Source organism: Uloborus diversus, chromosome 1 (genome assembly GCF_026930045.1).
Source record: "Uloborus diversus isolate 005 chromosome 1, Udiv.v.3.1, whole genome shotgun sequence".
Taxonomy (NCBI): Eukaryota; Metazoa; Arthropoda; class Arachnida; order Araneae; family Uloboridae; genus Uloborus; species Uloborus diversus.
In genome coordinates, this window is record NC_072731.1 from 172,258,789 (window position 1) to 172,402,967 (window position 144,179).

The window sequence follows — 144,179 nt, forward strand, 5'->3', positions numbered from 1 at the left end:
AACTAATAGCCCTCACCTTACTTAAGAAGCTTCAGTGCTTGCCAATATTATTTAGCATATCATAAAAGGTTTTATAACACAGGATTTGTTCAGCTGAATGGAATGATCACGCTGAAACACAAATAGACAAATGGAGAACATTCTTTACTAATGTTGTTACAGGACATTAAATGCATAACGATTCGTCAGTACATAGAAAATTGTTTCGGCAGGAAAAAAACCATATTGAGTATCGAATATTTTTGTAAATCATACATTTTAAATCCTAGAAGAATGCCAAAGCATGGTAAGTAGACCGTTTTCATTTTAAGAAAACAGATATTTCTATTAAAGAAGTTAATCCACCGAAAGAACAAAAAAGGAATTGAGTAAAACTGGAATTCGATTTTCAGTTTTTGATTTCATTTCGAGATATTTCACTTACGAATCTGGCCACGAGCAGACGGAAGGGTCACGTGATTGATAACTAATAACTAGACGCCGTCTCCCGTGTTCTAATGGAATAACCGTTTGCTATTGACTGCTCGAGTGAATAATGCATTTTAGTCTAGGAATTAGCCATTTATCGTTGATTTCGACGAAATTTTAAAAGTTACCTAGTCAGATGGCGTTGAACGGACGAGCTTTAAAATTCGATTTTTGTGGTGCATATATATTTTCAATGTTCTAAAAGAAATTTCATTGGTAGCATATGGAATCATTACTAAAATAATCACATCATATTACGGTGGGCTAAGTTAAAATGTTTTTTTTTTAAACACTTTTGCCAATATGCATCAAGGGGAAAAGCGAAAATTTACGATTACAATTTACCATTAAACTTCTTAAACTAAAAAAAAAGAAAAGAAAATTATCCATTATTTACCCACAATAGTTTCTAATGCTTTAAAATACCATAATAGTGCGATTCTCGAAAAAATGTCCCGTGCATAACGCTAAGTTTTTTATTTTTTCCAGCTAACCAAAGCCTTCGAAAAATAATGCTGTTGGGGAATAATACATGATTTAATATAGTACTATCAGGCACGGCTCTTGGGCTGCAAATTTCGAAATATTCTTTTAAAGTATGAATATCTGTTCAGCGTCATAAAATTCACTGCTTCCATGCCAAAAAAAATTTAAAGTGTGTACCAGTGCTTGGATATGCAAAACATAGTTCGGAATTTAACAAGAAATTCAATTTAATTTTAGAGGCGGCAAATTGCGTGACTTAAAAGTCTTTTAAAAATATTTACAGTGGCTCCCAAAAGTGTTCGTACATCTTGAGATTTTGTAGTAAAACCAAAATAACGCAAAACTGAATTCGAATATGAAGTCCATTTTTTTTCACACCAATCCTATGCCATTCTGAATAAAACCCAGTAATTATTTTTCAAAATATTGCCAGATTTTATTTTTGAAATTTGTCAATAAACGAAGAAAAAGAGAAAAATACGCCACAAAAGTCATCGTACACTGAAATATTTTCATGATTAAAATTATCATATGTGGTTTTTTTTTTAATTATTTTTGCATTGTAATGACACTGTAAAGTCATTTGCCGTTAATTTTTTGTCTATTTATTCCCTAATATTCTACTTATTATGAAATGGCAGGTATGATGCGTAGAAAACAACAAACACAATTAATATCAAAAAAAAATCAATTCGAAAATTGATTTTTTCCCCCCTCACAGTAGCTATAAATTGGTTTTGAAATGTCTCTAAATTAGGTAATTTATACCATTCTATAGTGAAGTGCTTGATAAAAATGCATTAAAGACAAGAATCAGATCGAAAAACAAGGTAAGAAAAGGTCAACTGGAAGTTAACAATGCGTGATCGGAGGTTTACAGTTAAAAAAATTACGAAAAACACACATTTGAGTGTAGAAAAAGTTTCTGCAGAATTGAATGAAACATTTTAACTTTTATTTTCACCTAAAATTGTTCGACAAGTTCTCTGATTAGCTGAATTAAATGGGACCTCTTCCGGCAGAAATTTTCTTGTTCGTGCGAAAAACAGCTTACGTTTTCCTTCGTAATATCAATGATAAATATGCTCAAAACGTTTTGGAACAACGTCTTACTTATAGATGAAAATAAATTCAACATTTTGAGTTAAATTTTTGTATAATTGTAAATAGAAGAAAAAATGAGGAATTTAATCTTAAGAACTTAGTTGGATCAGTTAATCAGGACGGTGAAGGTGTTCTAATGCGAGGGTGCATTACAGCATCAGGATTTGGAAATATGGAATTTTTTGATGAAATAATGAATCATGCTATTCATTTAAATATTTTAAAAAACAATTTTAAACTATTAGCCCAAAATTTGGTAATCGGAAACAATTTTTTTTTTTAAATCAAGATAACGATAATAAGCACTCGTTTGCGTTTGGTGCCTCAAAAATTGTCCTTAAGCTTAGAAATATCTTCTCAATCGCCGGATTTAAACTTAATGGAACATATTTGGAGATATCTGGTAGCTAGATTACGAAAATACACCATTGAAACGAAAAGCGAACTAGAAACAGTAGGACTCGAAGTGCGGCTGAACACTTACTCAGAAATTGCACAAAAAAAAAAAAAAAAAAAAAAAAAAGAAGAAGAAGAAAAAAACAATGAAATCTATTCCCAGACGTTTAAAAGTTGTTGTTGATACTGCATGATATTCTACTAAACACAGAAAAAGTACTTTGTAAAAAGTTAGATAATTTACTAATTTTTTGACTTTTTTCAAAGTTTACGAAGACTTTTGTGAGATAAAATTTCCGGCAATTCTTGGTTTTTGATTTTTTAAAAATAAGGTTTTAATGGTTTATTAAAAATTTTCATGTAGTTTTGTTAAAAATAGATCATAGATCTTATAATAAAGTACCCATTCCGAATATTAATTCTAACCGATGGATAATGGCCTATTTCATTGAAAGTCGTAGTGTACGAACACTTTTGGGAGCCACTGTATATCTGTTTCAGTGCTATAAATAGCACTACTTTAATGTTAAAAAAGATAGTTTAAAGTGTGTACCAGTGCTTGGATTTTCAAAACCTAGTTTGGAATTTAACTAGAAACTCACTGAAATTTTAAATCGCTTTACAGTTATTTTTATTTTATTAATATATTATTATTTTATAATATTATTATTTAATGGAAGGGGGCGACACTTGTCAATATTGCCTAGGGCGACAGAACTACTAGAGCCGGCCCTGTTATACTATCAAAGCATAACAGTTAATCCAATATTTAATTAATAGTTACTCGAACAAAATAAGAAACCTAGAGTAACGCACGGGACATTTTTTTCGAGAATCGCCCAATAGAAGATGATTCCTGCCAATGTTGTTATTTCTCAGTTTTTCAACTTGTAGACTATAAAAATACATTTACGTCAAACCACATTTCATACACACGTAATCTGCCATTATTTTGAAATGTTACGTAAAATTAATATGATAGATAAAATATTCTGACACACGAATCTGAACAGATGGAAAATATTAAATCTAAATGTGTTTATAAAAGTAACAGAAATTAATGTTTTTTAAGATAATCAATTGCGAAAATGAAAAACTCTTTGCTGCATGACAGATTGCTACTTTATGCTTTAAGTTCTTCGCAAAGCATTGAAGTAATTTTTGCTTAATGTATGATCAAAATTGAAGAAGGTTGCAGCAATTGCTTTATTTTAATACGGTTTTTAAATGCTATTTTAAATAAAAGTAATTAAAGAGCGTGCTTTTATTTTTCAATTTACAATTGAATGGTTTTCTAAGAAAAATTTAAATCGTCTTCGAAGATTGAATAAAAAGAAAAATAAATGTTGACTAGTTGTTGTACGCAGAACCCCTGTACTCTTTTTTATTTTTTTGTTTCGAGTGGGGCTGTAAGAGGATATTTGGCCATAACCAGACCTAATGCGGTCCCCGACAAGGCATCAGTCTTTCATGTGCCACCATTTAGGCGCTGATGCATGAAACAAGTAATTTTTGACGTCCAATTTCCACCAGATGGAGGCACCTGGGTTCTCTTTGATGCGAAATTGCACAAGGAGTTTAATTTTGCCGAGGGCATTCTAAGCCAAATAAGTACCCAGGGATCTTTTACATGCTGCATAATCATACGACATGGGCGCTAATGATTTTCTACATCCAACTCTATTTTATAGTTGTACTAACTTATCGAAAACTTAAACCTATATATACACACATGTATACTTTAGAAACAAATAAAGGCTCTTACTCTTGAAATTCTCATATTGGGTGAGATGGGGCACGTTGTTGGTCTAATTTTCTACTGTTCATTATTTTATCTCGTCAAAAAAAATTATTGAGCAGTTTGATTTTCTACAGCAAGTTTAACTAAAACATTTGTCATCATCTCAGATTTTTTTGAAAATGTGGAATTGATTAACTTTGTTTACATTATTTCTTTTAACGGAACCTTGTAAAGTGAACCAACGCGCCCATGCGCGGAGTACGTTGGTGCACCTCGCGGGGCATGTTGGACTGCACTACGCGAACAACTTCTGTTATAATTTCAGCAATAAATATTATCCAATTCTGTAACTAACTTATTTTCTTTTGTATGTAAAGTGAAAAAACATAAAGTTCAAAGATCAATTTCACACATTAAACTGATTTTATTTGATATAACATCTTTATTTAAAAACAGCAATAAGCATTTACCATAAGTATACAATTATTTTTCAAAAATTTAAAGAAAAAATAATTATTGAATATTTTTGAAAAAATAACGCAGATTAAAGGTAACAAAAGATGTGTGAAATGATATCTAGGAATATGAAAGTGCCACTTCCTCAACAGACACCAGGTTTTGGAATTATAAGTCAAATGTTACTTTTATACAGTTGCATCAACATTTGTTAGGGAAAAGAAGCTCGTTTTTTCTCCATTGCATTCTATAAAACAATTACAAAAAGAAAATAATCCTGTGAAACTAAATGCCATACATTTCAAAGAAGAAGTATAACAAAATTGACAACTTTAGTTAGTATGTCTTTGTTCTAATATTATATACAGAAAATAAAATTAGATAATCCAAAGAAAATGTTTACCTTTTTCTTTTTCCAGTCAATTATTTATTTTATTTGTTTTGCTTCTATGTAGAATGCTTTTTTGGCAAAAATTTATGTTTAATACAAGAACTTTATTATTGAATGTATTACATATAATTTTCTGCCAAAATTTAAAAGATTATTGAAAATATAAATCGTAAAAAAGTGCAGATATGAAATAAATCCTTTGGTGAAATTAATTTAGTATAATTTTTAATAATTATGAAATATACCTTTGTCCCCCCCCCCTAAGTTTCTATTACTATTTCCAAACATATGTAACTTGCGTAATTTTCAAATACTTAGAATATTGTTATAATTACACTGGTCAACAAGGTTTCTGTTCCTCATTAAGTAAGTGGTGACTTTTATATTTTAGGGGGTGATAAAAACGAATATGACAATAAAAATTTCGGTAGTGACCCGAAATTCGGCATGCTCCGAAATCCAAAATTGGTGTTGATCCCGTTGCTGCCTATGTTGTACTTACTTTTTAGTATAAAGTAAAAATTAAACAAATTAAAGTTAGGCTTTTCTCCTTCTTTTCCAAAAAACTTCAGCCAGAACATCGGCATTTAGATGTTTTTCAAGGCCGATGAGTCGATGTTTTTCTCCAAGTTAGTATCGGTCGCCGATGCCGATGGCTAAATTTTTGAACCATCGGCGCCGATGCATCAGCCTGGACGATGCATCCAATCTAATAAACAATAGTCCCTAGTAAACAATAGTAGATATATTTGCACAACAGTAAATTATGCATGTTTACGTATCATTTTGCACATTCTGAGTGCCATATAGGGATGCGTTTCAGAAATCCATTCCTTGAAAGACAGTACGGGCTGAATATTGAGAAGTAAGTTTCAACTTGCATTTCTTCAGCGAATTATCACACTTGAGGCAGTGAGAAGCAAAGGAATAAAGGTGACAAAATTAAAAATTTTGGAGCATCAGTACACATGGTAGGCGGACCTCTCCTCTGTCTTGGACAAAGAGCTAGTACTATAGTAGCTAGTAACCCTAGTAGATGCTGCTGTGCAGCGTAATTTAGAATTTTTTTTTTTTTTTAAATGAAAGTCTGTCTAAGAACTGAACTTTAAACGCGATTTACTCGAAACTTCAAATAGTCCATTTACATCCCTTTGCTTCTCACTGCCTCATTTGATTTTTTTTTTTTTAACAGTGTGTGAAAAGCGGTAGGGTGAACCGGGGCACGTTTACACATGGGGCACGTTTACGTAGTACCCTTTTTTCAAAACGAATTATAATTGGAGAACCAACAGTCATAACACATTGATGCTGCTCCCTATCAAATATTCTCACAAGTTTTTGAGCATCAGTCGAGCTTCGGTCTAGCATGCAGAAAGAATCTGTTTTCTAACAAATCGAGTAAATTTTGAGTTGAACGTTTTGAAGTTTATTGTTAATAAATAATACTTAGTTAAGAAAGCACAAATATATAAATATTAGCAGACTTTTATCCTTTTTCTGAGAATTGTAGTTGCATGAACTGAAATGGTATTAAATTTTTTTTGCACGTTAAAAATAAATCCAAACTTGGCAACGGAGCAAGTTTACGCTTTGACGTCTGAGCACCTTTACGCGCGTTCTTACTGTGTCTTAAACCCTGGTTTCCTAGAAGCGAATCGCCGATCTTCGACGTCGCTCCTCGCCCTGACGCTGAAATCAAAGTCAAGGGATTCTGGCGTGGTCATTCACGACGTCGATTAAGCTCGGGCGCGCATGCGCAGAAGAATCAAGTTTTCGCCTCAGCGACGAGCGACACCGACGATCGGCGTGTTCGCTCAAACGTGCTCTGACGCTTTTTCGCTCCGAACTGTCTCAAAACTTTTTAATATTTTCAGGCTATTTAGTTTTGAAAATCACCATTTAATTTTTTATTAAGTTACAAATTCGTATCTTATAGCTTAAAACCATGTAATGCTTTCTTCATTCCCGTTCAGCTTTTAATTTATATACTATTCAGTCTGCAATCAATTTGTTTAATTTTAACGATGGTAAGACATTATGTTCAAAATACAAACAAAAACACATTGGGTGTGAAAATAAATATGCGCAAACGTGCCCCGTGTCCGGGGCAAGTTTACGCATTCAACTTAGACTCAAAAATAATTTTTTTAACGGGTAAAAACACAAACTGAGCAAGAACTGAATAGACAAATTTTGACTCCATTAACTGCTTAATAAAACTGCAATGTCTAAAATTTCTTAAGTTAAAACATAAAATTTAGAAAATTAGTTGGAAAAAATCTTTGCAAACGTGCCCGGTCTACCTTACAGTTGAAAGTTCAATAAGTTATGCCAATATAATATTATTTATTATCTTTTAATTTTATCGTTTTGCATGTATTTCAAAAATTGTCTGAGGAACCGGGGATAGCAAGGAAAAGATGATACATTTAACACCAACACTATTAATGCAATCAAATCCTATTACAACAAGTACCAATAGAACGAAATATCCATTTCAACGAAATATAGTTTCAGTCCCGATATCCCGATATAATTTCCATTGCATTGCCTCACTAGCGCAGAAAGAAATACCTTCGGGGGGGGGGGGGGGAGGTTGATCAAAAATACTTTCTGGAGTTTTTTTTTAATGAAAAATACTTTCTGGAGGGGGGTTTTTGATCACAAAAAAACCCCTTCTGGAGGGGTTGTTTTTAAAGAAAAATACCTTCTGAAGTAGATTTTTTGATCAAAAATACCTTCTGAAGGGGTTTTTTGATCAAAACAGCCCTTTTATATGCATAAACTTTTATATTAGAATTTGCATTTATGTTGAAACCAATGGCTCTGGGGGGTGTTTTCACACCCGAAACCCCCCTTCGCTGCGCCACTGATTGCCTGAATTCCATTACAACGAAATTCCCGTAAAAACAAAGAAAATTTGCGGTCCCTTGAAGTTCGTTGTAACGGAACTTCTCTGTAGTATCCAATAATTCGACTTTAAGCATTATCTGCAGAGGTTGTGGAATATTTCTAATGTTTAAAGAACCATACGAATGATCTAACAGCATATTTTCCCAACATAAACCGAATAAAGGATGTTGGGTAAAATAATAATAAATAAAAAATAAATTAAATAAAACGCTTTCCGGCAGACGTAAAAGTTTACTTTATACTTCATATCTGCCCACGGAAGAAGGGAAAATGGATTAATCTTTCTATCCCCTCACCCCCTTGACAACACGATCCGTAATTTGAAGCATAGACCATGTCGTAAACCACGTTACTCAATTCATTTCAGTTTCTATTTCAATGCTTGTAATGCTTCTTTATCAAACTATTCACCACAAGAGTTGACTTTGTCACATTTTTGTTATACCTACCAATCCTCAGACGGTGTGTGCGTGAACAATTAAATCACAAAAAAAAAAAAAAAAAATAAAAAAAAAAAAAAAAGAAAAAGGTGGCAATCCGTAGATATGATGCTTATAGATAAAGAAAGATCAAATTTTGGGTGTTGAAAAAAAAAAAAAAAAAAAAAAGCTTTAAACGTTTCGCCGCGCCGTACGACTGTAAAATACTTATTATTATTATTTTTTTCAGATTGATGGCTTATTTTACTAAAAAATAACGTTACGGCACTATAGACTCAAATTCCATGTAGTAAAATATAGTTCTAGCAGTTTTTAAAAACATCTAGAAGTGAATCATGGATGAAATACAATGGACATAAAACTTTAGACTTTCTAAAACATAAAAATAATTAATATTTTTATGTTTTAGAAAGCAAGTAATAGTTTTTTTTCTCTTGTTATCAAAATCCGCCAAGTCTTCATTCTTTGGCGACAAGCTCCGACGGTAGGGATGAAGAATTCTCAAACATGAAAATGATTAGCTTACCCCCCCTTTCCCCCTTGATCCGAGAGGGTGGTCGTCAGCAAACGATCCCGGTCAACCCTCAGTTCTTCCGCAGTCGCTGTTTGGGATTGGTCGGGACCCTCCCGCCCGTGTATCGTCTGCGAAAGTCACGTGGTTTTCCTGCAAGGAAGAAGACCTACTGAGGAAAAAAACACGGGGATAAGTAATTATTTTCCCTTTCAATTTTGTAGAGCCTAATGACATTATCATGTTTGAAATTTTTGATTTCCAGATGGAATAAGAGTTGCGTATACAAACACTATTGCGGCAAAAAAAAACATTTTTTTCCCGCGAGCCCAATTTTTTTGAAAGAAATTTCAATGTAAATTGTTTTCCAGGGAAACGAAATATATATACTTAAGATATATATACAATATATGTATACCTTTTGTGATAATTTTCTCACTTTTTATGACTGCATTTATCTGTATTTAAAAATTTATTTTTCTCATCCTCTATAAACATTTTTATAGCTCTTAAGTAATTATTATTGGGCAACATTTTTTTTTCGTCATGACCTTAGTGCTCAGAGCACTGACATTAAAAAACCAGACAGATCAAGAAGTCAATTCGTTCAGATTTGTTTAATGCGTAAATAAAGTTTATGGTGGTATTTTTCAGGCCTTGTCAAAAGTTTTAACTGAAGAACACAGTTCAAAATACCCCTTTCACTATGTCCTTCTATAAAATTAGCCAGAACTCAAAAGCCTACTTTTTGTATTTTAAACCATTTTGTAACATTAGGTAACGCTTTTTTTTTTTGGACTCCAAAATCTTGCAAACAAACCTTTTCTTCGGTAAAGAGAATTATTTTGAAACTTAAAAAGACCGCATAAGTTTCAAGGCAATACAGACAAAGTAGCAATTTTAAAAACGAAAGTAAACAAGAAATGTTGTTATCCGTCATTATGTTTTTGCACTTGTACAATGTTTCAATGTCGCATTTAGGCCGGAAAAAAATATATAGGTGTAACTGCCTTCAACTTAAAAATCTGAAGTCGAAAAGGTAAAAAATAAATAAATTAGTAAAAAAAATTAGTTTGAATTTTGACATCTGGATTCAAATTATGTTTTTCGCAATCACGAGTGTATGCGTGTGTGTTTGTGTCTGTGTGCAGGCATGAGTGTGTATGCGTGTGTGTGTGTTTGTGTAGGAGTATCCCTATGTGTGTATAGGTGTGTGTGTGTGTCACGTATGTGTCTGACCAGCTCTTTGTGACCGCTCTACAGCAAAAACTACCGCATGAAATCGAACGAAGTTTGATAACATATGTGCCCCTATGTGAACTTGTGCCCATTGGTTTTTGGCGCGAATTCCTAGAAGGGGGGGGGGCGGAGCAATGGGACGTTTTTCTTGAGTTATGCGTGCTAGCTATTACCCAGGAAGTAACTGGCGAAATCAAACAAAATTCGGTCCACATGTTGCCTCTAACAGGAACAGGTGCTGAATCAATTTTGGTGTCAATAGCTCAAACGGGGGTTGAGTTATAGAACGTTTTTTGTCGTCAATTGTGACTGCTGTATCTCAAGAAATAAAGAACGGAATCAAACAAAAATTTATCGACAAGTAGGCCTTAGAGGGTATAAGAGCTGATTTTATTTTGGTGTCAACAGCTGAAAAGGGGGTGGCGCAATCGAACGGTCTTTTTTTCCATTGTGAGTGCCATATCTCAAGAAGTAATGCTACGTTCTGGATGAAATTTGGAATAAATGTGAATCCATATGTAAATAGGCGTTGGTTCAATTTCGGCGCCAATCGCTCCAAGAGATGCTGATTTTTTTTTTGAGCAATCACGATTGCTTATTGTTCTCACTTGACTGTCCTTGATGTAGTGTTTCCATTTTCAGCTTGGACCAGGGGCCTGTGCAGCACCACCAACCGCCGGCCTCTGGATCCTCTGGTCCTGAGCACTGTCCCCCAGCGCCTCAGAATCCAATTCTGCTGGGCGGTGGCGTCCATGTCCTAAGCACATGCTCATAGACATACACACTCACACACGCGTGCGCCTTTACACACATACACACTCACACACGCGTGCACCTTTACACACATGCACATACACGCCTACGTGCACACACGTAAGCCTACACACACACACTCAACGGTACACACGTAACCACCCAGGAGGAGGGATATGCTTGAGAGGGGGGGAACCGTTTCTAAAAGCAATAACTCCAATGAGCAGGGTCTTGTCGCAACTCGTGATTGCGAAAAACAGAACAAAGTTTCAGAATGAAATTAGAGTTGATTGGGAGAAGCAGTTCACAGGTCTTTTTTTTTTTTTTTTTTCGAATAAAAATAGCTTTATTAATGCAACAATAAGTAAGATAAATCGTAATAAACTGTCGTCTGTATATTTCACGTGATTTTAAATGTATAAAAATTATCGGAAATATTATATCAAAATGATTTAAAATTTTAAACTGTTGCTATTTTATGTTTGTTAACAAATAATATTTTTGTAATGGATTCAAGTAAGCCTTTTAAAATATTCGATCTTTGCTTTGATTTTGCGATAATTCATACATTGGGATGGTCGTCAAGTTTTTGCATGTGTAATTTTGTTTCTGTCGGGAATATTGCTTCCTCGTCAATAATGGGGAGGGATCAAAATTATAAGAAAGATATAGAAGAAAGTATCGTGATAGGCACAACATACTAGTTATATACATGTTTTTCATCAAAAGCTTTTTCCTACAAAGATTGTTTGAAGCAAATTCGTCTCTGAGTTCGGAATTGCATTGAATTTCCCCGTAGGTGCTAAAGTTAGGTTTTTTGAACTGTTCAAAATTGTATGAAAACTAGTTCAAATCAAAAAGTGAAATACAGGAATGAGGCGTCCTCACCGAAATCTTTCGAAAAAAAAAAAAAAAAAAAAAGTTCGAATCGGACTATTCGCTCAAAAGTTATTGGATGAGGGGGGGGGGGGGGGCAGACACACAGACCGACAGACATTTTTCCCCTTCGCAATACCATACCTTCTAATTTTTAACTTTTCGATATTTATTTATTTATTTATTTATTTTTGACTATTTTTTGTTTTTCGCGATGTTTTCAAGATGCATTAAGCCTTCTTTTATGCTTTTTTCTTCTTTCTCTGACTTTTACTGGGAAAGTAGGCTAAAAACCGAGCAGATAAATTAGTCCGAGTTATTTGCACAGAACATTTTTCACAAGTCCAAATTAAACCAATAATCAATGAATTTATATTTATGTGTTCCATAAGAAAGATCCCCCCTATTTAACTAACAAAAAAGTGAAAAACAATACTATGGAAAATTAAGTAAATGATTAGTGTCTGTGAAATCATCTGTATCAAAATTGAAATTTGGTTTTTTAACGTGAAACGCAAACTTTTTAAAAATTATTAACACTTGTACCTTTTTTCCAGAAAAAATGTCTATATAGATCTATGGATATTAACTAAGTTCGACAGATATTTTTTTCTTTTCTGTTGTTCATTAGGAGTTCGCCTGCTTTTATCAAGACTTATAACGGTACCAATTTTTTCTCCACGGAGATTACTGTCCAGTTTTTTAAGCAGTGAAAAATTGAAAATCGTTCAAATGAAAATGTCAAACAGAACTGCCAGGAGGAAAATCTCTCTCCTTCTCACACACACACACACACACACACACACAAAAAAAAAAAAAAACACACACACACACACACATCGGTAATTATAAGGACAAGCAAAAAGTCGCCAATTCTAGGCGCCACTTGGTTGGAAAAGTATGCAAATATTTTTACGATAAAAAAACACGAAACAAAGCATTTTGGAACAAATTTTGCTTAAAATTTTTTGAACATTATTAAAATGCATGAATTTTTAAGGTTTTACTAGTTTGCCACTTGGAAAAAATTATAAGGACACATTTATTTTAAGATCGGAAACAAACATTTGCATATTTAGTCGCATTATATGAATATTTACAATAATCCAAAACTGTTGTGCAGTAAGATTGTTCATTTTATCTCGATCTTTATCAGGCTGAACAGCACACAACTCTCTGAATGCGAAAAATGAAATTGTTGCTTACAAAAAAAGAAAAAGAAAAAAAAAAAAAAGAAATGCAGAATGAGTTTACGTGAAATTGCAAGCAGGGCAAACAGTTTTAAAACAGTAATTTATAAATGTTTTGAAAAATTCAAAAGAGTATAGAAAAAAAAAAAAAACAGCGTACGGACAAGCTTCTCACTCAACTAAGCGCCAGAAGTGAGCAATTGTTCATGAAGCTTGCTTTAAAAAACACATATCTACTCGAATTAAAACTTAAATGAATGTAACTTGCACTACCCGAACAGTGCGTAATGTTTTTCAAAAGAATTCCTATGTTACATATGCTAAACTACGGTCACATTCGCCATTTACAAAGGTTCAAAAGAAGCTTTCATTGGAATTCGCTTAGAAACACTTTTCTGTTGGGTCTCGATGAAATATGCCGAATTTTCTGATGGCAAAAACTTTTATTCGCACGGACCAGATATTTTTAACCATTACTGACATGATTTGCAAAACGAAACTTTTTTTTTTCCAGACGACAATTTGGAGGCGGCATTGTGATGAGTGTGGCAGCTAATGGAGCACCTTCAATTGTGTCCATCCGAGATCCCTTGAATTCAGAATCATATATTGATATACTAGCTGAAAATTTATTACCTGTAGCACCCCTTATCACCGGTGGTGATTATTTGTTTCACCAAGACAATGCAAGTTGCCTTGTGTCTTGGGGATCACATTCATGGTTTGAGGCCAGCTCAGTGAAAATTCTGGACTGGTCCGCAAGAAGTCTTTATTTAAACCCCACAGAGAATCGGTGGGGCATTTTAACTAGAAAAGTGTCTAACGATGGAACACTTTATGTAAATTAAGGCAAACGGACGTCATCAATTGAATTGACGTGTAAAAACATTTTTAAACAAGCTTTAACTGAATTTTCTGAGTCAACGACTGGACGATTGATGAAGGGTAATTGTAAAAAAAAGTGATTTTTCTCGAATATTAATTTGTTAATGTCCTTATAATTTTTTCCATGTTTCACCTAATACATTTGTGTAAATTTCTGATTCAACAATTATATTTTGATTTAATATCATACTAATTGGTTTCTAATATTTCCTACAAGTATCACATATGTTTGATTTTACTTGCAGTTGTGGATTACTTTCATACATAACACTCATTTTTCAACGTGGCCTTATAGTTTTTTCCATTGCTGTACTTAAAAATTCGGGAAAGGAAATGGAGAATAATCGAGAAAGAGAGAGAATACCACGTTTCCTCTTTTCACAGGTCTACCCTATAAACCTATTTTCAATATTCAATATTTTAATATTAATTGAATATAAGTACTAAGTAAACTCAGTGGCGCAGCAACCCATAGTGGCCAAGGCCTACTCTGCCGTGCTAAGCACAGATGTGGTATCTGCAGTTGAGCTCAAAATGATAAATTGATGATTAAAGTTTTACAAGTCGTTTCTTTGATCTATGACTTAATTAAATGCTCAACTTGCGGTAGTTGTTTCGTAAATAACTTATCTAAAAACCGTAAGAGAGTATTTTTGTAAAAATCTTAATTTAAAATTAATAAATGTAGTTACGACAAATTTTCTTTTCAAAACCTTTTCATATACTAAGCTATTTTCCCCGTAAGTGACAATTACTAGGGATTTTTAGAGGTATCTTCACAGATACGACAAAAGTAGCTTAGAAAAACTTGCTCAATGTATCATTAAATAATACTAAAAACATCTGCTTCCTTTGGACTTAGCTGTTTCGCTTTATTTTGTTAATACAAATCTAACAGAATCTACTTTCTGAAAGGTACCATTTTCAAAACTCCAGACAGTTAAAACTGTAATCCATAACAATTTTCTGTTTTTTATATTCAAAGAATGCTTTTTTTTATAATGTTTTATTTTCTAGATTCATTTTTACCGAGCATGAAGATAATTTTGGTAGCAGACGATACTTAAATAAAAAAATTACTGGCCATAGAATGAAATGCGTTCTTTTTTTTTTGCATGAACGATTTAGATATAAATATTTTACATGCATTTCATGTTTAGAATTTGCATTTAAATAACCATTTGAAAAGAAAAAGCTGAATATTTACTTTAACAATTATGCAAAGTTGTATTAGTTTTTATTATCAACCTGTATCAATTATTCAAGGGTAAACTAATTTTAATATTCTGTGTTACAATAAACTGCTACATTATTAAATATGCTGCTTTACTGAGGTATAAAAGTCGTATCTACAAATTACTAAGGAAAAAAGTGGTAACTGCGCAGATACCACTTTAAAGGCTTAGTATTTGTCATTTACGTTCAAATTGCCTTAACAAACTAAGCAAATTTGCAGTTACGACTTTCTCCTAAAGCTTTTTTTAATACCTCGCGTTCACAAATCGCCAAAAAATTTGAGATTTAGGTAAATTAAATTACTAACGACCACCTGGTGACAATAACTCAATTTTGATAAAATGTGCAGATACCACATCTGTGCTTAGCACGGCAGTACTGTGCCCTCCTCGGTTTTCTTGAACGTGTGCTCTGAGGTGCAAGAGCAGACGTTCCGGTTAGATGGTCAGCCGAACGCGGAATCCCCAGTGTTCAGCTCCCAAGCATGCTTGGTATTAATTTAACGACTCACTGAAGGGGTACACGCCTAGTAGACCGTGCCCTATCCGGGAATCGAACCCGGGTCTGCGACGTGGAATCGCAAAGCGCTACCACTGAGTCACTTAACTTCCTAATTACTTAATTATGGTTTCTTAATAAGAAATGGTTTTTCTCTGTGTTTGTTTCTTTCAATAGTTTAGAAATTCTTAGTGAATATTAAGCTTACTTACTAGCTTTTATTTATTTCCATGATCTTTTTATTTTTATTGTGACATTTTTTACCGGAAAACTTAAAAGGAAAAAAAATACTATGTCAGAGAACAGTTTCAGGTCGTGTAGAAAATATGGTGAATGAAAAAACGAAACGCAATTAAGCATAAATTGCAAAATCATTCTGAACTGCTGATTGGCCAGGAAGTCCAAGAGTGATTCATCACACACGTTGCACAATGCTCATCCGGTAATTTTAATGAATGTGAAATCGATAACTGGCAGCGAAAATTCAAGCAAGAAAGACCAATAATGAAAACTTGACTTTCAACAATCGGAATATGAATATCTAGAACAAGATAGTCTCAGACTTCACAGTTATGTTGGCGCATGCAATTTAGGGATATTTCAGCGATAGAGTAGGGGAGACCGGGGCATGTTTTCGCGCTTTTTCTAAATTTTTTTTTTATTTATTTACCTAAGTTTGAAAAAACTGTACTACACCATTCAGAGAAACCTTGGCGACAACGTGGAATTACTTACATAAATTAATTAAGCTTTGTTTAATAGAAAAATAGTTTTAAGTGTCGTTATGTCACGTGCGAAAATGTGCCCCGTGACCTGGGCAAGTTTTCGCATACCTTATTAATAGACAGGGGCAAGTTTTCGCATGCACTTATATCAATATAATTTAGGAAATCAAACAAAATATTTTCAAGTTAGGTTATTTATTGATTTTCAGTAAATATACATTGAAAAAAACTCATCACCAACTTGGCTACTTAATAATTTTAATACATGTAGGACTGTTAAAAACAAAACGTCACAATTAATGCATACAAAGAACATAGGGTTTTCTTTGATGCAAGACTCGTGGGCCCATCTTTTGCAACGAGTGCACTTTACCCATATCTCTTTAGCCTTAGATTTACTGTACAATTCTAAGCAGTAAATGCAAGCACAGTCTTCTTCCTCTTCATCGCTTGATTCTTCACTTTTCTTCGGGCTTGTTAGGTTTTCCAATTTGTCTCTTAAATAAACTCTTTTTTACATTTTTCTTATCTTTCTTTTCATTCTCATTTTTCATTTATTTTCTCTGCTTAGCTTGTTGCTGCTCTAGTCTAAGCTGCTCTTTGACCGGAGTGTCGGTAAAAATGGCCGACTTTCTCTTCTTTCTTCCTTTGCCGGTCTGTTTTCTTGGACCCACTTTTTCCAGAGGTCTCACGTCTTCTGGGGTACTACACTTTTACTACCCTGCTACACTTTTTATACTTCTTCCTTCTTTTACTTTGTTGACAGCATCTACCATAGTCTCTATGGTGTACCTGCCTCTTTCAGACTTCTTTTTGTAGTGTCGGACCACGACAAATCTGAAAACCCAACACACAGATCAATATCAAATCATAATAATCAAGTCATTCAGTTAACATATCAGTTTAATGCTATTTTTATGAACACTTAGGCCTATTTTGTTTTAACATGTATCTCTCATGAATGATTGAGATTGTGATTTATTTTTTGTCTGTTTTTTGTTTAAAAATATAAGTTGTCAAATAAGACGCTTACCTTTTCATGTGTATTTAACTATTTATGCTTCATTTAAGAGTAAATAATATAATAAACATCGATAAATAGTAGCGATCGAAGGGGGCGGGGCATATTTTCGATGCGACGGGGCACGTTTTCGATACGAAAATACGCCCCGCTTGGTGTTCGAAAACGTGCCCCGTTGCCATGTTTTTCCTTAAACTTCATGCAGACGGTCAAAAAAAGAATTTTATGGACAAACTATCACATCACAGGTAGCTCCTAAATGTGCTCTTTCGAAATATTACAACAGACGAAAACTTAACTTAAGACGTATATGTTTGTTTTTAGTTTAAATGAGGGCATCAAAATTTACTTACCTGTATAAAAAAAAAGTGAAACTGACGTTACGCAGCGATGTGAACAGTCATCCAACTGAAACTCTCGTAGTTGTCATCTAGTGCCGCTGCCTTTCAAATAGTCTGGTCGGTGTTTTGCTCTGCCGGCTCGCTAGCGAGTTAAAGTAAAATCAAAAACGTGCCCCGCGCGAAAACCTGCCCCGGTCTCCCCTACTTGGTTTGTGAAACACGTTTCAAAAGTCCGGTAAGTTTTTTAAAAACTTTCTTAGTGTATACGTACGCGCACAAATATATATATACATGAATATAGAGTGTCCCATCAACACCTGGGAAATTCTGCACCGCTAGATTCAACCGCTCGGAAAATATAAAAACCCCAAAGAACTGCAATTCACTCACGGTTTTTGTAGTCCATAACTTGCTTAGCAATAGTAGAGATTTTGCAGTTTCACTGAACATTGTGTCAATCCTTTTGTGACATTCCCATTACAGACAAACGCGCTTTTCCATAAATTGCGTTCGAATCAAATCAGCCTTTTAGTTCTGGAGTTAGAAAACCTTCAAATTTTCTTGTATGGGTTAATGTTAAGCTTTCTTGAGCTGTTCAAAAATTCTTTCAGAAATAATACAGTCAAAAAATCTCTTTCTACAATGTCTCCTTCAAAAGCTCTTTTTAATAAAGTTTGTTCTAAACTAGTTCACCTTTTAGTTCAGGGCTTATATGTGTTTTAAATTTTTCCACAGGGGCTAATGTTAAGTTCTTTTGAACTGTTCAAAATTACCGTTGAAAAACCAAAATAAAAATATGTTTTTTTTTTTTCTCCCTTGTAATTCTTTTGCGTCGAAAGGTGTTTCCCACAAAGCTTGATTGATGCAAATCTACCATTTTGGAGTTCAGGATTTATGTGAGTTTTAACTTCCTTCGTAGGTACTAATGTTTATTAAACTGTGTAAAATTGGACGAAAAATTGCTCAAACCAGAATTTTAGTTATGGGAATGAACTGTGCTGTCCAAGATCTTTCGAACAAAAAATGGCAGCTTCAAATAAAAGTATCCTTCAAAAGTTACTGGAGAGCGCAACAAATCAACGCAGATCGGCCGACAAATTGACGGTAACCTACGCATAAAGCACTCAATACCCTATTTTTAAATATTTATTTTTCAAGATATCTTTATTTTGAAGTTTTTTCGACCTTTTTTTTTGCTTAATAATTATATTTTTACGATACATTAAGCTTTATTTTTCCTCCTTTTTTTTGGTTTCTCAATTTTTATGGGAAAGTATTCTAAATATAGATGTAGCATGTTGAGAGCCCTCTCTTATGAAACCACTAAAAATTAAGTCAATAAATGATTACCATACCACTATAACAATCCCTTCTTTTTTCTAGGTATGCGAGCATGACATCACGCCGACTGCAAGAGTGGGTGACACTGTTTCTTCTCACAGCAGCCACTTCCTCAGAATCTCGTCAACCATACTGGCTGCGTTCGGGCGAGTATGACTTCGTCTGCACGCGAGTGCTGCCAGACGGTGAAGTGGAACGTCGAATCCATAGAGGTCGCATCTCGGCCATAGAGACAACGGTGGAGCTGATCCCAGGGTCCACCGATCCTGCTGCACAACAAGAGTTGCAAATGCTGACTCTGCTACAAGTCACAGATGGAAAACATTTTATCCAAATGATCTACGATTCTGGCTGGGAACTCAGGGATTGCGAGTATCTCAAGTCCCTTGAAGCAGTGGATCAGTTCTACAAGTTGTTTGCAGCTGATATCGATTGTCCTCAGCAATCAACACAATTTCGTAATGAATCCAGCCATCGTTTGCAGCAAATCGCTGGATTCCAGGCATATGATAATCTTACAAAACCAGAAGTCACGGACTATGGATCTTTGCGAAGAGAGTGCAAAAACCTGCACAAGAAAATACGGGAAGTAGCCCATTTGCACCACAAACCGGAGCACGACGTCACCCAACGTCTGAAGAGAGAATTGTTCCTGTATCCTGGCACAAATTGGTGCGGTTCTGGAAGTAATGCTCGAAAGTTCAATGAGTTGGGGTACAATGCCGCCGCAGACCGCTGTTGCAGAGATCACGACCATTGTCCATACACTATTGAAGGATTCACCAGCATGTATAACTTCTTCAACTTCAGGTTTCATACCATTAGTCACTGTGACTGTGACGAAAGGTAAGTTTTGATAAATATTGTCATATTTAAAATTAAATCACTTCAACTTCCTCTAATAGACAAAGAGCTGGATACACAAAAAAATTGATCATAAAGTACATTCAAAAATTTTGCTTGAAAAGTACATACATAGACAAGCATTTATCGACCGGCCTGCCAGGTCGGGTAAGGGACCGAGCTGGGAGGCGGGTGGTCATAGAACGCAGTTTTTCTGCACAAAAACTGCAGCTTTCAGCATAAAAACTGCACTTTTTTTTAAAAGTAACACCTCAAATCTTCAAAATATCTTCAGAATTCGTGATGATTTCTTCAGATGCAAATCTGCAGATTTTTTGAAGAAAACTTTGCACATTTTGCTTTCTTCTGATTAAAACTATGATTTTTCGACAGAAACAAAATGTGATGCTGATACAGTGGTCGCCGCTTATATGAATCACGTTTGTTTTAAACAGTTTTGATTCCATAAAGCAGCTGATTCAATAAAGTGGCTAATTTAATAAAACGGCTAATTCAATAAAGCTGGATTTTATTCTGTTTTTGACAATTTGATTCATTAGAACTGTTGATTCAATTAACCACTGATTCAATTAACAGGAGTACACTGTATACGATAAAATTAGTTACATTCATGTATTTACATACATGTATTTTAATATCTTTATGTCATGAAATAACTGTATTTACATGTATATGAGCCTGTTTTACATGCGTGTTATGTGGTTGTTATGTGGGCCTTAGGTACAGAAAAAAAAAAACAGTTCCATATACGTGTAAGTACATTTATATCATCACATAATTGTAATTAAATACATGTATGTAACATCGTCACAACTATACATCAACGTAACGGATTTCATCGTATCAGTATCACATTTTGTTTCGTGCCCTAGTTTTAATCAGAAAAATGCAAATGTACCGAGTTTTCGTCAAAACCTCTGCAGATAGAATTCTGAAGATATTTTAAAGATTTCAGGTGCTACTTTTTGAAAAAAGTGCAGTTTTTATCCTGAAACCTGCAGTTTTTGTGCAGCAAATTTGCGTTCTTTGACCACCCACCACCCCGACCTGTCCCTTGTCAGCCCTGGAAGACCGGGCGATAAATGCTTGTCTATGTATGTACTTTCTCTTCAAACAAAATTTTTGAATGTACTTTATGATCACTTTTTTTTGTGCAGCTAGCTCTTGGTCTATAATGATAGTTGTTATTATTATTTGATTGGTTATAGGAAGTAAATGTTTGCAAATATGTTTTACTTATTTTCAGCCCCATTTATTGTCGCATCATATTTTTGCTTAAATGTCGGAATGTGCTTATGTTTAAAGAAGGCAACATAGCATCGCACAGGTTGGCGAGCGAAATGAGTAGGGGTGAATCCTTTTAGTTAGTTAATATTTTACATATGTATACTGCGAATCCTTTTTCTATATGCAAGAAACAAAAAAGCAACATGAACATTGCTCAAATATTATCCATCAATTAATTCTTATTAATCTGAGAGTTTCAAATATTCGTACCTTTTATTATTTCAATTTCCTGTTTCACCCATTTTTACGTTTGTTACAACTTTTGATGAATTTCGAAGGAAAGAGATGCCTACCTAAGGAAGATAATAAAACGGACAAAGTAATCTTAACACGCAACGCAGTAAAACTCTTCAGTTGCTAGATCAACTGAGAGAGTAAAAATTGTAAGCTCCATAATTGTGACTAACGAGAAGTCTATAAACTCATATATTTTCTTCATTTAATTTGAAAAATAAACCTTGAGCGTTTTTTTTCTGCATAAACTATAAATTTTGGGATTAACGTGTTAAGCGAAACACATTCGCAGCAGTTCGTTCTGAATCAAGCTGACATTTTATGACCGATGGGAAGGTCGTCGTACTTCTGCGATGATTACATCTCAGATTTTGTTTAAGGAAGCTCTTTTGACTGTTATCTTTAAGACAAATCATTTATCGTACGTTTCATTTCTTTGTTAACCGTCTCAGTAAGAAATAAACTTAGAGCAATCTCTGCAGTGAAGACGTCGTTGAAATTGACTTTTACAGTAAATTTTTGTTATCTTTGTTAGAATCGCAAAATACTTAGTTAATTCAAATAAAAAATAAAATATTGTGCACTTAAAAGAAAAGAAAAAAAAAAAAAAAAGAAACTGCAGAACTACTGGAAAATCTCTAGGATACTGGACTTGCATAAACTTTTCCAGTAACGATACAGCGTCTTTCTAAGCAATATTGACAGAGAAATACTTAAGAATAAGCTGTATCTTTACTAGAAATCTGGAAGTCCAGTTTCCTTGAGATTTCCTAGTAGTTCTGCGACTGCAATTTTTTTAATTTTTTTTTATTTTAGTGTAATCAAAGAAATTTTGAACGTACATGCAAGCATATCTCATGCATCGTAAATAAGAAACAAGCATAAAAACATTTTGTCAAACATATTTTCAAGTTCTATATTAAAAATTTAACATCATGGAAAATTGGGGAAATAGCAGTTGAAATTCTTAAAATATCATATTGCATTTTTATAATGTTTAAAATGCTACAACTGTATGGTTTTTTATTCACATTTTTAAATTTAAATTGTCAATCACTTTAAATGATAAAAACCAAAATAGCACATATTTCTTTTTTCCCTACAATCTTTTATTCCATCCTCGAAAAGTTGTTTTTTTTACTGAATAAATCGCTGTTATGATCATTCCTGCTTTCGTACAATTTACTCCTCGAAAACGAGTTTCACGAATCTAAGAAATGTGTTGAAGTATTTTCACGCTTTGAAATAAATAAATAAATAAAAATAACCATATTTTGACAGAAACCGCTAGAGAGCATCTCCAAGCACTCAGTAATGAGTACCAAGCAGTTCCATTGATCTGTTCAAGAAGCAACACTAGTGGTTCTGCGTTTCTTGTGCTAACATGTGTCTTCATAACCTCTCAAACTTTTCCATGTAGAAGCAGTTCTACATCCAGCTAAGGATTTTTAAGTACCTTTCTCTGAACACTATTTAATACTCTATGCCATAATATATTTGTTCTTCTCATTTCTGTTAAGGTTATTATTTGAAAATTTGAAAATGACAAAATATCTCTTAAAAATTACGCCCTACTTTGGCCCAACATAAAAACTTGAAAAATATCCGTCAGAGAGATTTGGAAAAAAAATAAAGAATAGCTAAAAGTAAGAATCTAAACAGGAAAAACACAAGAAAAAACCTGGAGTTCTCGGCAACGGGTAGAGATATTGCAGACTCAATTCATCAGGGATTAGTTACATGACTTTTATTACAAAAAATGAAGAACTGAAATTTGTAACAGGTTTAGAAAAAGTTGACCTAGTTGCATCTACTTCTTACAAATTTTGTTAAGTTTGTTGGAAAGATAACGGAATTTTGTTGTTGTAGAATGAATGGGCTCAGGTTTTCAGAGATATCTGTTGCTGCGAGCGAAGAAGGAGCTAACGTTAAGAGAACGCAATAGCAAGTTTTAGAAGTGGCCGAAAATTTTGAATCCTTTGTTTTACGAATGGTGTTCTGTTGATAAAATTATTTAACCTCTAAAACTAATGAAAATATGATCGTTCTCTGTCGGCAATTTCCGAGACAATAACTAAGTATGCATACACATATAAAAAAATAATAATAATAATAACTTTCTTTAAAAAAAAAAGTGACTCAAACTTCTTTTAAAATGTATTTTACTTTCAAATAAATAGTTTTTCGTATGAATCTAACTCTTTATTCTTTGACTTTAGTTAGTTCTACAATAATTTTTAATAGAGAAAATCGCTTTGGGCCAAAGTAATCCAAACGCAAGGGTAACACTAAGGGTAAAACAAGTTTCCACAGCTTAGAAATATGAATAGTTAAAAAATTATTGAGAAAAAGTGAGATAAGTTCCAAAATATGGGCCAAAGTAGTCCGCGTTTACGGTGTTGATTTTCTTCTTTTAAAAAATCGAACTATAAATTCTCAGCCTGAATTCTAAATAATACGATAGTATATTTTTTGCAATGTACACAGTATGATCCAAAAATAACCGAACTTTTTAGTGGTGGAATAGAAAAATAGCGTGATAATACGTTTTAAAAATAATATTTACTCAAAATTGGATCAATTTAATTCACTACAACGTTTTGAACTGCGAAACAATTTTTTCATAGACTTTTTAAAATTCAGTTTTGGCAATGTTCTTAGCACCTGTGTCATAGTTGCTTGAAGGTCTAGAACATCATCGTAAAAAGCAGTCATTGCAGTTTTCAGTTTCGGGAGCAGAAAAAAGTCACGTGGGGATGGATCAAGCGAATACGAAGAGTGATCGAGGACAATAACCGTTTTCTGTTCCCGTAACTGAAAACTGCAACGAATGGAGCTTTAAAGATGATGTTCCAGCTATTCAAGCAGCATGACACGCATGCTAAAGAACATTCTCAAAGCCAAATTAAAAAGTATATGGATAAATAGGTTGACCGTTCAAAACGTTGTATTGAGTTAAATGGATCCTATTGTGAATAAATATTAGCTTTAAAACATATTACCACTCTTATTTTATTCTACAATGCGGTGCAAAAGTACGTTTGAAAATCTGTACTAATAATAAAGCTGAAAGTCTGTGTCTCTGGCTCTCTGGCTGTCTAGAAATCTGAATGTCCTGATCTCTGTTACGCACATAGCACCTAGATCGTTCCGCCGATTTTCATGAAATTAGGTACAAAATTAGTTCTTAGCATAGGCGGGAACATGAGCACATCGAAGCGATTTTTCGAAAATTCCATTTTGTTCTTTTTTTATGATTTTATTTTTACTGCCATTGGTGGATTTTATTCCTCTGCACCGAGCGAATTACCATAACATGAACGAGTGAATTATCATAACATGGACGAGCAAATTACCATGACATGGACGAACAAATTTACATAGCATCCATTATTTGTAAATATACAGGCGAACAAATAGCCCTTTAATTTTTTACTATGGGCAAAGCCATGCGGGAATTTGAATAAAAGGAAAACTATTCAACGAAATGCTTTCAAAATTTAATGTTCACGCTTACGGGAGAATTTAAGGCAAATATAGATTTTGAACTTGAAGGCGGGTTTACTTCCAATAAACTTTGTTGGTGAGAGCACTTGACGAGGAACATATTTATAAAACATTTTTTGATTTTGGTATCTTAAGAGCATTTTTTAAACAACTACAAGATTTTTAACATTAATGCCCGCAGAAGATTTTCAAACTGTTTTATATTTAAAAAAAAAAAAAAAAAAAAAAAAAAACAACGAACAACACTAAAAAAATATTTTTGTAAACCAAAAAATTTAAAAATTTTTAAGAAGATGCTGAATATTTTCTCAATTTTTGGGTTTTAAGAAAAAGGAAAAAAGTTACTAATAACAATCGAAATACCATATATCGTAAACTTAACATTGATGCATGATTAAATCAAAACGAAATGAACTCAAAACGTAAATGTTTTTGAAAGGACTGCGGAGTAGGTGGGAAAATGACCAACTCCCGACTCCGACTCCTAGAATTTTAAGGCCTTCTACTCCGACTCCTGCACCCCCAAATCAGCAGGACTCCGACCCCACGACTCCACAGCCATGGCAGAAATGCAGACTTGGACGGAAAATGACTGACTTCGACTCCAACTCTAAGAATTTTAAGCCGTCCACTCCCAACTCCGACTCTTTTGCCTCAAAATCAGTCCGACTCCGAATCCGCAACTATGCAACTATGACTTTTGTTGTAAATTTTTTTAATTTTATGAAGTCAGGGTGAGTTGTTTTTACTTCCCTTCTAAACTTTTAATTAACTATTTTTTACTGTGGCAACTGGAAGTAAAAGTGAATTCGGAGTGCATTATTATTTTTCAGAAAGAAAGAAACGCAGATGGTTGCGCAGACGGTTTTATTTTTGTAAAGTAAAATTTTATTTCGGTATTTTCTAAAGTTTATTTATTTGTTTATTTATTTTAACTTTTTGCAACGGGGGAGAAATAACTAAATAATTCTAAAAACTATTTTCTTTTTAAAAAACGAATTCATTTTGATGTTGTTTTAAAAAAATAATTTTTATCTCTTTTTTTTTTTGGAAGAGATTAAAGAATTTTTTTATCGAAGAAATATATCTACGACAGTGTTTGAAAGGTGCCACTACTTCATCTGCTTGGAAATTCATTTTTTGCGTATCTATTTCAACATATTAGAGAGGCATATTCAGTTGTTCGAAAATCAGATCATAATGCCAAAACGATACGCTTGACATGATTTGCAGTCTTAGATAATTAAGAGAAATTGATTGGATGTGTTAGAAAGTCAATGTTGGTATACGGGAAAGTAGGCTCGTTTAATTCTGGACAGAACTTCTTGATTAAAATAAAGATAATTCTACTTAAACACAGTTCAAAAAGGAAGTGAATTATTTTTGAATTGTAGAAAATAATTCAACTTGTGTGATAGACTTACTTATTTAAAAAAAAAGAAAGAAAGGAATGGAACTTTAATGTGTCTTCGGGTTAACTTAAAAAAAGGGGGTTGAAGAGATATCAATAAAAATATATAAATAAACAAAAAGGAAAAAAACTCAAAGTGCACTCTGATTTGATAAAGCCATATTAGAGAAGAATTTATTCTGAAATCATAAGTTAATTAGAGACTAATGATGCAAGAAGGAGCTCAATGAATCCAGCCATCAACAATTTTTATCTTGTTGCAGGCTTAATTAGACTGAAAATGCTATTCCCATTTATTCCTTCTTTACCCATTTTATAGATAAAATTCGGTAGTAATAACTTTTTGAAACTTTATACAAAAAAGTTTTTTTACTAAATCTGATGAAATAATTGAAAAAATGCATTACTAGTTAGACTTAATATTTCTTCTTTACTCTGAAGACGAATAGTTGGTAGATATTCTTCATAATGAAAAATCATTTCATTTAAGATGTAAATAGTATTTAAAAATGTATTTTCATAGTGTACAGGTAATTTTAGTTCTACAAAAATTAGAATGATGCACACATTTTGCTCTATCAGGAGTCCTAAACATACAACAATAAAATTAGACATGTTTCGTAATGCAAATTAATTTTTATTGTAGTATGCATGAACAAACTACATGCTTTAGTTTATATGTATTTCAATTTTGTAGATTTTCTGTTTTCAATATACGAGAATTTTTTTATGGGGGGGGGGAGGAAGGGGGTTGGGGGACATTTATGCAGACGAAAATATTTAAATGTTATGGGGTCAAATGAAGGATTTTTAAAATGAAAGATTACTGTCCGAAACAGCCACGGTTTCATAAGAGGATTCTATTTATCTTGCTTCAAAAGATTATTTTCATAATTCTAATCAGTAGCAGTTCTAAAAAGAATTTTTTGAAATCTAAAAATAAATAAGTTCAATAAAAATAAAAACAAACAAAAAATAAAAATACATGTGGTTAAATAAATAGAAAATCTTTGATTTACCGTTAATCCTGAATCCTAAATGTTTCCACAAAACCATTTCAGTTACATCAGAGTTTTCTTTTATATCAACATGGATTTCGTAACATTAGATGTGTTTGCTTCTCACTTAGCAGGTCCATCCCATTATTTCAATTATGTCTAATTAAGTATTACAAAATTTATCCGAAAAATCCTATGTCAAACTCAAAATAATAAAAGATTTAGGTAAACGATATCAAAATGGTTACTCTTAACCGGTTGGGTGTTCTATTTCAGTAATTTCTAACTGATTTGTTTCCAATAGAAAAGTTCTAAAAATTAAGCAAATATTATTTTAGTAGCCAAGACCACAAGAGTAAAAAACAATGCAAAAGTTAAAGACAGCAATAATTTCAAAGTTAAATAGGAAAAATAAATCCATGCTTTAGAAACAGTTTTTATACAACTCTTCATGGAGAATTTCAATTTTAATGAGAATGTGTTAAGTTTCAATTGCTTTATTATATTATAAAAAAAATAGTTCATTTTTTAACTGTTGCCAAAAAATATTGGATTTTTGCACTTTTCCTGTTTTGTTTTTGTTTTAAATACTTTCACTGGAGATGGTATGAGAGGGATGTGTGCCATTATATAATGCCTTGAGAACTCTTTAAGTGTAAGTCTATTTTATAAATTATCGAAATAAGTTATAAATCACTCTTTTTTCATGCTAGTGAGACATCAAAAATCTTAGTATTAGTAAAAAAAAAATCTATTATTACTTGCTTAGAACATATGCTGTATTCAAAAAAAAAAAAAAAAAAAAAAATCCACTAAATTCAAGATTCTATCCTTCTATCCTTTTGAAAAAAATTTTTTAAATCACTTTTCGATTTTTTTCCCAAAATTTCCAATTTTAAAAATTTTGATTCTTTTAGTGTTGATCAGCAACTTTAAGTGCGACACTTCCTGAAACGGAGAGCTTCCACTTTTGAGTTAAACAGGCATTTGAAAAAATGAGTTTATCAGTAATGGGGTGGTTTCAAGTAGTACTTTTAGTCACTGAAATAGATAGAATGAGTAAAAACAAATAGCATGGACCCAGAAAATACTTTCATTTTCCCCAGAGTTATTTTTTAATAATTTTTTTTTTTTAAATGTTCGATTTTGAAAACAAGGCGTGGTCTGTATGACGTCCCAAATGATGCATTTTGGCGCATCTTTCTACCACGGTTCCACGTTATGATAATCAACAAGCGAATCAAAATTGCGCTCCATGCTTGCGATCAACCATATCGTTGCCAATACACGTGAGTAAGGTTTTGAATTAAAAATTTTGCTCTGTGATTGGTAACACAGAATGGCATTTCATTATTTGTGATGTCACACGACAGAAGCGTAAACAATGAAAGCGCACAGATTTCAGTACTTTTTTAAAAAATATTAAGCTTAAACAAATTATTTAAAAAAAGGTCAGATCCTATGTTTTTAACCCGGGAGAACTCGCATCGGGCCTCTCAGACCCGGTCATTACAAAACTACGCTGCCAAAATTCACCCCTTCAACGGAAATGAATGAGGTGCACAGTAGTTGCGTTCGAGGTGACCTACATACTGACCACATGATTTTCAGGCATGTACATTCCCCCTTTTCCCCAGAAAATTCTGGTTCGGGCCTCAGAGGTCCGGAGCGAGCGCTCACGTTTTTCATTTCAGATTGTGAATGTAAAGGAAGAGGTTGTGAAATGCATCGTTATTTAAGCTACAAAGATGAAATGAAGAGGTTGCAGACCTTGTTGGTTGAGGTTTCAACTGATGAGAACTCCCTTAATGAAGATGATGAAGAAGAAGTTGACACAGAACAGTAAAGCGATCATCAGTAATGCTCAGAAGAAGATTTAGATTCATGTATCATAAAACTTTTTTAAACCTAACTTTTTAAAACATATTTTAGAAGCTGTTTATCTACTTATAATTCAGTGTTGAAAACGCATTTTTTTTTCTATTTTGCAAACTTAATTTGCTGAAATAACCACTCCGGGCCTACGGAGCCCGCCGCGAGTGTTCGTGAGACGAAAAGTACCGCGAGCTCTCCCGGGTTAAGCATGCTCTTTCAGAAAAAAATACTTTTAAAATTTTGGAAACGACCCCATTATACTAAATGTGGACTTGAAAATTCAAAAGTTTATTGAGTAAAAAGGTGCTTGAAGACACTTTTAATTTAGTTATATAGCCACATTTTCATTTTCAGCTGCCGCTTCATCCAGGAGTTTTATTTTTTATGTAAGCAAGAAAGCAGTTTTAAGCTGATTCGTCTTTCTAAATCTTTACACTTTGCTCCGCCCGCAACCTTTCAGCTTAGTGGCAAAATATTATCATTTTGTTTTCACAAAAATTAAAATTCTGGATAGAGTGGCAACTAAAAATGAAAATGTGGCTGTATAACTGAATTAATTGCTACTAAATAACAGTTTGAATTTTAAACTACTTTTACATACTGTTTCTCAAAAACTTTCATTTTTTTAAATACTTATGTTAAACTCAAAAGTGGAAGCTCTTTCTTTCAGGAAATGCATTGCTCAGTTATACTGATTATTGGGCAGTTCTCAAAAGGTGGGAACAAAAAAGTTAACTTTGAGCAATTTCAAAAATTTTCGAATTTGACATCAATTTTGATTTTATTCTATAGTATGCATACCTAGAACACAATATATGAACATGAAAAGACAGCAGGTATTTGTAAAAATTGTTAATTAGCAAATTAAATCAGCAATCTGTAGGTAACAGATTTTGGACATTGTTTTCCTGTAGGTAACGGATTTTGGACATCATCATAATGTAAGTTTCACCATTTTTGACAATTGTTAATCTGATTTTTAACTTTTCCAATGAAAATTTTATTTACTACTTTTTAAATTTTGCAATTTAATAATAAAGAGGATATTAATGAAATACTTGAATGGCTATACATGCTGCTCCTTACATTTAATAAAGTTTTGGAATGATTTTGAAGAAATTGATGCAAAGTTAAAAAAAAGCTTCAAATTAAAAATGTAAAAAGTAATTGTAAAAAGTGACATCAGTTTTAATAATGAATATTTTTTCTAATGTCATAAGAATTAAAATGATGTCTAAAAAAAATTATTGAAGAAAGAAATTCGTATTTCTATTTGGAGATCGTTAAATTATGTTTCCAAAAGAAAGAAGAGAAAAAGAATTCTAAAATAATAAAAGCGGGAAAAAAAAAAATGCTAGCGCAGGTGATAAAGTCGCTAAAACTGGTACAGCTGACGATAAACTACATTTGTCAAAGTGGAATTCCCCTCTGGTAACCTTTAGCTTATCGTATACTGTGTTGTCGCCAACGGAGGTTTGCTTGGCGATTTTAGCGCAAAATGGCTTTCAGTTCGATCATAAGCAGCCATGTTTCTACTGTAATTTATGTATTGTTCAATGTGTAACATATTAATTATGCAGAATACCAATGGATTAAAGAAGATAACATTATAATAACGTTTTTTATTGAGGTTAGAAGACAGTAGATCATCAAAAATTATGAATAAATGGACAGAATTATCGGCTTCAAGATCGTAACGCCATTTGGACATCTCACATGTACGTTTAAAAAAAATTATTTTTCTTCTAAGATACTGCATAAAAGCTTATGAAAACACTTTTAAACAATTAAAAATTGATTCCGAGGCTCGATAAACACCTTTAAAATGAAAACATCATATACTTAGTTCTCAAAAAATAGCATTTTAAAGATCGTAAATTTTGGACATGCATCAAATTTCAAACTTACTATTTTCTAAAATCGTTTACAAAGTGAATATTCTGTCTTTACTTTTGTTATTTGTGTAAAATATTAACAAAAAATTATTCAGTGTAAGATTAATACCTTTAAATTTTTTTTGAAACTTATGGAAATAATTTTAAAAAATTTTTCTTTAATGGTACATTTGCTCAGTTAACGTTTTGGTATGTCCAAAATTGCGCCTTTTAGCAAAGAAAATATTTTTTTAAGGGCATTTAAAGAGCATTTTTTCCATAATTTATGTCAATTCTTGTCTCTATACAGTATTATAATTTAACTCAAAAATTTTTGAGTTAATTAAAATGAAAGTTATTTGGTGTTGAAGCTTCAAAGTTGAGGTCTGTGTTTGCTCCCACCTTTTGAGAACTGCCCTATTAGTAAAAAATTCAAAAACTTAATATTGCCAATTTTGAAAAAAAAAAAATAAATAAATAAATAAATAAATAAATAAAAATCAAATTTGTTAAAAGTGATGCTAGAAAATTGGACCCATATTTCCAAATAGTGCACATAATTTCAAACAGAAAATTATCATCTTTCAAATAAAAAAAAAATCCGCAACAAAATATCAAGCTCCGTTTCGAGGATAAATCAGTTTAAACAATTTGTCAAAAATTGCAGTCAGAAATGCTGCCTAAGTTGCCATCTTTGGTGGGCTGTGTCTCGAGCCAGGACTTTTTGGGGAAAGCAAAAATATGTTTGTAACTAAGTTTTTTCTAACTTTTAACGTATGTGAAAGTCAAGAAGTTACTAGAGTATGAAATCAACCTGCTGCTTAGATTGGCATAGACCACAACTAAAGCATTTGTCTTTTAGAATTAATCAGTGTTTTTCAGAAGTATTTTCAGAAGTATTCTTATTCTGAACCGAAACTCGGCATTATAAAACGCTGACTAAATGTTTTTGAAACTATTTCCCAGTCATTAACTGTGTCATTCAGTTACTATTTATACGGAAAAAATCGTTCCAGGTTCAAAAATGGTTTAACAATGCGAATTTAGTGCAAAATATAAAGCATCCATAAAGCAAATTTAAAATCAGTGTACTGTAATTCTGTCTCCGGTTTAACAAAACGTATTTTGACATTCCATTTGTAGTTGCGGAGTGTTGCTCAGAATTGAAGAATGGAAGCTCAACGACGTAAAAAAGATTCTTTATTTTTACTGTGACATATCTGTGGAAGAGGATCGGTTTTTGATTTGTATTTGAAAGATAACTCGAATAACCTAACCTGTCTCACTGATTTGTGTACTGTATTTCGGGAAGATGTTGTCAATTCATTTTGGGCCGTCTGATTAAAAGAGATATGTCACTCAACCAATGACAGTTTGTTTTTGAAGCATTTCATTCATATTTAATAGTTAGTAAGACGTTATCGCATTTATAAGTTTATTTTGAAAGGCAAAAAAGTAATGTATATTTACTATCTGTTTCTGTAACACAAAGTACGCCATTTTATGATTCATACATGAAAACGAGGTAAAGAAAATATTATTGTTTTTACATAACTTCAAGAAACTACCCTCTATTTTTCTCCGCAACCATAAAAATGAAAAAAAAAAAAAAAAAAAAAAAAATCATTTACTGAGAGATGTGGCCTTGTCTTTTTTTCCCCCCTGCTGATTGGCAAGTCATATTTCGTTCATGGGAACAAGCATACTTGTTACAAAAATTAATGTCTATCATACATGTTAGAGCACTGAAGAAGCCATTATTAGATCTGCGTTAAATACAAAATTTGAAAGTATGAAAAGCTAGAAATTACAAGAAATGCTTTTGATTTGAATTTAGCTGTAATGGTAAAAAAACTTATGTCTGCAAGTTTCCGGAATAAACAATGGTATACTTTCAATGAGACAAAATATGTGAAAATTCATTTATAAATCTAGTACAAACACTGTATTTAAGGTATTAGAACTAAAAATAACCAAAGCAGTCTGCATTATTTGACTTGAGTTACATCGAAAGAGTTATGAGAAAATACAAATGAATCTTGTAAGTGCTACTAGTCTTGTACGTGCTACTAGTTTTGAAAGAGATAAATATTATAAAGAAAAATCTTCAATCGGAGATTATTGAAAGTAATTTTAGTCTGAATGACTTCAATAAAGCAACTTAATACCTGGATTACTTACAATGGAATGCAATAAAATACTCCAAATGTCGATTTATGATCAACTTGAACAATGTGAATGCATCCACTTTCAGCGATGTTTTTAATCCTCTTAAGGATTTTTATGTCTAGCATCTGCATCTACTTTCTCTTCGCTTGTATTCACCTATATTTTCTCAACTACGCGAATCAATGTTTTGATGATTTATTTTTTTAAAAATAACATATTAAATGTTTATGCTACTAATAAATATAAATGAAGCGGGGAAAGGGTTATTTTAAAATCAAGAACACTTGATGTGTTTGTTTAGCATTAAAACCAGCTCCATTAAGGAATTTTAGAAAGGTTTTGGCTTCATAATTTGTTTCTTCATTGCTATACTATCATGCCACAAAGCGATTTGAAACGAACCCCTTTCAGTCAGGTTGAAAACTGCAGTCAAAAATCCGTTTTACTTTGAAACCAACTCAATCCATGTTTTTACCGGATTGCCGCTGTAAAAACAAATTGGTGACATCAACAATGTCTCTACATAGTATAAAATGACGTCACCAAAAAGCATCTGTTTGTTTGAACGTGTAAAACTAGAGAGCTAAGCTGACATTTTGTGCATTTTAGCACCGGAAAATTTGCAGTCCGATTCGAAAAAAGTTCAACAAACAGTTATTTTTTATTCCAATTTAAGACCTAATTTTTACATACATTTCCGAATATGGGGGTGATAAATTACTTACACGTATTATTATTATATATAATTCAAAACTTCAGATTTTTCTGCATTCGATGCAATTTGTTCCAATTCTCTATCTTAATTACGGCAGGAGTTTGCGTTTTTAACTCGAAACGTTCAATGTTTCGTTATATTCTAGGCACTACTTTCTTCTTTAAAACCATCAATAAAAAGCGAATAAATTGTTCCAATTTTCCATTTGAACCCATTGCAAAGAGCAATGTTATTCGTAAGCGTCTCGTATATGCTTATTCGCCTTGCTTTAAAGCTAGTAGTTTTGTCTCGAATTCAAGCAGTCACATATTGCCGTGTACTAAGAAATTGAATTCATTTCGATGGTGTAACGTTTAATATGTTTTCGCGACCTATTTAAACGAGCAATAATGCCAAATAGAGATACCTGTGTGTAACTATACTGTCTATAACAATAAATCTGTCTATAACGATATTTTACTTGGTCTCAGCAAAGCATAAATAATCGAACTCTCTATCACGATAACCTGTCTATAACAATATTTTTTTTAGGTCCCAACAGTATCGTTGTAGACCGGTTTTACTGTATTAGACTCACTCGCATATTCTTAATTTTAACTTATGAACATCTGTTCTTTATATCGATATTAAAGCAACGATTATATTGAAACAATGATAAATGAATGGAAAGTGCTGTCTCCGACTTACGTAAATTCAAATTACACGCTGCTTTCTCGGTCCAGTCTTCTACGTAACTTTGAGGCATTACTGTTTTATACATCTAAAAAGGGAGAAGAATGTTGTGACCCAATGGGAAATGCTTCGCTATCCCACTTGGGGTCAGGGACGGATATATACCACAACTTTAGGGGGGAAGGTCATGGTGAAAAATGACCCCAGCTCTCCCCTTCCTACGGTTTTAGGCGCGAAAAATTTCTGAAATCGCTTGTGTGTCAATAAAAAGCATTAAATTGACCAGAAATAAGTTAATTGATAGAGCAAAAACGTAAGTAATTGCTTTTATCAGCAATGAAAAGAAGTAATACAGTCGAGTCCCGACTAAAGCGAGGGATGCGTTCCAAGACCCTTCGCGTAAGTCGAAATTTCGCGTTGTGGAAAAAGGTATGTGTAAAAACTTCTATAAACATACGCAATTATTTTGAACCCTAGTAAACACCACCTCAGATTGTTAAAAACCATTTCTTAACTATACAGTACAGTTTCTGACATAAAAAACTGACTTTTTATTTATATTTTAAATAAAAAAAAAACACATTTTATTCGAAATAAAGTACAGCTACGATGCACTAAATCAATGTTCAGTGGGAAAGAAAGACATAAAATAAACCAGTACGGTACGTACTGTATGTAGTAAGAAAAACAAATGTACTATAGTTTTACTGTACAGTGGATCCAGTGATGATATTTGTAACTTAAAAAAGTGAAGATGATGATGATTTATGCAGCGTGATCTCGAACCGTTATTCTTATATATTTTTAAATACCCAATACAGTTGCTTCACTAGCTCTTTTATAACGTTTCCATCTATGGCAACGCAATACCCCTCTTCCTGATATCTTAAATTCACAATACAAGAGCAGCTTCCATTTTCATAATTTTTGCATTTTGCTTAGGTACTACTCAGTGAACTTTGACGGACTTCCTTTTCGTGACTTTTAATTGTACATCTGTAAGATTCACTCATGCTAAATTGACGTGCTACCTTGAATCATTTGTTCCAGCACATAATCTTCAGCTTTTCTTTAATTATCAGAAACATTCTCTTTTTCTTTTTATCTTCACAATATGAAACAGCGCTCTTATAGGTATCATTATATTTCAACAACTTTCACATTTGGAATGAAGAAAAAAAAAAGGAAAATGAGGAGTTGTTATTTGTATAAGTGATGTATCAGACTAGTACGGTGTGGGAATTTTCGCTCTGCGTGATGCTAAAGGGATGAAAGTCTATTCACGAAAAATATTTTATTTGTAACTAATAATAAAGCCGATACCGCCACCATGATTCCCTTCCGAAAATTTTCGTGTTGCGGGCGAGGAATTCGCGTTATGTCTAAAATTCTTTACTGGTGAAAAAAATCGCGTTGTAGCCATTTCACGTAAGTCGAATCGCGTTGTAGCGGGAATCGACTGTATTTTAAATATTTACTTTAAAAAATGAATTACAGGAGTCGTTTATATTCTATTCACATTAAGTGTTGGAACACAATGTAATATTTTAAATATTTACTTTAAAAAATGAATTACAGAAGTCGTTTATATTTTATTCACATTAAGTCAACACAATGTGGACGGATAAATTGTCGACGGTTTGGGTGGGGGGGGGGAGGGAATTATGTCCCCATGACCCTCCCCTTGCATCCGCCCATGAAAGTGGTTCGATCCATAGGTTGGGGAACACCGATAATTTGAAGCAACGTTTTTTGCAATGAAATAATCTGAACATTGTGCTTCATAGAACAGAAAAAAATGTTAACCTCAGAAGAGAATTCTCCAATCCAGTAAAATTTTTGTCGTAGTTTTCATTTTTTCAAACATTTCGTAAACTTTTTTTTTGTGATTGAACATTTTCAAATATTTTTTCTACATTTAAAAATAAAAACTGCCCAATGCAGACACGAGTGCGATCGTATAGTTTTTTGAGAAAAAAAAAAAAAAATAAAGGTAATTCTCGGATTTATATCAACACAAGTAAATAATGTTCAACGTGGGGCACATTACCCTGTCGAGTCATCAGTGGGGCAAATAATCTGTAATCTGGTGGGGCATATAACCTTTTCGTCAAGGTCAGTTGCATCACCACATCTTGTTCGAACATCAATCCAATTTTGCTGCAATCAACGGTAAGAGCCTTCTTTATGATGTTCTCTTACTGTATAAACAGATAATTTAACAGAATAATGGAACTCTAGTTACTTTAACAAAACTTCTTAAAAGTACTAACTAAGATCAAGCGTTAAAAAGTGTCGCTCTTATCTTTCACTTTGGTATAACGCTGTAATTACTCCTAAAAATTCATTAAAAATGGGTGTAGAGTATGCACAAAACTTCTTTGCACACAAATACTCTGAAAAAATTCAACACGGGGGCACTCTCTTTCTGAAATCGTGAAATACAGTTACTGGAGCGACTTATCTGACGGCGCTTGATACCCCGACTTACTCTACATGAAATAATTGAATAAAAGCTACGATTATTTTTGGTAGGAATATAACAGGGTGATTCCAAATTGTTTTTACAAATTAAAAGGGGTTAGTACCTATCCAGACGTTCAATAATTATACTGGAACACTGTGTCGTATTTCACACTGAGCGACAGAAAAGAAGAATATTTGAATTCCAACCAGAAATAATCCTTTTAAATTCAGACCGTTTCTGAACGCTGAGGGCGACTGAGCTCTTCAACATCACTTGAGGACAGCTGCAATTTTAAAAATTGTAGTTTGATAAATCTCATTTCTCTTAAAATTGTTTCTTTACTCACATTTTCAAAAAAAAAAAAAAAAAAAAAAAATCACCATTGCCATTTGTGTCTTGATATTATCATAAAAATAACACAACGGCCAGGACCAAAATTCAATTAAATATGAAATCTCGTTTCTTGAGGGCAAAGGTTCCACTCTAACAGATAATAAAAAAGTAACCTACTACTATGCAGTTACGGTGTAAGTTATGTGGCACAATGTATGTATTTCTGACGGAGCCTATCTATTCGTGGTGCTTTAAAGGCGTGGGTAATCACTACATTTATAAACATCTTCACATGCCCTCACGAGCCGAATCAACTTTTCACCGATCTACTTCTTTAAAGAACCCAATAAAAATTTTTGTGGGTGGAAACAGAACTGCTGCAAAGGCTAGCTTGTCACTAAATTTCTACGAGCTTAAGATTCACGAGGGTATTTTTTTTTTCGTTCATGATACTTCCTTTGAGAAGTGTAAGGCGGGGGCATTAGCGAGGGTGCCTCACCCCTCAGACGATATACATACCGGAACAAGTAGAACACTTGCAAAGATAGTTGCCGCGCCAGTAAAATGCATGGGAAAAAAGTAGAAAGAGGAACCGAAGCCATACGTGTTAAGTGGGGAAGCTTTGAAGGAAATGAAGAAACAAAATTAAAAAACTTCGGTTAAAGGATGATTTGTGTTTTTTTGCGCTGGTTCGCTGCTCTTTTTTTGAATAAATATTTTTTTTTTTTGTTACATGCTACTTTTGACCTTTGCTACCTGCTCCACGGTAACCGCTTTGAACAGAGCCACAACCTTCACAACTTCAGGTGTATAAAACGAATTGGTAAATTTATGGCTACTTATTTCATTGTGATTTTATTGAATAATTGAAAGTATTGTTTTGCTTTGGCGCGTATGAAAAAAATTGAAGCAAACTTCTTTCTTATTTTTTATTTGATTTTGTTAAAGCATCTGAATGTTCCAGATGTTTTACTCACCTACCGCAAAACAATAATAATAAACCAAAACATATTTTATTATGAATTTTATTGTGTAGTGGATAACTGATGCTTGTTGCTCAATGCTTCGTACCATTTTGATGGAAATCTACTATTGAACTGTTGCAAAGCGAGCTACCCGGAATGCTGTAGTAGTGTTAGAAGATCAAAGCTATTTTACCATTATTTGGCTTGAAAAAACTGAGGAAGAAAAAAGAAAGGAGCTGAGGAAAAAAAAAAAAAAACTTCATGATTATGAAAGTATTTGCGCTGCTTGGATACTAGTAATAGATATTTTTATATTCAAAACTAGAGGACCCGACAGACGTTGTTCTGTTCAATCTTAGTAAATTGAAAAGTTGAAAAATTTCAATAAATTATAAAGTGTTTGAACCTCTTTGTTGAAAAAAAAAAAAATAAGTAAATAGAAAATGTTTTAAGCTGCTTGGTGTCAGATTACGTATACTTATTACAGCTTGATTTGTCTAGTGCCCACGTAGCAGTTGTTTTATCAACTATTTTTTCTCGCGTACTTGAATGATCTTCATATATTGTATGGTTTGTTCCTTCAGCCACACTCAAAAGATAAAAATCATCCTCAGATATTAAGTATAAAAAAATAACTACCCATCTAGAAAAACGGGAAATCCCGCTGCAACGTCCCCCATATGAGAAAGAATAAAACAATCGAATGTATATCGTTTAAAAAAAAATGATAAACGCAAAAACAGTTCCCGGATTAAGCGAAAATCACCCCCCTCCTCCCGATGCAAAATAAACATTCTTCAACTAAAGTGACTAAACACTCTTTAAAAAACCAAAAACAATTCTTTGCAATTTAAAATATTTCACCAAATGAACAAAAAATACAATAAAATACATTAACAGTAGTAAATAAATAAATCACGCAACTGTATTGTTACGGCCAATGTCGTCAAGCCACCATGTTCCTGTATTCCAGCCGTTCAGTGAGCGAAGTGAACTCTGACCGATTAGCGGTCATCTTTTGAACGAAAAAGTCATATATTTTCCTAATTTGTTCTTTCCACCAAAGATAAAAATCTTCCACGGCACTGATCTTGTGTATACGGAACTATCCTGTTGTAATTTATCTGGACGAAAATAAAATTTGTTTCGTCTTCAAATTCCACCATCTTTTTTCCTTTAATAATGTACTGATTAGTTTGATAATACTTAAAGTATTCTTGCCGTTGGTGCCAAAACTCAGATGGATTTGAACCGAGAAACAAATGTTGTTATGTACGGTACTATCCGATCATTTGATTAAGAAAACCTAAAGCACCAATTCGGTCACATGGTGTAAATACGACTAAAAATACGCGTTTTGTGTGAACCTAGTGAAAGAAATCCGATTTCTTCCAGTACTTTACTTTAAAATATATCACTGAATCTAAAATCGTTGCTTTCAAGAAATGAAGGCTTTACTCTCGCTCTCTTTTCTACGTTTTATCAAATCTCAATTGACATATCACAGTAGGAAATTTCATTACAAAAAGCATAGCTGGCTTTCTTATTGTCCTTTGGCAACGAGTTGAATATTTCAATTCTCGAACAACAATAGGTTAAAATAAATATCAATCATTTGAAAGATATAACCATCATCCAATATTTAAATAATTTAATTAATTAACAAAAACGTTTCCGATTCGATCCATCGCGCTTCGAAACCATGCTTACCACAACTTAATTACACACAAAAAATTTGATAAAAATCGGTCCAGCCGTTTAAAAGCCTTATGGTGACAAACGTCCGCACAGAAGATTTTTATATATTAAGATAAGATTTTTTGAACACGCTTTTATTAGCTTCACCTGTATATATCTATGTATCTATGTGTAGTGGAATTCTTTTCACCCGCTTCTTCTGCTTGAATTGATCTGAAATTTAGCACATGACCTGAGTGCAATATTCTATAATCAAATTAATTAACTGATCAAAAAAATAAGTTTGCTCCAATTTAAGCATAAATATCCAATGTGAGGGAAAAAAATGCTTGCACATATTAGCATTATATATAAATAGAAAGCCCTGATTTTTTGGTACAAAATAAAATATGCTCGAAGTTTTAAGGTAATTAGAACGTAAGTTATAACTGTTTCTAACGAATTTCAAGTTAACATGTAGATGAACCTTCAATTAGGAAGATTGGTCATTGTTAAACACATAATAAAAATAAAAAGCAACATATACAACTTTTTTCTTAAATGAAACTTAGATTACCGGGTTCATTATTTAGGGAAGACAAGAGAGGGCAGTTGCTCAATGCCTTTGGGAAATTAATGTATTAATAGGGGAATGTGGAGCAAAGTGAAATAGTTTAGATAACTTACTTTTTACAAAATGAATAAATGATAAACTTGTTTTGAAAATTTCAGGACATAAAGAAATAACTATGTATCTAAACTAAAGAGAGAGAGAGAGAGGATTTTTTGTATGTTTATATGTTATGGGAAATCTCCAGAACGGCTGCACCTATTTTGAAAATTTCTCCACTGTTTGAAAGCTGCTTAATTCAGGGGCGCCGACTTGCAAAAATTATTGGGAGACATATTTAGACCTTTAAGGGGGTACGTAATCTCACACCCCCCCCCCAAAAAAAATCCTTTTTTCCTCCAACTTCATTTGTTTTAAGAGACAAGGATGATGTCATTACCATAATATGACCACACAAATTTGGAGAATTGTGTCATAAATTTATGTGCGGGGAAAGAGTATTTTAAGGGTTTGCGGAAAAAGGGGAAAGCTCCAATTTCAATGTTTTCAAAAAGTTTGCATAACACCAATCTTCTTCTTATATATCCAATCCATATTTTGATTCCTCCCTTATACGCTTCTCAATTCAGTTATACATGAGAAGTCTTAAATTTTTTAAAAAGTTTAGAATGTCATTTGGTGTTTTAAGCTTTAATGCGGACCTTTTGAAAACTGAAATTTGGAGCTACCTTCTTTTTACAGCAACCCCTTCATTTACCAGCATGATTTTAGGCGTAAAGTAACATCGCACAGAAACAAGGGTCTCTCAGGAAATTATTGAGACTAGCTCGAGAAACACATACACGCTTTTTGGTGATGTTGCGAGAGGGGAGATTCAGATAATCTTCCTGGTAAAATTTTCAAATTTAAAGTCTTGAACAATGTTGAAGGATATATTTGGTTACGTCACAAGAAACATAGGAATTGAAGGAAATTATCCCAAAAATGTTTCGAAATTAAAGTTTCAAAAATGCAGTTTGATACCATGTTCAACAATATTAAAAAAAAGGGCTCTCCTTGAAAAATTTTCGAAAATGATCTTTTCGAAAACACATTCTATCTGTGATGATATGAGGGGGAGGAATGGGATCCGGAACTCTCCTTTGGAATTTTCGAAATAAGTTCCATAATACAATTCCAGACGATTTTTGGTAATGTTAGGGATAGGGAAGGTTTGGGGGCCTTCCCATAGAAATGTCTCGAAACATTAGTGTCAAAAATGGCATTTTGAGGCCATGATGGTATCATTGGTAATAATGGTATTCACAAATCTTTCCACAGTAATTTTTTTGGAACAGATTTTCCAAAACCGCAATTTTAGGCGATCTTCAAAGATGTTAGGCAAAAGAGGGTTAGGGGATTCTCCCCATGAAAATTTGAAATCTCAGTCCTAAAAACTCAGTTAGAGGTCTTTGATGACGTTAGGTGAAAAAATGGGATTCGGAGCATTTTCCCAAAATGTTTAGAAGTTGAAGTTCTAAAAATGCAAATTTAGACTGGCTCTTAGCGATGTTAGAGAGAAGCGAGCTTCGAAGGCTTTCTCCTGAAAATTGTTTGAAATTTAAATCCTACCATAGGCTATATTTCATAACGTCAGGGAAAGGGGTGAGGTTCGGGAGCCCTATCAAAGAAAGCATTCGAAGTTAAAGTTTTAAAAATGCGATTTTGGGCCGCCTTAGGGGGAGTTCGGTGCTCTTCTCTCGAAATGTTTAGAAACTAAAAGTTCTTGAAACGCAATTTCAAAGCATCTTTGTTGACGTTGAGGACATTCCCCCCGGAATTTGACCTTTTACAAAGTGTAATTTTTTTATTAATATTCATTTTATAGGTAGAGTATTAGTCACAAATGGTTGGGGATTGTTCCCTAATGCCCCCCCCCCGGACTACTGCCCTGGAGCCATGCAGCGGACGTACATTGCTTGAGGCTGTAAGTTTCACACCAACCTTTGAGATCCACTATACTTCCTCTTATAATTGACGCACCACAAAGAAGTCCTTTTAAATCCCGAAAAGATAGGTCTAGGCGGACGAGAACATCTTTTAGTATATTAAATACAGTCTTTGCTTTAGTATTTAGAGTTTCATAAAAGCCTGCAAATTTCTCAAAATTGTCACTTTTCTCATTGACCCTCGTTAAGCAAAAAGAAACTTATCTTCAAGCAAAGCATTCCTCAAGAAAAAGCATTCGCCATTCCCTCTAAAAAAAATGACTCACAAAAATTTTTCCTTATATTTTTCTATTCTTTAAATTTTTAGTTTATATTTCTGCAAAAGCGTGTTTTTTAAATCTTTAAAACTGTTATTTTATTTCACACATGCTTGAAATATATGTTATTTGTTGAGTACACGACTGAAGAAAGTTTTATTATGAAAAACACGAGCAATATTTTGCAACAAGTAAAATAGTCAACGAAGTACTTGATGAGTGATACAAATTATGAATTTTGATTACGATCACTTCAAATAAATTATTGAAAATTGTCAATGATGACTAAAATTTGTCAGTAACTCCCACAGTTAAGTCCACAACTTCTTGCTTTTCAGTGATAAAATTTTACTGATAGATTGCCAAATGTGGTAAACCTTTTTTTTCATTCAATGCAATCCAAGAGCACTCTTTGATGGGGATACTCCAAGGGAAGGTGGGGAGAAGAAAAAGAGCAAGTTCGATTGCCCTTTGAAGGGGTATCAAAACATGGCATCCCCTTCACATCTGTGAAGTCATCCGAGTGCTGACGGTCACCAGCTTAGTCGGCTGGGGTTTTCTGCAACAATCCCTGTTAATATTGTTCCCTTTTCCCGCAAGTCATAGGGAAAAAAATCTCTCTTATGTCCTTTCTTATAAACATACAACTGTATTTAAATGTCCGCTTTACGGGAGGGGTATTTTTTATTTCATTCATCATATGAAGGGTTGTAGTTGAAAGAGGACAATTGACTTGAACAATTGAATTTGTCAAGAGAGATTTGAAGGAGTTTGTTTGTGAAAGGTAGACATGTTGAGCTGATGTTTCTTTTATATGCTTGATAATATTTGGATTTGTCCCATCTCTATTAATAATAAAGTTGAAATTCTGGATTCTGGATCTCTATCCGGTTGTCCGCAATTCACATGGCGACTAGACCATTTGGCCGATTTTCATGAAATGTCGCACAGAATTAATATGTAGCATAAGGGTGTGCACCTCGAATCGAATTTTTAAAAATTCGATTTTGTTTTTTTTTTCTATTCCAATTTTAAGACCATTTTCACATATATTTGATAATATGGGGGAGAAATATTTCATTCACATTTTTAAGTTTTGGGTCACTCAAAAGCTTCGAATTTTCTGCATCAGATGAAGTTTGTTCGAAGTTTCTACGAGCATTAGGAGAGCTGTAGGAATCGTTTTAAAAAAAACCTAAGTCCAAGGCTCACCTTCAGCAAGTCAAACGATTCTAAATAATTAAACTTGTGAATAAAATCAAAAATTAAAGTTAAATGGAAATTATTTTCGAAGCGGGTATTAAATTTGTATGTTAGCATGGTTACGTCTTTTACTCCCTTTGATTGTTTTGTTACTTTTTAAAAAAAAACATTTATTTTCTTAATTTTTATGGAATTTCGTTCAGTAATTTATTAAAATATTGAATTACAACGTTCTTTCTATAGTGTTTAATGTTGGAAAAATGTCTTATTTTGCGTTTTAAACTAGGAGGGGGAAATTCCTTCCGTTTTAAAATATTTCTAAGGCTTTTGCTGGTTTCTGACAAGCTAAGCTTTGAAATCTGCCAAAAATATGAAGAGATGCCAAAAAGGGGAAAAAAAAAAATCTAACGCATAGTAGACGTTAACTATAAATACACAGGCGAACCGAATGACTTTTCAATATTTTACTACGGACAAAGCCGTGTGGGTATCGCTAGTACACAATTCGCAACTCCAGCGCTCGAATACGCTACCTTGCGGTGATTTACAAAATTAAAGAAAAAGGTAAAACATTGCGTTCCACGTGTATCTGTTGGTAAACATAGGCAGTTTGTTATAAGTGTTAATTAACGCATTCGATGTGTCTTAGATTGCTTTCAGCAACAGAAATTGTTTCGGCCCTAATTGTTATTTTCGAGCTTCTCAAAATAATGTTAGTTTTCATTAGTTCCCTCTAAAAAGTGAGGTGATTGTCGTAAATGGTAAAAGCGTAAACACAAGAAAACTCTGAATTAACAAACTTCGCATTTGCATAAAATTATCAACGAAAATGTTCATTTAATCGATGCATTTTTTTTTGAAAGAGGATAACGTAATACCAGGTAAGTTTTTTTTTAAAATTGTTTTGTGTGAATTTGTAAAAATATGGGTTTCTTTGAATCTTAAGCTCGAAAGAATGATTTGATAACATTAGCAGAAGAACTAGGGTTTTCATCTCCGCTTAGTTTAAAAATAATTAATTAAATTAACCTCATTTTACTGCAGCATTTAGTTGGAATGGGGAGTATGCAAAATATTTCCTTGAATATACTATCGTAGAACGAAATGAAAAATTATTAACGCTGGGAATTTTCATCGCCAAAATAATGCGATTATAGTTTAGGGTTATAGTTTTAGTATTGTGCGAGCAAAGAACCCTTGGCGAGATTTCGCATGTCAGTTATAAAACATTTTTAATTTTTATCATGTGTGAATTAAAATGATGGAAAGATTACACAATTCGATAAGTTTAAAGAAATAATGGAAGATCAATTAAAAAGAAAACTACCACCATGTATCCGTGAGAATTTTATTGATGATGCATGACAGAATGAAATCATAATTCAGAAATGAAAAACATACGAAACAGAAAAAAATTAAAATTAACTGATTCGGCAATTTGAGAAATAACTCAGCTACAAATTTAAAACAATTAGCGCTAGCCAACAAGACAAAGAAGTATCATCTTCCTCTTTTGATAACACTGGTAAACAAAGGTTTTGTTACGTGAAATATCTTTAGTGTTCTTATGGTCACAATGAAAATGTAGTTCCATCAAGAATTGATAAATATCGAATTCAACATCGGCGAAATGGCAACTTACAAGCACGAACTACGAAATTTTCATTAATATCTAACGTTTAGTAATGTTTCTTGTATTCTCATTTCTTTCTACGTGGACCAGAATATCCACAAGACTTTAGAAACTAATTTAAACAGAATAAAACAAAAAAGTCTTGCATACAAACAAAAATTACTAGACTTATTAGCATTTTATATGCTATGGCATGTGTTTGTTTTACCTTTTTCATCCGCCATTCGACGGTGGCTGCAGTGCTCTCGATAGTTTGTTGGAGTTGCGAATAAAGTAATTTTCTCCGAAATTTTTTAAAAATATTTTTCTTTTCTTTGATAACAATCAACTGTTAAGAAAAATAATACTTGATTTTTTTACATCTGCTAACTGAGGCAAACGGATTAAAATTTAATTCGTAACTCCAATAAACTATAGGGGGCACTGCAGTCACCGTCTAATGGCGGGTGAAAAAGGTAAAACAAACACATGCCATAGCATATAAAATGCTAATAAGTCTAGTAATTTTTGTTTGTAGCATGATTTTTTTGTTTTATTCTTTTGAAATTAATTTTTAAAGTCCTGTGGATATTTTGGCCCACGTAGAAATAAATGAGAAATCAAGAGGCATTACTAAATGTTAGAAATATAATGCAAATTACGTAGTTCGTAGTTCTGAAGCAGCCATTTCCACTATTTTGAATTCAATATTTATTAATTCTTGATAGAACTACGTTTTCATTGTGGCCATAAGACTGGCAAGAACAAGATTTAATTCCAGACAATTTAATTATATGACAAAACGATTGATTATCAAAAGAGGAACATGATATATCTTTGTTTTGTTTGGCAAGCGCTAATTGTTTTACATTTGTAGCTGAGTTATTTCTCATTTAATTCTGTCATGCTATGCAAATCACCAATAAAATTCTCACGGATATATGGTGGTAGTTTTCCTTTTGATTGATCTTCTATTATTTCTCTAAAATTTTTGAATTATGTAATCTTTCATCTTCCTACCGTTTTTATCTAAAAAAAAAAAAAACTATAACCCTAAACAATTTTTTGGCGTAACTGTTCAGCCGATAATGTGAGTAATAAAGTAAAGATGGCGCACTATTTTAGCGATTAAAATTCTCAGCTTTTGTTTTTGCTAGTTCAAATTCTAAACGTTCTTTCTCGGTTAAACAGTTTTCATTTTATGTTCAACAATATTTTTTGCATACTGTTGTTGGAATAACAAATAGCTACAGTGAAATGAGGTTAGTTAAATTAATTATTTTTAAGTAAGGCGGAGATGAAAGCCTAATTCTTTAGCTAATGTTATCAAGCCAAGCTTTAGGTTAAAAAAAATAATCATACAAATACCAAATAACACAAAACAATTGTTAAGGTAAAACCTGTAAAGTTGACCACCTGTCTATGTTGACCGCTTTTGTTAGGAACGGAATTAGCCCTATCTCATATAATGAAGGAAAACCTCTGTAACTTGACCACCTCTCTATCTCGACCACTTGTCTATCTTGACCACTAATGTACACCGAATTTGGTCTGGAGTATTGTAAAAAACCCTTTGTAAGTTGCCACTTGGTTTATTTTTTAAAACTTTCTTCAGCATATTATTTTATTTGATTATTTATTTATTTATTTATAATAATAACAATAATAATAATAATAAAAATATTTTTTTGATAGCTTTCAAAGAATGTTTTTAATGCTTTGATGACATACTAGCATTTTACTAACTAAACAGCAGGGTCATTCCATCCGAAATGAGCAAAATTCGCAAAAAAGTGGTGGCCGTATGGTAACAGATTTTTATGAAATTTGGTATACAGGTTCCTTTTATGCCTATATAAAAATATTTGAAATATTTTTGCTTAAAATTTTTTATTTAAATAGTTACATGCGATTGAAAATTGGTCAAATTGAACAGTATTCTCATAAATGCTAAATGTTGCACTTTTGAAGACATGTATCTTATTAACTATTTGATGAAAACATAAAAGTTATATGTTTTTGCAATCTATGGAGTAGGGTAATCAATCTGATATCAGTAAATTTTTCAAATTTATTATAGTTAACTTTTAACCGAGTTTCAAAAATGGAAATATTTCAATTTTCTCATAATTAAGCATTTTATTTTTTAAACTCAATCTTTAAGGAATGCATTAGCTTTGATGAAATTAATACCCAATAATGTGCTAAGTATCATAAAAGAAATACCTTACTTTTGAAGTTGTATTTTAACTCATTTGTCTTCAAAATCAGTTTTAAATTTAGTGACATTTTGAAAAATGATGATTTTTCCCTTCACGTACACACAAAAATTCAAATGAGGGAAAATTCAGACAACTTTAAAATTTTTCAAGAATATAGAGCTGTGTTTCTACTATTTGCTTGAAGAAACTCGAAATTGGTTTTTGATTTCCAAACGTAAAATAAAATTCAGAAAAATAGCATTTTCTTTCTGTTTTATGGATCAATCTATACAGGTTCGACGGATGGTTGCGCTCGATCATTTTTAATTTTTTTGAAATTCATATCCCTAAAAACTGCATATGAAAGATGTTTAAAACCACTTTTATTTTTTCTCTCAACTGGACCTTTGATTTTTCAGAGGTCATCAAAAATGATTTTCGTAGTCAAAAATGGGACGTTTAGACCTTTGCTTTTTTGCCAAAATCTATTTGAATTACATTTATGACAGTTAATTTAACGCTTTGATGTTAAAGTGCATAAGTTGATAGCCTTACATGTTGAGTTACGTAGCTGTACGTTAATAATTAAAATAATGGCAACAGGTTAAAATTCAAGACCAAATGTAAAAATTTTACTCATTTCAAAGGGGGATAACTCACGTAGGGGACGGAAACACAAAATGAAATACGGCAAAAACTAATCACTGGAACCATGCTAAAAAGAATATGTAACTATTGCTGTGTGTTTATGTACCCTTTATAGATTACAACCCCTCAAAAATCGGAAAAATGACAAAAATGACATTTTTAGATCCCCATAAAAAAGGGGGGTATTGAATTAAAAATAAAATTTCCTGGCCAATTGAATATTCATTATTTACCATTCAAGTAGTATACATGTTATACATATTGTTTTTTGTATTTGGTTTGTAAAAAAATACAGGTCTTTGAAATTAAGTAATTTTGCTAGTCAATTCACACACACTAAAACAGAAGTAAAAAGTGTGAAAACTTCATTGCACCTTCTTAAATTACGTATATTGTGCCCTATATAATACATTATACTGAAAAAACATATTGTAATTTTCAAAATAATTATAAAATATTTGGACATGAATGAGTAGTTTATACTGTATGGAACCTGTATGGATTGACCCTTATGTGAAATTACGAGAATTCAAAGAACTAGATAAACGACTAAATGATACAAAAACAAGTAAAATTTACATTTATTTCAATTTAAAAAAAAAGTACATTTCAGCATGTACTTCATAAACATGCTTTTGAGAAAACGAAACACGAAAGAAATGGTTAGTTTTGCTAAACTTGCAAAATAAAATGAAGTAATTAATGAAGTTTTACCTTAGTTCAAGTTACTCTAGTAACAAAAATACGCTGATAACAATGATTAAAATTTAGTAGCATCTAAAAGACACTTCAATATATTATGTAAAAAAAATTAGTAAATTTAGAGCATTCCCTCATCTTCAAAAAAACATCTGAAATAGAGGAAAAAATGAAATTTTTGGAAATTTTCGATTTTTTTAAGTACAATTTCGTCACCAAGAAATTCATAAACAGTTACTAAATTATAGCAGATAGCTACTTATAGATCGTTTTTCAATCTGAATCATTTTTACTGTTTTTTTTTCATTAAAAGAGCTAGAACAGTGATTTAAAATCTGAAGTAAATTGGCGAAATTTCAATCTTTGTTAATATCTCATAATCAAAAAAAAAAGATCCGAGTAAATTTTACTTTTCTCTTTCGCAATAGAGATTTGTTTATAGAATCGGAAATATTTATTTCTTAAGTGTACGTTTATAACTTATGGAGTTATTGAGTCACAAATTAGCAGCAGTGAACTCTGAAAATTTGAGCTTAGCGTAAGCATCAACTTCTACTTTCAATAACAAAGCAACAAACAGTTTTTAAACTTTCATACTCTGTATTTCCTCATAGATATGCATGGTTTACCTAAATAAAAATTTTCATTGAAATCTGTGACATGTCAGCCACAGCTGATTTGCTCATTTCGCATGGAATGACCCAGCAGCATAAAGCTTGTGCTACTCTTTATTCTACAAACTTGTTTTTCATTTGTTGTTCTATTTGAGATAGCTTTTTGTACTTTGTTCAAAGAAAATAGGTGTCAGTAGAAAAGTTCAAAGCCTTTTCTTTCAGTTCCAATACGTTGTGGCAACACAGGAATTCTGCTTAAAAGAGCAGGCTCGGATCTATACATTTTGGGCCCCCTGCAACAAAATATGTAGGGCCTCTCCCTAATGGCCAGCAGTGTCGATTTGAAAAGCGAATAAGCCTTAGTGCTAGTTTTTTTTTTCCTATTTTTTCATCAATTTCTAGGGCCGTTAACCCCTTTAAGGACGCAGTGCCCCTCGCACTGCGGGTCCGCAGATCTGGGCCTGCTAATGAGTAATGAGTAAACTTACATGTTTTTGGTGCAAGGGATTAAGAGATAGGACATTTTAATTTTGTCTTTATGAACTGGGAGAGTCGAGCTTGTTGCTCTTTGTGCTATAAGTTTTACATAAAAAGGCTTGAAAAAGAAAGTTAGTGGAATTTGAAATTAATAAAAAGTATGAAACATTAAAAGTAATTACCGCCCTTTATAAGTTGACCACCTGTCTAACTTGACCGCCAAAGTACTGCACCGCGAGTTGTCAACTTACACAGGTTTCACTGTACCTGATAAAATTTTATCCTCTTAAAAAAAAAAAAGAATTTTGACCTTTTGAATTCAAATTATGTTTTTCGCAATCATGAGTGTGTGTTTATGTAAGCATGTGTGTTTATGTGTGTGTGGGGATATGTGTGTTTGTGTGTGGGGGTATGTGTGTTTGTGTGTAGGGGTATGTGTATGTGTGTGTAGGCATGTGTGTGTAGGCATGTGTGTTTGTGTCTGTGTGCAGGTATGAGTGTGTGGGTAGTTGTGTGTATGAGTGTTTGTGTGTTGGGGAATGTGTATGTGTGTAGGCATATTTGTTTGTGTCTGTGTGCAGGCATGAGTGTGATGAGTGTGTGGGTAGCTGTGTGTAGGCATGAGTGTGATGAGTGTGTGAGTAGTTGTGTGTATGAGTGTTTGTGTGTGTTGGGGAATGTGTATGTGTGTGTAGGCATATGTGTTTGTGTCTGTGTGTAGGCATGAGTGTGATGAGTGTGTGGGTAGCTGTGTGCAAGCATGAGTGTGATGAGTGTGTGGGTAGTTGTGTGTAGGTGTAGGTGTAGGTGTCTGTATGTATGCGTGTGTGTACGTATGTGTTTGAGTGCGTGTATGTGTTTGTGTGTTTGTATGTGTTTGTGTATGTGCGTGTAGTTGTATGTATTTGTGTGTTCGTGTGTGTGTGTAGTTGTGTATGTATGCGCGTGTGTGTAGCATATGGATGCAACCTGGAGACGGTTTTCGCTATAGGAGCAGCATCGTGAGGAACCGGTCGACGGTGATGCTGCAGAGGGTGCTGGCGGGAAAATAAAATGATAGCACATCAAAAGTCAAAGGAAAGCAATAAGCAATCGTGATTGCTCAAAAAAAAAAAAAAAAAAAAAAAGAAATGCTTCGAACAGACGAGCATATTCGTTGTTACTTTCATGCCAATGCGAAGTTTATTAATCCATAGTTTTCTTTTGTTTACACTTTCGTCATTTACGACAATCAACTCACTTTTTCACTTTTTAGGGGGACATAATGGAAACTAACATCATTTTCAGAAGCACGAGAATACCATTTAGGGACAAAACAATTCCTGTTGCTGAAAGCAATCTAACACACATCAAATGCGAGAATGCGTTAATAAATATTCATAACAAACTGCCTATGTTCACCTCAACAGACACACGTGGTCAATTTTGTAAATCACCGCAAGGTAGCGTATTCGAGCGCTGGAGTTGCGAATACACTCACACAAAATAATTTCATTAATAATGATTTTTATTGGCATTTTTTTTCTTTCGTTAATCATGAGAGATTGATTTATTTGTTTTCGATTGGTATTTGAATACTACTTAAGGACACAAAAAACAGACTAATTAATAATGCGCCAATTTATAATCAGCATATAATACTGTTAAAGTCAGAGCATATTAGTATCAATTACAAATTTTAACTAAAAAAAATAAATATCTAACAGCTGAAAGCAAATTAATTATTTATTAAAGCATACTTGTGAATGAGAAGCCAAAACTGAAAGATCTGCGACTGAGGGGAAAAATTTTAATTTAAAACGATACAAGAGTTTGTGAGCGCTTTTTCGTCATTTCATTTCATCAACTATCCGTTTTTTCACTTGTTTACAATATAGCTTCTCAATTGCCCATCAACTCATTGCACAAAAATTAAGCTAAGTTATGTTATACATTAAAATAAGGACATTATATGTAGAAGTTTTTAATTTCAACTGTAAGATGGAAATTATCTAATACCAACCTATAGCTCTTCTGCAAACATCTAAACCCTGCTCACCACCAACTAGAGTGCTTTAAACCCCGCTAATAAGAGATAAGAATCAGATAGGCATCCATTTCTTCGGTCACTGTTTTTAAAATAATTTTTCTCTATTATTTTTTTGAAAACTTTCTGTGTGATTCTCTTTAAAATCATCAAATCATCATTGTTGGCTTCTAATAAAGATTAAGCTTTAAAAATTTCTCTTTTTGATTAAAGATCTTCATTTAGTTCCAGTAAATAAAATTCTATACTCCTTCTACGTTGATAAAATTCTTACAGTTGCCCTGATAACAAATCTTGTTTGATTTCTTTTATTAACTGAAACTCTTTTATTCCGCTCATAGTTTAAGAACTTCTCTTTCTTTTAGTTACTACAATTATTTAACTCTTTTATAGTAACTAAAACATTTCAGCTAGTTTCAATTGTTAAATCAATCTTTCAATTGAACATTTACAGATTGCATAGTAACTAAAACTACACTTTGTTTCACTTAATATCTACATTTCTTGGTTTTCAAACATTCTTCACAATTAAGAACCTTCAAATTCGCTTTGTATCTAAAACACTTAATTTTCTCATATTATACGAAATGCTTTTATTTCTCTTAGTTACAATAACTTTTCGTTTACAATTCTTACAGTTACAAATTTTTCTTTTAATGTTTTTTTTTTTTGGTAACTAAATATTTTTTAGAGACTAAGTTTTTCATTTTTAGTAGAAACCAGTTTTAAAGATTGCTCAGTAACTAAAACTTTTCAATTTCTCTTCGAAGTTTTTTTTTTCTTTCAGTTTTCCTTAGTGACTATAATTCTTTATTCTGTCTAAATTGACTTACAGTAACTCGCAAATGTTTTGAGACGATATATTTTTCCATCCTGATTTTTCCTATAAGCAATTTTTTTTAGGGAGCACATAGCTAATTAATAACTCCATAATGCCAACAAAATGCAATATTAGAATGATCGAGAGATATACACATGAATTAAAGATAACTCGGAAATTCACAAAAGCTCCCAAGCAGAAGTTTTGATACGATTCACTTCTTCTGGATTTTAATGAAATTAATCGTGTCATTTTAATGGAATACAACAATATTTAGTTTTTAGTTGCATATTCTTTTACTTTGAATTGGGCACAATGCATAGGCAGGGAAATAAACTCTTTCTTTCCAACATAATTAAACTTTACTATTATATGGCCAATAGTTCATTTTTAAATTTTAAACCGATCATAGTAGAGGAAATCACGTTTAGTTAATCTAGTTTAAAAGTCAGGAACGGTGTTTGAACCACCTTATCTGAGGGAAATTCCTCTGCTTCAGCCTCCGAGCCAGCGAAGCCCTCGCGTGGGTGTGACAATATTCCATGAATTTAGGTCAAGTATTAAAGCTAATTTTATCAGATCGTCTTAAAACTTTCTCTTTAACTTTTCAAATTAACATTTGATATTTTTAAAATTAACAATTTTCGCTCTAAATATTTGTGCACCATGAACATTGATTGTGAATGCAAATTACTGACTTAAATAATTAAGAAATGTTGCGCACAGAAAAAGCAAAATAAAAATTATGTATTCAAAAGATTGTCTTGTAAACGGTCACAATTGGTGTTGTACTGTAAATCAATTTACAGTTAGTTCTTTTTCATTGTTCGCATCTTCATCAGTATCGAAATAAAAAAATAATTTTTGTAAAAATGTAACATTTTTTTTTCAATAAAAGTAGAAAAAGAAGAAATGCGATCTAAACTGTTATGAAAAGTTTTTTTACGAAATGTGTGTATTTAATAATGACATAAACAGGTCCCTCATTTCCGCCCTTTTCAGAGTTGATCAAAAAATACGGGCCTGGATTTACAGCTCTTCATTTAAAGTGAAGAAGTTATTTAAAAATGTATGAAAATTTTTTCAGAAAACAAAATATTTTCCTTCAGTTCTAATCGTAGTTTTCTTAATAACACCTGCAATAACATTGAATGATTGACTTTGAACACAATGTTTACATAAGCGAAATATTAGATTTCCAGTTTCGTGTTTCAGTGTTTAAATAATATGCACAGTAACAGTATTAATAAATAGATTCTCACAGTAACAATAGTAGATGAAAGTGTATAAAAGACGATTAAGTAACAGAAGAATCCTTGGAGAATCAGTGGTACAAAAGTAAATTTTGTTTTCTATAAGGGTGTGTCTTGTCACGCCCCTTTATGCGAAGTAAAGGACTTCAGCTATGGATCCATCTCCACCCTCACTTGGCGACACAAATATCAATCTTCCTCAAACGGTGGTGAGCACTTCACTTATCCCTATCCGCATCTTGTCCGCTGAGTTGCCGAATCATCGGACCACGGTCGCGATAGAATGTTCAGCACAAAAGAACGATGGGGGACATATCAGCCCTCATCTCTGAATAGTTGGGGAAGGCAGAGACTCTTAACGCTTGATGGCATTCATTCGTGCGGGACAGAGTTTGTCCTTTTTTGCCATTTAGAGGGGAACTGAAGGTTACAGAGTGGTTTTGGGAATTGTTGACACCGTGACGAATGAGAAAGTGACCAGAGTCCAGATGCTTGGTCATTCTGCAGAGCAGGACATCTCAGATAATATAGACACAAGTTGAAAAATATTGACAGCATTACAGAATAATTTTAGTTTTTATTCAGACAACTTTCTCATCCTTGTTTTCTGATTTGAGATTAAGTCATGTTCAGTTTAGTTCTCCATAGAAAGGGAATAGAACGGACACGATTATACGAATTAGAAAAAAAACTTGCTCAATAAAGAATTAAAAATGAAAAGTTTCAAATAGTGGCCTTATAGATTATTTCGTATCCCTAGAACAGGCAAAAATAAGAGTTTTAAAATAAAATCTCTTCAATGTTATTAAAAAACAGTTTTTTTTTTTAAATTCTCACTTTTGCAATGCCAAATTGCATTTTGTAAAAACCAAGAGAAAATCATAAAAACCATATATTTCCAATGTACGAGTATCTTTGCTCTGATAATACGTAATAGTCAAATTCTTGAATACTTGAATCAATTGCAAAATGAACAATGAAACTTTTTCTGAGAATTTTCTTAGAGCAGCCTGCATTGATGAAATAGTGTAATTATCTTCATTTAATTTTCTGCGTCGGAGATTTCTCTTTCAATTCAAAAACGCCCAAATTCAGATGCTGCGGTCCGATAACGTCATTTAAATATTGAACTCAACTAAGATTGGACTTAACTAAACAAAAGAGGTGACTCTTAATTCTCACTCTATGGTAACCAAGATAAAATTTAAAGAAAATGCTGATGATATTTCAGATATGTAGTATTCAGTAGACAGTTTTCGGGGACTACTGTTATTGATAAGGTTAGTGGAGTTTAAGTTTCAATGACAAATTAAACACTACTTACTAGCCTTCTATAAAATTACAATTATTAATGGATACGTTTTACGTTTTACCACACATGACACAGATTTTTCGGGAATGTCATGAAATATAGCAATATAGCTGGCCTAAAGTTCTTTTGGAATATTTACAAAGATCACAAACAAACTCGTATGTAGTCATTTTTCTTCATCCATGCCATACATAGATGCACAAATGTAAAAATGAGTAACACTGCCTATTGAAATACATGAAATACACCGCCAGCTCAGTCATTTCCAGCCGAGGACTGCAGTTTCGTGCTTATTAGCACGCTGGAAATGACTGAGCTGCCGGTGTGTTTCATGTATTTCTGCTTTAGCCCTGGCTATGGGGCGGTAATTTACTGAACTGCCTATTGGTTTGGCACATATTTTCATATCTTAAAACATGCTCTTTCTTAAGGTCAATAGACAATTTTACTAACAGAGAGCCTAAATTACTTATGCTAACAAATTCAAAACTCTGACTTTCGGATGGTCAAAAATTGTAAATATCTCAGCAAGGTTCCTTCGGAAGTTCAACCTATTTCATCACACTAATGACAACTACCAGCGGATTAATAGAGACAACTACCACTGCTCTACAACAGCAGTTTGCGAAAATGTCGCGAGTTAGGCCGCTGTGGCTGTTATGTCCTACCTTTGCCACTTAATTTAATATTGTTGCTCTTCGAAATCATGTAAACATTGGCGGATTTAGGCTGTGATTTCTGGGTGTGCAACAATATAGCAGTGGCGTAGATGGGAGGGGCGGAGAGAGTGGTCCGCCCGGAGCGGCGATTCAGCACTTTTGGTGTGAAAAAAAAAGCAAATGAGGAGATCGTACTTTAAATCTAATACGGGAGGCAAAGGGAAAAAAAAAAAACTTTGAAATGTAAGGTTTTGGTATGACTGAACGGCCATTTCAGTGTTCAAAGTTGAAATATTTCCGTAGTGAGCCCTTGAACCTTCCTCATTCACTTAATGTCCTTAAATTGTAATTCAACACATTAATTGTATTTTTAAGACTTAAATTTTGGAAAATATTCAAATATGTAATATCAAATATATTTCTGAAATATAACATCTGTTTATGTATATAAATATCAAATATATTTCTGTAAAAGTTGTTTCTTTGCCAGTGCTGAACTAATGCAGGGAAAACAAATTATTGGAACTTTGTTACGGAATAAAAGCTGACTCTCCATCGCCCCCAAAAGCTTAAACTGACTTCAGTTTTGATAAAGATTCGGTAGAGAACCAAATTCCGCCAAAAGTTACTTTTAACTGCAATTTTTGATGTAAATTCAGAGTATTTCTCCGGTTCCCCCTTTATCTTAATTTTTGTAGGAAGAATACGGATTAAATTAGTTTCCCTTTGCTACCTTAAATGAAGTTTTATATTTTGAGCGATAATTTTCAGTGCTTTAATGTATTAGATATGTCTCAATGAAAAGGTGGCAAATAGAGGAACCGCACTGGGCGACAGAAAATGTAGCTACGCCATTGAAATACAGGTGATGGGGGGGGAGGTTACAGCACTGTAAATGGCGACTAAAGCTGCTATTTTGACGGCAAAGGGGCCTATTTTAATGACAAAATACAGATTGTAAAATACAGTGACTATTTTAGTAAGTGTAACTAAAATTCGTAAAAAATCTAGTTTTTTTCCTCCCAAAAGAAAAAATTTTTAAAAAAAAATTAAAAAATCGCTTTTAAGTTTACTCTCTAGTTACCATGGAAAAAAAGGAAAAGTTTTACCGCGTATAATTTTTGAAAACAATCGTTTTAAAAAGTGGGAAAATGAAATGTAATAAAACATTCACGACCAGAAAAAATGTGAAATTTATATTTTTGTATAAAAAAAGTTTCGCAAAGTTTCGTCGCAATCGTAAAAGATCGCAATTTTCGTAACGGTATCGTTTTTGTGAGTGCAATTTTTGTAAAGAATTAGTTTTTGCAAACGCGATTTCTGTTTCTCAACTGCTTCTTCTTCTTTTTTTTTTAATTGTTTTTTTGGTTCTTAATTTCTTTTATTCGTACTATAAATTCATTAAAAAAAAAAAAAATGATAACTATTTTTTTTGATCGGAAATATGAATATGACGCTTCGAGCTCTTTTTCTACAGTCACTCTTTTACTGTTGTCTTTAATATTAACAGTCAGACAGTGAGAAAAATATAATAGAATGTGTCAGTGCTGGTTTCTCTAGTGTTTATTCAAGTTTGGACTAAAATTTGGAAAATATGTTTTAAAGTTCTCCTTTTTAAAGGTTGTTTGGAGAAAATTTACCCTACGTTGATCTGTCCAACTTCATGGCATTAAAATGATATAAATGCTTTTTTGTTTTAAATAGGAGACTATTTTAGAAATTATTTTCTGTATCTGGTGACTATCTTGGAGACTATTATTCATATTAAAGGCAACAAAAGCAATTAATTTTAGTAGCGGAACTCAGTGATAGCACTGCCCCGTCCCTTTCAGAAAAATTTGAAATTTTACAATGGGAATGTTGGTTTTTAATTGATTTCAGAGTGATTTTATTGTACTGTTTACTGGAATGATGTGTAAGGACTTTATATCGTTTTTATGGAAGTGCATCACAATAGCCATATTTTTTGACTTTATTAGCCATGGTTGTTTCAAAGAAAAAGAAAATTGTAATTTTATACCAATAAATATCAAATTGCAAAAGATAAATTTATTATATAATACAATACTGAAAAATAATTAAAGAAATGTTTTTATGTGATTTATGTAATTATTTATCATCTTTCTTTTTTTTAATGTAGAAATACTTTTTTTTAATTCGTGTGGCACAACTTCCCTCGCACTGGCAATGTGTGGTGACCGGGTCTCACAATAAGCTGCCTATTATTGTAATTTTGGGTTTGCTTTCAAATAAATTAACTTGCATTTAGCTGTAGAAAAATATAAGTTGTTTTACAAAATTCCTGAGGAGATATATATATATTTTCTCCTGATAAAATATATTTCATTTAAATTTTCTTTGAAAATCCAACCGAAATTGCTGGGAGTGCGGTGCACCCCCTGGCATCTCCGTAAATTTGCCTATGCATGTAAAGTCGCGCCCAATTTCTTTCCTGTTTTGCGCTGACGGTTCTTTCTTGTTTCAAGCTCTGTGTCCTTTCTTGTTTTGCAATGAGTGTTTTCTTTCTTTTGCGCTGAGTGTTATTTCTTGTTTCGCGCTGAGTGTTATTTCTTGTTTTGCGCTAAGTATTCTTTCTTGTTCTGCACTGAGTGTTATTTCTTGTTTTGCGCTGAGTGTTATTTCTTGGTTTGCGCTGAGTGTTCTTTCTTGTTTTGTGCTGTGTGTTCTTTCTTGTTTTGTGCTGTGTGTTCTTTCTTGTTTTGTAATGTGTGTTCTTTCTTGTTTAGTGCTTTTTCTTGTTTCGCACAGCGCGTTCTTTCTTTTTTTGCGGTGAGTGTTTTTTCTTGTTTTGCGCTGAGGGTTCTTTCTTGTTTTGCGCTAAGTATTCTTTCTTGTTTTGTGCTGTGTGTTCTTTCTTCTTTTCCGCGAAGAGTTTTCTTGTTTTGTGCTGTGTGTACTTTCTTGTTTTGCGCTGAGTGTTATTTCTTGGTTTGCGCTGAGTGTTCTTTCTTGTTTTGTGCTGTGTGTTCTTTCTTGTTTTGTGCTGTGTGTTCTTTCTTGTTTTGTGCTGTGTGTTCTTTCTTGTTTCGTAATGTGTGTTCTTTCTTGTTTAGTGCTTTTTCTTGTTTCGCACAGCGCGTTCTTTCTTTTTTTGCGGTGAGTGTTTTTTCTTGTTTTGCGCTGAGGGTTCTTTCTTGTTTTGCGGTAAGTATTCTTTCTTATTTTGTGCTGTGTGTTCTTTCTTCTTTTCCGTGAAGAGTTTTCTTGTTTTGTGCTGTTTGTACTTTCTTGTTTTGCGCTGAGTGTTCTTTCTTTTTTTTCCGCTGAGAGTTATTTTTGTTTTGTGATGTGTGTTTCTTCTTGTTTTCGTTGTATCCGCTTTGGCCTAGTAGCAAGGTACTTGCCCAATGTATATGAGATACACCATTCGTTATCATTACTGCATTAACGAGTAAATATAGAGGGTAGCAGAATCAAACGATATTTTAAATGTTGCATAATCGTGACTGAAATCATTTTTGATATTTTCAAGTGATATCAAGAGTAACGGCATGTACTAATGAAAACTTTATGGTTAACACTCTGCTGAACTCACCACAAATTTGCCTTAGAAAGTTTGAGAATCTGATTTTTTCTTGAAATCAGAAATAGTTTATGAAAGGAAAAACTCTTTTTAAAAATGTAACAGTTCTTAAACTATAAGTATTTAAATTCATTTTTTGAAAATAATATGAACGTAATCTTACGTTCGTTTTCCTTTAACAACTACCAGTGAACTCTTTTACCCACATATCGTTTATGCTTATAAGGAAAAAATTTCTTCTTTATAAATAAACGTTCCCAATTTTCAATAATTAGCAAAGACATAAATGATAATTTCACACTTAAAGGAGTAAACATTTCAAGCGATAAATGCTACTACATTTGCAACATTAATAAAGACCCTTTTAATATTGCAAACCTATTATTCCAGCAAAAACTAGTAACATCAGTCTGTTTCATCTCGATAAGTGTTGCCATCATTTTTCAAACGAAGTCGTAAAGCTAAAAGTCGAAGGCCAAAAACAAAAATCCAAGTTTCTTCTTAAGTTATCAAATTCTTCAAATTTGCGTTCGCTTAATTTTGAGCTCCAATCGTCATGGAAATAACTGCCTTCTTATCTTTTCTCCAATGAAGCTTAAAAGTTGAAGTTAATCCTCTGCGGGCCGAGGCTCGCTGATAGCACCATTTAGAATTACGTCACATCATGTTTGCATTGTAATGTATGCAAGTGGATTATGAAGAAGTGGGATGAAATGAAAAAAAAAAAAAAACCACTCTGTGAATCGATACTTAGAACAGGTACGACTTTGGACCATAAGGGGTTTTTGGAGAGGATAACATTTGACTTAATAAGACCAGCGGTGTTACAGTAAATGTTTTTCTTGATCATTCGTAAGTAATTAATTTAATACATCGAACACATTTTGTTATGCGACGGTTTTATAAAGGTTTTGTACGTATAAGTTTTAAAACATACGGCAGGTGTTGAAGAACTCAAATTTGCTCAAAAAATAAAACCGGTGCAGCATAAACAACTTTTTGAGTGAAAATATGTTATATAGTATGTGCGAAACATGATTTTTTAACTTTAATAAGTTAAAAAAACACGTTTCAAACTTGGATATATATTTCTTTCAATGATTAGTACCAACGATATTCACACATCAGTCTATTTATGCTGAAGTATATGAAGTTTTATTTCCTAGAGAACTGATGACTCTAAGTAATTCGCAAAAAGACTTTTTACTCCCTTTTACATAGTAGAAGAAGTATTGCCACCGCGAAAAGTTTTTTACTCAAATTTCTAGCTACTATTTCCTTTTACCTACCCCTATTGAATATCGAGTGTTTTTTCGGTCCAATTTTCGGAAATTGATAACTATATTTTCTTTTTAATCATGAATGTTTCATCTTCTATTGCTCTTTGTACCAGCGGTTTAAGCCAATTTTGGTTCAAATTTTTGGAATTTGATAACTATTTAAATTATTTTTTTCAAATAAGGAATGTTTCATCTTCTATCTCTCTAATATAAAATTACTTAAAGTTGAGTTTTATTTTCAACTTAAGTAACGCAACAACATCAAAAGCATTTGATCAGTCTGTATTCGTTAATACTGTAACGGATCCGGTGCGACTTCCAACTTTCTTGAAAGAACGACACAGTTCTTGATTAAGAATACAGGAAATTTATTTACACTATGTACCGGGAAAATCGTCAACAACTGCTAAATTAATCATTAGCAATTAAGCAAATATCACACAACACTGTAAACTCAACGGTTACACACGTATTTACTTCCAAATACGAAAACAACACAGTGAAATGCCTCGCAATAAACAGAGCTAATACACTCTCAGTACAAATTCTCAATCGAAACTAACTCTTTATCATGCATAACAGCTTTTTATATACACCGAAAGGGATCTCTCAAGTATTCCAGAAAATGCTACACCGTTCCACACTTTCTTATTTCTTTTCTTTCACAAATCTTATCAATGAAAAAATAAGGGCCATATACTTCAGCCGAATGTATAGGGGCTGTATATTCATTGCGGGAAACTATTTACAGGTTACGTTGCTACAATAATAACTATTTACAGAATTTGTAACAATACTGACCTTTGCTAGCTAAACATAAACGTAAGGGTATACTGAGAGGTGTCATTAGAAAAATATTCGCTACGACGAGAAAGCTCAGCATTGATTCGTAAAACGGATACTATGTCTATAAGAATTTATTCCTGCATGGGAAAATATTTGATTATTCGAGAGTCATCAAATCGTTTTCCATGGTAAAATATTTAAAAAAAAAAAAAAAAAAGCGCCGAAATCACATTTAATCGGGTATAAAAATACAGAGCATATGAGGGGCTCCAGAACAAGTAGCAAAGCATAATTTGACACACCAAACTTCTCTGATTTCTCTTACCATAGAATAAATCAGGATTAGCTCGAGTATCCCGTGTCCACCCTTCACAGGGAATCTAATAGAAAAACAACCCACTCCATGCTTCATTGGTCGGGGGTGAGTCAGGACTCCTTTTTATAACGGCCCATAAATTGGAAGACCTCCTCAGTTTCTAATTTGGCGAACATGCTGTTTGCTTGGCTTTTGTTTTAGGGTTGCTTTAATTGAACGAGATTTTGATTAAGCATGCAATCTTTTGCTGAAACAAATGATTTTGTGTCATATTTATTTGTTTTGAAATAGCAATGATTCGAAATATTATTTTAAAATTTAGCTGCAATCTAAACTTGAAGGAAAAAACTTTTAAATTTCTAACAAATTAAACAGTGTGATTTTTGTGCGAAAAAAAAAAGATAGGGAAATATTTGAAGATAATTGAGCTTTTTCAAAATGAACAAATTGCTAATTTGTTTTAAAAAATACAGCACATTAAAAAAGAGTAATGCATTTCATAATAAAACTTGTATTAAAACGTTATTTTTAATTTTTTGCAGTAAATTTGCATTTAGAAAGAATATTAATTAAATAAAGAAGAAGAAAATTTTCTCTTTTTATGGAGTAATGTGAAAAAAAAAATTTCCTATTAGATATTAAAAATTATTTTTGATCAAATGAATGAATAAATAAAAGGATGAATGAAGAAATGAAAAGATAATGAAACAATAAACGAATAAATACATGGATATAAGAGAAGAAATAAGCAAGTGAATAAAATAGGAATGAATAAGGAAATAAGAGAATAAACGAATAAATAAGTAAATTATTATTTGAATGAATCTAAATACAAATGAATACGCAAGTGATAAATAGATGATTGAATAAGTAAACTAAACGAACTATATTTCACTTTGCTTCATCAACTTTGCCACTTGTACTTGACTACTTGAGCAAAACATTTAAGAAGTAAATAAACTTAACATTAACTAAATGAATACAGTACCAAATATTAGTAGGTCTCAAATAATATTTAAAATGTTAATAACAAAAACTTTATCATTTTATAAAAATAATCTTTTACTTACAACAAAATACTACAATATGAGTACCAATTCTTAAAAACTGTACGTATTATATCATTGGTCTTCAATGCAAAATTTTCCATAAATATATAATGAAAATATTATTAGTTATGTGGCGCAAAAACAGTAAATATTTCATTATTTTACTTTACTCTGCTATTTCATTTTTACCTGCTATTTTTTTTTTTAAATCTAAGTGGGAACAGCTAAAAAAAGTGCTATTTTGTGGTAGGCGACTATACAACAAAGCATCTATTTCATTAAGTCTTACACATTAAATATCAATTAAAACTCAGCAGAATCCTAGCGAAAAATATTATTGTAAATGCTAATTTACATATCCTCATATAAATAATAGCTGATGATCGAGTAACACGCGTGTTTCAAGAATGAAATTCACGCCATGGCATGACAATTTGATAATATGTTTCAATGTTTAACCTGCAGAAAAATGTTTTATTTTGACGCGGCTGAACTGGATCCGGTATCTAGTATATTGACTGTTTTACTGGTAAAACTGTCATTTAAGGAGAATGAAGAAACAAAAAAATGGTCAACAATTAACGCTATCTGCTGAAGTTAAGGGTTAATCCACTGGAGTTTAAAATTTCAACTATCAAGATATTACCAAACAGGCAATTGCTTCGTTCAAATGTAGAAGCAATTTTCATCCGTCATGCCTTGAAGGGCAACTTTTAAGTATTATTATAAAAACACAAGGTATGGAGAAAAGTATGATAAAAAAAAGTTTGTATGCCATGACTTTCACGAATCTTATCGCTCAATGTTCAATATTAATAGTACGTTGCTACCTAAGAAGAGACCCAAAATGTGACTAGCTGGTTTTAAAAGTTTCATTTTAAAATTTCGGCTTAAAACGTGAACAGGTTAAACTACAACTGCTTTGTTTACACGATTCAAAAATGCTTTTATGTAAACATATTCAGTTAACTTTTGAATTTAGTAGTATAGATGTTTAGCCAATGCGTTGAAAGAGTTGGCTGCTTTTCAGCCACTCGTTTTGCAATTGCTCTGTTCTTCGAGGGTAGTTTTGTTCAACTTAGTTTATATAGGTACCAGCCACAAAAGAGCACATCCATGATGACACCGCTATAGCTACAGCTATTTAAATTTAATCCAGGAAAAATAAATTTAATTTTTGGTCTTTCTCTTAAAATGAAATAACAAGATTGAAAGAAAAACCTTTTTTCGATATAGATTTACAAATCGTATTATTTCTAAGAAGATACAGTCGACTCCCGCTACAGTGCGATTCGACTTACGCGAAGTGGCTATAACGCGAATTTTTCACAAGTGTTGAATTTTAATTTGAAAAATTCGCTTTAGATCTACTAAAGCGAATTTTTCGCCCACACCACGAATATTTTTGGAAGGAAGTATCAGTTCCGTTATTGGCTACTAAATATTGATTTCGTGAATGTTATTACATCTCTTTAAGCATCACTGACAACCAAAGTTCCCATACCAAACTAGTCAAGTGCATCAAATAAAGGCTCAGCATCTTTCATTTATTTTTTTTTTCATTCTAAATATAAAAGTTGAAGAAATATAATGGCACCTTAGTGTCACCTTCATCTAAACTTTGTGAATATGGGAAGAGAAAGAAAGTTTTTGATTAAAAAAAAAACTAAGATTCTCGAGATGCTTGAACAACTGCAAAACGTCGACGGTATAGAGCGACAATAAGTATGAGTGAATCTTCTATATGTACAATTAAAAGTCAAAACAAGAAGATATCCGTAAAAGTTCATAACTTAGTTTCAATATTGAAGCTTGCAGATAAGTCTAGCAATCCATCCATCCATCCATCCACTATAATATTAAAATCTGTTCGCGTCCGTCTGTCTGTCTGTCTGAAGATCGATCTTCTCGAGAACCGCTGCGAATCGAGAGTCAAACGAGATACCGATCAATTCGAAATTTTCCAAAGAAAACAATAGGACCAATCTCGTAATTGTGTCACATTAATTAGCGGAGATATTAATTAAAACGTTAATTAACATAACGTTATTCAGGAATTTTTATTTCTTTCCTGTTGCCATTTTGCATATGCGTGAGCAAGTAAAATTCTACTAACTGTTTTAAACATAGACTAATAATAAGAGTAGACCGAGCTTTCCCATACTTGCTGATGAAAAAATAGACACATTTAGTGGTGACGTCAGGGGTTGCCAGAAACTCGGGGAAGTTTCCAATCATGCCGTTGCTATGCGCGTTGCTAAGTTAGAAACAACATAGGATCTTCGTACGAATAGGGTTAGAGCGATGTTTAATTGATGGTTTCTTGCCAATTAAATGCTTAAATAATTTTTTTTAGTGGTTTCAAGTTACATATAAGCCACCTGTAGACATCATTTGACGAATATCGATAGTTTTTACATGTAATTCGGGTTAAAATTCGACAAAACATAGACTTATGGGGAATACAAGTGTGTTTTCTAGAGTTGTACACTCTTCTTATTGTTATTTCTTTTTCTTTGGGTGGAGGGGAACAGCTCCGCCATTTGAGAGGGTCTGGAAAGACATTGCCCCCCCCCTCCCCCGCTTTCAGAAAATTGCTGTATTTCTATAAATTTTGCGCAATTTTTTGTCTTTCGATGCAATATGCATTGACTGTATATGATTTAACCCCCCCCCCCCTTTGCAGAAAAATTTGAAATGACGGGACGAGGGAGATACATTTTTTTAAATCCTGTTTAAAGCTTTCTAAGAATTTGATTATAATTATTTTCTTCTGGCGGGATTTTTTTTTTTTTAATGGTATAAGTAATTTTTTCTTTGGGGAAGGAGAATTTTTCACTTTTCTCGATTGTGATGCTTGTTTGCATTGAAATTATTTTTTTTTTCGAATGGGAAGGGGGGATGTTAGGTTACATTGTCCTTATTCTAATGCGAGTTTGATTGGGATATTTTAGTTCAAATTTTTTCTTCTGCGAGAACACACACGTAATTTAAGTTAAACTCCAATTGAGCTCTATTCCGAATAGGAATAAAAACTAGCTTGAAGAAATTGATAAAATTCCCATTGAACCTAGAAAAAAACTAATATGTATATCCTTGTCCCCCCCCCCAAAGAGCAATTACTTAAAATTACGCGCAGCAAGAAGAAATATCCCCTCCCCCCGAAGAAAAAAAGAATTTAATTGAACTATGAATTGCAAATAGTAGAACAAACTGAAATTTTCAGTGTATATTTATGTATATTGATATAAAAAATATGTATAACAAGTAGAGTAAAGTAAAAATCCCCGCCTTGGAATACAAAAAAAAAAAAAAAAAAGATTAAAATACTCGTGACAATTTGAAGAAAACACGCAATTCTCCCTTTCCCCCAAAGAGCCCGAAGGAATAGAGTTTCATTAAAATATGCATTATTACTGGAACAAATGCAGAAAAATTCTCCCCCCCCTCCAGGTATCACTGACTAGGCTGACATGGTCTCTCGTCTTCTAAAGAAAAGAATGCATACAATTCAATTAAAACTACTCCTCTTCCTAAAAAAAAATACAAATACAAATACAAATGTGACGACCAGCAACAGGCACTGGGCCCAGCTAGGCTGGTCCTAGTCAATTAATTAGTCCCCAATGAAGATCAATGGCCCTCTTAAAGCTATCCACTCCCTTGCTCATTACCGCCTCTTCCGGTAAGCTATTCCAAGTGCCCACGACCCTGCTAAAGTAGTAGTTTTTCCTGATTTCCAAGTTAGCCTGAGATTTAAATAGCTTAAAACAATGACCCCTTGTCCTGCTTTCCCCGCAAAAATTTAATCCATTTACATCTTTCATTTTGACAAATTTAAATAACTGAATCATGTCTCCTCTGACTCTCCTTTGCTCCAGGCTATACATGTTAAGCCTATTAAGTCTGGTATCATAATCTAAATCTGAGAGTCCCCTTACTAATTTAGTTACCCTTCTTTGAACCCTTTCCAATACAAAAATATCTTTCTTCAGATAAGGCGACCAAAACTGAACAGCATACTCCAAATGAGGTCTTACTAAACTCCTATATAAAGGCAGAAGAACTTTCTTAGATTTGTTTGAAATAGATCTATTGATGAACCCAAGCATTTTGTTGGCTTTGTTACTAGCAATACTGCACTGTTGACTAAACTTGAAGTCCTGATTTATAAAGACACCCAGATCCATAACATTTTCTGCCTGATTTATGACTGAACCCTGTAAACGATATCTCATACGCTTATTTCCATGACCTAAGTGTAGCACTTGACATTTCCCTACATTAACTGCCATACCCCATTTATCTGCCCACTTAGTAATATGATCTAAATCCTCTTGCAGCTGTTTTACTTGTTCTTCATTTTCGACAATCCCCATAACTTTTACATCGTCAGCAAAACAATTCATGCTTCCAGAAATATTTTCATTGATGTCATTCATAAATATAATAAACAAAAGAGGCCCTAAAACTGATCCCTGAGGAACCCCACTTAAAACATCACTCCAATTCGAATGATTTCCTCTCACAACTACTCTTTGCTTCCTACCAGTAAGCCAATTTCTAACCCAAAGTAAAGTTTTTCCTCCTATTCCAATGTCAGCTAATTTGCTGAGAAGAGCAACATGCGGTACCTTGAGCGTACGTAGAGTCAGTGGATTGGCGTTCTATCGACTTCGGACCGCACATTCGCCGACAGTAACAGAAGAATTATTCATTGAAATATCTATGAATTGTTTTTTCATCAATATGAGTTACTGTACAAGTAACTCATACTGTATAATTAAATTTCGCTCTAAACTTTAAAAGAAAAATCTCCCCCCCCCCCCCAAGTCATGATATTTCAAATTTCCTAGAAGGGTAGGGTACGTGCAAAAAGGAAATAGTCAATGTACGAGTATGTTGCGTCGAAAAACAGCAAAAATTACGCCAAATTTATAGAAATACAGTTATTTTCCAAAAGGCATGAGAGGGGCAATACTTCTCCTGATCCTCTCAAATGTCGGACCTGTCCCCCTCCCCCCCAACGAAAAAGAAATAACAATAAGAAGAGTGTATAACTCTAGAAAACACACTTGTATTCCACATAATTCTATGTTTTGCCGAATTTTAACCCGATTCACATGTAAAATCTATCGATACTCGTCAAATGATGTCTACAGGTGGCTTATATGTAACTTGAAACCACTAAAAAAATTATGTAGACCATTTAATTGCCAAAAAACTATCAATTAAACATCGCTCTAACCCTATTCCTACGAAGATCCTATGCTGATTCTCCCTTAGCAACGCGCATAGCAACGGCATGATTGGAAACTTCCCCGTGTTTCTGGCAACCCCTGACGTCACACTAAACGTGTCTATTGGTTCATGGATACATCATGTGACTGGTGGAAGGCTTGGCGAAAACTTTGGCGGCATGGTTGCTAGATCGCAACATTATCTATAGTTTGGCACTCGACATGTATTTTAAGACGTAATATATTTTCATTATAACTTCTTTTTTTCAGGTGCAGAGATTGAACTGTTTTTCTTTTAGTTATGCATTATTTTGGTATTAGTTTTTTATCAGTTTTCAGTAACTTTTATTTCATTTGGAACTGCTACGTCAGCGTTGGCGTGAACGTAATGGTGTAAACATTTTGCGTTAACGCAAACATGTACTAATCGGTATCTTAAATTGAAATTTTAGGTAAAAATCTTACCGTTTGCCGATTCTTTTTGGGCGCTTGCATCTTTAATTGCTTAGAGAGTTATTGAAATTGACTAAAGAAAATGCACAATACGATCTAAACAAAAAGCTCACTATATTAACAAAATATTTAAAACTTAGAATAACAAATTTACAAATCGGACTTCATAAAAGATCATTCTTCCGTGTTCCATCAATTCTATTTATTTTATTTCTCGCGAGCGTTGATCGTCTGCTACGATCAACGCCCGCTGTTGCTAGGATATCCACCAGTCACATGGTTTGGTTTATGAGCAGCAAAAGGGTTGCCATAGCTCGGTCTACTCTTATTATTAGTCTATGGTTTTAAAAGATATTTTTTTGGCTGCTGTCCAAATCTTAAATCAACGTTTCCATTTAGAATTTCATTTTAAATTAGTTCAAAATTGGTTGCCCTATTCGGACAACCTTTTATTTTATCGTCTGTCCTTTTTTTATTTTTTACATTCAACTTTCTTAACTCTTTTCAGCATATGAAAGTTGTTTCTTTAGCTATGTTTATTGATTGTAGTGTAAGTTTATCATACACCGGCCTCATAATATAGTACACTTAGTATGTGCGACTAATTATGTTCATTTTGATGAACTTTTTCCCGTCACATGGGTGAGTTTTCGAATTGTAATAACTCTCTTTTTCCTTCCTGTTTCTATTTTTAAAATACAGTTTATATCGTTAAAAGAACGTGTTAAATTAAGATTAATTGGATTTTTTTGTGAAACAGATTTGAACAAAAAAGATTGTTTTTAAGGATTTTAACTAAAACAAAATTGGAATCTGATGACTTGGTATTAAATTAATGCTTATTGGTAGTTATTTAGTCTTGGTGCTTTAGTTTCACGTAATCAACCAAAAAGTGTGTGTCATTTTGTGTAAAAAGCTGATTGTAATTGTACATAAATAGTTCAGATATAGTCTATCAGTTGTAATTCATTTTAACGTGAGCACAGATTATAGTTGATAATGCATATCTTTTCATCTTTTGTGCTAATTGAAAATACTCATAACTTATATCATTGATAACTATGATTAACGTTATAGAGATTTTGCCAAAAATATGCTCTACTGGTGTTTTGCAAACCTTGCATTACGCGTATTTATTTACTCCTTAGAGCTTTAGAAACTGATGTCAAAGTAATACAAAAACATCAATTGGACATCTTTCATTTTTAAGTAGCCCGTGCAACGCCGGGCACGCAGCTAGTAAATATTATGAAAATGGAAGCTGCTCTTATATTGTGGATTAATAAAGAGGTGAGAAAGAGGAGATGTTGCCACAAATTGAACAGTTATAAAGGCGAAGCAAACGTATTTAAAAATGTATTCGATAAGAATAACGATCTGATCATGGAGCATAAATCATCACTACCTTCATTTTTTAACTCTTAAATATAATTACTGTATCTACTGTACTATTATAGTGCATCATTTAAATTTTACTACATGCTGTGCGTACCATGTTTTTTTATTTTATGTCTTTCATTCCCATTGGTCATTAATTTTGTTCATCTTAAAGTATTTCATTTTGAATAACAATTTTTTTTATTTGTTAAATACAGTAAATGTTCAATTCTTTATGCAAGAAACTGTATTGTATGGTTAAGGAGTGCTTTAGAGCAGTTTGAGGGGTGTTTATGAGTGTCTAAAAGTATTTGGTATGCTTTAAAAAATTTGTATGCATATATTTTTCCACAACGCGAAATTTCGACTTACGCGAGGAGTCTTGGAACGCATCCCTCGCGTAAGTCGAGACTCGACTGTAATCCCCAATTTACGTAACTTTATAAAGCATAAAACATACATAAATGCCTCTATCTTCTGTTAATGTTCAAGTCATAAGTCATTTTGTCAACCTTAAATTTTCACAAAAAAAAAAAAAAAAAGTTTCATTTCATGGATGTTTTTTGCTTCCTCTAAAGATAAAGAAATTACACCATATTATCTAACGCTGTGATTCTGAACGTAGTAACTCAGCTGATTCAAAATTACTTGAGTATTTTGAATTAGGGATGTCGTTCATGAACGAACGAGTCAAAAAGAACAAATCCTTAAAATGAACGGATCCGTTCATTCACCTAAAAATGAACGACCGTTCTTTTGAACGGTGTGCAGTTTGGAACATTGTATTAATGCACTTGTGATAAAATCGCATTTTTTTTTGAATTGCATATATCTTTAAAGTTTTAACTTTTAATCAATTCCAAATATCCTTTTTTTGAGTCCTTTTTTTTAAAATTAAGTTATCCGGTACTCCGGCTGAGCTACCAATATATTTGATGTTACTTTTTTCGTTATACACGGTCTATTGGTAATACTATATGTATGTATACAGTGCTGTAGCTGGGAAAAAAAAGTTTAAAAGACCGCATCTCTTTCTTTGGGGTTGACAATTTACTATATGACTTTGACAATTTACGCCAGTTTTTATTTAAAAAGCAGACGTTTTATGATTGAATATTTTTGTTAAGTTTATATATATTTAACGTATATAGATTTTACAAACATATCTTTATATTATAGTCTGGTTCTTTCTTTCTTTCTTTTTTTTTTTTGTATGTCTCTCTTTTATTTATTTCGAGATTTACATATTTTGAAATGTAACCAAAAGTACATATTCAAAATTATCTTTTGTTTTATTTACACCTATGACCATACTGCTTGGAAATATAATATTTCTATTTAGAATTAGTGCACTGTTTCACTTAAGCTCAATTTTGCAAATTTTCTGACGTCACAATCAGTTTACTTATTTTTGTATAGAAAACTTTAACAACTTAATTTTGTGACATGCTGAAATGGGACCTGCGGTTATTGGAATGGAAAACATATCTTACCATTCGGCTAATGAGAAAATATCTTTCAAAATGAACTCTAATTCCCTTAGACATCTGAACATGAATAAAGTTTTTTTTTATTCATTTTTCATAGGCACGTTTTCTTACTTTCAAATGATTTTAGTAATTTTTTCCTTCCAAGAATATTACTGATCTAATGAAGCATTTCGAACGTATGTAAGTATGTCATGCAGAGAAATCACCTGCAACGTTTTAAAACGAACGAAGTCGTTCAAATGAACGAGTTGAATGAACGGATCAAAAGAATGAACGATCCTCTGATGCGAACAGATCGTTAAAACGAACGACATTGCCCACTTCTGTTTTGAATCGAATTTGAAATTTAAAGACAGCGAAATAATTACGATTTTATAAACCATTGTCATGATATTTTTTGGGGTGAAGTATTTGTAGCAGAGCTAACACTTGTTTTGGGATTTATTGTAATCAAATGAAGCTAAACATGCTGCAAGCAAGCATGACTTAAAAAACAACATATATATATATATATATTACAGTAAAATCCAGTTTTAGTGATATCCGTTCCAGTGAAAATCTCGTTTTACCAAAGATTTTGGTAAACTCCAACTTCAAATTACTTAAGATCAATTCAAACACTTGCACACTTGCAATATCGGCAAGATGAAATTTTATTACAAGGAAATATTTTCGCTGAGGCCTTGGACTTCGTTAAAACGGGATCCGACTGTATTTTCAAACTGCAGAGAAATGGTTTTCAGGAATGAACCTCTCAAGTGCCATAGCATGGTGGTATTCTACAGAGTTAAAAAACTTTCCAACAACCCTTCGGCGGAAGGGCTGATCACCCCTCCAGGTTAGAGGATCACCCCTTTCCGCGACGTCAGAAACAGATTCCTATCTCACAATGCAAAAATAGGACCATTTATTAAACGGTATTTTCCACTCGATTTGTATCATTGTCGTTTCAAAGCTGTCGCCGACATAATGATGGAAATGGGACACTGAAAACATATGGTGTCCGAATTTGAACTGCTCGCTACCGGATTTAAGGCTTCAGAAAAATAAAGTACTTTTTTTTAATTGTCGCATGTATTAACTATTTCTTGGATTTTTGACGCGAAAAAGAGAGAGAAAGAGTTGTAAGTTGTAAGCAGATCTAGTTATACTGATGACGTCACTATCTACTGGACTGGATGGTATGCATTTCTGTCTTCTGGGAAAGCGTCCATTTTTCCCAGTTTTAGAAAGGAAGAAATGTAGTCATGGGCACCCAAATGAGGGGGGGGGGGGTAAGGGGGGGGGGCGAACCCCGTTCTTCACATTAGAATTGCAAGTTTTATTTAAAAAAGCAAAACTTTAAAAATTGTAATCTACACTGAATTTTGTTTCAAAATCATTCGAGTATTTCAGATTAGAGTATTTCAGATAACTAATTTTCTCCTGTATTCTAACGAAAACAAAAACATGAATCCCTTTGAAATGTTTAAATCTGTTTAAATACCAAAACTGAAAATCTTCACAAAGCTAAGTTTCTTTTATTGCTTTGTAAATCGAAGAAAGTAAAAGATTTTTTTCGTTAAACTAAAGCTAAAAAACATAAAAAATATTTTAGCCCGCCCGTCTAAAATTACGCATCATAATTGAGCTTATAAATGTAGCAAATTAATTTCTGGCAGTTTGTGTTTTATTGAGCAATCACGATTGCTTATTACTTTCATTTGACTGTTTTTGGCGTCCTATCATTTTATTTTCCCACCGCCACCCTCCGCACCATCACCGTCGACCGGCTCCTCACGATGCTGCTCCTATAGCGAAAGCCGTCTCCATCCATGTCCTACACACACGCGCATACATACACAATTACACACGCACACATACACACGCACACATACACACGCACACATACACATACACACACATACACCTACACAAATACACAAACACATACACACAAACACATACACACACATACACCTACGCACATACACACACATACACAAACCCATGCACACACAAACACATACACACACGCATACATACAGACACCTACACATACACACACAAAAAAACATACACACAACTACCCACACATTCATGCCTGCACACAGACACAAACACGTATGCCTACACACAGATACATATACCCCCTACACACACACACTCGTGATTGCGAAAAACATAATTCAAGATATCAAAATTCAAATTAATTTTTTTTTATGTCTTTATTTCTGAGCGGGGCTTCTTCCACCTAAAAATAAACTTGCTTATGCTGTTTCATATATATCATATTCTCATTCTGCAATAATTATTTTTCATGACCTTATTTTCTTACTTTATCTGTAAATCACCGCAATGACTAACTCTGCGTAGTTCCCTTTAGACCTGTAAATTATATAGTTTTCTTCTGTTCTCAATCTAAGGCAATTAACCGTACATCAAGCAAACAATTTGCGCCCTTTTCTTTCAGCATTGTCTTTATCTGATACGACTGACATATTAAACAGTGTGCATCACTAATACGTTTTCCTAACTTAAACAGTGGTTAAGATAATAGCCACATTGGTCGTTAAGTAAAATATCACTGAATCATTAAGTTATATTGTTTGAAAGTCTTAAATATGGGGACTATTGAAGAGAGTGGCAATGGCTAAACGAGTAGTTACACAAGCGCTGATAAATCACAGATTTTAAGAAAATGTTAACGTGATTTTACTTGTTAAAAACGTGGAAAAAGAAATTAAACCTTAATTAAGATTCTACAAATATGCTTGTCTATGCAGAGACGGCTGTGTAATAGGGTGGTCACAAAAAATCGATTTTCGAATTTCTTCCGCGGCACCCCCCTAAAATGTGCCAATGGACTAGAAAACATGATTTGCAAAGTTTCAGCTCAATTCAATAATATTAACACGTGCCGCAAAGAGGCTAAAGTTACGAAAAACAGTGATTTTTAGCAAAAAATCGTAGTTTTTCTTCTTTAAAACCAAAACTTTTCATCCTAGAAACTTCATTCTGGTCTCATTTAGTGGTAAATTTTATTCTCGTGATGATTTATCTTATCCATTTTTTAAATAAAATTTATAGACTGGTACTGGGCATTTTTCAGGTCAGGTCATGGAAGATACCATCAACAAGGAATTTTCATGCAAAGATCAAAAGCATTACAATATTCAATTACATTTATTTGCTCTTTGTTGATTTTAATTTATCCATTAAAAAAGCTTCATTTGGAGGTACTTTAAAAATTAAATGCAACAAATTGTTGATTTAAAATAAAATAACTAAGTAGTTTAGAAGAGAAAGCAGAGTTAAAAAATTACAAATAAGAAAAGAAAAAATCCAATGCATTTTATTGCTTACATTGTTAAATTAAACATCATTATGTTCTTACTTTTCATTGAGAAGTTAAAGTGGTACTGTCTTTGATATGACAGACTTAGATGAATGTGGAAAAATGTGCCTGCATTCGGACATAACTTGTAATAGAAACTGTCGTTAGTTAGAAATTAGTTTTACACCTGTTTCAACAACCTTTAAACTGTTTACTATCTTTTTAGCTTTAATATAATATTGGTTTTCACACTATTCATCAAGATCAGTATTTAAAAACCTTGTATTGATTTCGAATCTCTGTAAAAAAAAATGTATCTCTTAAAAAGTTTGAGGAGAAATAAAAAAAATCTACTTCTTTGTCCAGTAAACTAAACTTCTTTCAGATTGAGCTGTGCTTTTGTATCCCCATCTCATCACAATTATCTTCATTATCTCTTACTTCGGAATTTAATTTTGCAGCCTTCTTTGTTTTGAACTTTTATTTCTCATAAGTATCATCAAAAAAGGGAAATGCAACCTTCTCTTAGTTTAGGCACCACAAATGATTAATTATTTTAGGTAGTTCTGTGCCTACATCATCTTCATAAATACTCTTGTATTGAACCACAGATTTTACCAACTGTAGATCTTGGTTGGGGGCCAAAGCTGGATAGCAGACAATAAACCATACTTTTCCATAAATATTGTTGATAAACAACCTAATATCTTCAACACCTTTTATCTTTAAATCGATTAAGGAAAGCTGATCCCTGAGAAGATATATTTTCAAAGAGTATATGAGGCAGTGAGAAGCAAAGGAATGTTATTGACAAAATTAAAATTTTCGAGATAATCATTACAAATAATAGGAGAACGTCTCCTCTGCTTAGGGGCAAGAGATATGGCACTAGTAGCTCTGGTAGGGGCTGTTATATAGCATTATTTAGAAAAAAAGTTCAACGAAAGCCTACCTAGGATCAGTACTTTAAACGCATTTTATGAGGAAAAGTCCACTTACATCCTTTTGCTTCTCACTACGTCATATGAGGTAGTGAGAAGCAAAGGAATGCAAGTGTCAAAATTAAAAATTTGAGATAACCAGTACAAATGGTAGGTGAACCTCTCCTCTGTCTTGGGGAAAGAGATTGTACTAATAGCTATGGTAGGTGCTGCTGTACAGCATGATTGAGAAATAATTTCAATGAAAGCCTACCCAGGACTTTTACTCGAAACTTAAAATAGTCCACTTGAATCCCATTGCTTCTCACTGCCTCATATGACCTTTGCCATCCATCTTGTGTGATGAATAGTGCCAGATACTCGAAAAGTAACATTGATTGGAGAAAAACTCCCTAAATAAGTTAAACAAAGTGGAATGAACTTTTTATAGGCCTCCCTAAGCTGCTACTGTTTTTATTTCTGAAAAAGAAAACTTGAAATTTCACCTGAATTGCTTATTTTGTTTTTAATCTTCTATACTTGCTTTGAATTGCCTCTTATCTACACCATTCATCCTGAAATTCTTCAAAAATATCTGGTTGAGGACTAGTGGACGTACCTATTTTGCAAATCAAAACTGTTTTCAAACCAACTTCTAAGATGTGGTAGCGACATGCTAAATACAAAAACTTTTTCTGTAACAACTGTACTCACAAAACGCAGGTTTGTACTGCAGAAAGGAGTCATCAAATGACTGTCATTTTAATCAAAGCCCTAACAAGTCCTCGTCTAAGAACACAGGCCACTTTCCTGGGAATCGTAGTTTTTCCTTTCACTCGAAAAGGGTCGAAAACCCTTACAAGACTGGGCTTTTTAAGCTACTTTTTAGCGCTGACCACCGAGGAGGAAAGCAACGTTCCGTATTTATGGGCCTCTACAGCAAATTTCATAAATTTTACACGCAGTTGTTTGTTTTAGCTTTGAGTTTTAGTGACATAACTATATTACAGTTAAATTTTGTTACAACGAACTTCAAATTACCAGAAATTTTCTTCGTTGTAACGAGGTTTTAGTACCAATGAAATTCAAGCAACGTAATGGAAATCAAATCGGAGCTGAAAATTTCTTTCGTTGAAATAGATATTTCGTTGTATCGGTATTCGTTGTAACAGGATTTCACTGCATATATTTCTGATAATCTTACTGTTTTTGCTCTGATAGCTAAACATTGTAAGGGGGCCACAACCATTAACTAAAAGAAGCAATACAATTTATATTATAATGATTCGTTCTTTTTACGCGATTTTGAGGATATTAGCTATGACCTGCCTTGAAAAATCCTCAATAATGTTCAATCAATTTTTACAAGAATCCAAATGAAATAAGACTTAAAGAGAATAAAATTCCCTATAAAATTAGACCAGAACGAAGTTTCTACAATGAATAGTTTTGGTTTTACAGATGAAAAACAACGTTTTTTTGCTAAAAATTGCCATTTTTCGTAACTTTAGCCTCTTTGCGGCACGTGTTAATATCATCGAAATGGCTTGAAACTTTCGTAATCACATTTTCTAGTCTATTGGCACATTTTAGGGGGGTGCCGCAAAAGATTAGATGAAAAAAGTTTTTACCCATGTACCTTGGGACCACCCTACTGTGTAATCAAATTGTTAACATAAAGTAAGTCGGACAAAAAAAATTTTTTCTCCATAATTTACATTTGAACGCAATAATGATAGTAATAATTGATAATTGGGAAAGCAGGAATACTGAATGAAAACTAATGACTCTTTGGTAGTTTGAAAATGATCCAAACAAATGACCATCTTATGCACATATATTAGGCTAACCATGCCGAACACGAAGTGTCCCTATGGATTGCTAATATGGTTTCCAATCCCGCATCCCGATCCCGAATCCCGCAAGATATTTTGCGGGATTGAGAGCAAAATCCCGCGAATTTTCGATCCCACAAAAATTTTCATGCAAACGTTTCACAATTTTTGCCGTCCATAAAACGAATATTTTTACAAGTATCATCTGAAATTTTAATCACCTTTCTGTCTATCTGCAATAAGAGCAAGAAAACCTTAATGTCTCATATGATGAACGGTGGATTTACTATTCAAGAAAACAATAAAAACATAGAGTATACTTATTGTTACTTCATTAAGTACTCTAAGAATGAATTGGTATTCGCATTCGAGGTTTCAGTGTTCATACGTTCAGCAATGGAATTCTTTCAAAAAAAAAAAAAAACACGGAACCAGAAAATACTTTTCTAACACTTATTTTTTAATTAATTTTTTAAAATGTCCGATTTTGAAAACAAGGCGTGGTCTTTATGACGTCACAAATGATGCATTTTGCCGCATCTTTCTACTACGTTTCCACGTTATGATAATCAAGCAGCGAATTAAAATTGCGCTCTACGCTTGCTACCAACCATATCGTTGCCAATACACGGGAGTAAAGATGCGAATTAAATATTATGTTCTGTGAATGGCAACATCTATGGCATTTCATCATTAGTGATGTCATCGGCAGAAGCGTAAACAATAAAAGCGCACCGATTAAAGCAATTTTTTTAAAAATATTAAACTTAGTCAAATTATTTAAAAACTGGTCATATCCTATGTTTTTAAGTATGCTCTTTCAAAAAAAAAAAATACTTTTAAAACTTTGGAAACGACCCCATTGCGAAAGTGCGTAAAAACTTTAAGCCTTTTCGAAAACCGTCACTAAATATTGAAACCCAAAAAAATGTGCTTTAGAAGAAAGTGAGAAAGTGTATTACCGAGTGCAAAATCCACGGAAGTAGCTTGAATGCAATGTTAGAACGTTTCTGTAAACTTAAAAAATGTACTCGAAACCTTTAACTTACTAAAAGTGCACAGTTTTTTTTTCAGAAGAAGAAAGCAATGAAACACCTGACATTTTAAATTTTTGCTCTCTAGCCTGTAGGAAGGGCCTATCGATGCCTTTGTCACGGTGAAACTAATAATATAAATGTGGATGGTACCTTGAAAATTATGCTGGATGAATTAGCTGAGCAATCTTCAATATTCGGCAGACACTAAAAGAAGTGACAGAAACTTGTGTGAAACGCTAGATTACTCGCATGACAGTGCAGTACGTTAAGCTGTTCAAGTTTTAGATTGTCTCTTTAAAGTGAGAGGTAAAATTAAACGAAATTATTCAAAAACTTTTACTGAGACTAAAACCCAATCAGCGTTAACTCCCTGTTGTAACGAATCAAATGCACTGATGCAATGACCAACGTTAATGAAACAACAAGGCAAGATAAATTGGATAGAGTAAGACACAAATCAAACAGACCTGTCGTTTTTGCCCGAAATTTGAAGTTCATTAGCGAACAAACACTAGTATGATACCCATAAGGATAGAAAAAATCTATTTTAAAAGGTGGTGAAGTTTAACGGGGATCTTTTGCTAAATGTCCACAACCATTTAATCTCAGTGAAACGAATTGCAGTGGAATCACATCACGTGTTTTCATCAAACCCATTATTTTTTCTGCAAAAATCGTATTCCATCCCCTACGAGCGACGCTTTATTAAGACACATTAGACTTCTTTAAAGTACACTTTAGCATACCAATCGATAGTTGCTAATAGAGATATGAATTTTTAGTACTCTACAACTGGTGTATGGAATTCGAGATAAAGACTTCTTCTTGTAACAAAAGCAGTCCTTCCTAAAATGCACAACTTTATCTGCTTGACATAAAAATGTAACTTTTCGAAGAATTAAGTCAATCCCGCTGGATCCCGCGGGATTGGTTCCCAACAATCCCGAAATCCCTTCGGGACTGAGATTGGCGCGGGTTTGGAAACCCTAATTGCTAAGATACCCGAGCCACTAGCATGTGATCGGAAGATGTGCTTTACGGAACAACACCCGGAATTCAAGCACAACCCCCCAGTGTGATAGCCTTATACTGGACTGGATGTGGGCTTCATCTTAAAATAAGTGGTTCAAAAAACGTGACTGGTTTTTATCTTACTAATATTATATATGGGGGAAACTTTTTTAGTTAAACCTATTGAAACAACGATATCAATAAAAGTGAAGTGACTACATGATAGTAAGCTGGAATGCAGTGGTATATTTACAAGAACGTTTTAGAAATGTTTCGTTTCAGCTAACTGATTTTTCGAAGCGACTTTTCTCCGTCACTCCCTACCTTTTATCGTATTGCCTTAGGATTGCGTTGCCGCTTGGTACGAGTGCGGGTGTTCTATGTTCCTATGTTAATTGTTGATAAAAGAATTTAATCCCTCGATATGTAAATTGAAAATGACCTTTTTTTTTTTCAGATTTCGAGCTTGCTTGAAGCTTTCAGGCACAGCTGCTGGTAACATGGTGGGAAAGCTTTTCTTCAATGTGGTTCAGACAAAGTGTTTCCTCTTCAAGCATGTCAAAAAATGCATCAAGCGTTCGTGGTGGGGAAAATGCCTCAAGTTTGAGAAGGAAAAGACAGCAATCTTAAGGGATGCTCTCAAGTATTGAATACTAGACTGGTGCGCTATCTCAGTTACGCAGGTTATTCCATGTCATATTCTTTATTATTGGAGATGTACGAATTTGTGTTGCTTATAAATTTCATCCAGTGTAGTGCACTTAAAAGTTCAAGAGTTTACGTTTTTTTTTTGAAAAAAAAAAACTTGTCTTTTTTTTTCTTATTAGTGTTACATATATCTTGTCTCTAAGAACTGGAAAGTCAAAGGTTTAAAAATATTGCTTTGTCATTCTTTTAATCATTTACAAATAAATAACGTTTACATCTTTCGAAAATAGCGTTGCTTACCTAGCATTTTATTGAATTGTCTATTTTTGTTAGCATGATTCTCAGGTTACATTACAATATATGCATGAAATTCATTCCTAATCGAATGCTTTATGCATTATGTGTATTACATGTTACTTTGCTTGATGGAGTTTAAGTAATATATAAACTATCACCGTATCATTCAGTTTTTAGGAAGTCCAAACACCAAACAAGCTTTTACAAAAAATTTTGAGACATTAGATGAAGTCAAAATGGAGGTTTAGCTTTTCTATTTCTTATTTAGTGAAAACTTCAGTAAAAAAAAGTAAAATATATATATATATATATATATATATATATATATATATATATATATATATATATATATATATATATATTTTTTTTTTTTTTTTTCCATCCTTCTTCAAACACAATTACGTACTTTCCTACTTTTTCCTTTTCTCTTCTTCGTTTTTATTTTTTCTCACCCTTCCCACTTTTAAAAAACCTATGTAGACCATCAGAATCTTTTGAGTTTTCGAATTTGAACTGAAATTTATCTCTTTGAAAGAAAGATGATTCATAAAGTTATAGTAAACTTCTTTATAAAGTCTAATGAGCGAAACAACAAAGTACAAAGGTAACTTTGGAAAAAACGTGTTACAAACAAAGTGGCAAATACTACGGTTAAAATACAGTTCTAGAATGTTGCCAACTAGAAAACCATAATTTTCCAATTGAGTAAGTCGTTTACATTACCAGTGTACCCTCATTTACGCAGCGGAGTCAAGAAACAACTGTGCATTTATTACACGTGACTATACAAACGTCTTACTGATGGAGTTGAACATATAAATTTAAAAAAAAAAAAAATTCTAACACATCCATATGTTTTTTTTTTTCAGTTCTTAGAAGAAATACTAATTTTTCGTATGTATTTTTCTTTTAACCTCGTAAACATTTTATTGTTTGAGAAAATGTACAACGTGGAAGCCTGTAGTAATCTGAAAATAGTGGTCGATCCATTTTGGTCTTTAAAGCAATATGACGCACATATTGGTATAGTACTTCAACAACAATTTTGCCAAATCATCAACAAACACTTGCATAGTTTGTAGAATAACAGTTGTTGTGTACTTTTGTTCAGGTAAAAACATTCTGTATATTGATTCTTCAATGTTTTCATAAAGCTATTTTGGAACTCTTCATTTAATGTTTGAAGTTAGTCATTGTGGTCTATTTCTTATTAACAAAATGTAGATTGTTTACAGTGATTGAAAACGGATAAACTCTTTACTGTAATGGTTTTGATAAAGAGTTACGATCAATTGAAAGTAATCAATGAAGAAAAGAATTCACTGACGATTTTTGATTTTCATTGACTTTTTCCCCACTAAACGGGTTCTGTTTTAGATAATAATTTTAATAATAATTTAACATTAAATTTCAATATCATTTGGGAAATAGATATAGGTAAGCATTTAATATTGTCTGTACATATTTGATGTTATGAAATCATCCATTTGTAGATTTTGTAACTAAATTGTAAAAATAACAGATAAATGTAAAATTTAAGAAGAAAAAAAAATCTGTTCATTCTTTAACATACTTTTATCAAATTCATAACTAATTCTTTAGTTTGAAATTTCAATGAATATTTTCAATCATAGCTATCAGTTTGAAGTACCGTTTTTTAAAAACTTCTACAAGTAAGGGATTAGAAAATTGAAGTGTTAATATGCGATAAGTAGTTTTTAATTTCTGGGCAGTATATTTCCTCGCATCAGAAGTTTTCTAAATGCCAGTGGCGTACCTAGCATGGGTGACACCCCGGGCGTAAATTTGTGGTGTCACCCCCCTACAAACGCAAAGAAAAAAAAAGTTTTCAGTATTCTATGTGAACATGAAATTCTTAAAAATTTTTAGAAACAACTGCATTTGTGTTTTTAAGTGGGTTAATGTACAAAAAAAGAAATAAAAACTATGAACGCTTTTTCATATTACTTGCCCTAGACGCAAATGTGCAGGCCGTCAAGAAGTCAAAAAAGTAAGGCGGTGTATGAAATTGATGTCCCGTTAATTATTATCAAACGTATCTCAAACACAGGGAAAGATAATGGAGTTCAGTTTTTTGTTATAAGAGGAAGTCAACTACTAGGTCTAAATGCTGACAGTATGAACCTAATCCTGAGTATAGTACTCACTATTCCTGATTTGGGTTGGTAAAGCGGGGGCCCGGGGAGTTTTCTCCGAAATGTTTTTCAATTTGTCGTTTTAAAAATGTCATTTTAGCTTTGTATTTTTCAAAAACTTGCAGTTTCACTTTGGGTGTTTCTCCCCGGATGGGTGATACCCGGGGCGGATCACCCCTCCGCCGCCCCCCCCCCCCCTGTAGCGACGCCACTGCTAAATGTATTACCCAAAGAGTTGTTAGAACTGAAAAATGTAGCGCAGATGAACTAAGTTTTGTTTAATTATATTGCAATAAAATACAACTTATAGAAGTCTGGAACTTTTTGACTTAGAGCTAATTCTTAAAATTCTATTTTCGAAACAAAAATCAATCACTGATCTTAAAAGTAATAAGAAAATTACGAAAGGTACAAAATTCAGTTTTAAAAGACTGAAGCCAACATAAAGTTTCAGTTCTTAGATCTGTTACTTTCCGATGTTAGTAAAAATAAGTCAGTGTTATTTTGACTTGTTCTAAATGTTTCCTTTGTGTAAAAAATACATTGATTTAGACTGTCAATTGGTGTAATTCAATCTCACTCTGCTTGTAACTATCATGTACAGTGTATGAATTTAATGTGACTAATCTTTTGTGTTGTGATTTAGTAATAAAGACATGTTTCCAGTGTCTTCCGTGTTTATTTCTTAGCGACATCCAGGAGACAAAGCACGAGCTGCTTTAGAATTGTCTACATAAAATAGGCTTTTGTTTGGTTTCACAGGAATTATCACGTCAAAAGAAATGCGAACACGTGACATGTGACACTGACGAAAGTCGGGTTTTCTCGAAGCTTTTTTTCGTGATTCCAGAAAGGCAGATGCGTAGCGTCGGGGGAGGGGGGGGGGGGGGGGCAACTTGCTGGACACTTAATCTTTGTCCCCAGAACTATAATGAAATTAACGCATTATATTGAAATTAGCTAAACTAAGAAGAATATCTATTTTTTCTAATTTGTATGGCCTTGAAAATGCATTCAGACGATCTTAGCTAATGGTAGGGTAGAAAAGCGGTCTAGGGGCGTTTTCCCGGTCATTTTCCTAGATTGAAACTTGAAAAACACAATTGTTATATTTTTTCTCTAATTACAGGAAGGAGTAGGGGCTTTGGGGGTTCTCCGACCGAAAAATTATCAAAATTGTGGTTCAAAACCAGTTTTAGGTGACCTTAAAAGATATTTAGGGGAAAAAAGATCCGGGGGTCCACTCTAAGAAATTTTTCGAAAATAAACAATCTAAAATATGCAACTGTGGGCCATGTTTGATATCGTCATGAGTACCGACAATTTTTCGAAATTGGAAATCCAGAAACAATTTGATTCGACTTTTAATAATGCTCAGGGTATTTTTCGGAAGCTTTACCCCTGTAATTAATCGAAATTCAAGCCCTCAAACGAAATTGAAGGTTATTTTAAATGATGTCGGTGCTAATGGGAGGGGCGGGTGTTCCCCCATAAAAGTTTCGAAGTTAGTTGTTAAAACGCGGTTTTAGACCACCTTTGGTAATATTGGTGTGAGGAGAGATCCGAGACCTGTCTTCACCAATTTACCGATATTGTATTGAAATTCCAGAAACGCAATTTTAGATGAATTGTTGAAGCATTTGCACTCAAAGGAAGAATTTTCTGATTTCAATGCAATCACGAGATACTAGACTAAATTAATGCGTAGTAAAGCAGCAAAATAAATTGAAATTTACTCTTCTACCTTGTTAAAATATTTTAAAAGTTAAACGCGATTGACAGTGTTCAAAAAAAATCAATGTTTTGTTTCCTGCTTTTAAAATAACAGAACTGCTGCTTAGAATTCTGCTATGAGTATAATTTTGCATTGCGATGGAAACTCGGATAAGAATTCTGCTGAAGAAAAAAACCCAATCAAAACGATATTTTTTGACCCAGATTAGAACCTAAGCCCTTCCCCTTATTAGCACGCTGCTTCATCCGACCGAGCCAATGTGTCTTCGCTCTCGGCTGTGAAGTAATGTGCAATAAAAATAGGAAAAAAAAAAAATCTTTTTGCCAAAAAAAAAAAAAAAAAAAAGAAAAGAAAAGAAAAAGAAAAAGAGGCAATATTTAGACCGTGGATTCATTTTCCGTCATTAGCAGACACTATAAGCTTTAAAATGGGGAATAACCCATGGATTTTGATAAAGGAATAAATAAGATCTTGTGTAGCGACAGAAAAACAGGCTAGAGGAATCATATATAAGATGTTCAAAGATATGATCAGGGATCAGTATATTCGGAGACTCTTCCCAAAAATAATATCAGAATCTAAGCCATAAATGCAAAATTTTAGAGTCCTTGGTGATAGAAGAGGTAGGTAAGGTTCCGGGACCTTCGGAATTAACTCAAAGTCCTAATTTAGAGGGGGAATTTTATTATTATTAGAAATTATTATTATTAGAAATTTTAGGGCTTTTAGCCAAAGCCCTAAAATTTCCATAAAGGAATTTTAGACGACGTTTAAGGATGGGACTGGGCTGTTTTTTAAAAGTTTGGGCAGGGACGCACTCCTAGATGCTTCTTGAAATAGAAGTCCTAGCGCAATTCTAGACCATCTTTGATGACGATAGGAGAAGACGTGGGGGGTATTTCATAAGAATAATCGTATTATGTAAAGATTAATACTTATGAAATATTGATAAGTATTTCATAAGAATAATCTTTACATAATAAAATATTCTTTGTAATATGCAATCTTATAAGTTTTCTTTGTGTCTATTCAGTGATCATAACAGGCTGCATGACATAAAAATTTGACAGTGAGTATTTGAAAAAAAAAAAAAAACATTCGCAATGACACAATTACTGTACAACTTAAGAGCCATTGTCTGTAAGGATCAGGCAGGTTGTGATTGTTGACATTTTTTATTTTCTTTATTTTTGCAAATGTTGTTCCTCATCATAAATGTAATGTTTGTGCAAAATATGAGCTTAATCTGCCTTACCATTTTTGGGAAATTAAATTTTTTAATTTAGGGGGCGTGGCACATTTTTGCGTGTTTTTCAAATTTGCAGATTTTAAAGTTATTGTTGCTTTAAGCGCCCGTATAATGACATGGATTTTTAAATTCTATACTATTATATGGTCCTCTTAGATACTATTACCGCTGTCAAATCGGTGTCACTACGAGGGCGACGGCCACAAACTCCGTTTAAAAATGATCGAAAATGATTTTTTTACTACATTCAATGCCAATTTTCTCAAAGCGCCTTCATGACGACACCAACGTTTTTACATGAATTCCTAGCTACACTTGCATACATCAAAAATATGTAATAAAACTGGTGTCACAATAAGGGCGCCAGAAGATATTGGAACTTTTATGCGATAAATTTCACAAAAATGCAAATGTTTAAAGTCTAACTACTACTCTCGCCCTCATAGCAGAGATCTGAAACTAATTAAGTTTGATAACCAACATGTTCGTCTAACATATGAAATAAAAAAATCGGTATCGCTCCAATTAACTTCAGAAATATAATCATTCGAAATTAGTAAGTTATGGAGTTATTTAAAAAAAGACTTTTCTAATTCGAATGGCTTTTTTGCACGGTTTGTTTTAAACTTTAATGTAAAATTACAGTAGTGACACCTAAAATAATATGTTTCGAACGTTTTTTTGTAAAAAAAGCTTTATAAAAAGGATTAGAAACACAGTAAATCGATGTAGATACAGATGAATGTATTGGCTAAAATAGTTGTACTAATATTCATATTTTTAAACCATACTAATTTTTTATCTGTTATTTATATTGAAAATGCAACTATTTATAACATAATGTCTTAAATAGTTATGAACATAATGTATTATATAGCGAGCATTCAGAATCTGAAACATAATCTGAGGATGACGTAGACTAAAACAAAGAAAACATAAAAAATCAAATCACCCAGTTTCAGAAAGACGGTCATTTCTTATTGATACCTGGTAATTTTGTGGCATTAAATCTTGGGAAAACGTGGTATCCCTGTGAAATAGTAGAAGTTGACCATTTGCAAGTAAAGGTCAAATGCATGGCAAGAAGGATTGGAATAAATAAATTGTTTTGACCGGAAATAGACGAGTATTGGTATGATAATCTAAACATATTATGCACAATAGATCCACCTGTACCTTTATCAAAACGAGCATTTTTCTATTCAAGATAAAGACGCTCTTACTGCCCAAAGTTGTTTATGTTAAACGTTACTTTTTTGTAATAAATTAAAAGTAAATATGGTCAAAAACACTATCTGGGTGTGATAAGATTAAATTAACAAAATACATAAACAAATAAAATAAATTAAAAAGAATAGTAAGAAATGAAAAAAATGCACCACAACATACAAACTTCGAATGATTATATTTCCAAAAGTAGTAGGAGTGACACTAGTTTTATTAGTTCAAATGTTAGACAAACGTGTTGGTTATCAAACTTAACTAGTTTCAGATCTCTGCTATGAGGTGGCTAGTTGTATTCAGATTAGCAAATGGTCAACTTCTACTATTTCTCCGGGATACCATGTTTTCCCAAGCTTTAGTGCTTCAAAATTACCAGATATCAATAAGAGATGACCGACTTTCTGAAACTGGGTGATTTGATTTTTTATGTTTTCTTTGTTTTAGTCTACGTCATCCTCAAATTATATTTCAGATTCTGAATGCTCGCTATATATTACATTATGTTCATCACTATTTAAGACATTATGTTATAAATCGTTGCATTTTTAATATAAATAACAGATAAAAAATTAGTATGGTTGAAAAAATATGAATATTAGTACGACTATTTTAGCCATAATGCACATTACACAATACGTCCATCTGCACCTATATCGATTTACTGTGTTTCTAATGCTTTTTATAAAGCTTTTTTTTTAATAAAAAGCATTATAAACATATTATTTTAGGTGTCACTACTGTAATTTTATATTAAAGTTTAAAACAAACCGTGCAAAAAGCCATTCGAATTAGAAAAGTCTTTTTTTAAATAACTCCATAACAGACTGATTTCGAATGATTATATTTCCGAAAGTCGTAGGAGTGACACCGATTTTTTTATTTCATATGTTAGACGAACATGTTGGTTATCAAACTTAATTAGTTTCAGATTTCTGCTATGAGGGCGAGAGTAGTAGTTAGACTTTAAACATTTGCATTTTTGTGAAATTTATCACATAAACGTTCCAATATCTTCTGGCACCCTTATAGTGACACCAGTTTTATTACTTATTTTTGATGTATTGCAAGTGTAGCTAGGAATTTATGTAAAAACGTTGGTGTCATCATGAAGGCGCTTTGAGAAAATTGGCATTGAATGTAGTAAAAAAAATCATTTTCGGTCATTTTTAAACGGAGTTCGTGGCCGTCGCCCTAGTAGTGACACCGATTTGACAGCTGTAATAGTATCTAAGAAGACCATATAATTGTATAGAATTTAAAAATCCATGTCATTATACGGGCGCTTAAAGCAACAAGAACTTTAAAATCTGCAAATTTGAAAAACACGCAAAAATGTGCCACGCCCCCTAAATTAAAAAATTTAATTTCCCAAAAACGGTAAGGCAGACAAAGCTCATATTTTGCACAAACATTACATTCATGATAAGGAACAACATATGTGAAAATAAAGAAAATTAAAAATGTCAACAATCACAAATGCCGTAAACTGCCTGATTCTTACAGACAATGGCTCTTAAACTAGTATAAGTTATAAACCCTTCAATACGTACAAATTATACATGTAAATTTTTCACATTAGAGTTTTTCTTTGAAATATGATGCTTGTCCTGCAGTATTTACTTGTGTTCATATGTGCTTCAGGCATGTTCACATCTGCCCTATATAAGTTCACATGTAAACAATTGGAGATATTTTTTTCATAAATACCATCAAGTAAGGAAATCATTTTTAAGCACTTTTATTATACTTGGCCTGATTGTCACGGGAAAATCTGAGGCCTGATTTTGCATATATCTCAGCAATTAGACCACTTAGAGACTTTGGGATTTCACTAAATGATTTGCTTAATCTTAAGGTACAACTTAACGCTAAAAAAAATCAGTTCTAAAATAAAATAATTATTTCGGTTAGGATGGAAAAAAAGGCAAATTTTAAATGTTTAAATCAAAAACCCATTATTACAAATTTTGTTGCTTTACAACGGCAATATTAACAGTAATCAAAATAAAAATTTTGAATCACGGCTTCTCTGGAGCAAGCATGAAATTTATCCACTATCATTGCTTTCTTAGAATTTGTATCCTCATTTATGCTAATAATCGAAAACGAGGCTAAGTAATGACACATATTGGGATCTTTATCACGAGTAATAGACCAAGAGCTGACCCCCCAAAACGCGATTTATCTCTTTTATGGCTTGTGGCCGGTTAAAATAGTAAAAAATGCAATGAAAAAACTTTGGCTCTAATGCCCCCCACTAATTTTGGGTCACACGGCTGCGTGGGTGGATGAAAGGTCAAAAAAAAAAAAAAAAAAAAAAATATTAAAGTGATGAGTTAAATGGCTAAAAATTATATAATAACATTAAATTAATAAGGAAAAACACGTAGCGAATTTCTCCCCCAGCTATGTTGGGGCGAACGTGGTGCCCCCCAGGGATAAAGTATCGATTATTAAACTTAAAAAAAAATGATCACTTTCGTGGGGGGAATTTTACAGGGTATTAGTTTCATTATTTTGATTGCCAAAAAAAATCCCCCCCCCCAGTAACTATGGGTCAATTTGTCAAAAAAAATTTTTTTTGTTCCTCTTTATTTGGTCCAAGTCGAGTATTATTCGAATGTTTAAGTTGCAAAAAAAAAACCCCAAAGTTTGAACGTTTATTCGTTAAAAAAAAACTCGTAGCAATTCCCCCCCCCACACACACACCTATGGAGGGGGCTGCTACGCGGTGCGCGGTTTTACAACGTGGTGCCCGCCCCCCCCCCAGGGATGAATTATCGATTGATTAAATAAAAAATGATCACTTTCGTAGAGGGAATTTTACAGAGTATACATTTAATTGTTTTAATTGCAAAACAAAATCTCCCCTCCCCAGCAATTATGAGTCTACTAGCTGCACTGCCCGGCGTTGCACGGTCTACCTCAAAAATGTACGTGTATTCGGCGTTCCAAACATTTTATACAATTATATAGTTACTGGGGGGGGGATTTTTTTTTTGGCAATCAAAATAATGAAACTAATACCCTGTAAAAATTCCCCCCCCCCCACGAAAGTGATCATTTTTTTTTAAGTTTAATAATCGATACTTTACCCCTGGGGGGCACCACGTTTGCCCCAACATAGCTGGGGGAGAAATTTGCTACGTGTTTTTTCTTATTAATTTAATGTTATTATATAATTTTTAGTCATTTAACTCATCACTTTAATATTTTTCTCTTTTTTTTGACCTTTCATCCCCCCTTGCAGCCGTGTGACCCAAAATTAGTAGGGGGCATTAGAGCCAAAGTTTTTTCATTGCATTTTTTACTATTTTAACCGGTCACAAGCCATAAAAGAGATAAATCGTGTTTTGGGGGCTCAGCTCTTGGTCTATAACTTGTATGTTATGAAATATGAATTTGTTTCGAAAACCTTTAATACGTATTTAAATGGTTCTACTTAAATTAGCACACAAATAAATCCTAGTGGGGAACAAGGATTAATTTAGTGCCAAATGTTTTAAGTTTTATACACGTATATAGTTGTTTTTTCTTTTAGTATAAAGCATTTATATGGGAAAAAAAGTGATGAAGTTTCGTGATGGTAACATTATTCTGTTTCTAAAATACATAAACACTAAAAAGAATAAAATAACAGAATTTCTTTAAAAATACTAAGCACTTTTCATAATGCACTCAAATCGGCAAAATAACTTTTCTGGGTCAGAAAGGACAATATTTAAGTATTCCCGCAGTTTTCAATTGTTTCAAGAAAATTACTCCACAAGCGAGGAAAAGGGCGGCTGAACTCATTTCCAACCAAACTTTCCAAGAAAAATATGCATGTTTTTATGACACTCAATGCACTCAAATTTATGACAAGTTAGATAATGATAAGAAATTCTCTACCTGACTTCAGCCGCACTTTTCCTCGTTTGTGGAGTCCTTTTCTTGGAGTATTTGAAAACTACAGGAATACTTAAATATTGTCCTTTCTGAACCAGAAAAAGTTATTTTGTCGTTTTGAGTGCATTATGAAAGTGCTTAGTATTTTTAAAAAAAATCTGTTATTTAAAAAATCTCAAAAACTTCTTGACACAAAGAAAAGACTATTCAATCATTCGATAAAATTTGAATTGAGTATACATAAGATGACCATTTAATATTTTCCTCAAAACGGAACATTTACCAATTTTAGACATCTGCAAGCGTATATTTAAAAAAAAATGCCTTTTTTTTAAGCTATAGTTTATAATAGAAAAAGCAAAAATGAACACTTAGCAGAGAAGAATTGACGTTATTTTTGAAGTAAAAATTTGAGTACATTGGATGCTGATTTTAAACAAAAATGACATTTTTGGCAGAATTTCTCAACTTACTTTATTAAAATCAGCATTGCTTTAAGAACTACGATTTGCTACTGTGCTTTTTCTCTTGCCGAGAAATTAGTCATAAACAAAAATATCCTTTCTTGAGTGCATTATGCCTGGGCAAACATAAAATACACTGGCCTCAAAAAGTTAAGGTACAACCGTTTTTTTTGCGTCTAATTTTCAAAAGAATGAGTGTAGAAACAAAAAATTTGGAGGATATGTGCATTAAAAAGTTTTTTTATTGAATGTGTTTAAGAGAAATTAGAATAAGTATTGCAAAAACGATTTATAGCAAAAAGAGCAATCTTTGCGGAAAAGTCCATTCTTGAAGAAAACAGAACATCACAGTGTTATGTAGTAAAATGTCATAGAAACAATACAAAAATGGGTTCTAATAAGGAATGTGTCCCTACCTAACTTGAATGCATTGGCGGTATCGATCATCCATGCTGTATATTAAGTTGTCAGACACCGGAATAGGAAGCGAACACCAGACACAGGGCAAGCCTTGTCCAGCTCATGTAACGACCATGGAGGAGGGTTTAAAGCAGCAACCTGTCTGCCAAAATAGTCCCAAAGATGTTCTATCGGATTCTGGAGATCGAGCTGGCCATTCCATTCGTTCCAAATCGTGGTTCTCAAGATACTCCTCAACAATCCGAGTTTGGTGAGGTCGTGCATCACCATCCATCAGAATGAAGTATTACCAATAGCAACAGCATATGGGTGGACATATGGATCAAGAATCTCATCTCGATATCTCAGACTAGTCAGAGTTCCTTTGTGGAAAACATGCAGGTCAGTGTGACCAACGAGCAAGATCTTTGCCCACACAAACCATGATTCCACCATCTCTATAACTGTGCCTTTCAACAGTACTCTACGTACGCTGTAAAGTAACTCATATTGATTGGATTGATGGTATCTAGTGCGCCGTTCCCTCTAGATCAGTAGACGCCCTGAATCACTCTCTAATGTAAATCTGGACTCGTCTGTGAACAGCACAAAAGCCGATTGCTGCTGGGTCCAGGAAACATGTTTTCCTGTCCAGCATAAACGGATTCTTCGCTGAGGTCCGTTGAGCGAAACACACATAACTGGTCGTCTTGCATAGTGACCTGCAGTGTAAAGACAATTTCGCACCGTACTAGCAGAGGTTCTTCTTCCTGATGCCACAAAATGATCTGCAACGAGCTGCGGCACAGTTGTGGTTCTTCTCCTTCGGGTCGAAAGAACTAGAAAACAGGCATTCTACAGGTGTTGTAGTTGGTGGTTGGCCTGGAACAGGTCTTCTAGAAACAAAATCTTCTGATTGGTATCGATCCCAAAGTCGCTGAAAAACACTACGAGACACATTGAGACGTCTAGCAGCATCAGCCTGCAACAATGCTATTCCCATCCATCCAACTGCCGTCACTTCCAGGGACCGATTTACAAACTTGGGTGCCCCGGGGCACTAACAAATATGGCGCCCCCCCCCCCAAAAAAAAATATGAAGGTAATTTTTGGATATTATTTTGATAGAAAGAAAACTCTAAAACAAATTCCTGATTTTCATGAAAGAAAATTTTTTACAGCCGCAGATGGAGAAACTATGATGTAACCATCATAGTTCCCTTGTTTTCTCCTTTGTTTTCTTGTAGTATATTCTTCTATAATGTCCTTATAACCACGTTTTGCGGTCAAACTTCCTTCAATTGATAATAGAGCTAATGAAGATAATTTACTATCAGAAATGAGAGTAAATTTACTATCAGAAATGAGAGTATGCAAAGGACACTTAGTTCTCTTCAATAGCGAAAATGATCGTTCTCCACTACAATTGGAGATTGGCAAAGTCAAAAACAATTTCAGGGCTGTATCTACATTGGCAAAAGTATCCATTTACGAAGTTTATGGATTTTTGTTTAACTTTTCGGTCATTAAACTTTCTTTTCCGATGATTGAACTAATATGAATAAATTCATCAGGAAAAGATTTATCCAAATCACAGGAGTAAGATTTTTGAAGATCTTTCGCACTTTCTCGAATATTTTGCTTGTCGCATTCAAACAAGCAAGAAAATGTCTTTAATATCCCATCATAAGCTGACATTCTGAATTTTAGTTTTGTAATCAAATTATCACAGATTAGATAAAAACAGGAAACCTTGAAACTTTGCTTAGAGTCTAATATGACTTCTTTGTTCAGCATAAAACTGTTTCAGAGTTTTTTTTTTTTTTTTTTGTCTTTTTGCTCAAAAAAAAAAAAAAAATGATGACAGAAATTTGGTGCCTCCTTTCCTTTGGTGCCCCGGGCCCGGGCCCCGCCGTAAATCAGTCCCTGGTCACTTCTTATTAATGAATTGGGCAAACGATGTCTCCGAGACATTTTCTAAACTCTATTGACTATTGTCACCGAAACTGCCAACAACAGTTGAAAATCAACGCAACTTACACACAAAAGTACGAAAGATTGATATTTGCATATTTTTTTATCACTCATATGCTCTTTTTTATAAAATAAAAGTGGCAGCTACCGTTTTTTTATAATTAGTTTTAAAGTTCGTTATTATCATTCACGCAAACTATGCATTTTATTGTTACTGCCATTTTTTTAATGGTGAGCTTCGAAAAACATGTTGTACCTTAACTTTTAGAGGCCAGTGTACGTTAAAAATGAAAAACCCTCAGTCATTCTCAAAACTTTTTCACAAGTGTTTGACTGCCCCGAGTCGATTCTTTTCTTTTTTTTTTTTTTTTCAAAAAAAAAAAAAAAAACAAAAAAACAAAACAAAACAGGAAGGGGGGGGGGACAGATTCGTAAAAAAAATTGTTTTTATTTTTTAACGGTTCTCAAATACAAGGGTTTACTGCTCTCTTTTTCTTTTGGCAATGAAGGAAAAGAAAGGTAGAAAGTAAAAAAGAAGAGGGAGGAAAAAAAAGGGGGAAAAAACAGCACCAGTTCGCGAGTTTTTTTCAAGTTCTTGTCTGTCCGTGGATCAAAAAAGGCGGAGAAACCTGGTGGTTTTAAACTGAAATCGCTTTTTATATTTCTTTCTTAATAGTCGGATAGATGGCAGCACGACGTATTAACAGCGTAAGAAGCGCAAGTCGCCGTCAGTATGAAAATGAGGTATATTCAAGACCAACTTCCCTTTATTACGAGTACACTTCGAAAACAACAGCGGATTTTAGAGGGGCCCTCCCAAAGGGATAAATTAGTTCAACTATTCCATTTATTATTTTTAATTGTCTACTGTATCACACAAATAATTTTTTAAAGTTATTTAAAAGGAATACACACAAAAGCATTTTGAATAAAAGCATTTTTGTTTGCTAAAGAAGTAATACTGGAGTCAGAGCCAGAGCGGCAAAATACATTCAACTCACTGGAACTTAATTCTTAATATCGTGTTTCATCCGTTAATTCTTCTTTGATGGAATCAATAATTAACATTTTCTTTAAAATGTGTATACTTGCTTAGACCAGTCATTTCGATACAGAAAGCTATATTTGCGGAGTAAGATTTATTTTTCAGCTTATAAAACATTTTAAATAAAAGAAATACGTTAACTTCTTGGAAAACCATACTGTTCATGGAAACGGCATGTAGTATCACTAGCGCAGCCAGAAATCCCTTCTAGAGGTTTTTTATATTTTTTTGAAGAAAAATACCTTCTGAAGGGGATTTTCTGATCAAAAATACCTTCTGAAGGACTTTTTTTTTTAAATTTCAAAACAGACCTTTCAAAATGCATAAGCTACTAAATTATAATTTGCATTTATGTTAAAACCAATTCACCCCTAAATTTCCCCCTTAGCTGCGCCACTGTGTAGTATCAAAATGTTTCTCAGCTGTATCATGGTTTTAAGAACAAATCATCAACTGCTTTGAGAAATTCGCAAAGTAGGGGAATGGGGAGCAAAGTGAAATGTCTAAGATGACTGAGCTTTTTCAAAATGAACAAATCGAAAATTTGTTTTGAAAATTACTGTAAAAAAAGAAAGAACATTGTATTTTATGATAAAAATTTCTTGAAACATTATTTTTTATTTTTGGTAGTAATTTTGAATCTTCAAAAAGTAGTGGAAAATCTTTCACCTTTTTTTTTTTCATGAGGCAAAGTGAAAAATGAAATATTTTTCAAACGAAACATTTTTTATCCGATTATTAAAGATATTTTTGAACAAATAAATAAGTAAATGAAAGAAAGAATGAATAAATGAAAGGAAAATGAAACAATAAACGAATAATTAAATAAACTAATTAATGGTTGAAGAAAAATAAATGCGTTTGTAAAAGAGTGAATGAATAAGAAAATAAGAGAATGAATGAATAAATAAGTGAATTACTAAAGGAAGGACTGTAAATGAATTAATTAATCCATTAATACGTAAGCGTTTTAGAAAATAATTGAGTGAGTAAACGAAAAAGTTATTTCACTTTGCCCCATCCACTTTGCCCGCATGTACTCGACTACTTGAGCAAAATATTTAAAACACAAATAAACTTAATATTAGCAAAATAAGTATCGCACTATATATTGGAAGGTCTCAATTAATACTTAAAATGTTAATAACAAGAACTTTATTATTTTATGATATAAAATTTATTTTTAACTTTCAACAATTTTTACAATAAGAGTATCAATTTTCGAAAACTGCCTATATTACTATACTAGTCTACCCGTGTGGAACTCCGCACTGTGCTTCGAATCGTTTCATGTGGCAAATCACTCTTTAAAAATTTCAAGGAAAGAACATTATGAAGAAGAATAAAAAAGTAAACGGATTAAAGTAAACGGAAAAAAAAATAAACGCACAAAAGCATGCATGTAATTTGAACACATCAGCAATAAAACCTCGTTAAATACAGTGTTGTGATAATGTGATCATCTCTCACTTTTTGGTTGTACATATTTTCAATGCAAACATAAATATCATTAAAAGTGTGGCTGAGTGACTCGTAAAAAAACCATAAATGTGCATGTGAAAAAACGGGTTGTGGCAAATACAATCCTGCCTATGCAAGCCTCTGACGAAAAAAAAAAGATAAAAAAAATGTATTTATTGACACGAATTCGAACTGGTGCCATTCTGATTATCAGCACGACACTCCAACCAACCGAGCAATTGCGCCTTCATTTTCGAATGCTATTCATTGAAGTAATGTGTAATAAAAAACCGCAAAAAAGCTTTTTACCGAAAAAAAGAAAAGAAAAGAAAAAGACCATGCTTCTATGTTTTGTAATTAGCCAGCATGATACGCTTTAAAATTATTCGTAAAACATGGAATTTGATTAAGGAATGAAGAAGATTTCGCGTAGCGAATAAAACAAACATTGCAGATAAATAATAAATTAGATTGAAAGAAAGAGTTTTTACTTTTGAAAATCGATAGAATTTCCCATATCAGGCTGCTTTGACCGTTACAGCTTGGATGCCAGAACATGTTTTTCTTTTAATCGAACACTTAAAATTCAAAACCAAAACCAGTTGAACTAAGTTCGTTTTTCAAGTGACGTAATTTTTCGAACGTAGACAAGATGCATTTTTTTTTCACCGAAACCAGAGGAGTAGAAAATTATTTCTGAATTCTTTCTTTTCGAATGTGTGAAACCAAAACGAATAAAAAAGGAGCAAATTGTGCTTGAAACCGCTTGAACATGAGACTATATCAGAAACAGGCATGTTAAAATCCCGTCATTACAATATTTTTTTCGCAACCCCCCTGAAAACCTCTCGGGAACCACCGGTTGGGAACCGCTGCTATTGTAGAAAGACAAAAAAGCAAATTTGTTTTTAGAAAAATTTCATCCCAGTGCAGCAAAAAAGAAACTGTCGGAGGAAGAGTTTTAGTTTTTTTGCTTTTTAAACTGAAGGTTCAGCTTTATACAATCCTTTATACAGATGTATAATATATTTTTTCCCATAAAATGGAGTTTTCTTCTGAAAAAACTATGTCTTCGCAACCAAATAATGCAGTTTAACTTTTTTTTCTCGTAATTTGAAAAAGTTACAGCTTTGAATAGAGTTCAGACTATTTTTTCGGTTTTTTTATCCTCACAAATGTCATACAAGAAGAATTTTTAATATAAATCAAAACGTTTTAAAAATTATAAACTCAATCATCAAAAAATAAACTATCTACACCATAAGAATTGTACATAATTTTAATATTAAACGTTTTGATCTCGATAAAATAAGATCTTTTTTTGCGTTTAAGAAATTTTCTTGAATGCTTAATTTACATTGTTATACCTTTTTGGTAGCGTTAAATTAGTTTTGAAGATTATTACATATTTCCTCTAAATTTTCGAATTTGAATTACCATGGGTTTTCATGAAAAGAAAAGCATTCCATAAAATCAAATCATTAAAAAATCAAATAATCAAGAAATAAAATAAATGAATAAAGAGTAAAAATAATAAAATGAGATAAACAGATATTTTCCCTCATGTATAATCTTTATGTAGCACACTTGTATAGAATCTAAGAATGTTAAGAGTTGCTGCATTTCTCAATGGTATACTATTTTGTTATTTTACATACACTTAAAAGAGAAAAAAAAAAAAAAGAAGAAGGAATGAAAAGATATCTACTAAAAACACATGAAACTATTTAAAATGTATTTAAAATGGTCTCGAAAAGAAAATTTTAAAATTTAAGCGTGTTGAATTCCCACTAGATGTTTGGAAAACTTACGCACAAACAATGTGTTTGAATGTTCTTTGAGAAAAATGTGGAAAGAATTGAATTTTTGACACTTTTGGTAGCGATGTTTTGTTCGTGTACCACCATGATTGGATGCATGGGTAAAAAAATTGAAGATAAAATTAGTGTTTCTGGTTGAAGTTTCTGACGGAACAAACTGTCTAATCTTTTTCAGTAACTCAAACTTATTTACCTAAAAAATCAATGGGACTAGAAATGTTATTCTAACGCTAAAAATCGAAAGAATTTTTGAGATTCGGATACGTTTAAAGTCTTCTGTCTACAGAAAAAAAAAAGTTTTTGATATAAATAGAATACTATTTCCAGTAGACATTACGTTGACGCTAATTAACATTAAATGATTGAATAAAAGCGATGTAAATTCAAAGCGCACTTAATTTCATGATGTATCTAAATGATTGTTGGGACATTGTTTTTTCATTTAAAAGTTTTAATTAAGTCTTCAAATTTTTGGTAATGAAAAAGAGGGAAAGTCGAATAGTTTTGTTTTCTACCGGAACAGAAGAGCTGAAAACTATTTTTTTTTGCTGGATGAAAAATATTTATTTAAGTGAACTTTTGTTTATTATCTTTATTTATTTTTAATTTTAGTCATAAAGTTTTATTTTTATTAATTTGTATTTGTTCTTTTTTCGGCATTGAAAAAAAAAAGAAAAAAAAGAAAACATGTTTTATATTTATTTAATGGGAAAAGCTGAAAAGCGATTTTATTTTTGATGCATACTCTTTACTTTAAATTCTTTTTTTGCAAAGTATTAAATATTTTTAAATAGAATAGATAAAGGATTAGCTGCCTTTGGTATTGTAAAAAAGTGATATTTATTAAAAATTCAAATTGCTATATTATTAAGGCGATTGCTTTTTTGTAGTTCTTCTTTTAAAATTTGTCTTTCGTAACAGTACGCTTAAATATTAGACAAACTGCTGAATTTATAATGTTCCCAACAGAAAGTTCTCTAATGGTTGACGTTTAGTGAAACATAATGGCATATCAATTCTATAACGTCAAAAGTTTTTTTTTTTTTTTTTTTTTGGCAGGAGAGAAGACAACTTTCTGCTTAGAAATCTGTTTTAAATGTTTAAACGGTTTGAAATGCTATGCAACCTTTGATAATTGAGAGAATATTGATGTGATGCTAAAAAATCGACGTTGGTATATGGGAAAGAAGGCTCGTTTAGTTCTATACTGTACTTTTTGTTATTAGAAGAAATGATTCATATTTAAACATCACATGTTTGCTGATTAGGTTTTGGTATGGGACTCTTTTATGCAAATTGTGCAGCTTGGCAATAAATCTCTAAAATTGCACCATTTTGAATATTTTGAGTTTTTAGTAAACTTCTCCCTTATACCATACAAAAATGTTTTGTGTTCGGATACTGTTATAAATAATGCTAAAGGATACCGTTAGTTGCTACATAGGATCAAGATTATTTTCTACCTAACTTGCAATGAAAAACTTAATTTCTTCATTACATAATTTTAGGTCGTTCATTTTCAAGCTTCACAGGCACGAGTTTAACTAACCGGTTTTGTTCGTAAAATCTGATTAAAATACCTATTTTATTACTTCTTCATTTTAACTACACACACACACACACACACACACACACACACACACACACATACACACACATGTGTATGTATGTATATATATAGGAATGCATCTCGTAAAACACACACACTCTAAAGTTGATCTCTCTCAAATGAAACTTTCTAAACGCTTCTCAGAAATAATTACCGTTCTGCAGTTACGTAACAAAGTGTGATTCGTGGCAATGAACCACTGCACTGGAAAGAAAAATGGACATTCATCTGTCTGAGTTGAACCAAATCATGAATAAAACATTAATAGAACTGGGAATTCGATAGCATGGGGGCAAGAAGCATTAGCCATCTATTAGTTCAAGCGGTCGTTCACCCTTTTATGGATGATTTCAAGTGCTAGACACACGCACGTTGATGTTAGAGATGGATAGTTTATGCGAGTAATATTTATGGTTAATATGCTTTGTGTGAATATTGTAAGTTCGTGAGTCAACATAGTAAACGTACTAGTAAGAGTTCCACAAAAGCTTTCTGCATGAATCGGGTGATACATATTTACAACAATTGAGGAAAGAAATGTACTTTTACATTACCTTTTTAAAATATTCATTTAAAAAAAAGAAGAAAAACACCAATAGTTTTTCATGATTGTTAGAGTTTAAAAGTTATCTTTTGACCATAGATTCAAATATATTTGCTTGTTGCCGACTTACTTAGCAATAGTACGACTTGAAATTCCCTCATTAGACACCTTTTTTTTTGTATTTAAATTTCACCTTGCAGTAATTTTTCATTTCTCTTGTAGATGATGACTAAGGGAGCAATTGCCCTTAAAATCGGTTTGCCTGTTTTTCCGTTTTTATTTCCATGTATTGACGTTTTTTCAGTTTTCTTGACATTGATTTCATTTGGTGGGATAGAGACGTTTCAGTTTCAAACTTCAATTCTTCTTGACGTTTCAGTTCAATTTGCATTTTACATTTGCTTTTACAGCAAAGTGAGACAGAAAATGAATTTTATTTTAAATCACAGAATATATTAGAACAGCAATTTGTGAAATAAAATGTTTGCCTTAATGCAGAAACAAAACGCTGTGAAGTTCGAATTGTAAGAGATATTTCACACAATGTTTTTCCATACGAAACAACTTTAAGATCGACACTCTAAGACTAATGCTTCAGGGCTTGATGATCAAGAGCCTTTTTTGAATTAAAAAAGAAAAAGTCATTTTTACAAAGCATAAATTAACTATTATATTACTGTTTCTCAAACAAAGTCATCCTGCTTATTTTGAAGTGATTTAATTGAACACAATGACCTGCGATTAATCAATTGAGAGTGAAGTTATTTATAACTCCAGAAAAGTCTCTCGCATATCTCTTACTTTAATTGAATTCTGTAAATGTTGTTCTTCCCCAACAACACTAGTCTTGCGGTGAAAAAGGACTACTGTCAAACCGGCCCAGAAATGTGCAGGTCCAATTCCAGGGGTATACAACATGTCCCACCAAATAGGGTGTAATATTTTTGGGACGGCAAGGCAAACCTTGTGATATAAAAACTGTGAAACATTACTCATACCTGTTTCAACGCATCTAAATGTACTATTTTAGCCTGTAAAAGCGTTTAAACGGTGCACCAATGTTTGTATATGCGCAAAGTATTTTGAAATTTAACTATAACTTTTTGCTTAATCAAAACTGAAACTTGCAATAATAAATACCTATAATTTTTAATGCAGTGTTGCTTCGGGATTTTGACCCCCCCCCCCTCAGAAAAAGGGAAGTTTTGTTAGGTCCGATAAGTTAGTTATTATTAATTCTCCTAGAAAACCGCCCGTCAAGGTATGACGGGTGAAAATTGCTTCTACATTTGAGCGAAGCAATTGCCTGTTTGGTGATATTTTGGTAGTCGAAATTTTAACCCTAACTCCAGTGGATTAACCCAAAACTCCAGTAGATAGTGTTCAATCTTGACTATTTTTTCTTTTCTCCTAAAAGGACAGTCTTAACACTAAAGCAGTCATGTTACCGGATCCAATTCAGCCCTGTCAAAATAATTCATTTCCCTGCATGTCAAACATTACTAAAAATATTATCAAATTATCATGCTCTGGAGCGAGTTTCATTGTTGATGACGTCAGGAGCGTCACTCGATTATTATTATTATTTTTAATTAATATTATCATTGTTATTATCATCATCATTATCATTACTATTATTTGTATAATTTGGTGTAGGGGCAATAGAATTACTAACGCCAGCCTTAAAAGAATGTTTTGTAATTTTTGTCTCTCAACTTTGCTTTTCCATAAAACAGGGACTGTTACAAATAAAACAGTTTCAATGCGAATGGTTTCATTTTTACTTAAATAACAGACACAAAGAGCAATTACAATGTTGTATCATTAAAGGAAAACTAGCAATTGCTTGTCTCTAGTGCTAGACTTAAATTCTAACTGAAGAAGTGAGAGAGAAATCGAGTTTCCAAAACTTATTTTTATACGTAGTCTCAAATTTTTTTGAAGTAAAATTTCACGTTTTTTAAAAAATTTAATTTAATTTAATTTTTTTTAAGAGCTGACCTTGCCTTAGATCCACTGCAAAATTAAGCATTGCTTTATTTAGTGGCGGATTCACATTCGGGGACCCGTTGCAATGCATTTTGGTTGCCCCTAGAGATGAGCAATAATATTAGAATTCGCTGTATGTGGTAATATTAAAGGTTCTGGAGACCCTTGCTATTTCTCCCGCGGCACCCCGGGAGTTTTTTTCTTTTATGAATGGCATTTTGAGTTTTAGATGTCAACACCACTTACATATCTAATATTGTACGAACAGAGAAAAATTCAGATGAGATGAGTATCAAAATAAAAAATATATATATATAAAGGAGAGGGAGGCCCAAAGCGGGTAGGTCTTCCAATGCCCCCTATGGTGCGTAAGCGACGATGCATACGTATTTCCTGCTTACCCGAACATCCCTGACTTTTAATCAGTCCCAGCAAAGCGGCAGTGAAGCGGAATGGCGCAACCAGGCGTAAAATTTAAAAAATGATGCCCTTCTAAAAAAGATTAAGTATGCAACTTGTGATTAGTCGAAGACCATTTAATTTTATTGATTGTCAATAATATTACGTTATTCTGACACCATCCACCTACAAACTACGACGGTCATTTCGTTTTTTTTTATTTTTTAAATTTAAGGTTATAATTATTGAAATAAAAAACATGCCTTCAGGCAAAGCGGGTATAGGGTTTAATCACATATTTATTTATAATTTCTTGAAACATATGCTGACTTAGATTTTTAGTTTCAATAGGACAAGTGTAACTTTAAAAACTTATTTTTTCGGATGGCAGTTTATTAGTCTATTAATTTAATCAGTTATTTCTTTATGTTTTATAAACAAATGTACTGACTTTAAATTGGATAAGTATAACTTTTTTACAGATTTTTTTATAATGGCAGGTAGCTAGTCAATTATTTTAATCATTTATAACTTCATATTTGATTGGCAAATGTACCAAATCACAATTAGTTAAGCTTACCCGCTTTGGGCCACCTGGTAGGGCAAAGCGGGCTTCGCAAGTGTTTGTAATTTTTATAATAAATTAGTATCGGGTTTAAATAATATAAAAATCACTTTTCATTTTGAATTTCAAGAACTCTGCTAGGAAATAAAACCGATATTCTTGCGATTAAAATCCAAAAACTACAATTTTCAGGCGTTCTTCGAAAACCTACCCGCTTTGAACCACCCTCCCCTATTTATGTATAAATCTTAAGGAGATTTTAAAAATAAATTTTCTTTGCCTTGCAAGACTTTTTAAACATCCTGCATATTGCAAATGGAGAAAGTAAACTTGAGATTTGATACTAATAACGTAGTTGTTTTTTTATTTCGTGAATGCTTTGAAACGTGGTTCGATTCGACCATAAGAGAAGTTACTGCGAATACAGTGAAGTTAATTATATAGCTCATCCGACATGATGTTCGTTTTGATTACCTAGATGTTTTGTAATAGTGTACTTAATAGAAAGTTAAAATAATAATAATAATCTTTAAAAATACTTCAAAAAACAACTTTAAACCACGACATCATGGCCCAATAAATAAAGAAATATTGTTTAAAACTAAATTTATGCATGAAAGTTGAATTTGAATAGGCAAATACGTTATCTTTTTTATTGAACAATACCTGACACGAACTGCGTTAATGCTAGCAGAAAAAATGATTTTATGTATTTTTCTGGCGGAACCAAAAGATATTTTTATCACTTCCGGTGGCAGCATCAGGAACTACCTTTCCATAAATATGCATGCATCATTAACATATTGGCCATAACAGATGCAACATGGTACTTCGGATACGTATATCGTGTTTAACACTTTTTGTGGATTTCAAAACATTTTGTTTCTCCAAAGCTTCTTCTTTGCCGTAAGTAAACAAATTATTACTTTTTCTCTGTACTTAATATGTTTCATGGGAAATGGAAAAAAAAAGTTAAAAAAAATTTAGGAGAGTAAATTTAGCTTTTAATTCATATAAAAAGACTCCAAATATACCAAATTGTTGTAAAGCAATGAAAGGATACCAGTTTTTATGAAATGAAAATAAAAACAATAATGAGGATGTATCTAAAATGCGTATTTAATCTCAAAAACACGGTCAATATTCTTTTAGCGAGTTTTTCTTTATGAATAATTCAGTATATTTAGAATATGAGTCCTTAAAATATTTATCACATTTTATCTAGATCCAAATGCTTTCTGATCATTGTTATTTCAGTTCCTTAAATATCGCTTTTATTTTAGTGCATTTAAGCGAAAATATAGAAAATTATATTACGAGCAAAAGATTATTTTTTGATATTGATAAAAACCGGATTCTATACTGTTCGTTGAAGGAAAGCGAGAAAAATTATTATTATTGTCATTAAAGAATAGAACTTTAATAGAATTGAGTGTTTGTAATTATTTTCTTTCATGAATTAATGAATTATTAAAACTGACCGCCACAATTTAGTTTCATAGTTTCTTCTTTTTTTCTAGCTTTGTTTATCTTTTCGAAAAAAGAAACAAATTTTGAAAATAAGTTTTCTGTGTCTTTTATAAATAAATATTTCACCTGATGAATTGATTTTATGGTGGAATTAAGTTTAGTGTTTTTAAGATGCTTTAAGATAAAGCTTATATAAAAAACAAACCTAATAGTGCAACCAGTTCATGGTGCAAATAATGTTTCATAATTAACTCTGATGTTTTTTTTGTCCTTTCCTAGAAAAGTAAAAATATGATGTTTTTAATTTTACCTTTTCCGTTTGTTAATCTTTTTATTGTTGCACATTTAATATTTTATTGTGTTAAGAAATGAATAAAAAAAAAACTTTCTAGCAAAAATCATGTTACTAAAAGATTTTTTTAAACAAAAACTAGAAAGTGCTTACAGTTGGAGTCGTGTTTTAGTTAAAACAAGCTACCAATTAGTAGTATCACAGGATAAAGCGTAAATTATTGCCGTTGCAATGAATGCACATTTCTTGAAAAAAAAAATTAAAAAAAAAAATCGCCACGCGTTTTGTAGTGAAAGTTACAATTTTCAAACTCACTAGTCTGTTAAATTTTTTTAATGCTTTTCATGGTTTTCTTGAACATACATTTTAGTTTCATTCACACATTCTGAAAGTTTAATAAAACTTCCTCTACTGCCGATACGAAAAAAATTCACGAATTAGTGATGCATTATATAACTGTCTGAGGCTCAGATTTCGTGATAAGTAAGAACACTCAATATAATTTACATATTGCAATTCATAATCGTGACAAGTTTATATTTTGTAACACGCAAAGATAGTCAAAATAAAACTGATAGCGAAAAAACAATGCGACAGGCTTTGTTAAGGTTCTTAGAAACGGTTTATATTTAAATATGTAGCCCGAAATTGAAATTGTTTCCATGCGTACTAAATATAGCATCCTTCCGTCGCCTTTTCGATGTTTCACTGCAGGGCTAGTGTCGGCGGGGAAGAACGACTTTTACAGAATCAAACTAAGCGACGAAAAAATTGCGATAAAATAATTTTCTCAATAAGTTATATAAATTACTTTAATTAATTTTATAAATTACTTTACTCGTTTTTGAAAAGTCACAAACCATTGCGCTTGGTTGAATTACTTCAAAATAATTTAAATTAAGGCAAGTTACTAAAAAATCATTTATGTTTAAATACGAAATTCCGAAACTGCTATTGTGTCCTTGTGTACTAAATTATAGCGAATTTCCGTTGCCTTTTCGGTGCTTCACTGCCCGGCTATAGTCTTCGGGGAAGAAAAACTTTTATAGAATTGAATAAAAGCAAGGAGAAAATTGCGCTAAGATTTTTTTTCTCGAATTATAAAAATTTACTCGAATTTGAAAGTACTAATTAAAAATGAGTTATTAAAACACAAAATAAGCCACTCTGCTGAGTAACGGCTTGTATTTAAATATGTAATTCCGACATTACAATCTTTTCTTTGTGCACTAAATAAGGACCCCCCCCCCCCCTTTGCATTTTCTGTGCTTCTCTGCAAGGATAGTGTAATCGGGGAAGAACAACTTTTACAGAATTTTTAAAAGCAACGAGAAAACTGCGATAAGATATTTTTGAGCTTTTCTTGAGTAGATCAAACATCAAATTTTATGAAAAAATCCTTAAATCATTTAAAAGATTGTAGAATTGATTGCCAAATAAATTAGAACCAGGCATGTTTGTTGTTTAATTATAAATATTAAACTACACAGGCAAAATTAAATTGTCTATGATACACCTTTTCCAATACCCGTTTTTAACATTAAGTACGAATTGATTTTCGGACGAATAACTGGTATTAAAAAGACGAGAGAAACATTGCCAAAATATATTATCAAATGATCATGCCGTGGAGCAAGTTTCATTGTTAATGACGCCAGGAGCGTTACTTGATCATTCGCTATATATATATATATGAGGACCAGAAAGGATCCTAATTTCAGAACCTGAAGATATTTCCTTTGCATGCATAGCTGCTATTGATTAAACCTATTAAGCATCAACACAAGGATGAATTAACAATAAATGTTACAATTAGTAATCATTCTTTTATCAGAGAAAACCAATTGAAAATCGATTTGCAAGGCAGTCAGTTACAGTGGGAAACATATATAAATAATAATAATTAAAAAAAATTAGAAAGTTGAAATTAATATCAAAAGTTTGGTCTTGTTAAAAAACCTCCGATAAAACCTCTCTCAGTGGAAAACATATATGAATAATAATAATTAAAAAACATTAGAAAGTTAAAATTAATATCAAACTCAAGTTTGGTTTTGTTAAAAAACCTCCGATATAAACCTCTCTCAGCGGAAAACATATATGAATAATAATAATTAAAAAACATTAGAAAGTTAAAATTAATATCAAACTCAAGTTTGGTTTTGTTGAAAAACCTCCGATATAAACTTCTCTCTACTTTTTGCCTTGTCGTTGACAAGAGAAATACTTGACAAAATTATAAAACTAAAAATGATAGTTAAAAACAAACAAAAAAAAAAAAAGAAACATGAGTTTTTTTTTTGCCTTGTCGTTGGCAAGAGAAATAATTGACAAAATTATAAAATTTACGAAACTAAAAATGATGGTGAAAAAAGAAAAGTGTTTATAGACGTATTAAAAAAGTAAGAAGATTTGATAACTTGACTTCTTTGGTCCTTCCCTATCACTACTGCAGCCAGATATTTTCCCGTGAAGGGTTTTGGGTCCTAAACTACGTCTTTTTATGCAAATATTTTAACATGCCATTACTTACAATATGACTTAAAACCAATTGCTCTGGAAACACTGAACTGTTTGCCCCGAGCGCCTTTGTTAATCATATAACATATCCGAGAAACAGAAATGGCATTTGTCAAAAATTTGGAAGAAAAACCGAAAAGTTACTGATATAAAATCTAAATTTAATGCGCTTTCATGTCACAGAACTCGCTCAAAGTTAGTTTACATAACTGATGCGCGGTGGCTTAAAAACGGTATAATAAATGGTCATCATAAAAAGTTTATAATTTTAAATTAAAGTTTTTGACAAAATTTGACTACAGAAAACTACCAGTAAACATATCATCATAGTTGCTTTTCGCGTATTGTAGAATTTGAGAATAAATCAGCTAAAAAAAAAGTATTGCGAAAGACGTTAATTCTCTCCAGTGCTTATGAGTTGTGACACTTCTATTGCCAGGTTGCAATATGTTGCACATCGCTCACAAAAGCTCAAGATTCAAAAGTAAAGAACACAAAAAATCTCTAGTGCTCAATAGATGGCAGCAGAGTCGCTTCAATTGTGTTTCTCTGCATGGAAAACAGTTTTCGAGTACCGACCGGCGTTTATGCCATGTGGGTTATGCATCCAAAACATCTGAGGGGAAGACAATGCTAACTCATTTGTAACTTCCAAACTTGAGGATAGAAGCAAAAAACAACTACAACTTCAGCATGTCTACTTCTAGCGGAAGTTTGTAAGCACCTCTTTTTTTCTTTCTAAACTACGTTTAGAGATCAAATCATAAATTGATTTGTGTCTCGGGCTTTTTTTAGTTACTTTTGATTGATGTTTACATTTTTTTTTTGGTTCAGTCGTTATGGAGACTAAAAATAACGAGTTAAAAGTCCTTGCGCTTCTAAACGTTTGAAATGGGAACAGTGTATTTGTTTTTTTCTGGAAATAGAAACGACGACATTCGGAATAATACCGGAAGTTATCTAAAATAAAAACAAATTATAGAAGCACTTTTTTTCTCCAGATCAAAATGCGACAATGTTATATAAAAAATAAAAACACGTTTGATGCCTACGTAATTTACTCTTGTTTGCTTATAAACCATGCATAAGTTTTAAGTGTTGCAGTAGTCTTACATATATTAATTTGAAAGCAGCACGCAGTACATAATGTGTTAAGATTTTTTCAAAATGTATTAATATTTAATTAAAAAATATTGTCTTCAATTAATTGCTGAGGAAATGTCTATTAGGAATTCAAATTCTTTTTCCAATGACTGTTTATTAATTGCTTGACGAGAATACGTGTACAGTGCACCGCCGACCGTGTGTATAGCGCCATCAATAGCAACACTGTACACCTATTCTTAAACTAATTTATTGTGTAGTTTAAAAAAAAATGTTGCACCTTTTTTAGTAAAAAATAATGAATTTTAATTTGAATGTATGTTAAGGTTATAAAAATCAATTAGGAAATAATCCTCGAATCTCTATCTGTCGTCTATTTCTTGTATTTAAATGGAAAGAAAAAAATTTCTTTTGAAAAAATAATTTTTAATGTGATGAATTTTAGTTTTAAGATTAGTTTTCATCAAGCATAATAAGAGTACGTCATTAAAAACCGAAACAAACAACACATACAACTAATAACATTAAACCACATTTTAAATACAAAGTAAGTTACTCAGAATTTAAAAGTGAATAAAGTGTTTTAACACTCAGATCCTTTGACTTACTTTTGAAGAATATTTATATGCAATTTCTTCATAAACGTAAAATAACAAATTATTCCTACTTTTGAATTAAATATGTGTGATGCGTATTTTTACTTCTTTTTTTACCGATAGAAACGTATTAGCAAACATTTAAGGTGACATTACGGCACTTAAAAACTGTTTCGCACTGTTGCAAATAGCCTTCGTGTGAATTAGGCGTGACGCGTACTCATTTCCGTCCCTTGGCAATTTAATATCATGTTTCGGATTTCATGGATATTGTTTACGCGTGTCTTTTGTGTATTGTTTACATTAACTTGAATATGAAGATTTGCTCAAAATTATGACCTTTTGCGAATCAAGAATTTTTTCCACCTTACACTTTCATGTTGTTTTCAACTGGGCGCATTTTTTCGGGGAAAGGTGCATTTTTTTTGCAGTGAGAAGTAAAAAAAAAGAAAAGAAAAAACCCAGGTAATTATTAGAAGAAAAAGTTGAATCATTTTAAATTATCCCGAAGAATGTTTACCCTTATGATATTTCCGAATTAAATATTATAATCTAGCTATTGAAGATGAAACATGCCATAAAAATTAAAAATTCATTATTTTTTTACTTTTAGTCCGTAATTAGTAAGAGTTTAAAAAGCTGACAAATGTAGAGTATTCTACCAAATGAACATTTTTCGCTCAAAAATAAATAACATATTTAACATTAAAGAATCTTTGATTTTTGGACGACTCTTTTTTAAGTATATTGACCCATTATTTTTGCAAAAATAATAACAAGAGTAATAAAAATAATAATTGTTATTATATATTATATATTATTATTATTATTATTTTTATAATTATTATTATGTTATTATTATTATTCGTTATTTATAATTATTACTAATATTAAAAATTATTTATTTTTATTATTAATTATTACTATTATCATTAATTATTAATTATTATTATTAATTATTATTAATAATAATTAATTATTATTAATTACAATAATTTTTATTATGACTGCTGTTGTGGTTGTTGTTGTTTCTTACAGGTCATCTTTCGATTCCCCAAATCCATTAAACTAACGAAAAATGCAATTTGTCTTTTTCACATTTTTTTCAGAAATTGTAAACACATTTTTATCAATTATTCAAAATCCGTAGCTACGATAGTGTGACTACACGGTCCTGGGCAGGTAAACGGCAGTTTCTACAAAAATGAGTTTTTGTCACACTTGAAGAAGTAGAAGTAAAGTATTGGATTTTGACGCTCGTTTCATGCTTTAATTGCAGCTGGAACTAAATAAGCACGTTTTGTACAGTAAAGCTGAGTTAAAATGCCTGACGAAAATGCCAAAAAAAGAGGAAAAATTTGCTGCTGCTTACATTTCCAGGGCAGTTAAGTCTGGAGAATTAAACACTTGATGATTCAGTTAATATGGCAATATTGTTTGTGACAGTATAATTTTGGTAGTTTAACATTCACCAATTCGAAATTAGAAATTTCGCTTTTTTTTGCAGGTCTCTATTACGCAGGATAAATCATTCACTCTGTTTTGCAACAGAAAGTATGTCTTGAGATCTACCGTTATACCTGTATTAACGTCATTTCGGTACGTTAGACGCCTGACCCGAATGTGTTTTAAACATTAAAAAAATGTAAAAAAAAAAACCGCATTTTTTGTTGGTATGGATGGATTTGAAATGTTAATGTTCTCTATGAACAGATGAATCACTTACTTTTCTTATACAGCAGTAAATGTTGCAATTTTTTGTCCTATAGAGTCAAAAAAAAAAAAAAAAAACATTTAAGCAAATTTTTTTTTAAGTCATAAAAAACATTGAAATTCTCTATTTTCTGAATTTTTAGGCTCATTTTGCGATTGGAAGACATAACCCAATTTCAAAAAGGGTTATTTGTGTTTTTAAGTCTACCAATCGCCACCTATCGCGTTATAGTGACACGAAAATAAAAGTTTTGTCAGTTGCGTACCATCCTATTGTCTGACAGTTCTACTCCAGTATTGTTTTATTCCGTTGAAATTTGCATTTTATGTATTTCAGTTTCTGTTTGAAATTTCAAACGTCTATTATGAAATTTGGCTCCGCCCTCCTAGATATAACATTTCAACGATTTCACTGGAAGCTATGACAGAATCCTTAGAGTTTTAAAATATAGTTAGGCATTCTTGGTCTTGCTTTGACACTCTCCCACCAAAACCAAGAAGGTCTTGTTACCATTCGGGGGAGAAGTGGAGGAGTTGTCTTGCTTTGACAGTAATAGCGACGATTTGCTTATATTTTTACATCACGCGCAAACAACAAATTATGATTATCTGGGATTCAGTTGCGAGAAGGTGTGTTAAAATATAGGAATACCAGTTACTATCGAACAAACCAGCGATGAACAACACAAGCTCATAGTCATTTAATTAAATGGAATAAAAGTTGGATTTTCAAAAATTCTGATTGTCAGATGTGGTTGACGACAGCGGCAAATATTAGATTTTTTTTCAAATTGGGAAACCTCTTACGAGGACGTTGTTACGAAAGAGTAGTGCTTATGTAAAAAAGTAGTCGAAAAAAAGGAATTGTTATAAGTAGTGCATGTTCATAGCTTTTGCCTTAAAGCTGCTGGTGAGAAAGAAATTAGTATAATCCTCTTGTATAAAAATGAATAAATAAAAAATGAATTAGTACATGCCACACACATAGTTTTTTCTCTCAAAGTGAGACGATTTAGCTTTGGTATTTGATTACTTCAAGAAATGCAATAACATGGGTTGAATAATAACAATAACACAAATAATAATATTGATAATGATAACACCACCACCACCACCACCACCACCAACAACAACAACAACAACAATAATAATAATAATTATGACGTCGACGACGACGACAGGAGCAACAATAATAATAATAATAATAATAATAACTACAGCAACAATAACAAATAATTATAATGAAAATAACACAGCTATAACAACAGCAAAAATAATAATACTAATAATTACAATAACAATAATTTTAAAAAAATAATAAAACCTGGCGCAATTTGAGATCAGCATGTGGTTAAGACAGACAGTAGTCGAGATAGTTTTCTTAGTTAACATGTTAAAACGTGGTGGAAATACGCCGGTTACAACATATGAATATTGTAATAGGCACAGTATTGACATTCGTTAAATTAAAGCAATATTGATTTGAAATATGAATACCAAAATCGACTATGATGTGTTAATTAATCAAAACAGTTAAGGGAAAATACTCGTTTTTTTTTCACTTACATTAAACATTATTTCCACATTTTATGATTTGTTTTATTCTTAATTTTGAAACAGTATTGGTGGTTTTAAATTTTTTTATAACAGAGTGTTAAAAGATGAACAACCCTTCTCTTGCTAGATGAGAAACAAATAGATGGGACAGAGGGACAATCGCAGAAACAAAAAGATAGAACTTTCTCGTACTGCTTTTTAGAAATTTTCTCCTCCTTATAATGTTATTTTATTTCATTTTGAATACTTTAGAAGCATTATTTACGCCATTTTGCTACATTTTATTCAAGTACTACATTGTTAAAGTATAGTCAAAATCATTTGCGCTTTTTTTATTAATAATTGTGAAAAATCATTTTTTGTTTCTTGGATAGGTTCCTATCTAAAACTCGACTGCGAAAATTTGAACTTTAACTTGTCAGAAACGAGTCTAAACTGTTATTGCTTTCACTTTTCTGTGGCCTTGATATCAGTTTCGTTCGTTTTGTGATTATTTTGTTGATAGCATGTGAAATAAAGAAACATAAATTAGCCAACTAATGAGACTTTGTGCGCTATTTCCCCAAGAACAGCGGGGAGTTGCAGATAAAATCAGGTATCAAAAATTTTGCAAGGATTTGATTTTTAAAGCCTCTATTTTACAAGACTGTACTTAAAAGAAATGTTCATTGAAAAATAACATTCTTTCACATATTTTTTGGTGAATACATACCCATACTTTAAAAATTTTGATACCAATCGAAGCAGCGAAACTTTTTAAATACTCCTTCTCTCTCTCGCTATAATTTATTATCTATCATTCAATAAAAATTTTAACTGCGTCATAAAATTTAATTTCATGGCAATTTGTTTGGCGTCATAATTCATTAAAATAAAATTGATGTTTATTTGGATTACCATAATTTACATAGTCCTAAACCGCACACCTTTCTCATATGAGAAATGAAGGGTAGTGGAAAAAAAACTGGTACCTATAATCTTTCTCCAATCGAATTTTGGCTAGAAAACGTTTGTTTATTTTTACATTTCGCAGAAGTTAGATAAAAAGCGCACTTATATTCAACGCGAATTAAAACATGAAAGAGAAACTTTAAAACAATTGAATCCGGCTGGTGGCGTGATGGTTAGGCACTGGCCTTCTATGCCTGTGTACCCGGGTTCTGACCTTGGGTGGAAAGTCGGTGGATTTTCGAGATGCAGAAAATCACCAGCGCCCATGTAGTATGATTATACGGTATGTAAAAGATCCCTTGGGTATTCTTTTGGCTTAGAATTCCCTCGGCAAAAGTGAATTCCTAGTGCAATTTCGCATCAAAGAGAGCCCAGGTGCTTCCATCTGTTGGAAACTGGGCGTCAAAAAACTACTGTGTCATGCATCGGCGCCTTAATGGTGACACATGAAGGACTAATGCATTGTTCGGCCGTCGCGTAGGTCTGGTTATGGCCCAGCCGCCTCTTCTGGTGGGTTTCTTATACAGCCCCAAAGGAAAAAAACAATTGAATTAAAATATTTAAAAACATATCAATAACACTTTGTGCGACAAGGAAGTGAACCGTTAGATTTTTCTGCATAAATAAATTGACACTCTAAAAAGGGTTCATTAGAATCTCAAAACTTACGTGTGCTTTGTGCTCTGCCATCTTGCTCTTTTTAAATAAATATTTGGTTACTTCATGCCTATTAGCATAAATAATAAACATAATTTGCTCTAACCAATATAAAATGTTATAAATAAGAAAAATAAAAATTGAAGTATTATTAAAGAAGTAATCATTAATTCGTGTATTAAATCTCACTTACTGGAACACAGGGAAAGAAATAAAATGAAACCAAATGTTCTTAGGGGGGTTACATTTTAAGGTGTCTAAAATGTCAGGAAGGTTGCATAATTATCACATACGTTGGCTATTTTTGGCTCTGTTTATAGCTTTTTATCCGTTAGATTTAGAATAAGGTAAAAACGGGAGAAATGAACCACCATGTGAGATAAACCAGTCAGAAATTTCGTTAGTGCGCCTCTAAACTGATGGAATATTTATCTCAGTCTGGTACGAAAAGACATTTTGTACGGCATGTTACTGTTTACTTCTTCAAAAACATAATATTTTGTTAGCCAAAAACAATTGTTTGTTTTGGTAAGACAAATAAATGTTTACTTTGAATGAAATGTAATCTATCTGGTATTGTTTGGGTACAAGTCGGCTAGGGACCGATTTACACACTTGGGTGCCCCGGGCACTGACAAATATGGTGCCCCCCCACACAAAAAATATGAAGGTATTATTTTGATAGGAAAAAAAATTTAAAATATCGATTTCATACGAAAAAAGTTAATAATTAAGATGTTTTGCAAAGAAATCATTTAATATAAATCTAAAATAATTTTATGGTTTGCATGTCAGAAATTTTCTTACAGTCGCAGATGGAAAAACTATGATAAAAATTGTAAAAGTAAATCATAATGTGCTTTCTGCACATCAATAATTCTTTATATATTTTCTCACTTGTTTTCTTGTCGTAAATTCATCTATAATGTCCTCATAATCAAGTTTTAGGTTAAACTTCCTTCTATTGATAACAGAGCTAATAAAGACAATTTACCATTAGAAATGAGAGTACGCAAAGGACACTTAATTCTGTTCAATAGCGTAAATGATCGTTCTCCACAACAATTGACTAATATGCTTTCATTTAATAAAAAAATTGTCAAATGACTAAATTTTTTTGTTTCCTTTAGTTAGAAGCCCCGAACACTGGTCCCTAAAAAAAATTGATGACAGAAATTTGGTGCCCCCTTTCCTTTGGTGCCCCGGGCCCGGGCCCCGAATGCCCTGCCGTAAATCAGTCCCTGAAGTCGGCTTCCTAATAACCTAAAATGGGACGTGAAATCTACAGTGAATGGTTAGCGGGGATTATACTTTTCACCTAGACAAACGGGAGAGATGGACACCGTCTAGATGGAAGAACTATGTAAACTTCAACCTTTAAAACAATGATTTTCAAAGAACTGAACTTAAAATACAAAGGACAGTACTTTTCTGTTTTCGGAATATGCCAACTACCTATACTACAAAAGGTTCTTTGAAGCAAATTTGAAAAATGCTGTTAAAGCCATCCAAGAAAGGAATATGGGTGTGAATGAAGCGGCAAAAGCTTTCAGCGTTCCTAAGACTACTTTAAACAGAATATTCAAAACTCATTATTTTACCAAGGGTGCTTTAGGACCGTCATCGGTACTGTGGGGTGGCCATGAAAATGAAATTGTTTAACACATACAAAAAATACAGAATCTGGGGTTTTCACCTTCTACAGATTTTCTCAGGATTACGAATTATCTGGAAAACTTAAAATACCTCGTACTTTTTATAAACAACTTAAAAGGCTGGTCATGACTGGTTACAGAAATAACTTTAACAACTTACGTTTTATACATATAAAATAAACCAAAAAATAATGTATGTTGACTTAATAGTAGTTTACTTGTAAGTAACTTTATTTTATTCATGTAATGAAAATAATATTATTCTCATGTAATGAACTTATTCTCATGCAATGAAAATAAGAACTTAATTACAAAACATGTGAAATTATTTCACAATTTTTTAGTAGTTCCTCTTTCACTCAAATGGTCCATTTCACTCGGACTACTTCGAGTGAGATGGATCGCATAGCAAAAGTTTAAAAAAATTACCATAATAGGAATTAATTTAAAGATATCACCTTCTATAATTTTTATAAGAAACATCATAAACTACATGTATATAAAATGAAAAATAAAAAATATGTAAATGTACAGCTTTTTGAGAACGGAGAAAAAACGTGGTACATCTCCCTTATAATTACCCTAAGCATGAGAGCACAGAATATAATTTTCGAATTCAATAACAATAATAATAATAACATTTTTCAGTTATTATTTTCAAGGCCGGACATTTTCCTTCAAGTTTTCTCATCAATTCGGATGAAGGCTTGAAATCTGGACAGTGTGGACGAAACTCTGTTGCTCTTCATAAAAACTCGAGATTCATAAAAACTCGAGATTCATAAAGACAAAAAGTTATGAAAATATCTTTATGCGGCTTGTTTTGATTGATAGCAATGACTTTGATCTAGCGTTGCCTGTTTATAGCCTTTCTAAACATTTCCTCCTTTTCTTTTCCGTTTTAAAATTTCATTTAAGTATTACTTTCCTGTTTTGTCTTGGTTTTGCTATGCAATCATACAAAGATTGTGGAATGAAAACTATAGCTAATTATGAGCACAAGGTGTTCTTAAAATTTTTCCCAATTAGAGTCATCTCATTGTTTTGCAATTTTTAAGTAATTACTGATTTTTTCTCTTTAAAACCCTGCGGTTTGGAACTTTCATTGCATGCATTATAACTAAATACAGCTTCTCTGAAAACGCATTTTTTTTAACAAAACTCATAAGACCCTTTATTCCGGAAACTGCGCAGAATGTATCTTCCAAATGTTTACCGATTTTTCCTCAAATTTATACGTATTATAATACATAATTTTCAAAACTTGAAATTCTTTTATTTTTTATTGCTTTAAAAAAATGTCGGAAGGATCAAAACATTATGATTTCAGTTAATTTCAAGAAATTCGTTCGTTAAGGTGCATAAAACCGTGTTGAAAATAAGGATAGAAAATTTTATTAGTTCCTCCAATTGATTTTGAGATAAAAGGTAATTGAGATTTGAGTCATCCGACAAAATCTTTTGTCGAAAATCTTTACATTTATTTGATCACGCCTTTCTGCACTGAAAAAGAGGTTCCATAAAACCCCAAAAGACGTGCCTGCTTTTTTTTTTTTGAAATTTGTGCTTTTTACTTTGTTTTTTCTTACCACTGCATTCTTACACAAAGGCATTTATTCATTTCTTACCGAAAAATGAGTTTCACATATAAAAGCTCTCAAAATGTTCACTTAAATTCAAGAGTAAATAAAAGAAAAAATAACTGTCATTCTCTTCCCTTTCTCCAGTCTCGAAAAATCGAATTAAGCTCCTGCTCAGGGCTGGTTTTAGACTTAACGGGGCCCTAAGCTGTTTCAGGTATGGGGCCCCCTTTTGTAGTTTGAACAACGTTTCTCACGGTGGTGTACGAGGCAATTTTTTATTTTTTCCCCCTTTACTATGTTTGTGTGTTTCCTCTGATACACACAGCAATACTTTTACTTTTTTGATCGTTTTTTCCCTGATGTTCCTTTTGGATTTAATGGTATCAAGAGAGTGATCCAGGACTCCCTTTTAAGTGGAGTATAGAATATCTTCAATGGTAGGGGGTCCGAGGGGTTTCCCCCCGGAAAAAGTTTGAAAAAGAGATGTAATATTCTGCCTTATATATATATATATATATATATATATATATATATATATATATATATATATATATATATATATATATATATATATATATATATATATTGAAGCCCTATAAAATGTAGTTGAAACTACAAAAATATCAGGACAGAAATAGGCAGACAAAATTTTTTTTTAAAGTTACATACTCTTTCACAAATTAAGATAATGCACAGTAAAAATTGTTCTAAATATAAAAATATCGATTGTAAAAGATGCTTTAAAAGAAATGGTGTACAGATTTATAAAATGGGTAACAAGAGAGTAACATATTTCTCATTTAAACAATTCATTTATACACTTGATAAGAAATAAAATTGGAGCCCAACTTTGCTTCGAATTTTCAAAGAATTATCTAATTATTTTCAACAACTCTAGAACAATTATTTAGTTCACTTCATTTTTACTTTACAATCTCTGATATTTTAGTACTTGATTGTAAAGTTTTACACTCCTAATCTAACTTTGTAAGAAACAGCTATTTTAAATTTAAAGGAAAATAAAACTGGATATCTCATTACAACAACTTTTCTTCAGTTGCAAGTGGGACAGAAAACGAAAAGGAATAGAGCGTATTTTTTCCATGCTAAACAGATTGACAATATGCAGAAGTAAGATAACAGCAAGCAACACCCAAAGAATTTCCAAAATGATTTACATAGATGGCAAGGTGTGAGTTGCAAAAATTTGTAATATGATTCAGAAACGTAAGAACCATGGTTTTTACATATTTAATGCAGGATAAAGCAAGGAACTGAATTTAACATATATTGGCATTTCCTCTCCCTACCCCCTCCCATTTGTGGTTTGTAGCCACACTTTTCCAAATTTTCAAGGTTTTCAGGCACTAGAAAATAAAATTTATTTTTCAAGTACTTTTTTTTTGGAACAAATCATACTAATTTCCGAGAGTTGTGGGCGCTAAGCAAAGCGGGGGTCCTAAGCTATAACTTGCTTAGCTTGTAAGTAAATCCAGGCCTGCACCTGCTGGAAATTGTTCAAGAAATAATCTAGTTATATCTACTAATTAAAATTTTACCGCTTACGTTTTGTTTCCTTACCACTAGAAGAAATATAGACATTATACGAGAGAAAACTTGAATTCACTTAGGGAAAAGAAATCAAAAGAATTAAGATTTTGCCGTTAAAGTGTTACTATTAGAAATTTTAACATAATTTATACTTTGTTTTCATGAAATAAATATTAAAGAATAAGAGCATTTGCCTCCCTTGGTCTCAGAAACAACGTTTCCTGAAATTTATTCGAATAATTTCCTGTCAACATTTCATTTAATTTTTTTTTGAAAAAATGGTTATAGTTATCATAGTATAGATAAGTTATTGAAAATGTGGATTTAATCTACACTGTTCCAAATAAATACATAAATAAATAAATGAAATAAAATAAATAAACAGAAAAAATAAATAAATAAAATGAAATAAATAAATAGAAAAAATAAAACTAGTGAAATAAAATAAAAAAATGAAAAATAATTTTTGACTAAACTAGCCATTAAAAAAGCTAAATTTTATGTTCTTGTCCTTTAATGGTCATACTTGAAATTTTAATTGTAATACTCATAATACAAATAAAAATAAGTTTATTTAAGAACATAAAAGTATTAACTTTCAAGGCATTCAAAAAGGACTTTTTTAGCAGCATAAATTAATAATAAAGGTATTAATAGTGAGAAAAATAAATTTAGAAATCTTTAAATTAATTAAAACCCTTATCTATTCTATTTTTTTGCAATCCCAAGCAAAATTAACTAAATATTTCAGTAATAAATATACAAATTTTCACGAAAAAGCATACGCGAGAATGAATAAAATAACTGTCATAATTGGCTTTCGCTACTGTGCGAGTATTTTGCAATGCATTTTGCTTTCTAGGTTACCCCAAATCATTTATTGTAAAAATGAATTTCAAACGAATCTGTAGCTACTTGGCTGAGCTTAAATCAATCATCTTTCATTCGTGTACAAGGGGACAGTCGCTTACCAACTTCAGCTGCAAGCAGCCCCATTTGGATCGCTTCGTGATTCGAAATAACCTCTCCCATTCTCGGAGATTAGCGAGCGAAGTGAGCAAGGGGCTGAGCTTCCTAGTGATCGTTAAAACAATTGAGTATGGTTTGTTTAAACAATTTTATTTTCCAACGTATTGCGTCAAACGAAATGTTTATAAAAATAATTATTTTTAAACACATTTCTTCTATTAACACTAATTTAGATGAATAATTCATATGCGCATAGGTGAAGTGACTTTTACAGCAATTAAACACTTTCTGAACGGCATTTTAGAATTTCGTTCCTTCTGTAAATTCTACATCATAGCCTATTCAAACTTTTAATCAATCGGGTCTTAACATACATTAAAATAAATTGTCCATTAAAATCGCATTAAAAGAAAGGACCATAAAACGTTTGACCTTCGTTTTGATCTTCAACAACCAGCACGTAATCTTTCCACGAAAGTGGGACAAGAGTTGTAGAGATTTACCACCTCATCACGGGATGGATCTGACCATTAAATCAGTCTCTGTCCCATGGGTGATTAAGACCTACTTTTGGTATGCAGTGTTACGGAGCTGATTACTTGGATCCCGCATGAAATGTTCAAAATGAATTTCACGCTTAGATTGTCGTAAATGGTAATAGTGAAGAGTGAAAAAAATGTAATGACATTTATTACGTTCTTCAGTTAGGGAAATTAATGAGTTGGGAAAGAAAAAGAAAGGCATCTTTTCGTCGCTAAGCAAAAAATTATGCTTGAGAAGTTATAAAACTTTAATTTTGGGAAATAAAAATTAATTTTTCTGAAAAATAAATAAATAAAAAAATTTACTTGAACTTTGACATTTTGAATTCAAATTATGTTTTTCGCAATCACGAGTGCGTGTGTACGTAGGCGTGCGTGTTTGTGTGTGTGTGTGGGGGAGATATGTTTGTTTGTGTGTGGAGGGTATGTGTATGTGTGTGTAGGCATGTGTGTTTGTGTGTGGGTAGTTGTGTGTATGTGTAGGTGTGTGTGTATGTGTTTCTGTGTATGTGCTTGTGAGTGTGTGTGTATGTGTGTGCGTAGGTGTGTGTGTGCGTATATGTGTGCGTAGGCGTGTGTGTGCGTATATGTATGTGTGTAGGTTAGGTGTATGTATGGGGGGGGGGCGTGTAAGTGTAGGATATTGACGCAACCTGGAGATGGTTTTCGCTAGAGGAGCAGCATCGTGAGGCGGTCGGCCGACGGTGGTGCTGCAGAGGGAGGCGGGGGAAAAATAAAATCATAGGACATCAAAGCAGTCAAGTGAGAACAAAAAACAATCGTGATTGCTCAAAAAAGTTAAAATTGCAACTTTTGACATTTGGAATTTAAAATATTTTTCCGCAATCACGAGCGTGTGTGCGAATGTTGGCACGCGTTTGCGTGTGTGTGTTTGTATGAGCGTGCGTGTGTATGTATGCGCTCGCGCATGTGTGTATGTATGCTCGCGCGTGTGTGTATGTACCACTAGATTGTATTGGCCACTAGAGGGCGCCTGTGATGCAGGGAGTGTTATTGCTGCTGATTTGATAAGTGTTTTCTTACTATAATTTTTCATTATTACTGTCTAGTTTTAGGTTTTTTTACTTCACTTTATCATGTAATTTAGTTTTATTGTGTTTTGGGGGCTCATTTTTGCTGTTATTGTATTCTTGAAGTGTTTTTGCATTTTTTGGAGCTAAGCCTAACATGTGGTGATCTCCTGGTTTTTGATCTTGTGTGCTTTATTGGGTGTAGCAACTCTGTTTATTTACTGCTGTTTTTAGTATTTATTCTGTGTTTTTTTGCATTTTTATCTTTCTGTTTTGCCTTTTGGAACATATTCACTGAGTAGAAATGGGTGTTATATGCATTATGAAAGAGGTAAAGAGTGGGAAGGGGGACAGGTGGATCTCTTGTGATTTATGTCATATGTTCTGCCTGTATAAGGGGGAAAATGAGTCTGTTTTTGAGGAGGATTATATTTGCACTAAATGTGCTGAACTCTCAGACTTAAGACTTAAGATGCTAGTTTTGGAAGCCCAGTTAGCATTAGGGTGTAAGCCAGTTGTAGAGGGTATAAATGTTCCAGAGATTCAGGGGGAAGTTTCAAATGAGGAGTTAGATTGGGAAACTAAGGGTGTAATTTTGGGGGACTCTATGGTAAGGGAGGTGGGTAACACAGTTGGGAGAGTAAAGCGTAAGGTGGCTAGGTGTTGTTTACCAGGGGCTCGGGTAAAAGACGTTAATATGGTTGCTGAAAAGAAGGGAGTATTGAATAAGGAGGACATGGTTACTTTGTGGGTGGGAACAAATGATGTAGGCCACAGTAAAAATGAGGAGTTTTCTAGGGAATGGGAATCCCTGTTGGATAAAGCAACCAGCTTTTCGACGAATGTCCAAGTGGTTGGTTTGCTTCCCAGGTATGGAGTGCATAGGAGCTGGCTAAATCAACGTGCGAGGTGTATGAACTTGCTACTGAAGTCAATTTGTGAAAAGCGCAGTATCAGGTTCATTGATGTATGGAGTCATTGTAAACGGGATTGGATTGCTAGGGATGGCCTGCATCTGAGCTCTACAGGGGTCAAAATGGTTAGTGGATTAATTTTAAGGGCTTCAGAGTCAAAAAACTAAGTTGGAATGGGGGGCATGGTTCAAGCATCAGGTATCGAGAGAATGAAATTTTTTTGGGTATTGCTAGAAATGGAAATAAAGTGATGAACAAGAGTAGTAATGTTAACAATTGTAATTTAGGAAATTTCAGGGTGTTAAATAAAAGCAACTTAGGCATGCTTAAAGTTTTCTATACCAATGCTCGCAGTATTAGGAACAAGATGGATGAATTGAAAAGCATAGTTATGGATGAGAAGTTGGATGTTATTGGAATTACAGAGACATGGGCTACCGAATCTGATGCAGAGTTATTACATATTGCTGGGTATAATTTGTTCAGACAGGATAGAGTAGGTAAAAGAGGTGGTGGGGTTTTATTTTATGTTAGAGACAATTTTATTTGCAATGAATTGGTCATAAATGATAAGCCTACTGATATTGACATGTTTTGGCTGGAGTTGATGAGCAGTAAGGGCAAAAAGCTACGGTTTGGAAACATTTATAGGCCACCTAATTCAAACCAGGGACAAGATGAACAGATGTACCGTATTATTAGTGACATGTCCAGTAAGGGATCCGTTATCATAATGGGGGATTTCAATTTTCCGGGTATTGATTGGAATAATTTTTATTCTGGTAATGGCAAAGAAGAGGAATTTTTAAAAGTAATTGGTGACTGTTTCTTAGATCAAGTTGTAACTCAGGGAACTCGAGAGGAGGCAATTTTGGATCTAGTTTTTTGTGACATAGGTAGTTTTGTTCAGGGGTTGAGTGTAGGGGAGCATATTGGAGATAGTGATCATAACAGCATTAGGTTCCGGGTTAAATTTGAAGTGTGCAAAGATGATAATTTTAGGTTTGTGCCCAATTTCAGAAACACCGATTTTGTTGCACTTAGGCAGAGCTTGAAAGAGGTTTTTTCATCAGGGTTGGAAAATAGCGACGTAGATCAGCAATGGACGGAATTTAAGGATAAACTTGCTAAAACCGTTGGGGACTATGTTCCATTTAGGAGAAAAGGTGTTAGTACCAAAATTTGGCCCATGTGGTTCTCCAGGGAGACTAAAGAAGCTCTTAATTATAAGCAAGCCACTTTTCGTAAGTTTAAAGAAACTGGTCAGAGTGCAGAGAGACTCCAGTATAGTAAGGCAAGGCGAAATTTTAAGTATTTGGTACGGATTCAGAAAAGGGAATTGGAGCAAAGGCTGGCAGATGACATTGATGGGAATCCTAAGAGGTTTTTTGCTTACGCTAATTCTGGGAAAGCTCGAAACAGTCAAATTGGGCCTTTAGTTGATGAGTATGGAAATTTAATCCAAAACGATAGGGATATTGCAAATGTTCTAAATAACTTTTTTTCCAGTGTGTTTAACGATAACTGTATCTCAACAGTTGACACTAACAAGACACAAGCTATTATACAGCTTGAGGATTTTGTATTTTCCAGGGAGGAGGTTTTATTTCATTTGAAAAAGATTAAAGCAACTAAAGCTCCGGGACCAGATAATATTTATCCAAAAATTTTAGTAGAATGTGCAGAGGAATTAGTGGATGTTATTTTGATTATTTTCAATGCTTCTTATAACTCGGGGACGGTGCCAGAGGACTGGAAGCTGGCTAACATAACGCCACTCTTCAAGAAGGGGTCTAAAGGTATTGCTGGGAATTATAGACCTGTAAGTTTGACTTCGGTGATTTGTAAGATTTTCGAAACTTTGATCAAAATTAAGATCATGATGTTCTTAGAGACTAATAGTCTGTTGACTAGTTTGCAGTATGGTTTCAGGAAAGGTAAATCCTGTACTACTAATCTATTGCATTTCTACGACAAGGTTACCTCAGCTTTAGATAACAAAAAATGTGTGGATGTTGTTTATATTGATTTTCAAAAAGCTTTTGACAAGGTACCGCATGTTGCTCTTCTCAGCAAGTTAGCTGACATTGGAATAGGAGGAAAAACTTTACTTTGGGTAAGAAATTGGCTTACTGGTAGGAAGCAAAGAGTAGTTGTGAGAGGAAATCACTCTAATTGGAGTGATGTTTTAAGTGGGGTTCCTCAGGGATCAGTTTTAGGGCCTCTTTTGTTTATTATATTTATGAATGACATCAATGAAAATATTTCTGGAAGCATGAATTGTTTTGCTGACGATGTAAAAGTTATGGGGATTGTCGAAAATGAAGAACAAGTAAAACAGCTGCAAGAGGATTTAGATCATATTACTAAGTGGGCAGATAAATGGGGTATGGCAGTTAATGTAGGGAAATGTCAAGTGCTACACTTAGGTCATGGAAATAAGCGTATGAGATATCGTTTACAGGGTTCAGTCATAAATCAGGCAGAAAATGTTATGGATCTGGGTGTCTTTATAAATCAGGACTTCAAGTTTAGTCAACAGTGCAGTATTGCTAGTAACAAAGCCAACAAAATGCTTGGGTTCATCAATAGATCTATTTCAAACAAATCTAAGAAAGTTCTTCTGCCTTTATATAGGAGTTTAGTAAGACCTCATTTGGAGTATGCTGTGCAATTCTGGTCGCCTTATCTGAAGAAAGATATTTTTGTATTGGAAAGGGTTCAAAGAAGGGTAACTAAATTAGTAAGGGGACTCTCAGATTTAGATTATGATACCAGACTTAATAGGCTTAACATGTATAGCCTAGAGCAAAGGAGAGTCAGAGGGGACATGATTCAGTTATTTAAATTTATCAAAATGAAAGATGTAAATGGATTAAATTTTTGCGGGGAAAGCAGGACAAGGGGTCATTGTTTTAAGCTATTTAAATCTCAGGCTAACTTGGAAATCAAGAAAAACTACTACTTTAGCAGGGTCGTGGGCACTTGGAATAGCTTACCGGAAGAGGCGGTAATGAGCAAGGGAGTGGATAGCTTTAAGAGGGCCATTGATCTTCATTGGGGACTAATTAATTGACCAGGACCAGCCTAGCTGGGCCCAGAGCCTGTTGCTGGTCGTCACATTTGTATTTGTATTTGTATTTGTATTTGTACGCACATGTGTGTGCATGGGCGGACTGGCCAGGTCGGCTAGTCGGGGATCCCCGACTGGGCCAACCACCCGGTGGGCCACTTCAGCATTTTTTTTATTAAACTTAATACATTTAAATTCACATCTAACATTTTTTAAAGTATCATTGAAAAATAAATAAATAAAAACATGTAATTCGTTTAATCTATGTAAAAAAAGCGTTTGGAAACTGGTTTATTTTTTTTTTTCCACCCTAAGCAGGGACCAAAGTAAATAGCCGAAGTTCACCACGTATGAACACTTTCCCCTCTTTTATCAACTTTCTCTCTAGTTTTTAGAGCTCTGAGGGCCACGGCTCCCACATTGAAAAAACGGGAGGGGGCCAGAGAAATTGGGCTCCGACGCGGCCTGGAAAAGCGCCCGGGACGAAAAAAGTGGGTTAAAAACTTGTACTAGTACTTCTGTTAACAAAAATTGAAGGGACTTGCACCATTAGACAAAGCGGTTCCGGCACTGCTATAAATGTGTGGATCATGATTTGGAGTGTTGATACATGAGCACGAGCAGAAGCATACACAGGGGGAGGGGAGAGAAGGGACAGCTGTTGACCCGGTTCCGATCTTGAAGGTCGGAGATTTTTTAAATGAGGGGTGAAATATATGTAGGGACGTAGGGGGTAAACAAGATAGAGGGGGGCCCGTAAAATTCATTTGTGACGTGCCCCAAAATTTCTGTGCACGCCCCTGGTATTCACTGGTTGTGACAGATTCGACTAAATGCTGTCAGTTAGCAAGATTTTTCATTGGTCTATTGTAAATTATCGCTATACGAGTATTTTCATCTTCGAATCGCATAAGGGAAAGCTAAAGCAAGTCAGGACTACGATAAACTGAATCTGAAACAGAACAAAATTTCGACTTCGAGAGAGCTCCTGAATACAGGCGGATTTAGGACTGAGTTCCGGAGTGCTGTGGAGAGTAAGATTTCTTTCTTTCTTTCTTTTTTTTTTTGAGCTACATTAGTTGAGGAGTAATTTATCAAAAGGGAACATGCCCCATTTTTAGAAAATTCAATTTTATGATATTTTCTAAATCTTTCAGACGACCTTTATCGAATCACTTACTCTCAAGAAGTCCGAACTTTGAAAATCCTACTTGATTTAAAGGTAAAGTGTGGCTTTTTGAACAAAAGGTAACAAATCCGTCCTCTGCACGTTTTATTTTGAACAAAAGGGGACATATCCTGAAAGAATCTGTAGTACGAAGACTTTTAGATTCAAAGGAACACATGTCCGAAATCCTCAAATTTTAACCCACTGCTTTTAGGTTCGTGTACTCCGATAAGAGAATATGAGAAGGTGAAATCTTAGAGCTTTGTTTGAAATTGGAATTTTCAACATTCAGGTTTTCATTCAAAAGGGCACATATCCAAAATTAAGATGGCGATATCTTCTTGTTTATTTATTTATTTATTTTTTTTACAAAAACATTTCTTACTCTACATTCTACATCCTTTGATTTGCTGTGCTTTTGTGTTCTATTCTGTACCCAGAGAAGTTGATAAAACTATTTTGTTCTTACCTTAATTCGTTTTTCTCACCTCCTGAACATTTTTAGAAACTGGATATGTTCCCTTTTGATAAATTAGTGCTCGGTTGTAATCAGGGCCAGATTTATGCTTAACGGCGTACTTAAGGTATTTCAGATATGAGGTCCCTCTGTAGTCTAAAAGTCACCGACGATACTAGCCTTAAGTCTGCAATTGAGAACTTTGATGCAAGAACCAGTTCAGTCCAAACTTTTTTTTTTTAATTCATTTTTGCGTGTGGCCGATAGTATAGAAGTTTCCATTGGTGCTACAACGGGAACCAAATGTAAGGTCAGACCTCTGCTTTCTAGTAAATAATGTGGGAAAGATATTAGCCTTTTTAACGGACACTGATGTTATTTGTTGGTCTCACCAAAAATGAGTAAGTCTGGACTTACTTAGTACTTGGTTCTTGCATCAAGGCCCTCAATTGTGTTTTTCAGATTTGAATATCGAAAAATTACCAAAGTCTTCGAACCTTCGCCGTTCCCTTAAAATCACTAAAGATAGCCTAAAATTTCACATTTTGAAATTTTCGTGGGAAAGCTCCGTAACCCTTTTATAAGCACTATAGCCAAAAATTGATTTCAGTTTCAGAAAAAATGCCCTGAGGGAGCCAGTGTTTCCCCCAGATCAAAAAAGGGGCAGTGCGCTTTCAGATAAAAGAGTACTGTTTAGAGAAGTTTTGTAAAACACAAAAGGTGCTTCTTTTACTTTTTTGGTTTTCTAGGTACATACAATGTTCAAGTGTTTTCCATAGTTATTATTTTTAAAATATTGAAAAGCTTTTCGATGTTTAGTTTTAAAGGTAATGCAAAAAATATTCAGATATATTGTAATCAGATTCTTGTGGATAAGTTATTGAAACGAAAGAGTGACGTTTCAAGGACAGGCTTATGTGAATTTTTACCTTTTGAAAAAAAATATTAGCTTTTGGGTAGTTTTGTCTAAATTTTTAAGGGACAAGGAGGGATGATCAAGTTAAGGCTCAAAAGCGGAAGAGCACAGCGTCCTCCTAAAAAATCTGGGGGGAAACACTCGAGAAACCTGTCCCCTTTCCTTTTAATGTTTTCAAACACTTTATAAGATTATTTTTTTAAAATTCCAATGTCGAATAATTAAGAAGGAGAGTTTCCGTATTCCCTATAGTAACTAAATGCAGTTTAAAATTGGGTAGAGTATACTTCAGTTTTTAAATGCTTCCAAATGAGATCACTGAGTCTCCTCTTCTTTCAAGCGTGACCAATGATAGTTTTTCATTTTTTAATAGTTCAAAATCAAAACGTTTTCGTAGAGAGCTCCCGATGCTTCCCTGTTCCATTAATTTTACCAAGGGTAACCTAAAATTGTATTTCTAAAACTTCTCATTTTGGAGAATTTTTGGGAAGAGCCCTCGACATTCTATTGTAAACAAAGATAGCCAAAAATAGACTTCCATTTTGAAAAAAAAAGTTAAGAAAACAAAATTGTGGGGGAACCTTTCTTTTTCCTGCTTCAACGTTATACCGAAAATTGTAAAATTACGCTTTTTGACATCAGCTTTGAAAATATCGCTTGGAAGGGAACTCTAGAACCCTTAATGTCTTTGCTCGGCTCGGAAGAATCGAGATCCGGTACTGGTTAATTCAACTTTTTTAATTTACAGAGGTGGGCCAAAATACTCTTTTGCCGACCGGGCCAAAGTCAGCCAGTCCGCCCCTGTGTGTGTGTATGTACGCGCGTGTGTGTAGGCGTTTATGGTGTCTAGGTGTGCGTGTATTTATGTAGGCGTGTGTGTTATGTATGCGTGTGCGTAAGATATCGACGCAATCTGGACATGGTGTTCGCTAGAGGAGCAGAATAGGTCGGTCGACGGTACTGCTGCAGAGGAAGACGGGGGGGGGGGGGGATAAAAAGCTCGGACGCCATTCAACAGCCAGATGAAAACAATAAGTAAAGCATTGCCTATAGACGATCGATTGATAGTCAGTCTTTTTGAAAAGCGGGGTACCTCAGGTTGTAACCAAAAAAAGCCTTAACCCAGTTCGACAATCACGTGAATAGTAAAACATCACTTGATTGGGTAACTTTAAAAAATGATGCAACTTTAAGTGGTAAAAGTTGACTTTTAGTGCTTAGGTGCGCATACTTAACGCAGATTTACTTTTATGCCCTGAGAGTTTTTATTTTTTCATGTAGCCTCCAGTTTTTTTTTATATCTTTGATAAAAACAATGCATGTTTTGAAAGTAAGCTAAAACGAATAAATGAATTTGTAAAAGAAGTGTTAGTGAAAAAAAAGGGAAGGGGAAAAAGAAAAGAAGAGGAATTTAAAAAATATAGTTTTCAAAACTCTTACATTCAAACAACCAATCGTAGTTTAGTGGCTATGAAACAAATTGTCAAAGTATCTCAGTTATTGAAATCGTTGCCTCTGATTTATCTAAAATTAGAAGCAACTAAAACTATGTTTTCAAGCACATTTACTAGCTTTTAGTACAAAGGGTATTATTCAAAGCCATTTTACCATTATGTGCAATATATACACACTATCATGCAAAATCAATGGGGTCGTTTCCAAAATTTTAAAAGTATTTTTTTCTGAAAGAGCATGCTTAAAAACATAGGATCTGACCATTTTTTAACCGACGAAAAAACGGAGGAGGTTCTCAATTCGACACGTATATATATATATTTTTTAATGTATGACCACGCATAACTTTTTACAGAACAGTCTGATTTTGATAATTCTTTTTTTATTGGAAAGGGTATACCCCGAAGGTGGTCCCATAAAAATTTTGAAAAAAAATTACTACCCTAAGGGTGGGAAAAGGAGGTTAATTTGTTATTCACTCACAGATTTTTAATGTATGACCACACATAACTTTTTACAAAATAGTCCGATTTTGATAATTCTTTTTTTATTGGAAAGATTGTACCCTGAAGTTGGTCTCATATAAATTTGGAGAAAAAATTCCTAGCCTAAGTGTGGGAAAAGGGGGAGATTTGTTGTTCACTCACCGATTTTTTTATATATGACCACACATAACTTTTTACAGAATAGTCCGATTTAGAATATTCTTTTTTTTTTGGAAAGGGTATAGCCTGAAGTTGTTCCTATATAAATTTGAGGGAAAAAATCCTACCCTAAGGGTGGGGAAAGGGGGGCGATTAGTAGTTCACTCTAAGATTTTTTGATGCTGAATTGGGTATAACAAAAAAAAAAAAAAAAAATCTCACGATGAATGAGATGCAGACTTGTATGTCTCTCGTGTGTACTGTCTTGAGCAGGTAAACGACAGTATCTGCAGAAATGAGTTTCCGAGATATTTGAAGAATTGTGCGCTGGATTCAGTACTATCAACTGGGAAATGTTGGAATTATATTTTTTTAGCGGAAACCAAATAAGTTAGTTTGTACAACAAAGGTAACGTACAAACAATGATGACAAAATGCAAAAAAAAAAAAAAAAAATAAAATAAAAGATAAAATTGCAGTTATAGCCCTTTATCTGCACGCGGCAGTGTAGACCTCTCAATCTCTGGTACTTGTGATTAGGGTTAGTTTTCAGTGCCAGTCGTCAAACATTTTTTATATTCAGGATTTGTATGAAAAAATAGGGCGAAGTTTAGTGATGGTGACATACTATTTTCAACCGACGAAAAAATGGAGGAGATTCTCAAGTCGACACGTATATTTTTTTTTTTTAATGTATGACCACACATAACTTTTTACAGAATAGTCCGATTTTGAATATTCTTCTTTTATTAGAAAGGGTATAGCCTGAAGTAATTCCCCTATAAATTTGAGGGGAAAATTCCTACCCTAAGGGGGGAGGAGAGGGGGTGATTAGTTGCTTACTCCAAGATTTTTTGATTCTGAGTTGGGTATTACAAAAAAAAAAAAAAAAAAAGAAAAAAGCTCACAGTGAATGGGCTTCAGACCTGTATGTCTCTCGTGTGTACTGCCGTGGGCAGGTAAGCGGCAGTATCTGCAGAAATGAGTTTTTGAGATATTTGAAGAAATGTGTGTTGGATTCAGTAGTACTAACAATAAGAAAATGTTGGAGTTATATATTTTTTTCAGCGGAAACCAAATAAGTTAGTTTGTACAACAAAGCTAACGTACAATAGATGACAAAATGCAAATTCGTCAGCAATTTGTGTTATCGTAGAAATATCGATCACAGTAGGAAAATGCACACGAACATCTTTATACAGTGCATTATTCTTTAGGAGCCACTGCAATGCCACCTGAAGTTTACCTATATCAATTTGAAACTCCCTAGAATGTTCTAAATTTTCACGACTTTCTACTACGAGCACTAATCCAGTTTGATTAGGTTCAAGCGGAAGTTGTTCCGCCAGCTCGACCACATCCTGAGCAAAAAGGATTGCCTGCCCTTTGCACCAGTCTTGGCTCAAACGATTTTGAACTTTTATTATTTTAAGAGAAATGGCACTACTCTGCAAATAAAACGTTTCTCAATTTCCGATAACTCATCAATTTCTGTAGGTATTGCAGCTACCGACATTTTGTTCCAATAGGCCTGGGGTGGAGTTTTATGTTTTTTAATATTGTTTGAGCATCGTGAACAAGTAATTATATTACCTAAAGCTACCAGTTCGTTAGGCAAAATAGAGCCTAAATTTTTAGTTTGCAATTTCCTACGTTGCTGAGGATACAAATTTTTTTTGCATATTGAACACGACAAGTCAGCATAAACATTAATTGGTTTCTTAAAGTTTTCTGCGTTACACTGGTTTCTTCGATCGCGAGCTGCTTGTCGCATGGCGCTCAGACGATTAGTTCTCTCCTCGGAAGATTCATGAAGTACCACCATTGCTGAACGGTTACGAGCAGCATCCAAACGCAGCATACGTTCGTCCTCAATTTCATTTGAAACTCGCTCTCTTATCAGATCTAAACGATGAGCGCGTTGCTCTTCAGTCTCATTTGAAAGTCGCTCTCTTATCAGATCTAAACGATGAGCGCGTTGCTCTTCACTCTCATTTGAAAGTCGCTCTCTTATCATATCTAAACGATGAGCGCGTTGCTCTTCACTCTCATTTGAAAGTCGCTCTCTTATCATATCTAAACGACGAGCGCGCTGCTTATCACCTTCTTGCAATAACCTATCATTATTGTAGCTTCTCATTCTCGACAGTCTTTCCTCGCGCTGACCTAAACTCTCCTGTGAACGTGTTAATGTAATTCTCTTTCTGTTTGCTTCCAACCTTTTTTCTTTCTCATTAATAGATTCTTCTAAACATCTTTTCCTCATCCGCGCAGCATTTTTTGTAGGCTTACCCATGTTAGTATATAAAGCCTGCTTTTTAAAAATTATTTATGTAACACAGCAGATAATTGTTAAAATACGATTATATATATATATATATATATATATATATATATATATATATATATATATATATATATATATATATATATATATATATATATATATATATATATATATATATATATATATATATGTTAATAGCTAAAGTAAGGTAGGTAGCTATTTTAAAAGTAATCAAAAATGGAAGCATACAGATTATAGCCACATTAGTAGCTTATAGCCACAAAAAATTATAAAATAAAAACTTTTTAACAAAAAAATTGTACCGCCGAAAAAACTGAAAAGCAAAAAATAATAAACCATTTTAATTAAACCTTAATAACTAAGTTCTTAAACTGATGTAAGTATACCTAAGTATATATTTTTGTAATAATTTAGAGTTTTTAATTAACCTTAATAACTCAGTTCTTAAATTAATGTAAGTATACCTAAGTAGTTTTGAGTCGGTGCCAAACAATAAATAAACAAAGATCCCTAAATTACCTAAATTTAAAGAAATAACCAAATAAAATTAGCAATGTAATGTGAAATGTCCGGCGATAAACATAAATGTTTCAAAAAATGCTCCCTCCACACGCCATCATTAAATCATGAATACTAGTAGATCGTATACAATAAAAAGTACCTCTCGTTGGAGCTTTGAAACCTTTGGGACCTCGCACGAGAGAGGCAAACAACCAGTGAGAAAAATCTTCAGGATCATGTATGCAATTAACGGCTACAGTTGTTATGCCATACTTACGCTGAATAATACTATGACCCACAAAACCATTTATTTGAGCTTTTAACAAGATGAGAAATCCTTCTTCAGTATGATGAACAATAATATAAACATTTTGACTGTTGTATATGAGGCAAAAGCTCAGTAGCAGCCAAATACTCGACACGTGCTTCTTCGAGACCACTCGACGACGTTCGGGTTTAACTTCGTGAACGCTCGGCATTTTCCGGCGAAGGGGCGTGTCGCCATACGCCACCGCTGCGCCTCACGCTTTACAAAAATAATTAATTTGCTTGTTTGGCACCGACTCAAAACTACTTAGGTATATTTACATTAATTTAAGAACTGAGTTATTAAGGTTAATTAAAAACTCTAAATTATTACAAAAATATATACTTAGGTATACTTACATCAGTTTAAGAACTTAGTTATTAAGGTTTAATTAAAATGGTTTATTATTTTTTGCTTTTCAGTTTTTTCGGCGGTTCAATTTTTTTGTTAAAAAGTTTTTATTAAATAATTTATTTAAGTTTAATGTTTTTGAAAAATTATTTAAATCTCTGCGCTTTCATTGTTTACACTTCTGTCGTGTGACATTTCAAATGATGAAATGCCATTCAATGTTGCCATTCACAGAACAAAAAACAAAATATTTAATTCGCATCTTTACTCGCATGTATTGGCAACGATATGGTTGATAGCAAGCGTGGAGCGCAATTTTAATTCGCTGCTTGATTATCATAACGTGGAATCCTCGTAGAAAGATGCACCCAAATGCATCATATGTGACGTCATCAAGACCATGCCTTGTTTGAAAAATCGGACACTTTAAAAAATTAATTTAAAAAAAAAAACTGTTGGGAAAATGATGGTATTTTCTGGGCTCATGTAATTTATTTTGCTCATTCTATCAATTTCAATGACTAAAAGTAGTACTTTTGACTTAAGGAAACCACCCCATTGTCAGAAAATATTTCAAGCAGTGGCAGTGAATCAAGGATAAGCGATCAACCAATCACAAAGCGAATAAATGCGAGTTTTGTAAAAAAACAATTTTTTATTATTGATGCATTATTGATTCATACTTTGTATATTTTAGTTTACAATTTTCAGGTTAATTAGTTTTTGCTTAGTCGTAGCTGGTTCACCTTCAAATATGCATGACTGGTGTGCGAGGCATAAAACGTGAAAAAGAGAAAACTGCTAGTATACAGCAGAGTGCTTTTTTATGATTTAAATTAACTTTTTCAAAAGTTTAAAAGTTACCAATTTAGGTATTATAACGCAAATTGTAATTATTAGCAGAACAAAATATTGCTACTTTGTATTAAACATAACTTAAAAACGTAATCGGTGTACAAAATATTGTGATAGATATTCATTAAAATGCTGTATAAGAATAAAAAACTTTAGTTACCATACCACTTAGATAAAATTTCCAAAGCTTGGAAATGCGGTATTATTAAGTACCTGCTGAGATATGATAGATGAAACAAAACCATCATTATGAGCTAATTTTGCATGTAAATAATCATAAGCGATATAAGTCTTCGCTTGAGTGACCGTCAATGTCAAAGTACAAACACTGAAGAAGAAAAAAGAAAAAACGAGACAACTGCCCCATAAAAAGTTTTATTTTTCTTGGTGATGATCAAACCACACAGTTAGAATAATCGCCGTGAAACGGCTCGAACCCCTAGAGACCCTTAGCCGAACAGTTCTCTGGTCCACTCAGCTAGATTAATAAAGCGGATGGGACTAGTGGAAAAATTCCACTTTTTGTCTCGATAGTGATTAACATCTCGGCCCAAGGGTTCTGAATGGGCAACAGCGACAGACAGTTAACGTCTAGCCCCAATTCCATTTGGAAGTAGGCTACCACCAAGGATTCTTGTTGACTGGGGCGATGAATTTTATTTGGGGTTAGTAGCCGTGATTTTGCTGTTTGGCGAAGGATGAACTGGTTTCTGCGATCATGGCAGCCGCCAGGAGATGGTTCCCTAAGATCAGAAGAAGGCGACCCCCTATAAAAAGGATATACAATAGATTTAATTTTTATGGGTAAGTTTTCGGAAATGAGTTTCATATTTTCTATGTAAATTTGCACGTAGATTGCAATTTTATTTTCGGAAAAGCTTTGGAATTTTACGAACCGAAATTACCAAGTAATAGCGACAGACGCATTCCTAAATATTACTTTGGCATAATATATTAATTGACGTAATTAAGAAAACTTAATAACTCTCGCATACTTTCCATACCTTTCCAATAGATCATTAAGCATTAATTGCTAATAATAATAGTAATACAATAATAATGATATAAGTATCTTCGCTCAATAAATATTTCCTTCGTAGTTAAGATACAAGTAAAGTTTACAGGTTTAAAACGGTGTAAGTTTTTGCATTAGGACTGTTGTATAATACCATCATCAAAAAAATCAAATAATTTGGTATTGAATAAAATATGAAAATTTTAATTTTACCATTAGTTACCTGAATCATTGTAACTTGCTCACCCGTGCATAATATTTTGGCGTTGCTATAAACAGCTGTTATTTTAAAAAGTATACTTAAAAAGAATTGTTTTACTAGTTTTAATTTTTAATGATTCTGATTTTTTGCAACTCGGGAAATTTCTCATTAATTTACTGATAAATATTTTGCATTAATTCAGTTAATATTTTGTTTTTTATAGCTCGGTTCTCTATTAGATAAATTTCATTCCATTGAAAGAAAGAGAAAATATTATGATTAATTAAAGAGTTCTAAGTTTCTAGTTTTAAAAAACACTTGTGAGAACATGCTACTATTGCAACAAATTTGATTTTCCTATTTGAATGATCTCAAGATCTGAAAACAAATTTAGACAACATATATATCTTTAATTAATTGACTTATTATTATTATTATTACTATCATTATTGCTAGCTGACCCGTGTGAAGCATGTGAGTTCGATAGCAGGAATTCAAAAATCCGGTTTTTTATTGTTTCGGTATTTTTCGATTAACAGCTAAACGGTGGCTTATTTTCTTTTTTTAATTTTACTATATGTTTATTTTTTCCTATTATTATTATTATTATTATTATTATTATTATTATTATTATTATTATTATTATTATTATTATTATTATTATTATTATTATTATTATTATTATTACTATTATTATTATTATTATTATTATTATTACTATTATTATTACTACTATTACTATTACTATTACTATTATTATTATTATTACTATTATCATCATTATCATTATTATAATTATTAAGAGAGACTGGGAATACTTAATCCCTACTTTAATTTTCAATTTTTTTCTCTGCTGCAAATTATTAATCAGTTAAAAAAAAATACTTGAACAAAGGTAATTTTTTTCTCTATCTGACAGTATTTTTTAGTTGAAATTAATGAGATAGTTTTGGTAAAATAATTTTTTTTTCAATAGTTTTTAAAAGGAATCATGTATCCCCACATCAAGGGATACATGATCCCATCATGAGGGACACTTGATCCCACTGAGAAAATACATCGACTTTTTATTAGATCAGCAATTTATTTATGGATTTTAGTTTTCTACATTATGTTTTTAGAAAACAACACGATTTCAAATTTTGTTTATTCGGTTTTATAATGTGAACACAAAATAACATTGCTTAGAATTCCACGAGGACATTTGTAATAAAATGAACACAACTTTAATGAACTTATGATGCTTTTGATCAGTTACTTATTCTCCAATACAGTCGCGAACAATATATTTTATAAATAAAACTAACAATTTTTTTAAAGTAGCGTAATGAAGCTAAATTTACAACAAATAAAAAAATAGGATGACAAGCACAAAAAGCAACTTATTTGCTTCTTGTCTTGCAATAATAAAATTAAGAATTTTATCAATTGAATTAATTTTTAAAAAGGGGGAAGAAAAATGTAAGTATCAGTGTACTTATAAAAAAGAAAAGAAAGCCTAGCATATGTTTTCAAAACCTTAAAACTCAAATGTAAACAATTCGTTTATTGTAGTTCTTAAAGTTCTGCTCAACCCAACTGGATGTGTATAGCCTGACACATTGTGTCAATTTTTCAGGAAAACTAGATTGATTAGGCATATTACCTTTCCGCTTTAGAAAACTGGTTTCAAACTCTAGAAATCCAACTTTGCATTTTATCCGCTAATGGGTCTACGTAATGGGCAACATAAAATGTTAGCACTATTCTCTACCTTTTTGAGTTTTGTAATAAATATATGCCTTACAAATCAAACAAATAGCCTCAGAAGTTAGTAGAGGCAGCCCTTGCAGACAGAGTTTAGAATTATTTTGTCTTTTCTGCATTAGTGTGTGCTATTAAAATCAAACAACTAGCTTCAAAAACAAATAGAGACAACCCTTGCAGACCTAATTTAGAATTTATTTTATCTGCAGTTAGCTTTTGCTATTCGAAGACTATTTAGTTGTTAATACATTTGTAATAAACGTTCGAATAAATATATTCGAACAATAACTTCGCCTCAAACGTTTTACGTTATTCCTTCAGTTTTAACTTGGAGCATATTAGTAGGTATCACAAATAAGTTTTATCTCTTATCAGGTGTCCCCAAGATTAGTATAATTTAGCGATTACAGGTTATATAGTGGAAAGATCCCACCAGGTTTCAATAGCTGTTGTAGTTAACTGAACTGAAGAACTTCAAAATCAGGCATAATATATATGATTACAAATAGATTCTACAATTAAATAACAAAACGTAGAAGTTTTAACAATCCATATAAAACATGCATAATAAAACTTTGAAGGAATGCTGATAATTGAGAATTAAAATGCTATTAACGACGTATGTAAAATGTACACCTATTCACTATATAAATTGTAAAATATCACTTTTCGAAGTCTTGTTAAAATTTAAAAAAAGAAGTGGAAAAACAGAGAAAAAAACCTGAAACAGTTTACATAAAAATATGAAAGCATAAGCAAATGGTCTTCATCCAACCGGTTAAATCAGGTGTAGTAGTAGATACATGGATCCTAGCATGTAGTGCTGTGCATTCTCCTTTTCCAACATAATGCCTTGTAAAAATCACAATTGAAACTTTTGTTATTATAATCTTTTTAATTTTTTTAAAAATATTTTTTCTTGACCTTTTGTCCTTGAATGATGTTTACTTACCAAACTAGAGATGCGTCGATGAGCAAATTGGCCCCAATTACCGTTGATAATAGGCTGATTAATCGGCGGGGCAGATTAATGTCGCGATGATTTTTAATACTACAGTTTCTCCTTTGCCGTTTTTTTTATAAATAATATATCAAATTTTCATTCAATTTACGTGAGAAAATAACGATATTAGGTATTGTTAATAAAGTTGCATCATGTTAACTAGACATTAAAATTCACATACAGTCAAGCTCGCTTATTAGAATATCGATTAAAAGATTATCCCGCTTAATGTAATACACTTTCAATGTATCAAACCGTTGTTGTCTATTATTTTAATCCCGTTTAATGGAAGATCCCGCTTATTAGAATAATATTTCGTGAAAAATCAACTATTCCATTAAGCATGATGCTCGACTGTATTTAGCTAGTTGCTTGTATTCGGCAGACGCTTTTAACTTGGTAGCTACGTTTTTCTTACTGGTAATCTCTCAATCTAGGACTTTTAATATTTATGGAAATTATTATATATAATCTTAAATCACCTATGAAGCACGTTGCAACATTGAAAATACGAATATTAATTCAAAACAGGAAAATAAAATTAACAAAATTAATGCAAGTATATTTTTTTGCAAAATAAAAAACACAAACTTAAACTGGCTTAACTTTTATTTGATTCAAATGAACTAAACCATCTAACGTTACATATTTGGAACAGTCTCCCTCATCTGAATGCATAGTCGATTTTTAAATGTACGTATAAGAAAAAAACCAAAAGTTGGTAAAAGGATCTCGTCTTCTGTGCACAAGTGGACTAGATCCCGGTCTGCAAGAGTCTTGATCCTGGAGAGAAAAGTGTTCTTGTAAGTGTTTAAAATACAAGTCAAACATATATTATTGAGACATGTTTATTACGTACTTATAAAAAAACCTAAATTGATCATGTCAAGTTTTAAAAAAATGAAGCAAAGCCAAAAACAATAGCTTATTAAACAAATATTTAGCAAACAAAATCAATTCTGTAATAGGAAATAATTAGCATTGCGAAAGAAGCTCATAACTTCTCGCCAATCTCTATCAAGTATACGGTGAATACTAAGAAAAATAGATTTAAAAAGATTTAAACGCTAACGAATATACTATTAATGACGATAAACAAGAGTGTTCTAGCGTTAAAAACTAGAAATCTATAAATTGACACCAACAGCAAGCTGAAATAGGGTAGACCGACCAGTGAGTGAACATCACCGAGTGAATGAACAGCGCATCATTTTTTTTTTAAAAAATAAGCTTCCAAAACTTTTTTTCTAAATAAATTCACTACAAAAGTGTTCTTTATTGATATTCTATGTTATCTCACACCTGATTGGTTACTTTGGATACGTATTTTTTTCCTGAAAAAAATTTGAAAGTTTTACTGCCGTGAATCGTTCTTTTTCTCTTTTAAAATAGTCCAGTCATCTGGTAGTTTTTTACCTGGAAAGTTTTCCAGGAGTTTTGAAAATTGGTAATTTTATAGATTTTGATGTGCTCTTTTCGAATTTCCACTTTGCCACCTCGTACCTTTGCCGCTCGTGCCGCCATAGTGAAAAAATGGCGTCTAAAAGCGGTATTTTGATGATATCCCCGTTCTGACTTAATTTACGATAAAAACATATTTTTACAAAATTAAACTCGAGAAAATTTCCTACAGTTAATGTCACAACAATTTTTTCGTAAAATAAATAGCTTCGGCGTACGAGCGCCGCAAAGTATTATTTAACACGCGTTATCGCAGAATAAGTCGTTCCACACTACTTTGAGGTTTAGTTATCATAACACATCAAAGAAACAGAGAGTTTAATTAATAAGCATATAGTACAAACACAAATTCAATCGATTCACAAGTTAATTTACTAACTGCATAAAAACTCACATTACACAAATTTAAATTCTTTTTGTGGTAGAAATGAGCGAGAGGAAAACGGCAATACGGAAAACAAATTCCATTTCAGTTATTTCTTCCAATCTGCACTAAAACACCGAAATAGACTCTTCCAACCTGGCGCCACGTGGATTCCCCCCTCTCTCCCTTGCCGAAATTTCTACCGGTAGAACTCAATGAAATATTTTAGTCTGCGTCATCAGTATACTTGTTACGAAAAAATAATTGAAAAAATGGCGTCTAAAAGCGGTATTTTGACGATATCTCCTTTCTGACTTATTTTACGACAAAAAAATCATTTACAAAATTAATTTATGCATTATATATATTAATTTACATACGAAATTAAACAAGAAAAATTTCTTACAATTTATATCATAATTTTTTTTTTTTTTTTTTTAATATTGTGGTCAAACAAGCCACAGAAGATGCAGACACTTTAATTATTAATACTGCGATAAGTGTTTCTTCAGCATTCGATTCCGTAATTGTTGTAGGCGAAGATGTAGATCTTCTTATTCTTTTGACAGCTCTATCTAAGCGATCAAACATACATATGCTCAAACCTGGAAAAGAAAAAAATTCGCAACAAATTTATACAACTGACAGTATCATAGATAAGACAGCCGCGGATCATATTTTATTCTTCCATGCCTTTAGTGACTGTGATACAACATGTGCCCTTTTCAATCAAGGAAAAACGAAATTTATTAACGTACTACGGAAAAATCCAAATTTAAGTGAGTCAATTAAAGCGTTTAAAAATCCAAATGCTGATCCAGAGATCATTGCTAAAACTGGAAAAGTCTTCCTTCTTGACTTATACGGTTTTAGTGAAGTGAAAAGTAAAAAAAGCAAGAAAAACATGACTTTAAACGCCTACAGATATGAATGCTTTGTAAAATCCGCATATAAAAGTAAATTTAATATTTCGTCGCTACCTCCAACAGAAGCAGCAGCAAGACAACATTCTTTTCGATCTTATCACCAGATTCAGCAGTGGCGTAGGAATGAAAAAAAAAAAAAAAAACAGAGCAGTGGGGGTGGAATAGAAATAAGAATGGGTTAATTCCTGTTATGACGCTTGACCCTCCAGCTCCGCAAACCTTACTGAGTCTTATTTCTTGCAAATGCAAAACAGGATGTCAAAAAGCCTGTGGATGCAGAAAAGCCGGGTTCAAATGCTCCGTTATGTGTACTAATCGTACAGGTGGTAATTGTGAGAATTCGCAAAGTTTATCATGTGATAGCGATGAAGGGGAAGAAACGGAGACGGTTTTCGAGCGAACGAATGATGGAATAGAAAACGAAGAAGCTCATGATGAATTTGATGATCCCATCGCAGATGATGTCGAAGAAATTGCATGACGTCTCAATCGATACTGAAGACGGTGAACCAGTAACTCTTGGTCGATCAAAAATATCTACGCGAAAATGCTGTTAAATAACACTTTTCGGCGCTCGTGCGCATAAATTATTTATTTTGCAAAAAAAAAAAAAACTTTATGATATAAATGGTAGGAAATTTTTCTTGTTTAATTTTGTATGTAAATTAATATATATAATGCATAAATTAATTTCGTAAATGATTTTTTTGTCGTAAAATAAGTCAGAAAGTTGATATCGTCAAAATACCGCTTTTAGACGCCATTTTTTCAATTATTTTTTTGTAACAAGTATACTGATGACGCAGACTAAAATATTTTATTGAGTTCTACCGGTAGAAATTTTGGAAAGGGCGAGAGGGGGGAATCCACGTGTCGCCAGGTTGGAAGAGTCTATTTCGGTGTTTTAGTGCACATAGGAAGAAATAACTAAAATGAAATTTGGTTTCCGTATTGCCGTTTTCCTCTCGCTCATTTCTACCACAAAAAGAATTTTAATTTGTGGCTTGTGAGTTTTTATGCAGTTAGTAAATTAACTTGTAAATCGATTGAATTTGTGTTTGTACTATATGCTTATTAATTAAACTGTGCGTTTCCTCGATGTGTCATGATAACTAAACCTCAAACTAGTGTGGAACGACTTATTCTGCGATAACGCGTGTTAAATAATACTTTGCGGCGCTCGTACGCCGAAGCTATTTATTTTACGAAAAAATTGGTGTGACATAAATTGTAGGAAATTTTCTCTAGTTTAATTTTGTAAAATATGTTTTTATCGTAAAATAAGTCAGAACGGAGATATCATCAAAATACCGCTTTTAGACACCATTTTTTCAATATGGCGGCGCGAGCGGCTAAGATACGAGGTGGCAAAGTGGAAATTCGAAAAGAACACATCAAAATCTATAAAATTACCAATTTTCAAAACTCCGGGAAAACTTTCCAGGTAACCCCTTTTTTTTCGACTAAATGACTGGACTAAAATAATAAGGCTGGTTTCGCGCAAGCAATTATTTTGATGAATATTATTTTTATTGATAAATTTTATTTTTTAACTTTACGAAAGAAAAATTAAGTATACATATTTAGGCTATGGACTTAAATTGTTTCAGTCAATGCAGAATGCGTAGATTTTCAGGTAGAGGGGTGTTCAGTCACTGGGTTCGAAAAATTGCGAAAACCCAGTGAATGAACAATGGCAAAATTTCTTTTGATTTAAAAAGAAATTTGAAGTTTCTTTGAGATATTTTAATTTTTTTACTTATTTGTAATGCAGATAGTTTTATATGCTTATTTATTTATGTACTAGTGGTATACCCGCACAGCTTTGCCCGTAATAGAAAAATTAAAAGGTCTTTTGGTTCGCCTGTATATCTACAAATAATGTATGGTAAATTTTATCGCCAATTGGCTTGTACTCATGTTACGGTTCCACGTTATGATAATTTCGTATCTCGCCAATTGGTTTGTGCCCATGTTACGGTTCAGCGTTATGATAATTTCGTAATTTACTCGTCCATCTTATGATATTTTTGTTCTTAAAATTGGAATAGAAAAAGAACCGCATCGAATTTTCGAAAAATCGCTTCGAGGTGCACACTCCCATGCTACAAACTAACTTTGTGCCAAATTTCATGAAAATCGGCCGAACGGTCTAGGCGCTATGCGCGTCACTGAGATCCTAACAGACATAGAGTCTTTCAGCTTGATTATTAGTAAAGATTTCATTATATATTTTATAATTTCTTTATTTTTGTCTTTGTAAACAATGCACTTTTTACTGAGTTTTATCTTTTATCTATCTATATCTCTATCTGTATATTAACCTACATACCTACATCTATCTTTCTATATCTTTATCTCTCTTGATAGATAGACAGGTAGATAGAGAGATAGAGAAATAGAAATATATATACAAAGAGAGAGAATAGATAGGTAGATATGTATGTATGTTTGTATATAGATAGATAAATAGACAGAGGAAGGTATATTGAGATAGATACATAAAAAATAAGAGGTAAATAGATATATAGGTAGATAAATATAGAGATAGAATAGGTAGGTAGATAGATAGATCGATAGATTTATTGATAGATAAATAGATAGGTAGTGGTTAACAGATAGATAGGTAGATAGAGAGACTAATGTAGAGATAAATAGCTAGGTAGAGAGACTGATATAGAGATAGATAGTAGGTAGATATATAGACAGGTAGATAGACCGATAGATATAGATTGGTGTATAGATATAGATAGGTAAATATACTGATAAGGAGATAGATAGATAGATAGGTAGATAGACAGGT

General features: G+C 32.8%; 1 protein-coding gene across 1 annotated transcript; it reads left to right on the forward strand.

Moving 5' to 3' along the window:
- The first annotated feature begins 19,063 nt into the window (after nt 1-19,063).
- LOC129223001 (uncharacterized) lies at nt 19,064-80,703 on the forward strand. The gene is made up of 2 exons (XM_054857567.1): nt 19,064-19,857; nt 80,511-80,703. Exons 1-2 carry the CDS (start codon nt 19,064-19,066, stop codon nt 80,701-80,703), a joined length of 987 nt encoding a protein of 328 aa, XP_054713542.1.
- The last annotated feature ends 63,476 nt before the right edge of the window (nt 80,704-144,179 follow it).

Coding starts and splice junctions, on each gene's coding strand:
- LOC129223001 (XM_054857567.1), top strand. CDS start 19,064: ATGACATCACGCCGACTGCAAGAGTGGGTGACACTGTTTCTTCTCACA. Junction 19,858..80,510: donor CACTGTGACTGTGACGAAAG/GTAAGTTTTGAT, acceptor TTTTTTTTTCAG/ATTTCGAGCTTGCTTGAAGC.